Here is a 127,259-nt window from a genome sequence, read left to right as displayed (position 1 = left end):
TTGCTTCACAAAGGTCCAAGAGAATGCACCACTGCTAAAGCTAAAATCATAACATGATGTGGACTTCATGCCATCTTCGTCTCCACTCCAGTCATTGCCATAGAAACGTATGAGCAAGGCTGCATTTCCCTTTTCATACTTGATTCCATAATCCACAGTTCCTTGCACATATCTTAGGATCCTCTTAGCAGTGCCAAGATGTTTAATGGAAGGACAATGCATGTATCTTGCAAGTACACAAGCTGAGTACATGATATCAGGCCTTGTTGCAGTCAAATACAGAAGGCTGCCAACAATTCTTCTATACAATTCCTCATCTGCAGCATCACTCTCATCATCTTTTCTTAGTTTATCAGCGGGAGGTAGAGGAATTGAGACATATTTGCAATTCTTCAATCCAAACTTGTCAATCAAACTCAATGCATATTTCTTTTGATGAATGAGGCCTTGTTGCAGTCAAATACAGAAGGCTGCCAACAATTCTTCTATACAATTCCTCATCTGCAGCGTCACTCCCATAATCTTTTCTTAGTTTATCAGTGGGAGGTAGAGGAATTGAGACATATTTGCAATTCTTCAATCCAAACTTGTCAATCAAACTCAATGCATATTTCTTTTGATGAATGAATATGCTCCCTTCTTGTTGAATGACTCAAATTCCAAGAAAGTGATACAGCAGACCTAAGTCTGTCATCTCATACTTTTTCATCATATCACATTTGAATTCTTCAATCATCTGTGAATAAATTTCAATATAAACTATGTCATCCACATATATGGAGACAATCAGTGTTCCCTGTCCATCCTTATGCTTCACATATAAAGTGGCCTCACTTGGACTCTTTTCAAATCCACACTCTAGCAGGTATGTATCAATGTTGTTGTGCCAAGCTCTGGGAGCTTGTTTTAGACCATACAAGGCCTTTTTCAATTTGTACACCTTGTGTTCTTCCCTTTGACAAAATACCCATTTGGTTGAACTATATACACTTCTTCTTCAAGGATCCCATTCAGAAAAGCAGACATCATATCTGACTGGAACATTTTCCACCCCTTATGTGTAGCCAAAGCAATGAGAGTCCTTATAGTGTCCAATCTAGCCACAGGTACAAAAGTCTCATTAAAATCAATCCCAGGCTTTTGAGTGTACCCTTTGGCAACTAATCTTACCTTGTGTTTTTGTATAGTGCCGTCCAGATTCAGCTTGGTTTTGAAAATCCACTTTACTCCAACAATTGGTTTGTTACTTGGCCTATCAACCAATTTCCAAGTACCATTCTTCTCAATCATAGTGATCTCATCATTCATTGCTTTCTTCCAAGCTTCATCTTGAGATGCTTAATTGTAGTTCTCAGGATCAATGACATTGAGTCTACACTGAGCAAACACTTCATTCAAGTTTCTCTACTTCTCTGGTGTATTTTCATAAGTTTCTATGAGTTGGATTTCACTCTCCACATTCACAGCATTAGAAACATTACTATGTACATCAGTAATACACTCTTCACCTGTGGTTAAATCATTCGACTTAGAAGAACCAATATTAGATTCCTCACATACACCATTTTCAATCTCTGTTATGCTTACACCTTTATTACCTTCTGAATAGGGCAAATGGATGCGCACTATCTCCATATTCTTAGTTTTAATATTAGTTTTGTTAATATCTTAATGGAAAAGGAATTAAAATGGAACTTTTTTTTTAATGGTAAAAAAAAATGGAACTATTTTCATTACCCAGTTTCTTAGTCCGACATTGCACCAAACGCTTCATTAAGTCAGTCCAGCTTAGTCCTGAAGCTAGTCCAGTCCGAGATAGTCCGGTACAACAAACGCACCCTAATGGGACTCGTCCAAACTAAATTAGACTAAACCTTTGGTTAAAGGGGCTTAGCAAGATCCCCTGAAATCGGGCGGACTGCTAAGACCTTAGCTTTCCCCTCCTGCTTTGTACATCCATCTACTTTGTCCTTACTTCCTAGAACCATCTTCAAGACCAGATTTGGCAAAACCAAAACAAAATAGAAGAAAAATCTGCAAACGTTCTATTTTCAAAACCACATCCAACCCCCAATATCTCAAAAAACCTAAAAAAAATATGAAAGTGAGATGAGCTCGAAAGTTTCAATCACAAAACATCGAGAAAACCAGAAACCCGAAAAATCTGCAGTGAGGTGAGCTTGAAATTTTCAATCACAGTACCAAAAACTTAGAAAACGCAAACTAGATCCAACCCCCATCTTCAACCTTCGGGCCAATCTCACATGCAACCCGCTCCCAACTCCTAAATTTTCAATCTCTTTCTTGCTTTGTGGTTTGATTATGAAGATTTGCAGTCGATTATTGTTAGAATTTGAACTATTTGATGGTGTATTTGCAACAATTTAGTATAGAGAGATGTGCTTAAATCATTCGACTTAGAAGAACCAATATTAGATTCTCACATACACCATTTTCAATCTCAGTTATGCTTACACCTTCATTAGCTTCTGAATAGGGCAGAAGGATGTGCACTATCTCCATATTCTCCCAATTTAGCACTGCATCTTCATAAAAAATGACACTTCTGGAAAAAATGATCTTGTTGCTTTTCAGATCATACACTCTATAGCCTTTCTCTCTTGTCCCATATCCAACAAACCCTTATATCCAGTTTCATACAGTTTTTGCCTCAACTAAGTTGGCATATGTGTGTAGCACATTGATCCAAAAATTCTCAAGTGCTTTACTCCTGGTTTTCTACCACAAAACTCTTCAAAATGAGTGTTGTTCTCTAGTGCCTTAGTAAGACACCTATTAAGCAAGTAGATAGTAGTGTGAACTGCTTCACCCCAAAACTTGAGTGGTAACTTCTTTTCATAGAGCATGGTTTTTGCCGTCTTTACAATGGTACGATTCTTCCTCTCAGCAATGCCATTTTATTGGGGAGAATAAGCAACAGTGAGTTGCTTTTCAATGCCAACATCTTCACAAAACTTCTCAAATTCTAAGGATGTATACTCTCATTCTCTGTCACTTCTGAGCTTCTTCAACTTGTGACTAGTTTGTAGCTCAACCATAACCTTGAACATTTTAAAAATTCTAAGTACCTCAGACTTATACTTCAAGAAATAGACCCAGCACATCCTTGACTTGTCATCGATGAAGGTAAGAAAGTATATACTACCACCAAGAGTCTCACTCATAGGTCCACACATATCTGTGTGTACAAGTTCTAGTGGAAATGTTGCCCTCCATCTCTGTTCTTTGTTGAAAGTCTCTCTGTGAGCCTTTCCAATGGCACACCCTTCACACACTTGATTGTGCTTTTGTAAGTGAGGCAGACCATACACCATGAACCTTTCTTGCAGCATTCTCAAACTGTCATAGTTCAGATGCCCAAATCTTCTGTGCCATTTCCATGTATTTCCTTTAATAGTTGCTCTAAGAGGGAAACATCTATTTCCTTTCATTTGCACAGTAGCAACATGGTCTTGCAGATCCCTGTCACCAAATATGCAAGCCATGAAATCACCAAATACTAACCAATACCCGTGTTCTGCCATTTGGCCTACACTGAGAAGGTTCTCATTTAAACCAGGTACAATCATGACTTCTGGTTTTTACCTGGTTCCTCTTAGTCTCCACCACCAGAGTCTCTTTCCCAATTGAATCAACCAAGTCTCATGTGCCCATTTTCACCTTACACCTTATACTCATGTCAATGTTGATAAGTAATGATTCATTACTAGTCATGTGGTTACTGCAACCACTGTCCAGATACCAAACACCATTTTTTTCTTGCACAAAGGCCTTATGGCAAGCATAGAACATCATTGCGTTGTCCTGAACATGATTCAAATAGTTGGCAGCATATGTTTTCTTAGGCTAATGACAATACTTCACTACATGTCCAAATCTGTTGCAATTATGGCATTTAGGTTTTCCTTTAAACCAACACTCTCCATAGTGAGCCTTATCACATATTTTGCACTTTTGTCTAGCACCTTCAGTGATCTCACCCTGTCTCTCAGGCTGTCGAGTATTGTTTTCCCATTTCTTAGGCTTAGACTTCCAATTCTTCTTTCCCTTACTGTGATTTCCCTGTGTAAATGGCTTATTCTGTGCTTTAGGTACAAGATTCATACTAGAGAAAGCATACTCAGAGCTTGCAGCATCATCTCTATGTCTACTCAACCTAAGCTCATAACTTTTAAGAGATCCTACCACTTCTTGCATAGTCACAACATTTAAATCAGAAGTTTTTTCAATCACAACACAGATTGGATCGTATTTACTAGACAAACTAATTAAAACCTTTTGAACCTTTCCTTGGTGAGTGAGGTTCTCACCATAAGATTTCATCTGATTAATTAGTTCAAATAATCTAGTAAGATAGGTAGATAGAGATACATTTTCTTTCATCTTCATATATTCAAATTCACAACGCAAACTTTGGAGTTTGACAGATCTTGCCTATTCATCGCCATGAAATTCCTCTTGGAGTAGGTGCCATGCACCCTTGGATGTCTCTTGGTTCACAATCAGAGGGAAGATTTCCTTAGAGACTACACTTTGAATGATTCCCAGTTCTTTAGCATCCTTCATTAGTTGATCCTCCATAAGTGCACTAAGCTCATCATCGTCTCCTTCAGCGCCGTGCTACTCGGATGAATCTTCATTGCCATCTCCCTTCTTTGTTTTTCCCTTTTCTCCTTTCTTCTTCGATTCTGAAATAGTAATCAACTTGTCTACCAATTACCAAATCCCATACGATTTGAAAATGGTGACCATTTTCACCTTCCAGAACTTGGACTCCGTTCCATCAAAAACGGGAGCTTGTAAATCGCTACTTCCAGATCCAGCCATTTTAGCTTGAATTGGAATGAAATTGAGAGTTTTCTCATTGGATTCTCTCGCACAATTCAGCATAAATCAACGCCCAGTCCGAAATCGAACCTAGGCTCTTGATACCATGTTAGAATCTGAACTATTTGATGGTTTATTTGCAGTAATTTAGTACAAAAAGGAAGAAGATTTAGAGAGAGAGAGAGAGAGAGTGAAGAGATAGATAGAGTACTTGGAATTTTTCAGAGACAGCTAGAATGCTATTCTGCCTATTTTTCATTTCATCACACCAGCACTTACATAACCGTTAAAGAGGAAGAGAATCTAGGAGAGCCTATGACCTCATCCAACCATTCATTACAAGACCCTATGAGATCTTGACACTTGCTCACATTTGATCCTACTACAAATTGATCTAATCTCAGCCCTTGATTCACTAACAACTCTAATTACTCAAACTAACAACTTACTACAAATAATGAAATGACAGTTTAGACCTTAATCAACCAACAATTATGAAGTTGGGAGATGAACAGCTTCTGGGTTTAATTTTGATGTTAATTTCTTTCATCAAAAGAGGGAGATGAACATAGAACAAAAGGAAGAAAATAGGGAGATGAACAAAGAACAAAAGAAGAAGATGGAGATGAAGAGGGAGTGGGACGAAGGAAAAAAAGGAGAGGGACAAAGAAATATTAGGAAGAAAATAGAGGGAGAGAGGCGGAGAATTTATGCGTGTTTACCAATCCGTAATCGGAATGAAAAGAAGGAGTCCGATTTCGTTTACAGTTCATACCTGTGTTTACTAAAATTAGAAGGAATCAACAGTATGTGGGACCCACACAAATAATGGAATTCAATTCCTGAAATTGGAGGAATTGGACTCCCTCCATGTATGTGGTAATTGAATTCCGGGAGGGTGAAGGAATCCAGAATTCATTTGCTCTTCCTATTATGCCTTCTTCTTTTATCAATCTACCATTCAACCCAACAAATTAATCTCAGGAGCTTGAATTCTGATAGGGTGAGGGAATCGAAAATCTGATAGGTTCAGGAGGTCTGTGGGTCGCATACGAGATATCATTCCCGAACACCGAATCGCCGTCGTTCAAGAGGCGATGTGTTACAACCCGTCCATAATTTTATTTTATTTAATGTGAAAGGATCAAAATGTCCTTAAAGGATATGTGTCGACTTTCATTCATTTACTGGTCAGGACACGTGTGACATATTAATTTCTATATTATGAAAACACTCATTATTATGAACAATTGATCATAAGAAAATTAGAACTAGAAGAAATATTCTACGGAACATGTATAAATCATTATATGCAAAGTAGTGGAAAAGATAATAGCACTAGATATAAAGTCTTAATGGTAGAATAAAATAATAAAGAAAGAAGAAAAATGAGAGGTCGAGAAGGATCGAGAAAAAGGAAAGAAGGAAGAAAAAAAAAGGGCCCCCCGCATGGGGGGCGCTTCCCTTCCGAGGGAGCACTCCCTCTTCTCTTGATTTTTTTGGGGCGGTTTGAGAGGACACCCATGGGGAACGAGTCCTGCGAGTTTGATCACAAAAACACTATCAGGGAAGAGAGAAAGAACTGGGAGAGGATGTGCAGATAGTCCTGATGAGCAGCCTTACGAGCTTATTGGTTTCTCCCCATTGGTCAACCCAAAAATAAAGAGAAGAAAGGACAAATGGAAGGAAGGGAGTAGGAATTAATTAGGAGCAGAGAGAAGGGAGTTGAATATATTCATATCCTTCTTGCTTGGGATGTCAACCTGCAGTATAGGTTCATATTCTCAACTCTCTTTATCCTTTCCGTTTAGCTAACTCTTATTAATATTTCTTTCGGTTAATCTGTCGTGGATTAGCTATTGTTTGTAAAAATAGTATTATATATATGCAAATGCCTAAACCCTACAATGGTATAAAAGCCGAAAGGGATGTTTTGTTTAATTGCCCTGTTTCTGAAGACTTGTAGTATGCATAAAGCTATATTGTTGTATTACTACCCTTGGCAAAGTATTTCGACTAGTCCACTTCGGGAAGCTGGTTGTTTTCCAAACGATTGTATACTGAACACATAATTACTTATGAAGAGAAAATATATGCAGGTGGTTTTATCTACATGTGTATCAAGATACATGCATATCTTCCTCGCTCAATCTATACAATCCAATCGGATTGGTTTTGAAGAAAACAAGCTATTTTATTTGCTACAATTAGTCCAACTAATTATTATCAAACCATAGTTAGATTATTGCTTTTAAACGTACTATTAGCTCTATGTTTTGATATAGAATTTGAAAGGGGTATGCATATGGTAATTGATTATGATTGTATTTAAATTATATTGGTTGGTAAGGTTAGTGCTGGTATAGATATCAATAGTTTGACAAATCTGATTCGGTGTGATTACTATTTTGATTAAGTGCTTCATGTTTATACATCACTTTCTTTGTTTGAATGTTAAAATGGATGGCTTAATAAGTATACATATCTATATGCATTACTACACTGAAACCATAACCAATTTGAGGATTCACGTTCTGAAGCTAAGCGCTTATACGCTCATAAGGGTTACTATGTTTACATGTATGTAGTAATGACTTGTCGTGGTGATAGGAATTTATTGCAGGTGAACTACGAATGGCTTAATCCCTATTGAGGGTACGTAGGTAGTCTAACGAAGAAGTTAGATGCAGTCATAAAATGTACGAGAAATTACTATGAATTCGATTCTTGAGTTGTGCTTTGCCATATCAGGATCGACACGTGATATGATGGACCAGCTGCTTCGACACCACCGATACGCACGCGTGGACGTAGCTCTGGAACGATGAAGTCAACGTTAGTATCTCGGGGACGTGCTTCTTGCTCGCCTGCTCATCCTCCTGCGACATCGCGACCTCAAGGTCTAGTTTCTAGGTTTTTTCTTCCGCGGAGGGAAGATGTTTGTGGTTGGGCTCTTACTTCGGCTTTTGCACAATAGTGGACTTTAACTCTTTAGGAAAAGAAAAAAAAAATCTTTAGTTGAACTAAGTAAAAATAACTAGTTTAAATGTTTTTAAGAATAAATATAGAATAAATTTTAAAAAGGGGCATTTTAGTAATCATATTGATTTTTATTCCGATTCAGTTGATTTAGTAAACAACTTCTATGAATTCAGTTTCATTCCTATTCCGATTCCTGAACATTTAAGTAAACAGTTTCAACAATAATTCGATTATGATTCCTCCTCAATTTAATTCCTGCTCAATTCAATTCCTCATCAATCCGATTTCTCATCAATCACTTTATCTATCCCCATGTAGGTGGGCTTGGGCTACTACAATCCATGCAAGTCCTTTTGGGCCAGGCCGAGGACACAAGAAAAGCACCTTTAAAATCTCCTATATAAAGGGCAACCAACTTCAAATGTTTCTCTCACTCTCATACGTCTACTACACAACAAAAGCACCTTTAAAATCTCCTATATAAAGGGCTACCAATTTCAAACGTTTCTCTCACTCTTATATGTCTCTTGATTTCTCTTCATTCTCTGCTTATCTGTTTTGTATTAAATTTTTTACCACCCTTTTTGTTATAAAGTAACGTTTCCAACCTTGAATTTTTAGTCTACTTTTTCTTAGCGTTTCGTAGTACATAATTTTTTCTGCAGTGAACAAACTTCGACAGCATAGTCGTTTTGCATTCTTTTACCTCCTCTTCATACTCCCCACCTTAGTTTTCGGAGAGTGCACCTGTGAAAAAGGACAAGGGGATGGGGACCGGAACAAAACCGAAGCTCTAAAGTGAGAGAAGGGCATGGATACAAATTATGCATTGGAATGCAAGACGATTTCGAATCCGCTATGTCCTATTAATCGACGTAGAAAGTGAGAGAACGTCAGGATTTATACAGAGAATCATAGTACTTAGCTAGGAAAGTAACTTAACACAAAATCAGTAGAAGCGAAATCGTTGGATTTGACTGTACAATTGCTTGGTGAACACAGCCAAATACGATGCCAACATATTCATCAAAAATAATTTTGCTTTATTTTGCAGAGTCTGGTATTTGAATATTTTAAATTGGACAAGAAGCAAGCATTGTGCTTTGCCCTGGCTTTCTTCATGCAGACTATACATGCAATATTATACCGGACGGCAAGAATCTTGATCAACTCAGCAACTGATTAATTAATTAGCTTTATCCTCGTATTCTATTACTATTTTTTACACCATTTCATTTTAATTTAATCTAAATTATGTGTTCCGAATTAGGGTATAGAGGAGAACACATCTGCTTAGGCGGAGGTCTAGCGTCGGGCGCCTAGGCGGATTTAGGTAATTTTTTGTATATCTTGTAGATAAGTGCATATTAACACTTACAAAAAATTATACTTGTATGAAATTCATGAATAAGATAATAAAAGAATGATAAAATACAAAAAAAAATTATCTAACAAATCCAAAATTTAAAAATACATTAAGTATATATGCCATATAACTTAAGACATTTTAAATGATTATATCTAATTTTTTAAAATAAAAGTAATAATCCCATGTATTGGGTTGGATGGTTCATAATAAAGAAAAAATTCTGATGTCAATATGGGTGGTTCATAATAATATTCTTTAGAGATCATATTCATTTATGTTGAATTTAAAGAGAAATAAAGGTGTCAAATATGTGAATGTGGAAAGGGCACGCTGGGACGCATAAAGATGGGAACTCTGCACCAGAACTTAATGACAATGACATCTTCAACCTGACACCACATGCTTGGATAAGAATTGTTTGTCCTCCCACTTCTGGTGCATTCCCGTGCCCCCCTGTTTTATGTGGTCACAATTAAGCCACGTCAACATTTTATATTGTTTTTTTTATAGAGATAATAAGACAAAAATAAATAGTAATATAAAATATTGACGTTGCTTAATCATGACTACACAAACAGGAGAGCACGGGAAGACACATGAAGTGGGAGGGCAGACAATCCTTGTCCCATTTTTTAGGAGAAAAATCAATATGCTAGAATTGAGTCACTGACAGCCTATGGCTTTATACAAAAAGCAAGCAATTTGATGCTAGGTGTCCAAAGTTGATTGGAGAGAAACTAAGGAAAAAAAAAATTAAATAAGAAAAGTATGTAGCTTGGTCATGTGGTGTGAAAGGAAGAGAGAGAACGTCATCGTCTACCAACTTCCATTGCACAACTAGACTATTTGATTATGATTCCATTAGTATTAATTAGGCTAATAACAAAAAAAACTTACATGTTGCAAATTATACGATGTAAAATAAATGAGATTTGGTTTAGGTTTCTGGGTAAGCAACTGTCACCTCCATTCAACTTAAATTTAGTTTTTTTTTTTTTTTTCCCTCAAGTTTGTTTCATGGAATGAATGTTTGATCCTTTGCCAAATAGTTATGAAGAAAAGTTAGAACTTTAATAGTAAACTTAATAGTTTTGAATTTTTTTATATTTTATTTTCAAGGCTTGAGAAGTAAAGACTGTTTCATAATTAAAAGTGTGAGTTGATGATTACATGAGCCCCTTATCATGAAGAATTTAAATAATGTGATGTCTCATGATTATGTGAATGTTTATTAATGTAGTTGTGAACCAAATAATGCAATCATGTCTCATGATTATGTGAATTTATAAATTTAATTGTGAACCGGAACCTGGATATCGGTTTCAAGTTTTTCTGTACTTTGGAATTTTTTATTTTTTTCACAATTCAACCACAGAGAAGTATAAGAGGTCTACTCCTAGCACAACCACTAAACACTATATTTCAGTGACATTTATCCTATTTTTTATTTCACATATGTATTGTTGAGGGCAATTAGATGATATTATGCGCCTGTTGGAAATTATATTATGATAATGTTGAATTGAGTAGTCCTGAATTCAGTTTTTGTGCAAATTATGTACTTATGGTAATTGATGTTTGCATCTATTTCATTGTCGTATTAATCCTAAAATGCATTTTGTAGGGAACCAAAAAGAGGAACATAATGTGTAAATATGCTTGGTTACTCAAATACAATTTTTTTTACTTGATTGCCCGAACATGACTTACAATTACAATTAACCAAATGTTGATTGGGCAGTCTATCCAGGTTCAGTTAGAATTAACTCCATAACTTTGCTGAACTTGCAGGAAAGGGAATTCATATACGACATGCGAGAGTAGATGGAGAAATTCTACGGTGAGCTGTCAAATCTACGAAAAGTAATTAAGAGTTGTGTAGACATGCAAATGGTAATGCAGCATTCCATGAAGCAGGAAGTTCATTCATGTTCGAACTCTCATTCATGTTTTTATGGTTCTTCATCAGATGTTTTTGTGTCAATTCTAGAGTCTAGACTCTACACACGATGGCACCTCAATACAGTAGGCTTGGGTATTAAATATAATTGTGAGAAAACGTCATATTGGAAGAGTTCATTGTGATTATAACTTCTTTCGTTTAATATAAAGTTATAAATCTATAGCCTTCAAATTCTGAAATAAGTGGAAAATGAATTTAAGGGTGGCAGTAGACTATTCAATACATACGGTACATATTATAGAATCCGGATCCTCGCGGATCCTCTTTGTAAGGATCTCGGGGATCTGTGAATCATATCCGTTCATCATACATCGTGCGGTCAAAAATCATTTTAAATATTTTATTTAAAATTAAATACAAATAGTACCTAACTTGATCGCACAATATATGATGAACGGGCATGATTTACGGATTCTCAAGATCCTCACCCAAAGGATCCAGAGACGATCCTGTTGGCATATTATATGCATTGTTTATGTTGTTGAATCAACATTACTGCAGAAGTGAAACCATAGTATGGTCGCATCTTTCTAACTTGTGTCATTTTTCTGTAGCTTTCTTGCCTTGGGATTTAGGACTTGACATCCGTGAAGCTCATGTCTTCTCGACGACCGATGGCTACTGTTTGGATGTATTTGTGGTGGATGGATGATCTATTGAGGTAGTTTTCTTTTTACGATATAACATATTTATTGTCATTCACTATGTCTTTTCTACCGTCAAAGTTTTGTATCTTGAAATTTTGCGTGTTATTATATTATCAAATGAGTAATGTCCTATACAAGAAACGTTGGACGACCCTTCTTAAAATCACTATTCTAAAAATCCCCGCCTAGCCCTGCCTAGGCCTCGTCTAGACGTCAAGCGGTTGGCCACCGTCCCGATTAATGCCTAGGCGTTTGAAAATTAAGAAAGAGCGCCTAGACCTATTCAAACGCCCGCCTAGACCGCCTAGACACCGTCTAGCCCACCCAGACCCGACTAGACTCCTGCCTAAGTTGTGACTCACTTAGACAGAAAATAGATAACTTTCATTTTGCATTTTATTTTTTCAATAAATTGTAAGGGGCTTGTTGAATACTTAAGAGAACGCACATTATATATTTGTTCCCCATGTTTTCATTATGTTCCAATAGTTCATAATATATATGTCATTCCATTTTGTAGTTTGTGATGAAATCATATATATTTTAAGTATAAACAGACACTTATTTACATGAAATATAAAAGATTTAATTAAATCCGCTTGGGTGCCCACCTAGACCCCGCCTAGCCGCCTAGGCACTAGGCCCTAACCCACCGCCCGACTAGCGTCTTTTAGAACCTTGCTTAAAATATATGCTGCTACTATATGCTTATTTTTGTTGGCTGTCGATTTTGCTTTACTGCAGGTTGTTTATGTACTTTCTTTTTGTATGCATGGATGAACGCGTTTTAGTCAGTGGTTATCTCTGATCTATAATATAGATTGCTGCTGTGATTACATGAGTTTTATGCTCATTTTTAACAATTAGGCATCAAAGTTAATCTCTTACTTGGAGTTTACATTTTTTGCACATCATGCCAAAAGGAAATAGGAATAACAAAATAAAACAGAAGATACAATATCATACTTCTGGCACTCCCCACGGCAGAGCGCAGGCTTTTTTGCCAGTTCAAAACTAATTGACTGAATTGTAAAAGAGAGTAAATTGGGATTGTATATGGTTTACTGGTTGCATAATGTTTTTGTAAGGAAGGGTGGTGTATAATGTGCACTCGAGTGGGAACGGCAGAGAGATGGCAACAATGTTCTTAGATCCTACATTTTACATGTTTTTCAAACGTTGTGGAACAAATGGGCTTTCTGCTGTTTGGTTTTGAATATTTATTATCGGTTTGTTGCAGTGAGTTCTCCATGCATTTCAATGCTTCTCGTATTAAGGTTCTTCAGGCTCATGATGTTGTGGTTAACTCCATGAAGGAGGTAGCATCCAGGAAGCTTCTGAATGTGAGCCAAGTAAAATGATAATTAGGTGCAATTTGTGATTAAAAAGTAGTATTAAGGACAAAGAATTGCGTGCCTCAACATGTAATGCTCGTCTATTTCGTATCAAGTCAACAATTTGATGCAGATGCAAGGCTTTGGATGCAGATGCAGGGCTTTTGATTAGGAAATTAGTATAATGGACAAAGAATTTAGATGCAGATGTAGATGCAGAGCTTTGGAGTTTGAGTGTTGTTTTTGGTAAATTGTTAATAAATAATTCAAAAGCTTGGAGCCAAATTCATTAATTGTTTGTCGATATATGTACTTTGCAATGGCAGTAGCAAGGTGCACTGGGTTCAGTTGCTTGTTTCGGCTCAGTTTTTTTCTTTCTTTTTTGTTCAGTTGTTTGGTTTGGCTCAAATGGTTCTATTAGTATAATTGTGATGGCTTGGGGATGCTGGAAAAAGAATAATCTTGGAGTGCAGGAAAAAGAATATCTAACTGTTTGCATTTTTGTGTTGCAGAAGCTCTGGTTTGGGCCCTTGTGTATGATTTTAACATTCTCAGTCGTACGACAATGAATTTCACTTTGTGTTCGTCATCTCAGAGCTCAGATACCCTTTGGTTGAGGGGTTGCTATATACAAACAAGAATATGCTAGAGGCTGAACACTAAATTACTCTAATTTCTATATGATTTCTGGATGCAAAATTTTTATATAAAATGCTTGACTTGGTGGTCTATTTATAGGCATTGACATGCCCCATTTTCAAAGATTGCGTCTACTTTCCAAAAGACAAAGGATCCGTCTACACAGAGGATGCGTCTGTTTCCAAGGCAGAAAGGATGTGACCATTGTTCAAACATACATAACGTTTTGGAAATCTATAGTCACACCTTTCCATGACCATTTTCATAATAAAATAAAATTAAAAGGTACAATTGCAGACTGCAACATATAGGCAGTTCATGACTAAACCACTTTTCCACTTTAATTTTCATTCACTTGAATATTTAATATTTTAAATATTAATAATACTAATATTTAAATTATTAAATTTCTAACAACTTGTAAATAAGTGCATATTAACACTTACAAAAAATTATACTTGTATGAAATTCATGAATAAGATAATAAAAGAATGATAAAATACAAAAAAAAGTATCTAAAAAATCTAAAATTTAAAAACACATTGAGCATATATGCCATATAACTTAAGACATTTTAAATGATTACATCTAATTTTTTAAAAATAAAAGTAATAATCCCACGTATTGGGTTGGATGGTTCATAATAAAGAGAAAATTTTGATGTCAATAAGGGTGGTTCATAGTAATATTTTGTAGAGATTATATTAATTTATGTTGAATTTAAAGAGAAATAAAGGTGTCAAATATGTGGACGTGGAAAGGGCACCCTAGGACGCATAAAGATGGGAACTCTGCACCAAAACTTAATGACAATGACATCTTCAACCTGACACCACATGCTTGGACAAGGATTGTCTGCCCTCTCGTGCCCTCTTGTTTTATGTGGTCACGGTTAAGCCACATCAACATTTTATATTATTTTTTTTATAGAGATAATAAGACAAAAATAAATAGTAATATAAAATGTTGACGTGGCTTAACTGTGACCACACAAACAGAAAGGCGCGGGAGGGAACCGGAAGTGGGAGGGCAGATAATCCTTGTCCCATTTTTTAGGAGAAAAATCAATATGCTAGAACTGAGTTACTAACAACCTATGGCTTTATACAAAAAGTAAGCAATTTGATGCTAGGTGTCCAAAGTTGATTGGAGAGAAACTAAGAAAAAAAAATTAAATAAGAAAAGTAGCTTGGTCACGTGGTGTGAAAGGAAGAGAGAGAATGTCATCGTATTCCTCTTTTCATCTTCGCCAAACCAAGAACCAGAAGAAACCCAAAAAGGCCAAAAAAAAAAAAAAATGCAGCTGATCTACATTGTAGTTTTGTATCTTGAAATTTTGCGTGTTATTATATTATCAAATGAGTAATGTCCTATACAAGAAACGTTGGATGACCCTTCTTAAAATATATGCTGCTACTATATGCTTATTTTTGTTGGCTGTCGATTTTGCTTTACTGCAAGTTGTTTATGTGCTTTCTTTTTGTATGCATGGATGAACGCGTTTTAGTCAGTGTTTATCTTTGATCTATGATATAGATTGCTGCTGTGATTACATGAGTTTTATGCTCATTTTTAACAATTAGGCATCAAAGTTGATCTCTCACTTGGAGTTCACATTTTTTGCACATCATGCGAAAAGGAAATAGAAATAACAAAATAAATCAGAAGATACAGCATCATACTTCTGGCACTCCCCACAGCAGAGCGCAGGCTTTTTTGCCAGTTCAAAACTAATTGACTGAATAGTAAAAGATAGTAAATTGGGACTGTATATGGTTTACTGGTTGCATAATGTTCTTGTAAGGAAGGGTGGTGTATAATGTGCACTCGAGTAGGAACGACAGAGAGATGGCAACAATGTTCTTAGATCCTACATTTTACATGTTTTTCAAACGTTGTGGAACAAATGGGCTTTCTGCTGTTTGGTTTTGAATATTTATTATCGGTTTGTTGCAGTGAGTTCTCCATGCATTTCAATGCTTCTCGTATTAAAGCTCTTCAGGCTCATGATGTTGTGGTTAACTCCATGAAGGAGGTAGCATCCAAGAAGCTTCTGAATGTGAGCCAAGTAAAATGATAATTAGTTGTCCTATGAGAAAAGCCAAAAGATAATTAGGTGCAATTTGTGATTAAAAAGTAGTATTAAGGACAAAGAATTGCGTGCCTCAACATGTGATGCTCGTCTATTTCCTATCAAGTCAACAATTTGATGCAGATGCAAGGCTTTCGATGCAGATGCAGGGCTTTTGATTAGGAAATTAGTATTATGGACAGAATTTAGATGCAGATGTAGATGCAGAGCTTTGGAGTTTGCGTGTTGTTTTTGGTAAATTGTTAATAAATAATTCGAAAGCTTGGAGCCAAATTCATTAATTGTTTGTCGATATAGGTACTTTGCAATGGCAGTAGCAAGGTGCACTGGGTTCAGTTGTTTGTTTCGGCTCAGTTTTTTTCTTTCTTTTTTGTTCAGTTGTTTGGTTTGGCTCAAATGGTTCTATTAGTATAATTCTGATGGCTTGGGGATGCTGGAAAAAGAATAATCTTGGAGTACAGGAAAAAGAATATCTAACTGTTTGCATTTTTGTGTTGCAGAAGCTCTGGTTTGGGCCCTTGTGTATGATTTTAACATTCTCAGTCGTACGACAATGAATTTCACTTTGTGTTCGTCATCTCAGAGCTCAGATACCCTTTGGTTGAGGGGTTGCCATATACAAACAAGAATATGCTAGAGGCTGAACCTTTTCTGAAGGTTGATAAGTTCAATAAGAAGGATAACACTCAAGTATCTAATCATGATGCTGGAAAGCTCGTGATGCCTAGCAATTTGATGCCTCGGCGCTTGAATGGATCATATGTGGGAAAGAATAACCTCAAGGAACCTGGGCGGAAGCTGGAATTTGTGAGGACATTGTTGATTGACAACTATGACAGCTACTTACAATATATACCAGGAGCTGTCTGTCATTAATGTTTGTTTTTTTTTTTGTTCAGTTGCTTGGTTTGGCTCAAATGGTACACTTTTGATGGAGGAGGCCGAGCGGATCACTAGCAGGGAGCATAGATTGAAAAAGGTTGCTATTATTTCGGGAGAAGGAACTCGTCGTTACTATAAGAAATTAGGCTACAAGCTTCAAGGGCCTTACATGGTGAAACATTTTCTAAACAAGTTGTAACTTCCATTGCATAACCAAGACTATTTGATTATGATTCCATTAGTATTTCCCAATTTTTGATGACGCTAATCAACACTCAGTTTCAACAAGAATTCGATTATGATTCCTCTTCAATTTAATTCCTTCTCAATTTAATTCCTCATCAATCCAATTCCTCATATTTTAAGGAAGAAAGAGGGGATGAACGGAACACAATTGAGAATGGAAGGAAGTTTCTAAAATGAGAAAATAGACAAAAGTAATAATAAAATATTACTAAATATTTATTAAATAATGTAAAATACTAATAAATATGAATTAAATAAGTCTTGATCCTGATACTACACAACAAAAGCACCTTTAAAATCTCCTATATAAAGGGCTACCAACTTCAAACGTTTCTCTCACTCTCTCACTCTCATACGCCTCTTCATTTCTCTTCATTCTCTGCTTATCTGTTTTGTGCTTTTAAATTTTTGACCATCTTTTTTGTTATAAAGTAGCGTTTCCAACCCTGAATTTCTAGTCTACTTTTTCTTGGCGTTTCATAGTACGTAATTTTTTTCTGCGATGAGCAAACTTCGACATCATAGTCGTTTTGCATTCTTTTGCCTCCTCTTCATACTCCCCACCTTAGTTTTCGGAGAGTGCACCTGTGAAAAAGGAGAAGGGGATGGGGACCGGAACAAAACCGAAGCTCTAAAGTACAAAATTGGGGCGATTGCATCCATCCTAGTCGCCGGTGCACTCGGTGTTGGTATCCCAATTCTTGGGAAGACCATTCCTGATTTACATCCCGATAGGAACATATTCTTCATCATCAAGGCCTTTGCAGCCGGGGTCATATTGGCCACTGGGTTCATCCACGTGCTTCCGGATGCTTTTGAGAGCTTGACGGACCCGGCTCTTAAGGAGAACCCGTGGGGGAAATTTCCCTTCACTGGGTTTGTGGCCATGATGGCTGCCATTGGGACTTTGATGGTGGATTCTTGTGCCACTTCTTATTACAGCAGGTCTCACCTCAAGAACAATATTGATGGAGACGAAGAGAGGGCCCAAGAGCATGAGGGTCACGATGTTCATACTCATACAACTCATGGCCATGCTCATGGCGCAATTGACACTTCACCCTCAACAGAACTTCTTAGGCACAGAGTAATTTCACAGGTAATCTTCTTTTTGAAATTTTTTTTTTTTTTTGGTGATTAGTGGTGAATTTTTTTTTTAAATTAGTTATTTAATTTTGATTTTTGTGGCAGGTTTTGGAGTTGGGGATTGTTGTGCATTCTGTGATTATAGGAATTTCGTTAGGTGCTTCTGAAAGTCCTAAAACAATAAAGCCTCTTTTAGTTGCATTGTCTTTCCATCAATTTTTTGAAGGCATGGGACTCGGTGGATGCATAACTCAGGTAATTTTTTGCCTACAACTATTGATGTCTATATGTCCGTACCCAAGTTGGTTAGAGCAAACAAACTCTGGATGTTGATTGGATGTTATTTTTGAATGTTCTTTGTAGGCAAAATTCAAGAATCGAGCTGTTGTAATCATGTCGTTGTTCTTCTCTCTTACAACTCCAGTTGGGATTGGCATCGGAATTGGAATATCAAAATTTTATGACGGAAGTAGCCAGACCGTACTCATCATGGAAGGCGTTTTTAACGCGGCATCTGCCGGTATCTTAATCTACATGTCCCTTGTTGATCTGCTAGCAGCTGATTTCATGAAACCAAAAATGCAGAGCAATGGAAAGCTTCAAGCTGGAGCTAACATATCTCTTCTTCTCGGAGCTGGTTGCATGTCTTTGCTGGCCAAATGGGCTTAAACTAGTTAGTCAATCAAAAATATTGGCCATAATTTTTAGTTTGCTTTTCCTTAAGTTTTCTTGCTTATTCTTTTCCTGAACTTTTGTGTTCTCTATCTCCAAATTTGCATCGAATTATTAATTCAAACAGTGGTTATTTCGTGTAAGAGAACTTCTTTGCAACTCAATGCAAGAGTGGTTATTAGCCATACAGTCAACTTTTAATCTGAACCGTTAATCTAGTCGATCCCTCTACCATGCATATATGCATCAATGTCAACATCCACCACTTCTTTTCCAATTTATACTTCGAAATTGTGATAGGTGGAAAATCTACGAAGGAAAATCCAACTAGTAAAAAACAGAAAAATAAATAAAATATTTTAAATACTCTTAAAGAGGAAATGACATGGAGGATTGGGATCAAGGCTCTAAAAAACGTTAGGCGCTAGTCGGGCGGATGGCTAGCGCGTTACGCCTAGACGGCTAGGCGGGGTCTAGGCGGGGGCCTAGGCGGCCTAGACGGATTTAGATAATTTTCTTTTATATCTTGTGTTGGAAAAGTTATGGAAAACTGCTATATATATTTTATTATATATTATTAAATAATACACAATAAAATCTCTACAAATGCAAGAAGAACAAGGAATGGAAGAACCTTAAGAGATCGAGGCTACAATTTGATTCTATAGCCTTAAGACAAGATTGCCCCTCAGTGGTGCCTCAAGGTTTGCGTTGGCAAATATCTCTCAGAATACAACGATATTTCTCTTCGCGGAAGTAGCACTCTAATCCACAAAGAACAGCAAACCAAAAGTGTTTAAAACTCTCTCTTTATTGAACACTAAATTACTCTAATTTCTATATGATTTCTGGATGCAAAATTTTTATATAAAATGCTTGACTTGGTGGTCTATTTATAATCATTGACATGCCCCATTTTCAAAGATTGCGTCTGCTTTCCAAAAGACAAAGGATTCGTTTACACAGAGGATGCGTCTGTTTCCAAGGCAGAAAGGATGTGACCTTTGCTCAAACATACATAACCTTTTGGAAATCTGCCAGTCACACCTTTCCATGACCATTTTCATAATAAAATAAAATTAAAAGGTACAATTGCAGACTGCAACATATAGGCAGTTCATGACTAAACCACTTTTCCACTTTAATTTTCATTCACTTGAATATTTAATATTTTAAATATTAATAATACTAATATTTAAATTATTAAATTTCTAGCATCTTGTAAATAAGTGCATATTAACACTTACAAAAAATTATACTTGTATGAAATTCATGGATAAGATAATAAAAGAATGATAAAATACAAAAAAAAGTATCTAAAAAATCCGAAAAAAAGTATCTAAAAAATCCAAAATTTAAAAACACATTAAGCATATATGCCATATAACTTAAGACATTTTAAATGATTATATCTAATTTTTTTTAAAATAAAAGTAATAATCCCATGTATTGGGTTGGATGGTTCATAATAAAGAGAAAATTCTGATGTCAATATAGGTGGTTCATAATAATTTTTTTTAGAGATTATATTAATTTATGTTGAATTTAAAGATAAATAAAGGTGTCAAATATGTGGACGTGGAAAGGGCACCCTAGGACGCATAAAGATGGCAACTCTACACCAAAACTTAATGACAATGACATCTTCAACCTAACACCACATGCTTGGACAAGGATTGTCTGCCCTCTCGTGCCCTCCTGTTTTGTGTGGTCACCGTTAAACCACATCAACATTTTATATTATTTTTTTATAGAGATAATAAGATAAAAATAAATAGTAATATAAAATGTTGACGTGGCTTAACCGTGACCACACAAACAGAAAGGCGCGGGAGGGAACCGGAAGTGGGAGGGCAGACAATCCTTGTCCCATTTTTTAGGAGAAAAATCAATATGCTAGAACTGAGTCACTGACAACCTATGGCTTTATACAAAAAGTAAGCAATTTGATGCTAGGTGTCCAAAGTTGATTGGAGAGAAACTAAGAAAAAAAAAATTAAATAAGAAAAGTAGCTTGGTCACGTGGTGTGAAAGGAAAAGAGAGAATGTCATCGTCTTCCTCTTTTCATCTTCGCCAAACCTAGAACCAGAAGAAACCCAGAAAGGCCAAAAAAAAAAAAAAATGCAGCTGATCTACATTGTTGAAAACATAATAAAACTGAAATTCCTAGACTGCCTAGGCCACTCAGTTGCCCGCCTAGGCTGCCCAAGGGCCGCCCATGCCGTCTGGGCGGCCGCCTCATCTCTGCTAGCAGCTGATTTCATGAAACCAAAAATGTAGAGCAATGGAAGGCTTCAAGCTGGAGCTAACATATCTTTTCTTCTCGGAGCTGGTTGCATGTCTTTGCTGGCCAAATGGGCTTAAACTAGTTAGTCAATAAAAAATATTGTCCATAATTTTTAGTTTGCTTTTCCTAAAGTTTTCTTGCTTATTCTTTTCCTGAACTTTTGTGTTCTCTATCTCCAAATTTGCATCGAATTATTAATTCAAACAGTGGTTATTTTGTGTGAGGGAACTTCTTTGCAACTCAATGCAAGAGTGGTTATTAGCTATACAGTCAACTTTTAATTTGAATCGTTAATCTAGTCGATCCATCTACCATGCATATATGCATCAATGTCAACATCCATATTGGAAGAAGATCGGGAAGAATATCTACTTTCTGTCAGTTACTCTAACCGGCATGGGGTGCTATCATTTACCCTAGCCAGTAGGTAGAATGGGTGTGTGCATGGGGTGTTGTCTAACAACTTGAAGTATGGCTGTCATTCTCACTAATTCAAGGGATTTGCTGATCTTGCTTTAGTTATGTGATTAGTAAATCAAGGAAAGAAGATTGTTTCTTGTTCCTTGTTTTTCTCTTCTTCCCACGCTCATATATATGAGCTATCTTTGTACTTTGTTTCATATAATAGAAAATACACCTTCAAAACTCAATATGGTATCAGAGCAGTGATCCTAATCGACCTGCTTCTGAGTAGTTTCTTGAGAGATCTGTGAGTTTTTTTTTCTGATTCTCTATCATGGCTGAAGAGAGTTCAGTTCATGGCGAAGAAGTTAGCTCGCATGCTACGCCATCTTCATTTCATTTAGATGTTGATGTCAACCCAAATCAACGTCTCAGTTCTGTCTTACTTAATGAGTTCAATTATCTTCCCTGGGAGAGAGCAGTCACTCTTGCCTTGGGAGGACGATCAAAACTTGTTTTTGTTAATGGTGTTATTCCAGTGCCTGATGTGTCCTCACCAGATTACAATGACTGGCTGTGCAAGGACCAATTGGTCATTTCATGGCTACTACATCCTTTGGAAAAATCAGAATAATGCAGCTCGAGTGTTCCAGTTAAAAAAGGATATTGCAGGTCTTCAACAGGAAGGAAACTCATTTGTGCAGCATTTTAGGAAGTTAACCACCGTGTGGAATGAGTTGAATGTCTATCGGCCACACACCATTGACGCTGTCGTGTTGACCAAGAGAGCTGAGGAAGACAAAATATTTCAACTTCTTGAGAGTTGAAGTCCTGAATACGAAGATCTTAGGAGTCATGTCCTCATGAATCCTGATCTTCCCTCCTTCTCAAGTGTGTGTGCCACGATTCAAAGGGAAGAAACTCGTAGAAAAATCATGACTGTGGAATTAAAGGCAAATATACCAGAAGCTAGGGTATATCTCTCTAACCACAGAATTGGTGACGAGAGGGGCTACAAAGGAAAGAAACCTATTGTAAAATGTAGCTACTGTGATACTGGTGGACATACATGAGATCATTGCTAGATTCTCCACCCTGAGCTAAGGCCCAAGTCTTCAAGGGACAATAACAAAGGTTTCCCTAAGAGTTCAAACAACTCACCCTACAAGGCAAATCATACCGTCACCACTCATTCCGAGGGAGCACAGAAGTTCACCTCCAATCCAGCCAACCTGATAAATGAATTTGCTACCTTCCTCCACAAGAAACAAGGTCATGGAGATAATGAAGGATCAACTAATCAAGGTCACAACAAAAAAACTACTCTACTCGGGCAGTTTGCTGGTTTTTTGGCTAAAAATGAAGGTGTGACACAACAAGATATTCCAGGTATCTTACAATTTTTCTCAACTGCTCTCAAAGTCGGTAATGTGCATGATTATTGGATTATAGATTCAGGAGCTACTGATCATATGACTAACAAGTCTACAAAAACTCTTATGTCCATCTCAAGTGTCAGTTGGCAAGGGTGCTATGGTTGTAGGGTAAAGGAAAACACATTTGATTTCTAGTGATGTCGAGTCTGAGGCCCTTTATGTTCCCTCTTTTCCTTTTCAACTCTTATTTGTTGGAAAAATCACAAACTCACTAAACTGTCTTGCTATTTTCTCCCCAAAAACTGTGGTTTTTAAGGATATCACCACCAAGAAGACGATTGGTAAAGGTTTTTTCCTAAATGGTCTCTACTACCTTTCCAAGCATGTCCAATCTCCCAAGGGTTTTCAAGTCACTTCAAGCCTGGTTCAAGAACAACAACTTTGGCACCAACAACTTGCACGCCCTTCTGATAAAGTTTTGTCCTTTTTGTTTCCAAACCTGTGCAAAGTTACAAGTTCCTGTGATGTTTGTCACTTCTCTAAGTTCACTAGATTACCTTTCACTTCCTCCTTGTCTAGGGCTAGTAATCCTTTTGAAATCGTGCATTCCGATGTTTGGGGACCAGTCCTAGAGTCCTTTGACGGACACAAATATTTTGTAACTTTTGTGGATGATTTCACAAGGATCACTTGGTTGTATCTTTTAAAATTTAAAAGTGAAGTGCTGGAAGTTTTTCTAGATTTTTATAGACTTGTAAACACACAATTTTCTTCAAACATTCATGTCTTGCGATCAGATAATGGCTCTGAATATATGTCCCATAACATGTCTCATTATCTAAGCACACATGGTATATTACATCAAACTAGTTGTGTTGGAACACCTCAACAAAACGGGGTAGCAGAAACGAAGAATAAAGATCTACTTGAAAAAACTAGAGCTCTTATGTTTCACTCGAATGTGCCTAAAAAATTCTGGTCACAAGGTGTTCTTATTGCTGCATATCTCATCAATAGATTACCTAGTAAGATATTGAACTTCAAATCACCTTATGAGGTATTGAAAGATAGACAGATCAATTTATCCCATTTGAGAGTGTTTGGATGTACATGCTTTGTTCACATTCAAGCACCAAATCGTGACAAGCTAGATCCAAGGGCTGCCAAATGTGTTTTCCTAGGCTATTCATCCAATCAAAAGGGTTACAAATGTTACAATCCAACAACTAGGAAAATAGTTATTTCAAGAGATGTGAAATTTGAAGAAGCCATGCCTTACTTCACTCAACCTCTGGACTATTCTAGAGAGGGGGGAAAATTTGCTTGATTTTTTCCCAATAACATATCCCAGTGAAAAGGATACAACAGATGATTCAAGGGACCAGGTATTGAATAAGGATGATGTTAGCAACCTGCAGAATTCTCCACATGTGTTCTCTGAAGAACCTATCTCACTAGAACCCTCAAGTAGTCCCTCCAACCAGGAAGCTGCTCATGTGCCAGCAACTCAATTTCCTACAGTTCGTTGAAATCCTCCCGTGAGAGGAAACTTCCATCCAAGTTACATGATTATGTAACTTACAATGCCAGGTACCCCTTGACTTCTGATATTGATTACAGCAAAGTTTCATCCTCTTTTGCTGCATTCCTCAGTGCAATTACTAAAACTAGTGAACCACAAAGCTTTCAAGAAGCTAATCTACATAATGAGTGGAGAGCTGCTATGGCAGAAGAGCTTCAAGCTCTTCATGAAAACAACACCTGGACTATAGTGAAACTTCCCAAAGGGAAGAAGGCTGTGGGAAGTCGTTGGGTATACAAGACCAAGTTCCATTCAGATGGCACGATTGAAAGGAACAAGGCTTGTTTGGTTGCTCGAGGATTTACACAAACCTATAGAGTGGATTACAAGGAGACATTTGCTCCCGTGGCAAAGATGAACACTGTGAGGGTGCTGTTATCTGTTGCTATTAACAATGCATGGCCTCTCTTTCAAATGGATGTTAAAAATGCTTTTCTGCATGGTGAACTTGAAGAAGAAGTTTTCATGAAACTGCCCCCAGGTCATCCTCAATCAAACAATCCAGAAATAGTGTGCAAACTTCATAAATCCATTTATGGTCTCAAGCAAAGTCCACGTGCATGGTATGCCAAGCTCAGTCATGTTCTAGAAAGAGTTGGTTTCTGTCGAAGCAATGCGGATTCTTCTTTATTTGTGCGTTCCAGCACATCGGGTAAACTTATGGTGCTTATTTACGTTGATGATCTCATTGTGACAGGTGATAATATGTCAGAGATTAGTGCTCTTAAACAATATCTCAATCACAAGTTTGCTATCAAAGATCTCGGCATTCTTAAATATTTTCTAGGGATCGAGATGGCATACTCTCACAAGGGCTGCTTTCTAAATCAGCGCAAGTATGTTATTGATCTTCTTCGTGAGGCCAATATGACAGATTGTAAACCTTGAGGCCAATATGACAGATTGTAAACCTACTCGCACACCTTTGAATAGTAACTTGAAGCTGCAAGTTCATGGTGATCTCATTCCCAATATAGAGTATTATCAGAGATTGGTCGACAAATTCATTTTATCTAACTATCACTCGCCCTGATATACCATATGTCGTGAGCCTTGTTAGCCAGGTTATGCATGCCCCAAGCATGGATCATATGAAGATTGTTCATCATGTGCTTCGATATCTGAAGGGCTCTATTGGTCGAGGGATTCTCATGCGCAACAATAATCATACTCATATCTCAGGATATACGGATGCAGATTGGGCGGGGAACGCTCTCGATCGCAAATCTATCACTGGTTTCTGCACCTTCGTAGAAGGTAACTTAGTCACCTGGAAGAGCAAGAAACAAAGCGTGGTTGCACGCTCTAGTGCAGAAGCAGAATACCGTGCTATGGCTTCAACTGCTTGTGAACTTATTTGGCTCAAAAATCTGTTATTGGACTTAGGGTTTCCCCATCAGCAACCTATGTCTCTCTACTGTGATAATCAAGCTGCGATGCATATAACATCAAATCCTGTCTTCCATGAGCGAACCAAACACATTGAAGTTGACTGCCACTATGTTCGAAATCAAGTGCAGTCCAAGGTGATTGATACACACTTCATTCATAGTCATGATCAACTTGCAAATATCTTCACAAAAGGATTACCGTTTGCTACTTTCCATCACCTCATGTCCAAGCTTGGATCAATCGACCCGTTTGATCCAGCTTGAGGGGGAGTATTGGAAAAAGATCTACTTTCTGTCAGTTACTCTAACTGGCATGGGGTGCTGTCATTTACCCTAGCCGGTAGGTAGCATGGGTGTGTGCATGGGGTGTTGTCTAACAACTTGAAGTATGGCTGTCATTCTCACTAATTCAAGGGATTTGCTGATCTTGCTTTAGTTGTTATGTGATTAGGCGTAAATTAAGGAAGGAAGATTGGTTCTTGTTCCTTGTTTTTCTCTCTGTCCCATGCTCATATATATGAGCTATCTTTGTACTTTGTTTCATATAATAGAAAATACACCTTCAAAACTCAATAATCCACCACTTCTTTTCCAATTTATACTTCGAAATTGTGATAGGTGGAAAATGCAAAGCAAGTTTATTTCACTGTGGAAAAAATTGATCCCCTTATTTTCCAAAGTGAAGGAAAAGTCAACATAAATCTTCAACGAGCGATTGAAAATCTACGAAGAAAAATCCAACTACTAAAAAACAGAAAAATAAATAAAATATTTTAAAAGGCTCTAAAAAACGTTAGGCACTAGTCGGGCAGAGGGCTAGCAACTAGCACCTAGCGCCTAAGCGGCTAGGCGGGGTCTAGGCAGGCGCCTAGGCGGCCTAGGCGGATTTAGGTAATTTTCTTGTATATCTTGTAAATAAGTGCATATTAACACTTACAAAAAATTATACTTGTATGAAATTCATGGATAAGATAATAAAAGAATGATAAAATACAAAAAAAAAAAAGTATCTAACAAATCCAAAATTTAAAAACACATTAAGCATATATGCCATATAACTTAAGACATTTTAAATGATTATATCTAATTTTTTTTTTTAAAAAAAAAGTAATAATCCCACGTATTGGGTTGGATGGTTCATAATAAAGAGAAAATTCTGATGTCAATATGGGTGGTTCATAATAATATTTTTTAGAGATCATATTAATTTATATTGAATTTAAAGAGAAATAAAGGTGTCAAATATGTGGATGTGGAAAGGGCACACTAGGACACATAAAGATGGGAACTCTGCACCAAAACTTAATGACAATGACATCTTTAATCTGACACCACATGGTTGGACAAGGATTGTCTGCCCTCCCACTTCTGGTGCCCTCCCGTGCCCTCCTGTTTTGTGTGGTCACGATTAAGCCACATCAACATTTTATATTGTTTTTTCTTATAGAGATAATAAGACATAAATGAATAGTAATATAAAATGTTGACGTGGCTTAACCGTGACCACACAAACAGGAGGGTACGGGAGGGCACCGGAAGTGAGAGGGCAGACAATCCTTGTCCCATTTTTTAGGGGAAAAATCAATATGCTAGAACTGAGTCACTGACAGCCTATGGCTTTATACAAAAAGCAAGCAATTTGATGCTAGGTGTCCAAAGTTGATTGGAGAGAAACTAAGAAAAAAAAATTAAATAAGAAATTAGCTTGGTCAGGTGGTGTGAAAGGAAGAGAGAGAATGTCATCGTCTTCCTCTTTTCATCTTCGGCAAACCAAGAACCAGAAGAAACCCAGAAAGGCAAAAAAAAAAAAAAAAAAAAAAAAAAAAATGCAGCTGATCTGCATTCTTGAAAACATAATAAAACTGAAATTCCTGGACCGCCTAGGCCACTCAGTCGCCCGCCTAGGCTGCCCAAGGGCAGCCCAGGCTGTCTCGGCGGCTGCCTAATCTCTATCCCGATTTTGCATTAATCCCCTCAGTCGGCCACCGCCCAGCGCCTAGGTCGATTTTTAAAACACTGATTGAGATGGTCATTTTTGGCTAAACTTATATTTTGACTTTCAAAACTCCAAAAGTACGATAATAAGTGTCGACTCATAAAACACCTTTGCTTTTGAGAATCTCAGTTTTTTTAAGGGGTCTGAGAAGTGCTTTTATTGATCATGTGTTTGTTTTGTTGAAGGGTTCTGAGAAGTGCTTTTATTGGAGTGTATGCTTGTTTTGTTGAAGGGTTCTAAAAAAGTAGTTTTCATACAATTCTGTAACATTATCTAAACAAGTTGTAACTTCCATTGCATAACCAAACTATTTGTTTTGAGAATTCAATACACAGTTACATTGTTATATTCATCAGTTCTTTTGTTATATTCATGAGTTCTTTTCTAACCTTGGTCTATATTTTTTATTCAGTCTCACTCATTCCATAATATTAGTTTTGTTTATATCTTAATGGAAAAGGAATTAAAATGGAACTTTTTTTTTTTTTGGGTAAAAAAAATGGGAACTATTTTCATTATCTTGTTTCTTAGTCCGACATTGCACCAAACGCTTCACCAAATCAGTCCAGCTTAGTTTAGTCTAAGCCAGTCCAACGTAGTTCTGAAGCTAGTCCAGTTCGAGATAGTCCGGTACAACAAACGCACCCTAATGGGACTCGCCCAGAATAAATTGGACTAAACACTTGGCTAAAGGGGGTTAGCGAGACCTCCCGAAATCGGGCGGACTGCTAAGACCTTAGCTTCCCCCTCCCTCTTCGCACATCCATCTACTTCGTCTTCGCTTCCCAGAACCATCTTCAAGACCAGATCCAGCAAAACCGAAACAAAATAGAAGAAAAATCTACAAATGTTCTATTTTCAAAACCACATCCAACACCCAAAATCTCAAAAAACCTAAAAAAAAATCTAAAAGTGAGATGAGCTTGAAATTTTCAATCACACAACACCGAGAAAACCAAAAACCCAAAATATCTGCACTAAGGTGAGCTTGAAATTTTCAATCACATCACCAAAAATTTAGAAAACGCAAACCAGATCCAACCCCCATCTTCTATCTTCGGGCCAATCGCACATGCAACCCGCTCCCAACTCCTAAATTTTCAATCTCTTTCTTGCTTTGTGGTTTGATTGTGAAGATTTGCAGTCGATTATTGTTAGAATCTGAACTATTTTATGGTGTATTTGCAGCAATTTAGTACAAAGAGGAAGAAGATCTCTATCTCTCTCTCTAAGCTGGATTAAACTATCTCAGATTGGACTAGCTTCAGGGACTAAGTTAGACTAGCTTAGACTAGACTAAGCTGGATTGACTTAGTGAAGCGTTTGGTGCAGTGTCAGACTAAAAAGAAGGATAATAACAAACTACAATATTATATTAATTAATTCTATCTTTTTTATTCTAATAAAACTCTCCCTCTCTCTGGAAGCCTCCATCCTTTTCTCCCTCTTTATCTCCCTCGTTCTCTCCGTCCCACGCTCTCCTTCCCTTCCCTCTTTTTTTTTCTAATTAATTGCCAAATATTTTTCTGCAAAACGAAGAATCGAGCTTGGTTTTTCAGGTTTTTATTTGGTGCAAGATTCCAACTGGAGAAAGCTTTCCAAGTCTGTGGATTCAATCGGAGCCGCAAGTCTGTGGAGCAGCGAAACCGGCCTACAGCGATGCCTAGTGAGCTGACCAGCGACGAGTCGGGGTTTGTGGAGTCGGGGAAGTGAGAGACGGCGATGTCTTGGATTTCTTGGATTCGTTTCTGTCAAACCCAATATTGCAGACTTGGAGATCTTCTGAGATGGAGAAGAATAAGGAGGAGGAGAGAGAGAGTCAGAGAAAGGGAAGGCAAGTTGTCGTTCAAGCCTAAGGCGAAGCCAAGCAACACGAGGTGAAGCGAAGAACAGAAGCGGGACTACGAATCCCCTCATTTTTGGTGGCTCTTGCTAAGCCCACCTAGTGAATGATTTAGTCGACATGAGTCCGGCATAATCCCATTAAACACAATCCCAATTTACACCAAACACAGGACTACTGATTCTAGCTAAGTAGTCCAGTCCACTAAAACTTAAGTCGGCCAAACAAATGCCCCCTAATGGGACTCGCCCAGACTAAATTGGACTAAACACTTGGCTAAAGGGGCTTAGCAAGACCCCCCGAAATCGGGCGGACTACTAAGACCTTAGCTTCTCCCTCCCTCTTCGTACATCCATCTACTTCGTCCTCGCTTCCCAAAACCATCTTCAAGACCAAATCTAGCAAAACCAAAACAAAATAGAAGAAAAATCTGCAAACATTCTATTTTCAAAACCACATCCAACGCCCAAAATCTCAAAAAACCTAAAATAAATAAATAAATAAAATCTGAAAGTGAGATGAGCTTGAAATTTTTAATCACACAACACCAAGAAAACCAGCAACCAAAAAAATCTGCAGTGAGGTGAGCTTGAAATTTTCAATCACAGCACCAAAAACTCAGAAAACGCAAACCAGATTCAACCCTCATCCTCTACCTTCAGGCCAATCGCACACGCAACCCGCTCCCTACTCCTAAATTTTCAATCTCTTTCTTGCTTTGTGGTTTGATTGTGAAGATTTGCAGTCGATTACGAAGTTGGGAGATGAACAGCTTCTGGGTTTAATTTTGATGTTAATTTCTTTTATCAAAAGAGGGAGATGAACAGAGAACAAAAGGAAGAAAATAGGGAGATGAACGGAGAACAAAAGAAGAAGATAGAGATGAAGAGGGAAAGGGACGAAGGAAAAAAGGAAGTGAGACGAAGAAAAATTAGAAAGAAAACAAAGGGAGAGGGGCGGAGAAAATTTAACTTATGCTATGGAACTAATGAAAGCAACGTGAAGCAAAGAAGATCATGTTTTCAAACCTGATGCTAAAGTGATTATAAGCATTTACCTGACGCTCGAGCTTCTAGTTCAAATTCCCCTCCCCCTATACGTTTGTAGTAAAAATAAAATAAAATCTCTAAATCCCTAATCTGAATCCCCCAACTCCTAAATTAGGGACTTATACAAAATCCGAAATTCGACATCACTTGAAACTCTAAAATCCCCAACCAAACATAAATTAGAAACCCCTAAATCTTAAATCTCTAAATCAGAATCTAGATACAAACCCAGAAACTAAAAAATTGCAAAAAAAAATAAAAATAAAAATAAAGAAAGACTTACAAAGCCGGTCAGAGCAATGGAACGGAGCAGTTGGATTATTATATGGAAGGGGTGTGATATCCACACACCTTACTTCTTCCACATTTTTTTGGTTTTCGGCTGTCGGATCGGATGAATTGAAGAAGATCAACGGACATAAATTAACAAAGGGTGTGAGAAATAAATAAAAAAATGTGGGGATATATGGAATGGAGGAGGCTCGAGTGGTTTGAAGGGAGAGGGCAGAAATGGTTTTTTAATTTTTTATTTTGGGTAAAGTACAAAAAACTACCTTAACTATTGGTCTCACGATACTTTCATACCTCATCTTACGAATTTGTGCCAATGTCATACCTCCGTCAGTTTTTCTGTTAGTTTCTCTATTAAGTGCTGACGTGACTTGGCTTAAATAGTGACGTGGCTTAAATAAATTAATAAAATATTAAAAAATTAATTAAATATTAAAAACTAAAAAATTAAAATCATTTAATATATTTTTTTACATGGGGACCCACCCCTTTTCCCCCCTCCCGTCTTCCCCAAATCCGATCCACCCTTTTTATTCCCCATCCACCCCTTTTCTCCCTTCTCTCATCTGCAACCCCACCCATATTTCTCTCATCTACAACTCGCACTTACCCTCCCTTCTCTCCTCTTCATCGTCGACTCCATCCACCAACGACCATCACCTTCTTCCCCATTCTAACTAATGACATCGAAGTCGCCGATCTTCGACACACCAACCTTACCCTTCTCTGGGTACCCACTCCCTCCATTGATCTCCTCTCATTCCTTATCAAACTACCCATATTCGTTCGAATACTTCTACGAATCCTTGACAGCCTTTTCGCCCCACGATTACCAAGTAATCAACTTCGTCGTCGGGTTTGTAGAAGTTAAGGACCGCCTTTGTCACCTCCCTCTGCTCTCATAGCCCAGCACCATCTTCAAGCCCAGCAAAACGTAGCAGCAATCCCACGCCTACCACCGCTGCTGAGTCTCTTGTGAATACAACTTGGGTTTTTTTTCTTTTTTTTTTTGGGAAAAATTGAATGGTTTTGCTTTGTTTGGTTGCTCGGAAAATGTGGGAGAAAGGAAATGAATTTTTTTGATATTCTGAAGGTTCCATTTTCTTAAAAAAGTGAGGTAAACTGGAAGATGGATTTTTGAACTTTTGTTAATGGTGTGTTCTCAGGATTGGTGGGTGCTTTGTTTTTTATGCATGCTTGTAGGTTAGAAATAGAGAGAGGCGGCGGAGGAAGAGAAAAGAGGCACCTGGTGGGAATGGGAGTTGCTGGTTTGGGGTGGGATATGGGTTTGGGTTAGGGAAGACGGCAACCTCGTCGGCCCCCATCTTGACAGCTCTCACTCTCTCCCTTTCTCCTTGACAGCTTCGGAGACGGCAACGACGGCGGATCGGCGGTGGGCAATGGAATGGGAGAGGGAAATGGGTCGGAGCTTGCAGGTAGATCCGAGAAATGAGGACGGATGAAAATATCCAGGTGGGTTTGGGGGGTTCTGGGCACGGCGAGGGAGAGAAGTGGGGAGGAATGAGACTACGATGGAAAGGAGAGGGAGATGCGAGAGAGAGAGAGAAGGGAGAGAGAGAGTGGTGGAGGAAGGTTGGGGGGGACGGGTGGGAAGGGGACGGGGGGGTCGGGTGGGAAGGGGTTTTGGGGATGCAAAGAAGAGAGAGAGGCGAGAGAGAGGGAGAGAGAGAGGAGAGAGAGAAAGATTTAATATATTTTTTTATTTTTTTATTTTTTAATTATTAAAATATATATTTAAATATATTTTAATCCAATTGGATTAGTAAGTGACCCCCGTATCTAGTCACGTCAGTACTTAACAAAGAAACAAACAGAAAAACTGACGGAGGTATGACATTGGCACAAATTCATAAGATGAGGTATGACATTGTCATTTTAAAAAGATGAAGTATGAAAGTGTCGTGAGACCAATAATTGAGGTAATTTTTTGTACTTTACCCTTTCATTTTTATAAGGAGATGTATTGGGTTGGACCCTCACTATCCCCGAAGAGAGTTTCTCGTTTCCGAAAACAGTCATTTTTCAGTCGCTTGTTTCCAGAAACAGGTTATTGAATTGGCACCGACCGCAGCTTCTGAAAGGAATTGTCTGGCGAAAGATCATTTCCGGTCGGCAGGTGTTTGGCGGTGCCGAAATTAGAGCATGGTGGTGGACAGCCGCGACGGAGGATATCTGATGGGGTGAAACTTCATCGTCTCCGATCTGCTCAAATGGAAAGTTCGGATCATGCGCCGTCGACAGGGGTAGACAATGAGAGAGAGAGAGAAAGAGAGAGAGACGCAAATGCTTATAGCAACCCCATTTCGTTTTTAGAATTGAATAACTTGCTAAATTCAGTATTAATTTTCAAATGAACAAAGAGAGATGATACTAATTTTCAAACTTTGTATAATTGAGGATAAAAAAACTTAGTTTGGGAATCCTTTTAAAAAGACTACGAGCGTTTTTCGGAATGCTTTTAAGACAACTTTAAGCGTTTTTGACGAAAATGATTTTAGAGTCACTACTTACAAAAAATGCTGAGTTCTTAAAAAGCACGTACTTTTAGAATTCAAAAATATTTTCTTAAAAAGTCTTTTCAGCCATTTTAAAAACACTTTCAAACGAATTCTTAATTATATGGCATGAGTCTGCTGTTATTTGACACTGAACGCAAATTTAGAGGTCGAAATAGAAGGAAAATATACAAGGACAAATTGCAGCTTACACTCTGAAGGTTAGATGCAATTACAACCTCATACATCACCTTTAAAATATTTTAATTTTATATATGTACTTGTTATTTCATTTCAATGTCATACATCGTTACATTTTATGTCAACTTGACTGTTAAATGATTGCCGATGTGAGTCTAAATTTATGTCATACGAATAAAAAAGTAGTAAACAATATATGGTATCATGTAAAATTTAGTACAAAGCTTCGACAAAAATCTAATAAAAAAATAGTAAACAATTTATGTCACATTCCTCCTCATGCTTAATTCAATTCATCCCATTCTGATTACGAAATAGTAAAACAAGCCATAAGTGATCATATCTTAAAAACCAGTTGCATAATCATTTTTATGCAAACTTAAGCAAAAATCAAAGGAACTGAGGAATGATAGTCACATAGATATAGAAGAAATGTAACAAGAATTCAGCCAGAAAGGGACACAACTAAGGCATACACACCAAGCTTGATTCAAACCACGTGAGAAACAACTTAATGGAAGTAGAAGATTTTGATTCAGAAATAGTAAAACTGGCAATGGCATTGACAGCAGTAGAAGAACCACTACCAACATCAGAATCCAACTTTTATCTACAATTTGAAAGGACTTGCAACTCCGATAAAAGCACTTAAAAACAGAGAATGATAAAGAAGTGAGCTGATTAACTAGAATACATGATAGGTATGCCAGCCCTAAGTTCCAAGTAAAAAGACCATCACCGAGAAACTTCATTCAAACGCCCACTGGTTCTCACGACGAACTTCCTCCTCTTCCTCCTGGGTGAAGTCGTTCTTGATGTTGAAGGTCTTTCTGATCTCTTCTGGAGTCTTACCCTTAATCATGTCTGCAACTGTCTGGCATGTCAGGTCCAAAAGGCTCTTGATGTTCAAGTAGTTTGCAGCCTGTCCATACCAATATCATCACATTAGAAAAACATAAATAATGCCAGTTTCTGCAATTAGCCATTCACAGAAATAATGAAAACCAACTGATCACATTACAGTAGTTTCTGCAAAAGCTTACACACTACATTCATAAACCAATTAAACCGATAATACTATCGCCACAGACTGAATAATGATGATACGCATGGAAACTAGTTATTTGTTTCGCCGCTCTACAAATTGACACACCACAAATGTTGCAGAAAGAGGCACATTCTCTTATTAACAAACTTAATCACAACTTAGACAAGTAAACGTCGAAAGGCAAAAAATTTCAATACGAAGATATTCCTCTTTATCTCAACTTCAAACAGAAGCACAAGACAAACTTAAAGTAGAAGCAGAAGCAGAATCAGAACAAGCACAGTAACATCAAAGGCAACAAAAATTAAACAATTCAAATGCACAGACACCACTGAATCAAATCCCCAAACAGAAACAAAAGTAAAAAATAATCGAATTTCATCGCATACCAAACCATCATAGAAAACCCCAAATCAGCAACCCTATCCCTAAAAGCAACACAATTGACCCCAATCCCCAATTCAAAAACCCTAACCCAAACCAATCCCCAAATTCCGAAATCCTAGAATCAAACAAAGCAATCTCAAACAAGGATAAATCGAAATTCGAGATTAAATTAGGGTTTTAACATACCAGAATGAGATCAAACAGCGTAGCCTGGTCCACCTTTACGAACTCCTGATCCCAGGCCTTGAGATCGTCCTCGGAGATCTTCTCGTCGGGCTTGGCGGCGTCGACGTGCCTCTTGCAGTACTCGATGACCTTGGCCAAGATCTTGCTGGTGACGTTGGGCAAAGGAATACCGTTGTCGGCGCAGTCGTCCTCGATCATGTGCTTAATGGTCTGTGACTCCAGCGCCACCGCCTCCTCTACCTCGAACGACTCGCCGTCGGAGCTCTTCAGGGTGATCTTCTTCGACGACGACGACATGGTGACGGTGATAACGATGGTCTCGAAACGACGATGGCTTTGAAAACTCGAAGGGTGTTAGATAGAGAAAGCGAAAGCTTTTGGTTTGTGGTCGTAGTGAGAGACTTTTGATATCGCCCACGGGAAAAATATAGGGCTTTTGGATCTAGGTCCAAAAACATAGGTAATTTTTAGGATTGAGTCCAGTTATCCAATTACATATTTTGATATCAATTTTGCCTCTTCAGATAAAAATATTTAAATTATTTAATTTTTTTTTATCATTTATTCAGTTTTTAAATTTTGAATATTTAAATACCCAACTAAAATATTATCTAGTAACTGCCTACTGTTTATGAAGAAAACAAAACCGATATAATCTAGTAACTACCTACCTATTGTATAGGAAGAAAAATGTTAGGAACCTACATGGCGGAACATAGAAATATAAATATGATATAATATACCTCCATTAAAGGAACGAATTTGGAGGGAAGAACACAAAAATATCACCCATGAAAAGAAGAGACAAAAAAGAGGAGGATTGATAGAGGGAATTGTTTGGAAGAAGGAAAAAAGGTGGGATGAAACGAACTAGGGTTGAGGTGATTATATGGCTATAACTAATCCTACAATTAAGGGATTAGTTAAACGACAAATAATCCCATAATTAAGAAATTTTGTATATTTATAACAATTCGTAAGTCTAAGGGGTAAATATGGTACAAACCACAAATAAGTATATGTGGAATCTTAATTATTGGACCTATTTCAATGAAGTGGACTAATTCTACTAATGGCTCACAAAATTGGATCTATATGAAGTTATCCCAAAAATATAATAAGAACGAGGAGCGGAGGGGGTGAGGGCTATATGGCGCTTTTTAGAGGAGGTTTGGACACGTGGAGAGGAGTGGCTCTTACGTGGCTGATTGCTATTGGATGATATAGTCCTAATATTTTGTTGAAAGGTAAATATAAAAGGAGTTGGATTCCATCGGATCTAAATTGTGAGCATTATAGGGATCCTCACATTTTAGCTATTAATCGTATATTGTACGATTATAAATTATGTATTTTTTATTTAAAATTAAATACAAATAGTACCTAACGAAAACTGACCGTACGATGTACGATAAATGGTTATAATGTGGGAATCCTAGGATCCGGAGAGTTCCAATATAATAGGGAGCATTTAGCCACTGAACTATCACCTCAGTGAAAATTAGATCTCAGAACTATTTTTCGGTAAAATAAGTTCCTAAATTCATTAAAAATTGCTAATTTAATCCCACTATTATATTCAAAGCTATTTTATCAAATTTTTTATCAACTTAAATCACTTGATACACTTTAGAGTGTAATATCGTTCTTTTCTCGCCCATAAGCCCTTAATATTTCATATAGGTTGCTAATCTAACGTTCAATTTACCCTCCAAAGTTAACTCTATACACTATTTCTTTATGTAGAATTACCAATCCACCCTCCAATGTTTATCACATACATGTAACGTGACTTGAATTGACGAAAAATTAAATATAGTAACTTCGAATATAATATTCGGGATGTAATTAGCAGATCTTTATAATTCAAGAACTGATATTTCTGAAGAAAAAAAATAATTTAGAAACCTAATTTTCATTCAAGTAATAATTCAGAGATTAAATTGGCAATTTATCTGAAAAAATATAATAAAAACGAGGAGTGAGGGGGTGAAAGCTATGTGACGTGTTGTATAGAGGAGGTTTGGACACGTGGAGAGGAGTGGCTGTTGCGTGGCTGGTTGCTATTGGATGATATTGTCCTAATATTTTGTTGAAATGAAATAAAATCTCCTAAGATTGGTTGCACCTATTGCACAAAAGAGAGTAATAGGAAGTTGAAAAATTAGATTTAGTGCAAGTTTAGAAGTATTTTCAAAATGATTAAAGTTTTTTTTTTTTATGAAAACGTTTTTTGATCCAATTTTCAGAAAAAATAAGTAAATTATGAAAAAGTATTTGAAGTGTTTCTTGGAAGAAATTAGTTATGTGCTTCTTTTTTGGAACCCAAAAATATTTTCTTTAAAAACGCTTTCAAATATTTTAAAAACACTTCTATATGAGCCCAAAGCACACAATGGAAGTGTGGGACCATGATTTTCCAGGCCAGAATAAGGCTGACCTTAATACTGCCACCTCAGAAGTCTGGTCATAGACTTACCAGCGGAGCTGTATCAAACGAAGCAGGGTGCTACCATCACCTTACTCCGGGGCAATGGGCGAAGTCCTAGTGACTTCGCTAGATGACCATGCTTGTTTCGCAAGACACGCAATCTGATCTGGATATGGACACAATCAGATCCTATAAGTCTTGGAATCCTTACAATCTAGGGACAGGCATATGTCGCAAGTAATTACACTCCTAAGAGGATGCAATATCTACTTACTAGATATCCTCTAGAATTTTCCCGGCTTAGAACGAGGATTCTATCCTACAAATTTCTCTCCCATGGTATAAACACACCAATCTAGGGCTCATTTACAGTAACACAATATATACACTTGAATTATCTGGTCCAATGCTTGAGTCTAAAGATCATTCACTAACTTGACTATTGGAGAGCCTTTGGCCAGCATACCTCCCCCCCCTAAGGTTTGCTTACGATTGTCTTACTATTTTGCAGGTTGCTAAGGTTACTCAAATTTATGTTCAACCACCGCTCACAGAGGTGGGCAAATTTAATTCCACCAGAAATTATATGTTCTATGTATCAAGTCTTCAAACCCACATCAGAAAGTTAAGAATACAATTTCATCACATTGATATCGCGGAAATGTTTTTCCGTCCCACATCGAAATAGATAGGAAAAGTAATTCTTCAGTTTCCGCCGCCTTATAAAAGGAATCCATTGAGGCTACTATTAATTTACAAGTCGATTGACGTTTGTTGTATGAAGGGCTGGTTTGGAAATAAACTGTGAAATAAAGTAGCAGAGTATTTAGTAAATTTTTTTGCAAAAGTGCTTTTGAAAAAAAAAAAAAAAAAGCAATATTATATTGTTTGATAAACTTTTATGTAAAACAGATATGAAAAAAAACTGGGTTTTGGAGCTTTGTGTTTTTGGTTTTTTTTCACCCAAAACTGTGAAAAAAAACTGAAGCTGAATGTTTACCAAACATAAAAAAGCTCCAAGCTTTTTTTAATAGCTACTTTTTTTTCAGAATCACCGCAGTACCAAACTAGGGCTAACTCTAGTATCTTTAATTTTAATATTTATAATTAATACTCAAATCCTTATTCTTTAAAGTTTACTATCTTTATGTCTAAACAATTACAAAAGATAAGTACTCGTTTGGATGTACTTTTAAAATGACTGAAAGCACTTTTGGTAAAAATATTTTTGAAACCAATCCTTGGTAAAAATGTAAGTAAATTAAGGAAAAACACGTAAAATGCTTTACAGAAGAAGCATATAACTAATACTTCTTTCAGAAATCACTTTAAATGCTTTTACAAAAAAATATTTTCTCTAACAGTGCTTTCAGTCATTTTAAGAGCACATCCAAACGAGTCCTAAATTGATAACAAGCTTAACGGCTGGTTTGGTATTTATGTGCTTTGAAAAAAAAACTGTTTCTGCTGTGCTGTGAGAATAAGCAGTGGTGAAATAAAGCTGCAGAGTGTTTGGTAACTTTTTTGTAAAAGTGTTTTTGGAAAAAAGAAAAAAAGAAAAAAAAACAGTATTATAGTGTTTGGTAAACTTTTATGTAAAAACTGTGACTGTGTGAAATGATAAAAAATGGTATAATACTAGATGTGCTATTAATTTAATTTTCTTCACAAATAAAGGTGAATTACTAAATATACTTTATTTTTAAAAGAAAAATATTTATAAATTTTATCTTAAACATATTATCCAACGTTTTACAAGAAATCATAATCTAAAGTTTAACAAGAAATCATAATCCAACATTCAACATATAATCCAACATTTATGCTGCTTTACGTTTTCAACTTTTTTTCAAAACTCATTTTTATTACTTCACGTTTTCAGCTTTTTTCATTCAAAAGTGTGAAAAATAAGTTATTTTTAAGTGTTTATCAAATACTTTTTTTAGCTTACTTTTTTTTATACCTACTTTTTATAAAAGTATATCAATACCAGACCAGTACTAAAATATTATCATAGGAAGTGCTGCAATATAATAAAGCAAAAGCCTTGGGCGCACCTAATGCGCGTATGCCGTGCATAAAATGATGAAGAAAAGAGATTCTTGTGGTGCAAAATTCAACTCAATTATTTGAGTTGTGCAATACAATTTGCTTTTTGTGAAACCATAGGGCTTAGGTGCTTTCATGCTAAAAAGAAAAGTAGGCATTGGATGTGACTACAACGCCTCGCGGTATTGAATTCTTTAATTTTAATATTCAAATCTTCATTTTAAAAGTATCCAAAATTTCGTTGCATTGTAAAAAAACTGTAGCTTACTTGCGCAAAAGGCTAATACTTAGGGTTGATTTGGTATTGCTGTGTTTTGAAAAAAAAGCTGCTTCTGCTGTGCTGTGAGAATAAGCAGCTATGAAATAAAGCAGAAAAGTGTTTGGTAAACTTTTTTGTAAAAGTGCTTTTGAAAAAAAAAAAGCAGTATTATAGTGTTTGGTAAACTTTTATGTAAAACAAATGTGAAAAAAAACCAGTTTTTCAAAGCTGGGTTTTGCAGCTTCTTGTTTTTGGCTTTTTTTAACCCAAAACTGTGAAAAAAAGCTGAAGCTGAATGTTTACCAAACACAAAAACAGCTCCCAGCTTTTTTTATACCAGCTTTTTTCAGAATCACCTCAGTACCAAACCAGGTCTTAATGAGATGAAAATTTTACTTCACGAGAGATTGACCAAAAAAACTGTTGAATGGCCTATTTCTTAGGTGTACCCATTGGAGAATTTTGAAAAGATTAAAAAAAAAAAAAACTGAAAAATGAATACTTTACAAGAGATAAAAATTCATTAATCATTTTTTTTTTTTTGAAACTTTAACGAAAAATCACATTTTTACACTAAAAGTCTATCCTGGTACTATTCACTTTACGTTTTATTTTGTCCTTATCGTTAAAACTCAAAGTTTTAAATTTTTTTCATTAGTTTTCTTTTTTTATTTTCTATAACATAATTTAACCGAAGTTTCTTAGAGAGCTTACTCAAGCCAATGCAAACGTGCATGTAAATAGTTAACAGTTGGCACCTATTACGCAATACGACAGTGTTCTTAATCATTTCCTTTACAACTACGAAAAGATACTGAGTAGTGAGATAGAAATACACAATGAATAAAATATTAGAGAGTGTACACGTTTGACTAAAGCTCTCTCTTGTAAACATGATTCCCATGTACCAAATCATGAGTGGTAATAGTGGTTTCACTATTTTTCTATTACTGATCACAAAATAAGGGAGAAAGCAATAATAAATCGATTACGCTTAAGATGTTGCTCGGAGCTGGTAATTGTGTTTTTTTGTTTCCTTTTTTTTTAATGACTTGGTAATGAAAGTCATGTTGGAGATATGCCGTGAAAGTCAATATTCGAAAGAAATATTTCAGGATAATGTATGTATGTGTAGATAACTTTAATACAGCAAAAGGCAAAGTCACTTATTAGGACTATCTCAATGAACGATATACACCCAAAATTAATGAGTCCATGGACAATAGATCGATGGAAGAAGTAATCTAAAGATGTTAGACTACAGAGATTTTCTTCACATAACCATACACTAGTACAAAAAATACTTTGGGTGACGTAGGTCCTTCGTCGCGCAAAGTCAAAAAAACGTCACGCAAAAATTTGCGTGACGAACCTTCGTCACGCGACAAGCGTCGCGCCACGCCTGTGAAAGAAGGTTTTGCGCGACGAAGAAGTTACATGCGTCACGCAAAGTCGGTTGGCGTGACCAAGGTGTGCGTCACGCAAAGTGGGTTAGCGTGACGTAGGATGCGTCACGCAAAGTGGGTTGGGTGGGTTGGCGTGACAGAGGATGCGTCACGCAAAGTGGGTTGGCGTCACTCAAAGACACTTTGCGTGACACATACCTACGTCACGCAAACCCACTTTGCGTGACCTATAGAACTTTTTCGTCGCGCAAACTTTTTATGTTTTAATTTTTTTTTAATTTTTTTGACAAAAATATTTTGGATCTATTAATATTTTGGATTTAATTTTTAATAAATATTGTAATTATTCTAAACAATAAACAATAAACCAAGAAAAAATTTAATTATAAACCATATGAAAATGTGCATACAAGATGTCTAAACAAAAAAAGAAAAAACTACAACAAGTAGTCTTCTAGGTTTGAAAACTACTGGGTATCGGGTAGGTGAGGTGGCTGGGAGGTCGAAGGTGGAGTAAGATCAGGTGCTGTCAGCTGGATTTGGAGACTGGACACCGCTAAGGCTTGTACAATCATACTCATATGCGCCATCATCTGTTCGTTCTCAGCTCTCATCTGCTCGTTCTCCGCCTTTATATGCTCGTTCTGGGCCCTCATCTGCTCACTTTGGGCCTTTATCTGCTCGTCCTGGGCTGCAAGCTGACCTTTTAGGGTTGTCACTTCCTCCTTCAGGGCGTTGACCTCTCCTGTGGTCGATTTGGAAGAAGAGGCACCCGTCTCATGAACCCGCGCCTTCCCCATACCCCGAACAACCTTGCCATGACGACGACTGTACTTTTGATCCAGGACCTCAGTCATGATCTAAAAACCTACATCCTCGGGTAAAGTGACGTCCTCCATCGGGGTTTCCGAGGGAAGTTGCGATGTTGCTTATTGGAGAACAGTATCGCCCTTTTCCACCATAGTAGCCTGTAATAATAAAGAAAAAACGTATAATGGTTAATAACAAAATATAAATAATATTTGAACGATTCATAAATATAAGAATAATAACAATTACATCTACTTACATGAAGCTGCTCAGCGATCTTATTGCCAGGTCGAACGTAAACGTCCTTGAACAAGTCGATCTCTGGGAACTTAGAACCCTCCTAAAAAAAAAAAACCATTAGGAAAATTTTATTAATCAATAATAAAAAATAAATTGTATAAAATTTCAAAATTAATATACTTTTACCTGACGTCGTGTCTCAAGCCTATACGAAAAGGGCTTCGAACCGGAATGGTGGAGAAGTGTCTTAGACTCCCTAGCTATCTTGCCAGCAACAGATTTCTTCTGTTAAACACACAATATACATGTTAGTGCGACTATTTGAAAGAAATTATTTTAAAAAGCTTAAAAAAATAACTAAAAATTTAATGAATTATTATTAAAATATTAAGTACATACCACAAATTTTGGGTCCGTAAAATGGTTGCAGAGCCATTCCCAATCCTCTGGCCGGTCCTCCAACTCGGATGGGCAACCCTCTAGGCGAGCAACCTCTGGATCATTAAATTTCTTAAAATGCGCATGAAGATTGCTCTTCCAATTTTTGTACCGATTTGCGAAGGTCTCGTCTAAGTAGGTGATGACCTCAGGGTATATGTCCTTAAAATCAAAATTGACCTACAAATAAAACAACAAAATAATAGTAAGAAATTTAATAATATTAAGATAATATACTTTGGTTTATAATATTTGTAAACATAATTAAAAAAATGATAAAAGGCCAAAAATTAATATACTAACCGACAACTTGTCTCGCACCAGTATCTTCGTCTCCTGAGGAATTTCTGCCCAAGTCTCCCACTGCATAGGACAACAATTCCGAATAACACAACCACAGCTAGTAGCGACGATGCTATGTTGCTGTGAGGTAGCCGCTCCACGATGTCGCGAGTCATATGCAATCTTGATCAAGGAGGCAGACAGACGTACATTCTGTGCCGTCTTCAGCATTCGATTAGGCCCCCTGGTTCTTTTTTTAGCTATCCAAAAAAACTTAAATGGTGAAAATCCTAAGCTTAAATTTCTATAGAAAATTTTGCAAAACCTCCCCTAATAGTATATCATTTCCCAAAACCTTAAAAAAGTAAAATAACAGTAATTCACAACCCGCAACAAATTTTCACAATCATAAAAATAATAGTTTTAAAATGAAAAAAAAATACAACGTAGTGAGAATTAGGAAAAAAAAACTACCTGGCTGGGAGCCCCCATCCTCAACTCTGGATGATGAGGAAGTGTGAACAGAAGACTCCAAATCGCAGCGGTGCCGGTGAGGCCGCCGTGCACTGAGCGACTGAACCGACACTGATGACGTCGATGATACAGGCACCTGGGATGCTGTAGCAGTAGCCTCAGTAAGGGGTGTAGGCTCCCCAATCAATGGAGCACTCACGGATGGAGCAGTAAATGCTGATAATGCGGGAGGCGCATTGGTCACACTCCTACGACGAGTGATCAACTGCGACATCTATACACTTTTTGAAGAAAGCATTCAACTCAACATCATTTGAAAGACAAACTTATCAGTAAGAAATTTAACAAAAGAATAGAAAACAAAAGGCGAAAGCATAAATCTTTTCTCGCTAAAAAGAAGGTAAAAGGCTTAAAAGCATGCCACACAAAATGCTGAAAGAATACCTTTTCAGCTTTTATAATATTTGCTTAATGGAATATAGGATTTCAAGGTTCAACCACCAAGTTCTTGATGAGAAATACGTAACAAAAAGAAATTGTGCAAAGGTCTAATTAAACCAATGTCATAACAATGGAACGAAAAGTTTCACATGCCGAAACTGAAACACACACTACACTGCTACAACTTAGAAATTAAAATGCCAATTATCTAAAGTTAGTCAATTCTACTTCACATATCTGATAGGAGCATATTTAGGCGACTTACTTAGCTTGTTTTCATGCATCTATGTTGTTAATTCATAGTTGTTTTAGTAGTTTAAGCTATTTTCGTTTGTTTTTAGGTCCTCATGGCAAAGGGAGCAAGAAAGTGCATTTTGAGGCTATTTGGAGCATTTTTGGGCATGGATTGGATAGCTTAAACATGGAGCAAAGAGGATGGACGAAATTGAAGCCTTGTATGCTCTTTGGGACATAAAACAAAGGGCCTAGCCCAATCAAACAATCCTTTGAGCCATGCAAAACCTCTAGCCCAATCAAACAATCCATCAAAGCCATGCAAAACCACCATTCACACACACTTCACACAAACAACATCCTAGCCGCACTCCCCCTTGCATTTCCAGCCATTCCACTTCATCATTACACCACATTCTCCCTCTTTAATCCACATGCATTCATCATCATTCACCCTAGCTGCCACTCACATGCATTCACACACACTTCACACAAACAACAATCACTTCAAACCGTGCATAACAATTCCAGCACCAACAACACTTCATTGCCGTGCATTTCACTCCACTTTCCAGCATTCCATTTCATTATTGCAGCCACCATTCACTCTTTAACACACATGCACCCATCACTTAGAACAAGCTTTGCCGTGCAACCCCCATTCATTTCCAGCTTTCCACCAACTTTCCTAGCTGTTTTCCATCATTATTTCAGCCACATGCACTCTCAATCATAAGAGCCACATGCATTCTTAAACAAATAGCCATATACACCTCCATTCCTCCTATAAAAACCCATGCATTCCCATTACCACAACACACAACAACAATCACATCTCTTGTGCTGTGCATCCCTTCCAATTCCAGCATCTATCCTTCCATTTCAACCATTCCCCATCCCTCCAAAACACTATCCTACCATCCCCAATCCATTCCACATACAAACCAACCCCAAAACCTATCCTTAGACCTTGTGCCACAACAAAGAGGAGGAGAAAAGTGCCTAAACGTTCATACAATTCAAGTTTGAGTTATTGGAATTTTTAGGTGTTTCTTTTCCTCGATTTCAATGTTTAATTTCAATTCTCTTTGTCTTGTACGTATGAGGAACTAAACCCCCCCTTGGCTAGGGGGGATTCGAAATACATGTTTATACTTGCGATATGATTTGATTACTTCTAATTGCGTTTCATAAGTTGTGGATTCAATTTGTTTAACTGTTTGATTGATAACTTATTTATGTATGTTTATTGAGAGTGCACGCTTAATTTTCATGCATGAATATGACGCTAGAATATAAGTGAGTTTCACCTAATAGTTATGAACTTATATTCACAAGTAGTGGAGGTTGCTTATAAACAATCGCGTTAAGTAAATTCTTGGCATAAGTTTCATGCAATCATAGTAACAAGTGCTTCGTCAATGCTTATGATTTTCATAGAACTTAACGATTCTTGCTTGTATCCCTATTATGCAATCATGTAGGGGACTTGTGGGGAATGTTTTGGGTTGTCGTATGCAATCATCCAATTCAATAACGTTAGGAAAATCTAAGGGTTAATTAGTGCAATTCACGGTTAATCTGGGGCGTTGAGAATTCATGGTTTATTGAAAAGCAATTAGAAATCGTTTTGTGTGCAAGTATAACATGTGTGGAGATGAACCCCTTAGCTAGCCTCCCATCCATTCAATTCCATCAAATTCGTATTTACAATTTGTTTTCTTTACAATCTGTCCATTTTAGTTTAATTTCGTCAAAACCTCAATCCCCCTATATTTTGTTTAGTCTTAGTCTTAATCTATCTTATATTGAGTTTTGCATTCTTTGAGTCTAGTATAGTGTTTTAAACTTGTTTTTACGTTTTTGAGTCAAATCCAAGTGATTAACAATCCCTCCTAATCCCCGGTCCAGAACGATCCCTACTTACATACTTACTACAATTGACAAAAAGAGGGTTTAATTTGTGTGCGCATAAATAACGCATCAATATCACACATCACAACTTAGTCAATTCTAAAGTTAGTCAATTATCTAAAGTTAGTCAATTCTAAAAACTTCACATATCACATATCACAACTTAGTCAACTTAGAAATTAAAATGCCAATTATCTAAAGTTAGTCAATTCTAAAGTTAGTCAATTCTACTTCACATATCACAACTTAGAAATTAAAATGCCAATTATCTAAAGTTAGTCAATTCTACTTCACATATCTAAAGTTAGTCAATTCTACTTCACACATCACAATAACTCAATTTTTTCCGACTAATGACAAGTTCGCTTCTAAATGCAATTGGTTTTCTCAAATCATCTTAAACCCAAATGCTCAATGGCTATACAATCACAAATTATGATTCAAAATAATTGAAATTGTGCTAAATGGCTATACAATGGCTGTATAAGACAATAAGGTCTTAATCACATTGATCTAGTACAATCGAAAAGGCCTCCGTGCATGTTTTTCCAAATATACCCAGGTTACAGAAATACCTTGTTCAGCTGGTAATGAACTTTGATTCCTTGTAGTATCCTTTTGGAGATGTTCCACCATACCCAGGTCACCGATAAGATTCCTAGAGGGAACACACTCTTTCCAACCCCAAGTGTAAACTTCACCAGTCTCTGTAGAATGTAGATTGACCAATAATCCCAATTAGTTCACATTCTGGTCCTGTAGAAATTCATTACAAATAAATTGTTTATGTATGAAAAAGACATGAAGCCCGTGTTTATTCATCCAGAATTCACTACAACCACAAATTAAAAACATGAAGCCCGTGTTTATTCATCCAGAAAGCACAGGAAAAACAAATTAAAAACACCAAATTTCCACTTTTAAATCTTCTTTTTTTCCTATGTCGTCAAATAACAACAATGATTCAAATAACAATAATCATTACTAAAAAATTCGATTCATAATTCGATTCAAATAACAATAAACATTTGAGCACAAATTCAATTCAATAGGGCAGGGGACTGAACATGGGTGTGCGGGTGGTGGTAAATGGGGACAAGTCGTTCCCCCCTTAAATAAATTTGTTTTTCAATCACAAAACGAAACAACTCTGGGCTAGTGGTTCATATGCATTTCGGAAGTAGAATCTCGATGCAGTAAAATGTCTATAAACTATGCCTGACAGGCTGACAGCCCACATTTAAGAAGCATTACGAATTCAACTCTCAGAAGGATCAATATATATCCTTTCCTTAAAATCTCCATTCAAGTGAAACCCTGCTTAATGTAAAGAAATTTTGGAAGACAAGCTCACCCTAATCCCTAAATAACAATGAACTGCAATTTCACCCTAATCCCTAATCCCTACAATGAACTGCAATTTCACCCATCCCTGCTTTCAACTCCTGCAACTCTGCCACTGCAGGAAGCACGGCTGCTAACGTCGTCGAATCAAAACCCATCCCACCCACAACCATATCTCCAAAAACCCGTATCGAATCATCGTAATAACAATTCCTCACCAACCCAGATATCATCGTATTCCACAAAACCGTGTCCTTCTCGGGCAATCCATCAAACACCTTCTGTGCTAACTCAGCCCGGGAAAGCTTAAAGTAAAAGTCAACAACAATCGACCCAACATTCAAATTCAATCCTAACCCATCAACAATCGAGTGCGCGTGCAGCAAAATCACAAACCCTAATCGTAGTGAAACCCTACAATGAACTGCAATTTCACCCTAATCCCTAAATAACAAAAACCCATCGCAAATCACAAACCCTTACCTTGATTTTGGGACTTGATTCCCGTCAGCTTCAAGATTCGTGTGGCTACCCGTCGTTTAGAACGAGAAGGAACAGAGAAGTCTATGGGAAAGAGAGAGGGAAGACAAGTCTGGGTTAAAGATTTGGGGACCAAGGTTGCGAAGAGGAGAGATGAGCAAGAGGGAAGAGATAGAGGAGACATAGGGCTTGAGCGAGAGGAAAAGAGGAAAGTCTTTTCCTGCAATTTGATTTGCAATTTGAGCGAGAGGAAAGTCTGCAATTTAAGCAAGAGGAAGAGGAAAAGAGGTCTGCAATTTGAGGAAAAGAGGTCTACAGAAAGAAAAACCGAGAGGAAAAGAGGATAGGATATATGGTTCCAAAACTTGGAAAAATTGAAAAAAAACGCCTATTTTTCGCTATGGACCGCCAAAATTATCAATTCGCGTGACGTAGGTATACAATTCGACGTCACGCAAAGTGGTTTTGCGCGACAATTAAAGCGTCGCGCAAGGTTTTTTTTATTTTTTTTTTAAGTATTAAAAAAATTACCAAAAATGTGACTTTACTCCTTTCAAGTTCAATTTTTATTTCACATAAACCCCACAATAATATATTATTCTAAAAAAGACCCATAATAATTTTTTTTACATATATATCATTCAATTTCTTAAGTGTTATAAGTACAAAATAAATAAATTAAAATCTACTTAGTAAATACATATACCATTGCACTTGATGGGAAACACATTGTACGAAACTAGTTTCAACGATCCAACCGTCAAACTTGTTTGTATATGCTTCGAGATCGCATACGCCAAAAATAGGAAAAAAAAACATTTAGAGATCAAGTAACGCGACAAAACTTTTCGACGGTTATAAATGAAAAATAACGATTTAACGGTAGTTTTAACTCCGATTTTGATGATTTTTTACAGCTACACTCCTTGACCCTATATGAATACAATGAACTAATTCGATCGTCAATTTAAAGTATTTACACAAGTGGATACCACAAAATCTTATGTTATACTTAATGAAAGTATTAATAAACTCTAAGTGTTAGTAAATCTACCATTTTGATGGGAAACACATTGTACGAAACTATTTTCAACGATCCAACCGTCAAACTTGTTTGTATATGCTTCGAGATCGCATACGCCAAAAATAGCAAAAAAAAACATTTAGAGATCAAGTAACGCGACAAAACTTTTCGACGGTTATAAATGAAAAATAACGATTTAACGGTAGTTTTAACTCCGATTTTGATGATTTTTTACAGCTACACTCCTTGACCCTATATAAATACAATGAACTAATTCGATCATCAATTTAAAGTATTTACACAAGTGGATACCACAAAATCTTATGTTATACTTAATGAAAGTATTAATAAACTCTAAGTGTTAGTAAATCTACCATTTTGATGGGAAACACATTGTACGAAACTAGTTTCAACGATCCAACCGTCAAACTTGTTTGTATATGCTTCGAGATCGCATACGCCAAAAATAGAAAAAAAAAAACATTTAGAGATCAAGTAACGCGACAAAACTTTTCGACGGTTATAAATGAAAAATAACGATTTAACGGTAGTTTTAACTCCGATTTTGATGATTTTTTACAGCTACACTCCTTGACCCTATATGAATACAATGAACTAGTTCGATCGTCAATTTAAAGTATTTACACAAGTGGATACCACAAAATCTTATGTTATACTTAATGAAAGTATTAATAAACTCTAAGTGTTAGTAAATCTACCATTTTGATGGACGTTTAGGTACGGATATTTCAGTACACTAATTTAGTGAAATATATTATGATATGGACGTTTACCAATATATTTCAGTACACTAGTTCACTACAATATATTTAGATACGGATATTTCAGTACACTAATTTAGTGAAATATATTATGATATGGACGTTTAGGTACACTAATTAGAGGAAGTTAAATAAAATCAATGACATTAAATAAGATATCTATAAAACAAAAATATAATATGAGTTTGAATTCAGTACACATTAAGAGACTAAAATCAATATACAATCTGACACCAGATTTTTATTAAATTTTAATCGTCTTAAAAGATTAAAGTTCAAAAATACAATTCTCGACTTGCCAATCTATTTGTTTACTAACACATGGAATTGAAAAAATTTAGCTTGTTAGTTACTAACACGTGGATCAGGAATTTTAACCAATTCAAAGGCTCGTTGTTTGCATATTCATTTGTTCTTTTCATTTTCATTCCCAGATTCTAAATTTCTCTTGTTTCAAATAAGTAAACATTGCAAAATATTATTCTTAAAGGTGCGAACGAGATAAACCATCCATAGATGTAGGTTTTAAAGTGTAAATAAGGTGTTGAAGGAATATTGAATGAGGTTGCATGAAAGCATGGCGAAAACATTGTCAAGATCCAAAATTCTGGATGAATTTCTAAACATCGAGCAACCGATATAGTTCCAACCAAAATTGGATACAAAATTTTTACTATGAATACATTTATAATAACCTAAACGTTGCACAAAATTTGCACCATAGAAACCGCCTTCATCTGTCTCCCTTAACGTCCGCGATGCAAGGCCGCCATACCTGCAATCAGTGAGCGAGCGAGTGAATTCCCGAAGCACCAACATTAGTAATCTATTACCTAAAAAACGTAATGGGAAAAAAAAAAAATCAGAAATGCTGCTAATATTGCCAAAATATTACCTTGACCTTGAAGGCAAAAGTCATGAGAAGGTACTACGCAACCAAAACAACCAAACTCATCGCCTTCTCTTCTTGCCTTTGCCTTTGCCTAATTGCCCAGACTTCATAGCGTGTTCTTGTTCTTGTAGGAAAAGTCGTACCTTTCCATATTTCTCAGCTTTTTCTTCTTCCATCAGCGCCTTATCCCTCGCCTTCACCTCGTACAGGAAAGAATTATCCTTACGCAGTTCACGAATAGCCCCTTTAGCTTCTTGCTTCAAAAGTTTCTTCATCTTTCTTCTCTCGGCTTGTTCCCGATCTGGATCATAGTCTCTGCCCTTAACAAAGCTGCATAACAAAATATCATTCAGCGGTGACTCCAGCAATACGTTCAAGCACTACCCAACATAATAACATTATGACAATTGGGTACGGGAGGTAAAGATAAATTACTTCTCCTCAAATTTCGGATTGAGCATTTTGATAGCCACTGGCTTTTGCTTCCGCATCTGAAGTGGTTGCCGCAGAATGTGATGTTTATCTGCTTTTGTCTTAATCAGTTCAGCAACATCTTTTAGTCTGTCTGTTAATACTTGTGGCATATTCTCCTGTTCTGCCACTTCAAGCAACAAGACTGAAATTGGCAAAAAAATTTCGGGAAAAGAACTGAATCCTTCGTAAATGATGACAAACTCACGTAGAGTTTCAATCACCGTAACCAGCACACTAGCCCTGAAAATTAAAAGTTCCAACTTTTAAAGTCGTAAGACCATATGCAAACTTTACAGTATTGTTATTACACTAATTTAGTGCAACAAAATTCTGAACCTGTGCTTACCAATGCCAATGCGTTCACCAATCTGAAGATCCTCCCATAGAATTTCCCACTCTGCAACTTCCCCTAGTGCGGGATACCTCTCATAGTGACTATCACAACTAGTACACAGGCCACTATTGCATCTGTCCATTGGCTTACTCACTGATTCTTTATACTCGTTCAAAGCTTCGGAGTTCATTGGGGGATTATCAAGAACAGGATTACAAATCTGGGTTGTTTCACTAGTTCCACCAGACATGATTACAAATCCCTCCTCAACAGTATCTAAGAGAAGAGAAAACTTGTTTGTCTCACAAAACTCCACCATTACCAAAAAAGGGCATAGCAAGTAAGCAAAGGTACATATACAAAAATCCCATATGCAATATGAAAAAAATACCTTCAAATTCGTTCTTCAATGATAATTGTATACAAAAATCCTGTACAAAACAAGTTTAGTAGTTTTAGTTTGAATTCTCAATTCAAAGTTGCATATACAAAATCAAATTGCTTACCAGATACAAATAGATTAAGGAACGGAGAGAATTGGAGAACGTTTAGAACAGAGATGGGGGAGGGAGGTAGCTGCTGCAACTAGTTTGCAGTTTCTACCACCCAAACTGATTAAGCAAAGGAAAAAAAAAGTCGTTGACTTTGCGTGACATATGTGGCGTCGGGCAAAACAGCTTTGCGCGACGCACGTGCACTTACGTCGCGCAAAGCTGTTTTGCGTGACGCCACATACGTCACGCAAAGATGTTTTGCGCGACGTAAGTGCACGTGCGTCGCGCAAAGCTGTTTTGCGCGACTCACGTAGCCCTGCGTCACGCAAAGTCAACAGAAAAAGCGGTAAAACTTACTTGCTTTAGTGCCAAAATCTTGCGGGACGCACAAAACGTCGCGCAAAGGCCATTTGCGCGACGTTTAGTGTTTAATGTCACGCAAACATACTTTGCGCGACGCATTTAGCTGCGTCGCGCAAACATGTTTTTGTACTAGTGATAATGTCCAAAAGGTTCCTAGTCATAGGATTGTTAGAGGGACGCTGACAATCCAGATAGACTAGTACATACTATGTCTGCTTTAAATACGAAGGATGGAAAGTCTCAAACCATTCGTGTAGTGACACTAAGACAAGTATATAGGTGCTTATTAAGGGAATGAGTTCACTGAACACAATCAAACAAGAGTACTTGCATGGAGGTCTACTCACATGTCAAGCAAGTAACTCTACTAGTTAGAATAATGTAAGTATTCCTTTGATCTGAGACATCATAGTTGTCTTGGGGATACGTTGCTGATCATTTGATAATGAGACATGACCACATCTCATCTTGGATGTGTTATATGCAGTGTTGGGGTCAGTGATTTATTCTCAGAGGCATGCGAATGATCAACAAGGGATCTCTAATCCTCGTTATGAGAGGAAGAATACTCTTAGATATGATTCAAGAATCTTCGGCCGAAGTATCGAGTGTAATTATGGAAGGCGTTCCTATATGACTCAGTTGAATCATATAACTTGGTATAATCACATTAGGGGTTTGACATTAAGTATCCATACCCTAGTAATGTGATTATGAGTATTGTATTAGAGAATGATCGAATTACATTGTAATTCCAACTAAATAGGTTCTCTGACCAAATTCTACATTTGCTTGGGTAGCCATGATATTTACAACTTAAATTGACATTTGATATTTATAATACTACTCTTGTGTCCCTCAACTTTAACCAGGAGCAATGGTCCCTTAACCAACTTGTAGCAATGGTTCTTCCAACATGACTCATTCTGAAGGAAGTTATGACGGAGTTGACAAAAAGGTTGCACGTTTTGATGAGTTTAGGGACCAAAGGTCACATATTTTAGTTGAGGAATCATTGCTCCAATTGGGTTAAAGTTGAGAGACGTTGCTATAATTTTCTCTTCTTTAGAATTAAGCTTCTTTTCCTTGTTTCAATTGCGGTTTTGAGGATGTTGTGGTTCGTATTGTTGATTATTATGTTAACGTAGGCATGTTCACGGAAAGAGGGTTCTTGTGGTCACTAACACCAAAGTTGCACCATTGTACTTGGATAAAGTTGTTGAGGCTTTGACAAGAGATAACCCCAATGTGTCAGTTGAGAGGGTGATTTTACCGGATGGTGAGAAGTGTAAGAACATGGTGAGTATCTAAATGCTCGTTTGAAATACAGTCTTTAAGATTGCATTTGGCCAGTTGAATCATGAGTAACCGTGTTCTTCAACTGGCAGGGCACTCTTATGAAAGTGTTTGATAAGGCTATTGGGTCAAGAGTACTGGACCAGCGATGTACATTTGTTGCGCTCGGAGGCGGCGTGATTGGTGACATGTGTGGCTATGCTGCTGTTTCTTACCTTCGAGGTGTTAACTTCATTCAGATTCTGACAATTTTTATGGCGCAGGTCGGTCACTAACTATCTCTTTCCTTTTCTAGCAATCATGCACTTATGCTCATTGTGTCTCATGCATCAAATTTTTACGTTGCTCGACTTGCAGGTTGATTCTTCTGTTGGCGGAAAAACTGCTATAAACCACTCTCTTGGGAAGAACTTAATCGGTGCTTTTTACCAACCTCAGTGTACGCTTATTGACACAAACACATTGAACACATTACCAGATCGGGAACTGGCATCAGGGCTTGCGGAGGCCATTAAGTGTGGGCTTGTTAGAGATGCAGATTTCTTTGAATGGCAGGAGAGGAATATTCAGGCAATAATGGCAAGGTATGAAAGTTACACTGAGAGTAACGAACAGCAAAAAGTTACTGGAGCCAGCACCATGCTGCATATTCCTCTCAATTCATGTTCTATTTCACATGATAAATGTTACGGGACATCAAATTAAGAGAGCGTCTTGTCACCGCCAGTGGTTATGACTTTAAGGCTGTAACAATGTGGCCATTTTATCTTTTCTAGTCTGTTGAAGCTTCGTGAATAATCTCGTTCCTGCACAAGATGCATATTAGGTTAGTTACGTTGAATATAGTTGGTGCATGCAGGGATCCAGCGGCATTGGCTTATGCTATAAAGCAGTCGTGTGAAATCAAGGCTGAGCTTGTCCTTGGACGAGAGGGAAAGTGGACTGAGGGCTATACTGAATTTGGGTCATACATTTGGTCATGTGAGTTTTTGTTTTGTACAATTAGGTGTTGAAAGCCTATGTACTTTGACAAGTTATCTTCGCCTTTTGTTATATTCTGTTAAATCCCCTATCTAATTGAATCTTTCGGATGAAATGTGACGTATTTTCAGGCAATAGAAACTGGCTCCATGGAGAAGCTGTTGCGGCTCGGTAAGAGATTTACGCATTTACATTTCTTTCTTCCCTTACAACATTATTCCTCAATATTTAAAGAGCTTGTGTGCTAGGTTATGGCTGCTGACATGTCATACCGCCTTGGCTGGATTGATGATGCACTTGAGAAGCGAACTACCAACATTTTTAAGCAGTCCAAGTTACCTATTGCACCTGCTGAATCTGTGACGATCGAGATGTTCAGATCTGTAATGGCGGTAAGAGAATGGCAGTGTAAGTTCATAGAAGCTCAGTAACTTCTTTGCTTGTTTGTTAATGCATCCGTCTTCCTTCGGCGTGGCAGCTTGATAAGAAGGTAGCTGATGGGTTACTAAGGCTCGTCCTTCTGAAGGGTCCTTTGGGAAACTGTGTCTTCACCGGAAGGCCCTCGACGAAACACTCCATGCATTTTGTAAGTCCTGATGATCCGCACAAGATGTGTGTGAGTTCCTCACCTGCGTTTCGTGGTTTTTGTATTTTAGTCGTCCACTCGTCCGTGTACTTTGCCCCTATGTTTTACATGCCCTTAGCTTCCCCTAAATTTATTGGCAAGAGCTTTTACCATGTTGTAATTTTAGAAACTATTGTATTTACAATAAGCATGGGAAACCATATTATTCAACTCTTGCTTCTTTTCTGGAAATCGTGAATGTAATATATGCATATTCTGAGAAAGACTTGGCTCCTCAAGGACCTCCTCTTTTAAAATACCTCAAGACCCTATATATCTACAGTATTTTGTGCTTCTGATCGGGATCGCTCATAACTATTCACTATGTAAAGATCATCTCTACAAAAATTAATTAAAACTAAGGTTGTTTAGTCATCGAGCTGTATAAAAATAGATTAACGGATTGGGTAAAAGAATTACGAACCGTCTATCTATTTGTTACAGGTGATTAACTAAACGATCTTAGTTTTAATTGATGTTTTACAAAAATGATCTTTACATGGTAATTTATAATATGAACGATTTTGATCGTAAGCACATGATTTGGTGAGTAGACCACAAAGTATTTTGAGAAGGAACTCGTTAACCTTAAGGAACCAAGCTCTTCTCTTCTTTTTTAGTTCCAATTTTTCAAGGAACTCCTTAACCTCAAACAACACTCAACATTCCGGTTTATAACATGATGTCACGTGATTTAAGTTTTCCATATAGCATTGCATGATTTGGTTGGAGCACCTTCACCTTGACGTCCCCACTTCATGAAAGTATTTGATCTCGGCTTTTCATCGAATCACTTGGAAATAGCCACGACAATTATTTTTTTCGTTTCTTTTTATACCTCTTGCCCGCCAAATGGAGAAGAACTTACATGCAACTGGAATTTCGTAGTTAAATCTCAAACCAATTACTCGATGCCTTATAAATAAGTTAAAATACATAACCATGTGGGACAGACTCGATTCAATGACACCTTTATCGTCTCGGTTGCATGTAAGTTTTTCCACTGTTCTAAAAATCTCCGCCTAGGCGCTAGGCGGTTTGTCACCGCCCCGATTAATACCTAGACGTTTGAAAATTAAGAAAATGCCCATAGACCTACTGAGGCGCTCGCCTAGACCGCCTAGGCACCTGCCCAGACTTGCCTAGGCATCGACTCACTTAGGCAGAAAATAGATAACTTTCATTTTGCATTTTATTTTTTTTCAATAAATTGTAAGAGACTTGTCGAATACTTAAATGAGCACACATATATGCTTGTTCCCCATGTTTTCATTATGTTCCAATACTTCATAATATATTTGTTATTCTATTTTGTAGTTTATGATGAAATTATATATATTTTAAGTATAAACATACACTTATTTACATGAAATATAATGAATTTAGTTAAATCTGCCTAGTCCGCCTAGCCGCCTAGGCGCTAGGTCCCAGCTCGCCACCTAAGCGCCGCCCGACTAACGCCTAGCGTTTTTAGAACCTTGAGTTTTTCTATGCTAGATGAGTAGTTTTGCCCTTTTTCTTTCCAGCCTTGCAATTCAAATTCCAAAATTGGATAAACATTTTTGCCCTATACTTTTAAGGTGGCAATGCAACTGTTCCATAATGTAATTGGAGGAGGACAGACAGCTTTAGCATCGCCAGAAGATCTTCTGCCCAATCTGCCGATTCTGCCCTAATCATATTTAATTCTTCCCCCTCCTAATCCCACCTAATCTCCTCACATTCCCTCTCATTCTCTCACACTTTCCTCTCTGTTTTGCTTTTTCTATAAAAAAAAAGTCAACACAAAATGTTGATATAATTTAATCATAACCGTTTAAATAGGAGAAGAGGGGAGGGAAGGGAGATTGAGAGAAAAATTAGGAGGGGAGAGAACTCTACTCCGGTTTTACAACGTAAGTGGATGTTTCAAAACATATACTTTTCCTTAAGATTTCAATATTTAATCTCAATTTGTTCGCAAGTGATAAATAGTCCGGCGAATAAAACCTCCTATTCAGCTTATTGCATCTTAAGTTTAAACGATTTTCATATTTTATGATCAGTGTAGTTTAAAATAATAATAACGTTTGTAATAAAAAATCTCAAATTGCCCAAAAAGCCTTTCACACCAAATCCACAAGGCCTCCAAACTTTCCATAATCTTAGTTAATTATCTTGTACCTAAAGAAATTAATCATTTTTCATGAAATTATTCTTGTATTGTGGGGTTTGATGTGGTTGCTGTCATGTAAATTATACTCTATCAAATTCCAACCACCTCTTCTACCACACATTCATTGGCAAGCATAAGTTGGTATGGTAGTTTTCATCTAATATATCAATATTTAAAGTACATGTTAAGATACGAGTATAACGTTATATCGTGTGACAGTATTATAGTATCATATAATAATTTCACATGTTAGTATTGCTCGAATCAAGTACAGTTAGGTTAAGGCCAAAATAATCCTCAACTAATTGACAATTAGAACATATCACCGTCATTGTAATCCAATAAACTAAAAGGACAGTCCCAAGCCAACAAAGTTTCTTGCAAAGCGAGGGTCGCAGAGAAACGTCTAATATGCAGTCTTACCTTTACTTTGCAAATATGTTGTTTCCACGACTCGAACTCGTGATTTTTTTTATCACCAAAGAGCAACATTTCCGTTGACCAAGGCCTGCTTTGATCCCATAAATAAAAAAGAAAAAATTATGCATAGCACAAAAATAACTCTTCTTGAAAACAAGAATCCAATTAAAAATCCATGAAACTAGATGTGAAAGGATTCTTATCTATTTATGATTATCTCTACTAATCATCCTCATCAAACTTGGGTTGTGATTATTTCTTTGTCACAAATTATTGGAACAGGTTGACATGATGATAACATAACACGTCAGAACTTGCAAAAACACTATTGTGCAGACAGTTAGACTTTTATGTACAAATATACCAAGCGAGCCAGGTTTCTTTCGCACTCATCTGACGTTTTATATCGTGTCATACTTTGTATCTGGAATACAAACCAAAATAAGAATCACCAACTAATTAGTCATAACGACAATCCAGCAACATAACACGTCATTTTCCAACGCCAACAACAAAAATAGTAATCATGGAACAATTCCGTGTGAACAATAGCGAACCAATCCCAAATTACCTTAAATCAATAGTCGATTTCCAAATTAAAGGGATAAAAATTAAAATCACACAGACAAGACTTAACATTTTTCATTTCACTTTTCATCCTCACCAACCTCAAAAATCTTTTGGGAAAAAAAAAAAAAAAAAAAAAAAGCCCCTCAAAAATCCGACCCAAACACATATAACCGGACCCAACTTCCTCGCGACTAGCGCGCAGAAAGAAAGAAAAACAGAGAGGAGAGAGAAAGAGACACAGAGGGGAGAGAGAGAGTCTCACAGTCACAGCCTCGCAGCTATTTGTTGGAGAGTTTGTTGCTCAACGAACGCTTCAACGGCAAATAAAATTCGCGGCCAAAAAAATAGTCCGCCATTTTTGTCTCGCTCACTCTCCTCTTTTCTCTTCCGTGGAGCTTCCAGACGCCCGCACAAGACCCACATTCGCCCATTTTTCTCCTTCCAATTTTCCCCTTCCGAACTCCCCCAATCTTTTTCTTCTCTTTTCTCTCTCGATTTCTCCCCCCCCCCCATTTGCCAGAATTAGGGTTAGGTTCCGTCGTGAATCGTCCGGATTTCGATCGCGCCACAGATGTGTAAGTGAAGAGGACGAGGAGGAAGGAGAAGAAGAAGAAGATCGGGTCCTCAGGTTCGAAGATCTGGGGCTTGGGTTTTTCTCGAGAAAGTGAGAGAGCGAGAAAATGAGCGCGTCCAGGTTCATAAAGTGCGTCACGGTTGGGGACGGGGCTGTGGGTAAGACGTGTCTGCTTATCTCCTACACCAGCAACACCTTCCCCACCGTAAGTCTTCAATTCCCAATTCCCAATTCGCTTTAATTTCCCTTCCTTTTTTGGGAATTTTAATTTCGTGCGCCATTGTTGCAATAGGTGGAATGTATTTGGTAATTGATTTATTGCTTTTAATTGGGTTTTTGGGTTTGGTTCTGGGGAGGTTTGATGCCGAATGCAATGTGTTGTTGGTATAATTTGTTGTTTTGGTAGAATAATTATTCACAAATTAGCTTCCTTTGAAAATGTGCTTTGTGGTTCCTTTTGTTTCTGGTGCTGCTATTCGCTGATTTTGTATTATTTTTAGCTCAATCTTGCTGACGATATTTGATTGTTTTAGGAAAACATTGGGTGCAAATAATTAGAATGGTATTAATTTTGGTCAAAATTGCCCCTTTTTTGGAGGGGCAATCAAATGTGAAAGGTTTGAAAATAAGTGGGTTATTTGGGATTTTTCAATTCTTTTTCTGCTCTTTGACTTAATTCCTCGGATGTTTGGATTGAGGCGTTTTATAGGAGTTTTTTAGATTTTTGGGATTTTACTTTAGCTATTCTGCCTATAAGATGTTATTTGATGAAATTTTAATTCTTTTCTCCCTAGAATGTCTGAACTTCCGAACTTTTTGCAATGTGGTTGTTTGTGATTTCATATTGTTAAGGTTTATAACTTGTAAGGAAGGGGAGATCACTTGTCGTTATGATGTACGGTTTATAACTTTATTCCGTATTGTGGTGGGAAACAGGATTACGTGCCAACTGTTTTCGACAATTTCAGTGCAAACGTGGTCGTGAATGGGAGCACTGTTAACCTGGGGCTATGGGACACAGCTGGTAAATATGCGTTGTCACTTCGGTTTTTTTTGACTAGGGGTTGTATGCATATATGTGTTTTAGGTCTGAATTTATTTTTTGTGCAACAGGACAGGAGGATTACAATAGATTAAGACCTTTGAGTTATCGTGGTGCTGATGTGTTTATACTGGCGTTCTCTCTCATCAGCAAAGCCAGCTATGAAAATGTGTCCAAGAAGGTGAGATTTTGCCATATGGGATGTATGTGTACAAAATGTGCTGCTGAATATGACTGTTTTGTCTTTACCTTGATGATCTGATGATGAATCTCAAATATATTGATTTCCTTTCCAGTGGATCCCAGAATTGAAGCATTATGCGCCCGGTGTCCCGATTATTCTCGTTGGAACAAAGCTTGGTAAAATTTTTATCTTTCTACTTTGTAGATATTTAAAAAAAGTTTCGGCCGCTTTATTAATCTTTTTCCTCAACCGTAGATAAATCTTGAGATAATGGGCCCATTGTTTGAACACATTGAGTGTTTTTATTCAATGATAGTTCTAACTGCGAAATGTCTTTAAGGAGGGCCCTTCTTACTTCTCTTTTATCATAAAAATTTAATGAGCCAGATCTTCGGGACGACAAGCAGTTCTTTATTGACCATCCTGGTGCTGTCCCAATTACTACCGCTCAAGTAACGTTCCTGTCTTTATTGACCATCCTTGTGCCTTATCTTCTTTTCTTCTTCCTTATAATTAAGATTTATATCTCTACCCTTGTAGGGAGAGGAGCTCAGGAAGCTAATTGGAGCACCAGCGTATATCGAGTGCAGTTCAAAAACTCAGCAGGTGTTTATATTATCTATTGCATTATGCGGGGGTATTTTTCATGCCTGAACTGTGACTTATGACGTGTGCTTGCGACTGCAGAATGTGAAAGGGGTCTTTGATGCCGCCATCAGGGTTGTCCTTCAACCTCCGAAGCAGAAGAAAAAGGAAGGCGGCAAAGGGAAGGCATGCTCCATATTGTGATTTGGAAAATAGGTGTAAAGAGATAATGACCAGCCATCCTGCATGTATTCCCTCACACCCATTTGTTCCCTAAATCTCGTTTTTCCCTTTTTGTCCTGAAGAAGTTGGAGTCCGTAAGTTGCCGCGTTTGACAATCGAATGGATCTCTCTGTGAAAGCATCCGGTGGTTTGGTGTTGCATTCTTGGAACTGTTGTGATCTCTTAATTGTTGAATTCTATGGTTGGCAACTTTTTCTTTACTCCGGCTTTGATTTTTTTATATTGTTTTAATAGACTGGACTCCCAGTTAGGAAGCCGACCTCGTTTTGCATTGATACAGTTAAACCTGGTTTGGAACTGAGATGATTCTGAAAAAAGCTGGTATCAAAAAAAGCTAGGAGCTCTTTTTTGTGTTTGGTAAACATTTAGTTTCAGCTTTTTTTCACAGTTTTGGGTGAAAAAAAGCCAAAAACAAGAAGCTGCAAAACCCAGTTTTGAAAAATCAGTTTTTTTTCACATCTGTTTTACATAAAAGTTTACCAAACACTATAATACTGTTTTTTATTTTTTCAAAAGCACTTTTACAAAAAAATTTACCAAACACTCTATTGTTTTATTTCACAGCCGTTTATTCTCACAGCACAGCAGAATTAGTTTTTTTTCAAAGCACAGCAATACCAAACCAGCCATTATACTATTACTGTCCGATGTGCTTGAAGGATTGGGCCTATGCGTTTAGTTTTCATTTTTGTGGTTTGCCTCAACACAATGCATCGCTTCGCATGAGATTATTAGGCTTGTCGGTTTTTAACGCTCCTCTTTTAGCCTCTTGCACTCGTCCTGTTGGCAAGTTATAAAAGAGGAGTGTCAAAATCGCTACTCGGTAGATTAAGAACAATATTGGTGAGCTAAGTTTGAGGAACTGGTGGTTTGATTCATTAAGGTGTCCTTCTAGGCCCAAGTTGTAGCCAATTGTACTTGAAAAAATAATGTACCTTCCGGTTTCAACTTTCAAATGGTAGTGGGAGGCGTAAATTTAGAACTATAGTGTAATAGTAATTCTTTTACGGTATTTCTTTTTACTTGTGAGGTCTTAATTTCGATTTTCGTTGAAGGTAAGTTCAAACCAAATTATTATGGCTTGCCATTGTGGCATATCCTTAAGTCCCCAATCCTCTTAAGTGTAAATGTATTGTTATTTTAGAAGGGGGAAAAATTAGAGAAATGGCGCTACATATCTTTTCCCCGCCAAATGAGCAGACCTTTAAACTAACGCTTGCAACGAAACAATGACCAGACCAGAGATCCATGCGAGTACAATCTTTTCATGGAACGATTGCAAGAAATTAAACCGGAAAAACAAACCTAACGAATCTTCGAAAGAACAGGTTTCGAAGAAACAAGGCTCGGGGATGAACAGAACTCCGAGTAGAAGATACGACAGAGGCGGTGTAGTTTCAAACAATCTGAAGAAAGATGTGGTTGGTTCTGATCGAAGTAGATTCAAATTCAAATATATGTTGTACATTTGTAACATTGCAGTAACACAATCAGTACACAGAATTCCTCGACGAGTGATTACCCAAAGTAAACGTCCTATAGACCCACCGGTCTCGGAGGAAAATTCAGCATCGGGGAGGATAAAGCATACAATCTATTCTCTCAACGAAACAACGTCATAAAGGATGAAATCGGTTCCTAGCATCCACCAAGGCAAACTTATCTGCAGCTCTCGCATTAATAACATGCATTCGCTTCGCAGCAAGTCACGCCTTGATGGGCTCATATCTTTCACCAACTGCACCGCCTTTCTGCTTCTGGAACTGAATGTACCGCAGTGTGCTTTTAAAGAAAGCATCTGTAGATGGCTCTGCTAAGGCCGAGTCGCTTTGCAGTTCAGTTGTAACCAATTCAATCAGGCTTTGGACTGAAGCAACCGTTATCTGTGGGTTCCCCTTCTCGAAGAAATAGAGGTACCTGAAAACACAACAAAGTAAGGCCTTCTCTTTCCGCAATAGAAGAAACAGAAAAAATCGGCTTTGGCGTCAGCAACTATTACTTGTTCAGTATTTCAACAAAGAGCGTTACTGAACCGGTGCTACCCCGTGCAGCATTGGACATCTGTTGGGCAGCATTAGCGATTCGTAAAGCTCGCTTTAGGCAAATCAGTACCCTGGATAGCAAGTAAAAGAAAATTAAAACGAATTATAACCAAACAGAACAACAGCAGTTTCAAAGTATGAACCAAGGAATGGCTCCGCTAAGATTCTTAAACTCAGAAACCATCCCTTCACTCCTCTGTCCATTTCCACTTAACTCCTAACTGTCCTTCATACAGTTCTTTCACCGTGAACATATCCTTTCGGCACAATAAAGAAAACTGACATGACTTGCACAGCCATAAGCACAACTAAATGGGTTTAGTATAGAAGCCAAATGTTAATACAACACACCTTTCTCCATCCTTCATGCTCTCATGATCATCGACCCAGAAGAGATGTGAGCAAGCATAAACAGCTCGGCACTGATCAGCCTTCTTTAAAAGCTTTGCCGAATACTGGTCAAAGACAAGGCATTAAGTAAGGTTTTCAGTAGAAACGGACAGGCAGCATTATAACTAACGAAATTATGAAATTATGATTACCCCTGTGGCTTTGTGAGTTAAAGTATCCCTGTTCTCAACACCAAATACATGCATCCTCTGGAGAGTCCCGATTATCAGATGAATGGCAGTCACCTGTGCTTTCGAATCCTATTACACAAAATTCATGCAAACAAGAAAGATTATATACAATCCAGTAATCAGTATTCAAAAAGGAAAGAGTAGACACAATCCAGTGTTCCATTGAAATCTTTAAAAAAAAAAAAAAAATGAAACAGGTGAAGAGGCAACCAAATAGGGAAACTCACTGAAATTTCTTCTTCGTAAAGAATATATGCTTGGGTGAAGAATTCATAGGCAACGGGCTCCAAATCAGAGTCATTTGCAGCCTAATTAATGAAAAACAACAGGCATTAAAATTAGGGATAACATTCTTTAGGTCATGCCATTTATTTGAAGACTGAACATTTCAATGTACCTCAGCACATTGCAAATATAACCGTAATGCCAGTTCAGGTGCTGGAACATTCAACAAAGCCTCAATAGTCTAAAACAATAAACCAGAAGTGTTACTCAATAGCTAGAAAGATCAAAGTCTATGCTCAAACTGTGTAGGATATACGTAATGTGAGCTCTCTGAAAGCTTTCACTAGCATTTACCTGAGTCAAGAGCTGAAAAATTTTCTTTGGTGTGGTTGATGCATCGTCTCCAAATGGATTCTCATCCTGGGCTTGCAATTTCCTAACCAACTGCACATAACAAATAAAATCAGACAAACACCACCAAAAAGACCACCAATTCCATTACTCACACCATACTAGTTTGAGAAATTTCAACAACAAATCAATGAAAATAAAAAAAGTTGACTAGCATCAACACATAATGTGTCCAACTGTTAACATGATTTGGATAGACAGAAGCAAACCTTTAGAGAAGAGAAAACTAGGGGAGGGATAGTAAAGGGCAAACGCGTTGGTCCTCCAACCAGGATGTGCTTCTTCACAGTACATATGATCTGCAATTCAGTGCACGAATTGTGGCAAACATTAGGGATGAATGGTGCTCCAGTTCATGCAAAATCTCTTGAGAGAGAAAAATCAATAAACAAAGAGTAATCTACATGTGCTTCAATTTCTAAAATATATACACAACATGAATTTTCCACGAGTGATATTGCCATGTCAGCCAACACTAGGACCAGTATCCCATAAGCAGAGGTGGGGTGGCATGAAATCAAGGCATGAAAACTCACTGTCACATCAGTTCAAAATGCAAAAACCATTTTCAATTGCTGGTAACATTTTTCCATATATTAGTACAGAAACATGAGAAAACAATTAATTATGACTCAATTAAAACTTCAAGGGAGTATAACTCAGGAAGACTTTAGAATTAAATACTTGAGAAATCCTCACGGATACTCTTGTAAGGTAAGATTATAAAGACAGAAGGTATGCAGACATATGAAATAGGCACATGAATACCATACTCAAACATATCCAATACCTTAAACATCTCTTCGGGATCATCATTAGAAAACATTTGAATAAGTCGCGCAACTGAATTTTGCTCCTCCTTGAAATCTTCTTCATCAACCTAGAGTTGAAAAAGAAGATATGCTCACACCTCAAGTGTATAGAATCAGAAGAAAACGCACAATATTGTGGAAGCCTAGAGAGGAGCTTTACTATCATCAATACATGTATGATCGATAACACAGAAATTACCTCATCATTAAGAGTCCCATCCAAATCCTCAATAAGTCCTTTTATTAATTCAAACAAAGCCTCGACCTGTAAAAATTGCATTCCATGTCATTAAGAAGCAAACTCAATCGAAAGGACAAACCATTAGTTAAGCATACCTTCTCGGCAGTTAAAACATGAGTTGTATTTTTCATAATGCTCTGAATTATAACAGTAGCCATGACTTTATTTGTTCCACTATCAAGGAATTCCAGTACGCGAGGATAATTTGTAAGCTTCAAAGCCGTGACAATATCATTATATTTCTCAAGTGGAGCACTTAAAAGTGCAACCACTTGTTTTGTCGCCCTGCTGTCTTGAATTTTTCCTTTTCCAGAGAGTTTCTTAACAAATGAGCCCTGGTGAAAAGAAAATAAATGGAAATAATTACATATGTGGTGACCTTTTATAGAACAATATATATATATATATATATATATATATATATTGATCAATCAATTTAAATGATAAGATAAATCAAATCTGTGCCACCAGACTTGCAGCACAAGAAATTTATTTACAAGAACAGACTTTACTGGATTATATGTATAGCATAACGTGGAAAGTTACGGTTCATCCAATGTATATGCAAAGAAAAATTTGCAAAGGTTGGACTATCCAATTTCGGGCCACATGCAATTTGACCAATAAAATCTGTTTCACTTAGTATAACTTTGATGCGCATAGACGATAGAACTGAGCATAACTATGTTAAGAAAAGTTTGTCAAGGAAACATACCAACACTTGATCAGCATAATCAAGTCGATCAGGGTGCACATGGAGAGTGAATTTAAGAAGCGATGAATATAGAGTGACAACACCGATGATAGGCATGTCAACTTGTGCTTCAATCACCTGCATTGACATATTGTTTAAGTATCAAAACGAATGCAAACAAATACACAAAAACACAAATACCAAGACAGGAAAGCATATAGATGCAATGAACACTTGGTTACAGTTATACGTACTTATACTGCAGACAAACAAGGTCACAAAAAAGCTCTATGTGCAACCACTTGGTGATAGTAGATATGAAAAGAGATAATTCAAGCATGGCACAACCCTGAACTTAATCATCAATTTATTATACACTACGATTACCTTTCCAATAGCATTGCTCAGTTTTGAAAAAGCTTCTACTTGTAAAAACTCAGGCAATACTTCTGTACTTGAGGCAGCATAATTTGAAAGTCTTTCCATTAACTGGGATAGAACTGTCTTAATATCAACAGATGGCTGAAACAAAAAATGAAATTAGACAAGAATGGCAGAGAAATGTAATAAATTAAAAATACGATGATAAATATTATGAACACACAAAATACAAAGTTATCTAACATTCTTAATCAAATTTCAAACAAAAGACAAAAGGTTTTCCAAGATTAAGAGTATACCATAAACTATTTGACTATCATTAACTGATTTTATATATGAAGCAAAACACAAATGCAACATTCCATGTATCAATTCTCGGAGACATGATGCTCCATGCATCTTCCTATGAAACATTCAAAGCATTCCATATGGCTTAAAATGAGTGCAACAAGTCATAAAACAAAATGTAAAAAATCTCTTACAATAAGAAGGTACACTCCAAAACCAGAACAAATGACAAAAGCACCTTCAGTTTCAAAAGATCAATGCACAAAACCCCATAATGCAAAATAGAAGAAAAGTGACCTGAATAAAAAACAAATACAGGGTATTAATAAAATTTGTGCATATAATGTTACTGACCTGAAGTTGGGGGCAAGCACCCAACAATACGTCAAGAGTTTGCAAGTGGTACTCATCGGGAAAGACTTGAATTATGCAATCCATCAAATAAAACTGTGCAATCTCATCCTTACAATTGACAACCTGTTAAAAAAAGCAAGGTGATGAAGCCATTTTTTATGGTTAAGAGGTGGAAGTTACACATCATAAATATTAAAGGATCGATTAAAGATAAAACAGCATCAATCGGACCTGCTCCAGGACTCTGGGAAGCACGGCATCTTTGTACAAATCTAAATCAACACCTTCTATCTGGCTTAGGACGTGCAAGTTTTTACCAACCTAAAGGAACAACAGACATAGAGAAGCCTTCAGTAAGTGTACACTGCATATGCGCACAACAATATAGCAGTGAAATCAACCAGCTACCAGTTACTGATATTACAAGATCACGTAGCTCGCTCCTTTCTTTCTCCCGTTTCTCCTTTTCCCGGGCAGGTCCCTGCAGACCAGAAAGCCGGAGAGCAAGCCTCAACTCAGGATCAGCTAAGAGTATGAATGATTCAAAAGCACTACAACACCTGCATGACCAGAAAGCATGCCCTCATGACATATTTTTACCTTCATGACATGCAAGCATTGTGGTACCCGTGCATGTCTAAACCTGAGAGCTCTGTATGTAAGTATCAACCAACCTGATGTTGCATCCGCACCCAAAGTTTGTTCATCTCAGTGAAATTTTGGAGCACAAACTCAACAGCGTCCTTGACAGTGTCGGCATCTCTGGGCAAGTTAAGGATTATTGACAAATCAGATTGAATCAAATGAAAGAATACGATCATACACAGAAAATAAACATAGGAATGAATATCTGATTTCCTTACCCTTCATATTCAGAACCAATATCAGGCAATTTGTCCCTACTCACTTGAGAAAGGTAACTCCTTAAGAATAGCCCACGTACAGGATTCTGAACGCCACGGGACATTTCAACGAGATCTTTTAGGACATCCTTAGCAGGAGCTTCCTTAGATTTGATGTACACAGAACCTACTGTACAGAGAAGATACCTAATAGAGATCATAAAATTCACTTATAAGCCACAGAAATGCTATAGCTATGCCTTGTTCTTCACTTAAGATAAATTCGATGCACTCAAAGGAACACCCTGAAAGGACATAGCGTCCAACTTATAATTGTATAAATCTACATTACAAAGACATTGATAATAGATCAAATCATGAATTGTAATTTCTGCTTAATTTTGGGTCTTTTTTCGATAAGGTTTAGTATTAGAGAACTTTTCAAATTGCAGCATGTTAACGATTTACAATCAGAATTACAGTATCTGAAGGAATACGACCGCAATGCCAACTAGGTAAGTAAGGCATTATGTGCAGCACAGTTCATTAACAAAAACAAATTGGATTATCTCCCGGGGACTTTAAGTGAACTACGAAGTCAAAACCTAAATAAAGCAATTGATACATGTGCAATTGAAGATTAATTAACATAATTAAGACTTACAATCTAGGCAATATGTTGCCGGCGTGCTGAACAAGCTCATAGAGATCAATAATGGAGCAGCCGCGCCGAGCCTCCTCCTTGAAGAACATTTCCAATTTCCTCAATTCGTCAAACGCCCGCATATCTGAGGCAATTCAAACCACAAATCGGTGAAATCACCATCCACAAACTCGCAAACATTCGGCATTTACGAAAATGCAAAAACGAAGCAGAATCAATTTCCAAATCCCTCCGGATCGATGAGAAGTAATCAAAACTTACAGAGTTCGTAGTACTTGTGAGGGGAAAGCTTCGAGGTCCGGAGCTCCGAAAGCATCTGAGCTGAGTACTTGAGCGCGTCTCTGAGATTGTTCGAGTCCTGATTGAAAAATTTGCAGAAAAATTGAACGAAGGAAAACAATTTCACTGAATTTTCAGCGAACAAAAAAATTGGTAGAAAATTGGAGGGAAGAAGATCGAGGGTTTGTTTGATTGACTGATTGAAGAAGTTACCAGAGCTCGGTGCATATAGAAGGCGTTCTGTTGGAGGCCGGCGATTCCAGCTGCCAGCCATTTCTCTTCATCTTCAACTCCGTTCGAGATCATCTTCTCTCTCTAGCTCTCTCTCTCTCTCTCTCTCTCTCTCGGTTGCGTTTTGACCATACTGGTTTTGGCCACAACTGTCTGGCCAACTCGAGGTCTGTTTGGATCCGGACCCGATATCATGGGTCGGTTAAACTGGTTAGGGGTCAGGCCTAACATAACCAGTGATTCAGGCTCGTGCCTGTTTGGGCTTTATTTAAATGGGCCGAGCACGATTCGGCCCGATCTCTTTTGTTTTCTTGACACAAACAATAGTCGAGTGTAAGAATTGATGTTTTAATCAAGTGAGATACGAACCACTTGCAAATGTCCAATTTCTTTAAATCATCTAGTTTCATAAGTGCTTTGATGCACTTTTGGTTTTGTAATTCTCAAATTGGGTGCATCCGAATCAAATTTGACATTTAAAATTCTGAAATCCAAACATGTAGAGACTAGAACGAAATTGGAATGTATATTTAAATCTTTTTTCCTTTTTTGGATTAAAAGACTCTTTCTATTTGAAAACAATATCATCGATTCAACTTATATAAAATGATATATAGTCGATATTTTAAATCATAAAACTCAAGTCCCCTTGGCACATCCAATTAATTCAAGATATTTCAATTTTTTTTAGTACATCAGTATTTTTACACTGGGAGGAGGGAGAGTTCGACTAAGGCACACAATAGACAACCTAATTTGGTATTGAATTCATCATCCACGAGATTTGATACTAAGACCTCTTACTTCCAAGTTAAGAAAAATATCACCAGACCATAATACTGAGTGGCAAAATATATTTCAATTGATATAATCACTTTATGCAAATATGACTGCAAATGAATTTGCTACTTAACGACAATTACATGAGTTGTTAAGCATAGTTTACTAATATCCCCAATAATGTCATTTGTCATTTATTAGTTAAAATCCAATATGTATGAGTTAAAAATCCATATGATCTAACAAATTTTCCTAATAATGTGATTTTTTGTTGACCCCACACTATTTTTTACCTTTCACAATTTTTGTCATTTTGATCATCTTCAGTTCATTTCAATGAACGAAAATTGTAAAGATTGAAAAATGTGTAAAATATAAAGCGAAGTGTTGATAGCGCCACCCAAAACTAAAACATCTAACGCAGCGACGTTGTACCCGATTAGAGCCAAAGTGCCAACTACCAAAAACCAATAGAGAAATGCCGAAAGAGTTGAGAAAAAGGAAATGATATTATATTCGATTCAAAAGAATTGCAAAGTTTGTGATACATCAATATGCCATCTACCCTACAAAAACAAATCTTTTCATTCCCCAAATCTCTGCCGTTGCTGTTTTCTCAACCCAACCGGGAGTCGCTCCAGGCACGAGAGAGCAAGCAAACCAACACCACCAAAGCCGGAAACAACCTCTTCACACCTTCAGTACCGAAAAACTATCAAATACAAAGTTCACTGGCGCTTTCAGCTCCTCACTTGTCAATCTTCCACTTTCCAGGCGGGGGTTTAGAACGGTACTGTGTATGGCAATGCATATATATCGGACTCCGGGAAGAGGCGAGCACATGGCCAAGACGTTGCGTCACCATAGCTCAGGCTGTCACTGACGACTGTAGGTTTCTCAACGCCACAATTCCATTTTGTCTTTGCCTCAAACCATCCCTCATCGTCGACATCCATGTGAAGACATTGTGAGAGAGGAGGTTGAACCCAGTTTTCAATTAGCTCTCTGTATTGTGAAGGAAGAGAACCACTGCCAGACTTTCGGTGTTTTTCTTTACCACGCCTGGAAGAGCGTTCATTGCTAGCATTTCCAGAAGTAGCGCACGGATGCTGTCCCTCCTCTATGCCTTGTTTAGGAGCAGGTTCTTGCAGTCCTTCAACAAAGGCATTATCTGTCCTTCCTGAGGAAGAGCAAGGCTGTTCTTGGCTGGGTAGCACTTCTGGACCTTTGGGCCTTTGGAGGAACAACCGGGAAGGCTGTTCCTGGCTGGGGAGAACATCTGTACCTTTAGGCCTTTGGAAAGAAAACCTGGAAGGCTGTTCCTGGCTGGGTATAACTTCTGCACCTTTTTGCCTTTGGAGAGACAACCGGCAAGGCTGTTCAGGACTGGGTAGCACTTCTGGATCTTTGTTCCTTTGAAGAGACAACCGGCAAGGCTGTTCCTCTTTGGGTAGCACTACTGGATCCTTGTGCTTTTGGAGAGGCAACTGGCAAGGTTGTTTCTCTCTGGATAGCACCACTGGATCTTTGTGCGATTTGAGAGGGAACCGGCAAGGCTGCTCCTCACTGGGTAGCAGTTCAGGATCTTTGTGCCTTTGGAGAGGCAACCGGATCCGAAGAATGCTTGCTTCAAATAATAATACATTTTGAAGGAAGAATATCAGTGCCCATGAGAAGCTAACAAACCCAACAGGCAAACACCCTTCTCCCAAGTAAGGAAGAAACATAAGAGCACTCACCAGAATTTTGCCTGCCATCAGGGGGAGAGTCCTGCTTCTGCCTTTTGTTGCTGTTAACGGTGCTATCAGAAGAGTTCTGGGAACCAACGGGTTGCTCATGTTCTTCAGTAAGGTCACTCTTGTCAAGGTTTTCCGTTTCATGTTTTCTCTTCTTTCCATTGTCTGTACCTTTCTTGTCTTCTTGTTGCCTTTCAACTTTGTGCCTTTTCTTATGACTCTGCTTCTTATTTTCAGGCTCCCCATTTTTTCGAGCCTTCTTTTCTTTCTTCTCTCCTTTTTTCTCCCTCTTCTTTTCTTTCTTGGCCTTCTCATCTTCTCTTTGGAGCTTCAAATAACAAGAGTAACCATCAACTTTTGAACTCATTGGAAAAGTTTAAAATACTGTCACAAAAACAAGCATTCCAAAGCAGACCAAAAATTGTTGGATAAAACATAACATCCTCATTAGATAATAATGGAAATCAATAAATCAACATTGAAGACAACCAATGCGGATGATCTATGACGAGAATTTTGGTTATTAAACTATTGTTTTCTCTGTATACAATGTATTAAAATCGTGAGGCGTAGGTGAGGCGTCCGAGGGCAGCCCAGCCTAGGCGTGAGGTGAAGCCTCACAAGACCTAAATGTTTTAATATATACACTGAGCATACACATATATTATATTAAAAAAAAAATTATAATCAATAATCATCCTGAGCACACACATATATTATAAATATATATACACATATATATATATACATATATTATATATATATATAATAGAGGATGAAAAGCTCAATGAGTACACATATAACAATGCATGTAGGCGGCACACACAACCTTTATATAAAAAATAAAAATCAGAAAACAAGGCAGAGAGATGATAGTGCAAGGAAGAGGTATGAGGTAGTTAAAACCCTACCCAAATTTTGGGTTTGGGAATATTAAAAAAAAAATCCCCTGAGGCCCGCCTAGGCAGTTCCAACGATGCCTTCCGGCGCCTTACACCCACTCCCTCAAAACAGAGGCGTCAACCCTCAAGCCCAACCTCACAGGGCGCCTAGGCGCACCCTGAGGCGAGCCTTTTAAAACATTATCAAGTGATAATTGAATTTTCATACATGTTCATGACATCGATAACAGAGTCAGCATTCCAAAAAAATACCTAAATCAACTTTTTCACACATGCTATAGACTGCACTCTTAACTTTGCTGCATAGAAATCAGCACCAATCATAGCCAACAACTAAGGTGAAACTTAAGCAATTATGCCTCAAGGAGGACTCGAACCAAAAACTACATGGATTCCCAATTACGCCTTGGAGAGGACTTGAACCTCCACGCCCTTAAGCACAAGACAGTATTGAGTCTCACGTGTCTACCATTTCCACCACCAAGGCATCTTCAAGCAAACTGCACTAAAAGAAAAGGAGAACTTGAATCCTACAACATATGCCACACCTGAACACACCAGGCTCAAGGTGCTATTTATCTGACCCTACCATCTATGAAATAACCGGTCAAATAAACTAAACCTGCGCTTACCCAAAAAATCTACTATAGTACAAAACCCAAAGCTGTAATTGCTTAAGTTTCACCTTAGCAACCTTTCAGCATTATGACTTTCTAAGGACACACTTGAATTCAAAGGTCACTTCCTAATCCACTACAGTGCAAACTCACTCTTGGTTATGTGTTGCCGCTTCAATCTTGAGTATGTAACTCAGAGAGAAGTGAGAACTAAAATGATCTTCAAGCAGCCAGCACATAGTAGAATATGTACTTGACCATCTCAAATCATTCATCTCATATGCATAAGCAAGAATGTCAAGCAATCTCATCTAACACATCCCAAATCATTTTCACTAATCTGCCACACAATACAATCTCAATCCCAACCTAACAAGACTCTGAAGGTGCCTGTAAAAGTATCATGTTTTGTTGTTTGAATCAAACAACACGACAATGTGAAAGCCTAGTACCAAGAACAGGTACCATCGCTCACACACGTCAAGCACACAACTAAAGCCATAGGAAGGTTTTACAAGTACCATTATCAATTCCTAAAAGGAAGACAACAGACACTGATGTGCCACATGCATGAACACAAGCTACAACACTGCAGAACCAGCTCAGCTTGCAAAAAGAAGGCCAGGAATTTGTGTTTCTATAGCATTTTTCTATCACAAATGGATGTAAAGTTTCCGCACACGCTAGAGTCCAGTGGCAAACAGAACACTCAACCACTCAAGAATTCATGTCAGGGTCTCAAAACCTAAACCAAAGTTTCCGATTTTGGCCAATCAAAATCGGCTCAAGCCAACAAAAACACAGGAAGTGAAATTACGTTTTGTAACGATTAATGGCTTCTATTTGTTTCTATGGGGAACTAAAAAGTGTTGTCGATTGTACAACCCGTGATTCAGCTCTCGAATTCACCCCATTTCCAATTTTTTCTCTCTATGTTCTTACTTTTTTCAGGGCATTTTATGGGTTCTCTTATCTACACAAAATATGATCATACGAGAGCTGAACAAACGCATCAATTAACGAACCGAATCGTACAGTACACGTCGAGCACAAATCCAAAAACCCATAAAGCAAGGATTGCTCAACAAACCTTAATCGAATCGATCAGGGCCTCATCGTGGATCCCCTTCTTCACGTACCCAGGAGGAGGGTACGGAAAACACCGAGACATTTGTGATCCAGCAGCAAACCAACCAACCAACACACAAAGCGAATCGAGTCCGAAACAATTCGATTTTTCTCAAACCCTAGCTCGAACGAGGTCGCTTGCTCGCAATCGACTGCGGCTAGGGTTTCGATACTTGTTTCGATCCTTGTTTCGGAACACAAATGTCCCGCGCGCAGACAAAGGTTTGAGTAAAAAGGGAGGGAACTCGATCTAGGGTTAGGGCTTGGAGGTGAACGAATCGCTCGAGAGCGAAGAGCTTTGGAACAGGAGAGAGAAAAGCCCCAGATCCAATTGGTGAGCCACGACCACAAACAGCGGTATTTATAGTAGGGATTCCTCTGGCTGGCCGACGCGTTTTGGGCACCACAAAATCAAACGACGTCGTGTGCGCGAAGTGTGGCTGTGAAGCAAGGGATCGTCTCTGTCACTCCCAGACCGTTTACTTTAGGAATATAATTAGCCCAGTCCAACTTAATTGCTATCCCAATTCAGCCCAGTATCTTTGGGCCTAAGCCACTTATTACAAATGAACCCAGTTTTACGGTCCATTTGTACAGACAAGTATAGACCGTTGAATTTGATCTCAATGATTGTAACCAAATCAATTAAAAAATACTTACATTAAAATTGGATCATAAATAATCCATCAACAACAGTTCTTTTTTTAACTAAAAATTTTTCGTTTTTCGGCAACAGTTAACTCTTCACTAATCATATCGTTTTCATTGCCCTAAACTCTCTTGTAAACGATTTCAAACAATTTCAATCACCTTACACATCATCAAAATTGTTTAGTGTTGAAAACTCTGTTAAAGTTGTCCAGTGTCTGTCGCCTCCGACACAGCTTTCTAACAAGATGAACTCATATGAGATGATAACACACACAATGGTGCCATAAGACCCAAAATTTTCCCTCTCTCTGCCTTCTTCACACATCAGGCAAACTTTTTTCATTTCCAAAACACGCTTAAGCAATTTTTACAGCGACTATTCAAAAAAGTGCTACAAAATTTACAAGTTGGAATTGCAGCATATCATTGGACTACATGACGACACACGCATTTGGATTCTCGTCACTAAACGCCGTCGTATACTTCACTTCAGTGGAGCTTGCACGTGCGAGAGCCGATGCCTCCGGATCCTCCAGCACGTTCCGCACGTACCCAGGTGGGGCCTTCTTGTCATAAGCCTCCGGCGCGTAGGGATGCGGAACGACATCGTACGGCACATAAGGCCAGAGCTCAGCCTTCTTCCCCGTTCGATGCCTAACACGATGCAAGACTTTGTCGGGGTCCACATAGCCAATCACAGTGAGCTTGCTCTGCTTGGGGTCCACCTCAACCTCCGTGACTCCTTTCATGCCTTGCACTGATTTCTTCACTCTTCTCTCGCACCCTTCACAGTCCATCTTCACTTTAATCTCCACCGTCTGATATAAAAATAACAATAAAAATAAATTAAAAAAGAAACAAAATGCATGGTTACAGACTAATATTGCATCCAATGGGTTTCTATCCAGTTGGTACTAAATTCAATTTAACTTTTATAAACAAAAAAAATAAGTTGGGGTTAGGGATTTGAAATAGTTCAGAACGAGCTACAAGTATATACTGTCAAACCTAATATCTTTTTTTTTATAATAAAAAATATACTAAATTCTGATGGATCAATGATCAATATTGAATTCGTGATAAGAATCCAATTAATTAAAAAAACGGAATAATTATTAAAGAATATTCCCTGTACACTTTAAAGCGCAAGTGACTCTAATAGTAAATAGATCACTTATACCAATAAAAATATAGTAAGTCGAGCATACATCGTATTAGTGTCAGAGTATCTTCTACTCAAGCATCATGTTTGATTCTTCCTCTCCAACTATCGTTATACAATAGACAAAAAAATATATGCATCGATTGACCACATATAGAGTATCGCATGTACTTGAGCATCGTGTTCGATTCTCCCCTTCTAACCATCGTCCTTGCAAACGATGAAGTAAAAAAATATACGAAGAAGTGGGAATATAGCAGCACTTACCTTCAATTGCTTGTTCTTTTTGAGCTTTTTACTACTACGATGCCACTCTCCAAGCTCAGAGACTTTACTGAGAAAACCCATTGCCAAACATACGTGCAAAGATAAAACCAGAAAAAGTGGGACAATGCTGCTTACGAAGTTGTAAAACCCTAAAGTTTGCCTTAAAGGTTGCAACATATATATACACATCAGCATGACCCTCCAGGCTGTGCTGTGCGTGGTAGCTGTAGATGGTTGGCACGTGTCTCTTTATAAATGTGGAGTAATCTAGAACCTACACGTTGTTGCTGGGCTGAGTTTGGGCTTATCACATTTTTGGGTTGAGTTTCATGGCAATCTACAAACAGTGCAGAGACTACAAAACTTCTAGTTATTCCCCTGTGCAATATAACGAGGCGTCCTATCTACATTTTTTTTTTTTTAGTAAACTGTCAATTTGTTCTCTGAACTATTACTAAACTTTTGATTTCTCCCTTGAATTTTTTAATTGGAAAATTAAGGACTTAAACTAATTTTTTTGGCCAATTTCCCCCCTACCGTTAATTTTTCATAGATTTCATCCAAATTAACGTTAACTTTTATCATGTGCAAATCACGTAACTCTCCTTTGTGGAGAAAAGTATCACTTCACTAGACCTTCAGACACAAAAACTATAGAATCACACATATTTGCATAGGTTTATATTATAGAAATCTAAAGTTTTCAATTAGTTTAAAGAATGAAACGACCGAACTACCCACATTTATTGTGCACATGCTACCATTTAATAGAAATTTGGATGGAATGAATGAAAAATTAACAGCAGGGGCAAATCGGCCAAAAAATTAGTTTAAGTCCTTAATTTTCCAATTAAAAAGTTCAGGGGGAAAATCGAAAGTTAGGTGGTAGTTTAGGAGGCAAATCGACAATTGACTTTTTTTTTTTTTTTAAGTAATGAAAAGGGTTTCAAAACTTTAAGTTTTAACAAAAAAATTATTCTATAACTGTATTTAATGATAAAGATAGGAGAAAGAAGAAGAAGAAGGAAAACAAAAAAACACCTAACTAAAGACACCTGCAAAGAGCACCCAACCAATCCTTCAATTGCATAACCCTTTGACATAATCCAATCATATTTTATTCATCTAAAATTAAAATGTCAAATTGAAGTGGGTTCCGTTTGATTCAGAATCACATATGAGGCGGTATAGTTATGAGGGAGTCAGTCAGGTGTGAGTTAGGATGGTTAGGGGTCATCATTGACAACATCGTTGGACTCATCACCCATTTTTCTAGTAATGGTATTTAGCTATTGGCTATGCATGACTTTAACGGCGTGGACGTTGATCTCTATCAATTTTTGTTTTAATCTTTTTATTGCATTATGGTAAAAGAACTTGAAAATCTGGAATGAGCATCTACCGTTAAGTTTCATAAATTCTGTAGTATCGTTAAGTTTCATAAACAATGTAGAAAGTTTCATTAATAGTGTAGTATCGTTAAGTTTCATAAACATTGTAGTACTGTTAAATTTCATAAACAGTGTAGTATCATTAAGTTTCATAAACAATGTAGTAAGTTTCATAAACAGTTTGTGTGAGGGCACGCAGGTCCGCATGTCAATTTTTTTTATTATTTTAAATATTAAAATTATGTTTTTTTCATTAAAATTTAAGTTTTTTTGTTCTTTTTATTAAAATTTAAGTGTTTTTTTATTAAAATTAAATTTTTTTCATTAAATAAAGTTATAGCATGATTTTTTTATTAAGATAAACTTAGTCAAATTCCTTTTTATGAAAGTTTTCTTTTTTATATATATTTTTAATAATTTTTGTTCATTGATTTTTTTAATTTACTTATTTTCATGATTTAAGATTGAGAAAAGATAGTAAATGATAAAAATGGGCATGGGTAGTAAGGAGTGAGGTTTGGATTTCGAAGTGGTAGTATTGAACGCGTAGGACGCGTAAGTCTTCAATAGTCCAGTTTTATATTCATTAAATTGGTAAATAAGAAAAAAAGATAGTACTTCTTCAATAATTTAATTTTTACGTTTATTTTCTGGCTACTGAGTAGTCCGGAATATTAAAAACTAAATAAACGTAGGACATATTGTATAACATTAAAATATAAATACTATTTGAACTTTTTAGAGAAACTTTGGCGAGTTACTAGTTCTTGCATGGATGAAGATACATTAGGGTTCTTTAAATTTGTTGGGCCCACTTTAAATTTTTGTGTACCCACCATTTTAGGGCCTCCAAGTGTCCGCCCTGGGCTAGGATTGGCTTTGTGTTAATATCAAGGTTTCAAATTTTGCAAAATTGTATCCTCAAATGGTATTAACCCAATATGTTTAACTTGGAAATTTTCGCAGGCGACCCTCTTTCACGGTGATAGAGAAGAGTTTTACTCTTGCATCATGGCGTGGTTTCGAACGTCGTCAACTCTTTAATCTAACATCTAATCTAATAAATTTATGATCTGACAAAAAAAAAAAAAAACTAGGAAATCTCCATCCAAATTTTCGAAAATGCTTAGACCTCGAAATTATTGTTAAAATATGAATTTTCAATCCAACTAGAACAGTTGTTAAGCTAAATCCATTATGGAAGATATTTCAGTTGCGTCCCTTTGGTGCTTAACATGGAACAACAATATCCGCGCACAGGAAGAGCAAATTTCATACAAAAATACTCATAATTTAAGGAACCTAGAAACAAAAATTGCAGGAAGAACTTACCTTTGTTGCTGTCGAGGGAAGTTGAAGAGAGGAAGCAGTTCAGGTTTAAATTAAGAGAAATAGCATTTTTCGTGTAATTGTACTCTCAGCGAGGTTTGAATTGCAGCAGTCACTAATTTGTGTCGACCAAGAGCTTATTTAGCAAGTGTTTTTAAATGAATAAAAACGTTTGTAGAGAAGATATTTTTGAAACTGATTCTTAGTAAAAATACAAATTAATCATGGGAAAAACACTTTAAGTGTTTTTAAAACCTAAATTTTTTTTTTTCTAAAAGAGCTTTCAATTGTTTAGAATCACTTGTCCCAAGAGAATATCTGCGCATGGGTGCTATATGTGAAAATTTATGTAGGTAGAGCCTCGACTCCCTTTCCTGTAATTTTGGTCATCCTGACCTTCCCGTGTACGTTGAATTAAACCAGTCTCCGTCTAACAACTACTAAAAAGTAAATACATCTTCTGTGCAAATATCTAACTACCTACTCACGTACGCTTATGCTTAAAAGGCCTTCAACATGCGGTGTATTTTCATCCACTTAACACAATGAACTTTCTCTCCCAAAAACTTCTTCCTTCATCGAAATCTTCTCTCAAATTTCTTTCGGTCGTTATAGTTTTGTTCTTTTACAGCCATGCTGCTGCTGTGAAACTACCAAACAACGAAAAGATTCCGGCACTGATTGTTTTCGGAGATTCAATAGTGGATCCTGGAAACAACGACAATATTGGCACTATAGTCAAATGCAACTTCCCACCTTATGGGAGGGACTTTATAGGAAAACGGCCTACTGGAAGGTTCAGCAATGGCAGAGTTCCCTCAGACTTGATAGGTAAATCTAACTACTGTTGTCGTTGTTTTTAGATTTTACGGCTGCTGGCTTAACCAAACTGTAAGAAAATTAACCCGTTCCAAACTTTTCAGCTGAATCAGTTGGAGTGAAAAATATTTTACCAGCTTATTTGGATCCAAATGTGAAGATTGAAGACCTACTTACTGGTGTAAGTTTTGCCTCAGGTGGTTCAGGATATGATCCTCTCACTCCCCAAATTGTGGTAAATAATTATTATATCTTCCCATCTTTTACTATTTGATATTTGATACATCCTTGGTTTCTGTTAATTATGCTTCTTTCAGTCTGTCCTATCATTATCAGATCAACTAGACCTGTTCAAAGATTACATACGCAAGATAACTGCAGCAGTGGGGGAGGAGAGCGCGGCAACTATAGTATCAAAAAGCATATACATTTTGTGCATAGGAAGCGACGACATTGCAAATACTTATTTATCTACACCAGTGAGGAGACCTTACTATGACATTCCAGCGTACACCGATCTCATGATTAACTCGGCTTCAAGCTTCTTACAGGTAAACGTCGAAGAATTGCAAAGGTCAGCATGGGAAAATGAATTTTTCGTTCTTGAAACTTTGCTTCCAAGTAACTGAGATCAAGGATTAAAGTGTGCTTTACTTTTTGCCCTTATTTTAATGTGGGAAAAAATGGGGCTGCAGGAACTTTATGGACTCGGAGCAAGAAGAATTGGAGTAATAAATCTGCCGGCAATCGGGTGTGTGCCGTCACAGAGAACACTGGGTGGAGGCATAAATAGGGATTGCTCCGAGACTGCTAACCAAGCGGCCCGCCTCTTCAACTCCAAGCTCTCGGCCAAAATAGATGCCTTCAATAAGAGGCTTCCACAAGCGAGGGTTGTCTACCTTGATATCTACTACACATTGCTTTCCCTCATACAAAACCCTACTCAATATGGTAAGATCGTCATATTTGTTTAATTTCAAATTAGTGATACATCAACTAAGTTTACGGGTAATGTTAAACTGTGAATCTAAGGTACTTATACATGGATTCAGGATTTGAAGTGGCGAATAAGGGCTGCTGTGGAACAGGAAACATCGAGGTTAGCGTCCTGTGTACTCGTTATTCTCCGGGAACCTGCAATGATTCATCGAAATACATATTCTGGGACAGCTATCATCCCACAGAGAAGACATATGAGATCCTTGTCCCTCTGGTTTTCGATACGCAAATTCGTAAATTCTTCTGATCATCAGCTTCTCAGTCTCTCACGTCTCAAGTTTCAAGTCTCAACAATCAATAAATTGGCAAGCCAGCTTAATGTGTTGTATTTCTACTATTCTGTATTGTCTTCATTGTCGTACTTTTCGATTGTATTAATGTGCACAAAATTGTTAATACAATCTTACGGTGTGTGAACAAAAAGATGAAATATGGATTTACAGCCTTCAGATTTGTACGTAATAAACGGATTAGAAATCCAATTTCGAAAAACATGTCTTGTGAGCCAATTAAGGTTCCAAAGAGATTCACCCTCATAATCTGCAACGTGTTGGTGCATTTTTTAATATTAAATGAATAAATTATAATTGTCATTATATGTCGTTACTTAGTGGAAAATTAAGATGATCGTCATTATTTGTTGTCAGTGAGAATTAAGATGGGAGTCTTTAACCTTTCATATAATGTAGCTCTTATAACTTTTGTTTTGTTAATTTGTGTTTATTAAACTTAAAGTTAGTAGCATTCTCCATCATCTTTTCATTTATTATCCACCACCCAATCTGTTCTACAACTATTATTCTTCATTACTCCATCTTTTTCATTCTACTTATTGGCCAAAGAAGGGTGTTCGTGTGAGCTTTGGACTCTTCCCTTTGTGTAGATAGGTTTGAATCACACAACATTTCACTTGGGTTGTTTTGGAGGGACAAGTCAAAATATATACTGTAACAATTCATGGATAAATTATTAAACCTTAGTGGGCTTGAATCTTCTCAAAGAGAACAAGATATCCGTACCTCAACCTAGTTGTCTACATGCTTCTTAGAAAAATATAATAATGTCCTTGTAATTTCCAACACAACATTTTCAATGTGGTTGAAATATTCAAATATACATACCTGTAAAAATAGTTGACATAAATATGTAATTTCCGTCGTTTCATAATTTGATTATCGGATTAAAAATAATTGACAGTATAAATTTATAACTTTGTCATTGTAAATACGAACAACATCCATATTGATCTGCATTATCGGATTCAATTATATGAAAACCGGCTTATCAATTATTTGATTTGACCTAAAAATTATTACACAGAACTAGAAGGAAAATGATCCTCGTCAAATCTTTTTTTTTTGGGGATTCAAGAAATTTCATAATCATGGTCGTTTATTATACATCATATGGTCAAAAATCATTTGAAATTTAAAGTTTAAAATTAAATATAAATAGTACATAACGAAAATTGATAATACAATGTACGATGAATGATCATTATTAAGGGATCCTTTTCTGAACTAGAACAAGCGACCTCCCTCTTCGACAAAAGTGAAGGTTGTCTTTTGGGTATTCTGTCCTAATCGTGTCCACAAGATGGAGTTGACTGCCATGTTTCATAATTAATTAATAGAATGGTCAATAATTGTCCTTTGTTTGGTGCTCGTGGAGTTGCAATCAGTATAGTTGACAGGAATTGAAAATACGCATAAGGCCTTCATATTACGTCAATTGAGAATATTTACTAATTAGCCATATATTAATAGTTAATTTTTGTTTTGGATATAAAAGTTATAAATTTTTATAATAATTATACATAAATCAATGAAACATATCACATGATTTAAACTAGTTAGAAAATGACTAATCTATCATTCTCTCAGTTCAATTTATTGATTTTATGCTCTCATCGTTCTCTCTTTTGTGTTTATCTACTCCCTTTTATCTTAGCTTTCCTTCCCCTTTCTATCTCTTCACTCTTTCCCGTCCTCCTCTCTTCCTATGTCTCTCATCTTCTCTCCGATGAAGAAGAAGAGGTCATTGCCCATTGGTGACGGCGAGTAGAACTAGATCCCAACTGCTCAATCAATCAGCGACCACAACATCGTAATTGACACAATTCTTTCTAGAACCATCAATGACCTCAACGAGACTGTAGGGCGGATGGTGCGGCGTGGTTTGGGAATGAGTGGTCACATATCAATTGTTGTGTCGAAAAGAGTTTCTAGAAGAAAGCTTGTTGAGGCTAGGGCCGCACAAGTGGAACTTGAGTATCGATGAGGTTTAGAAGACGTCATAGAAGGATCAAATCTGAAAAATTCGTGCTTTGAATTTTAGGTCATTTTTGCTACTGAATTTTGTAATTAAATTTGTGTTTGGAATGGTGGAAGGCAAAATCCATAGGAAAATAGGACTACAAAAATAGAAACTGCATTGCAGAGTCTGAATTCAAATGTAAAAGTAGAACAAAAAAATAGACAATTATTGCACAGCTTGGATCCAAATATAAAAACAGAACCAAAAATATACACTGCATAAAGTCTGAATTCAAATGTCAAAGTAGAACCAGAAACATACACGACATTGCGTAGTCTGAATTCAAAATAGAAACCAAAAATGGAGACGGCATCGTGGAGTCTTTAAATGTAGAAGATACATAAAAAACAATTAGTTAATTCAGAGTGTAACAGATAACAGAATGGGAATAGTTTGGTAAGATCCCTTAAAGTTTTTGTACTTCATATCAACTGTCATACGATGTTATGTAATTCTCCGCAGGTTGCTATGCAGAAAACGACAATTAAAAGAAGCTCCCCCAACGATTCCACCATACTCTTCTTGTGACAAGCCCCAGAACAAACATAGTGTCGGCATCGATACAACCATTATCACATTCGGACAATAATCAACCATAACATGTTCCATAGCTGCGGACAACAGAAAATTTTTCTTTTTCTTGATAAAAAAAAAAATAACGTCTTCATAATTCACGATCCAGCTTAGGAACTTTTATGCTCTTTTTAGGGTCAAAACTGAATGTTCCAAGGTGTTATATTTCCATGACCACTTAACCACCATGACCGCAGGGAATAAATCGAGATTTCAGCCCAAGTCGACCTTATCATAACCCCTAGTACTCCAACAAACCTGGTCGATGCCATACACTCTAAAAACACTAAAAATTCCAATAAGTTGAATACCTTTGTCTTTGGGAATGATTCGGGCAATCGTCCTACGACAAGCTGAGAGAGCGGAAGTAACAACCGAGTTATATTGTTCCCCCATTTCCTTCTTTGACATGAATCAACCAACCCCTTTCATTTGTAGTTTGTGCGAGATGATAGACTACGCTCTTGTTGAGGTCACGAATCAGGGTTTTCGATGCAAATTTAGACAGGGTATTTGAGTGGTTTCTCAAAGGGAGGAATAGAACCTGCCATCTCTTGCACTCCATGACAGTAGAGATGCTGGAGTCGAAATCTGCCTGATCTGCACTGGCCCTGTAGAGCTCTAGTTTATTTACTAGATGCGATCATGTGACTTGCTTCTTTTCTGTTCGGCCCCATTTTTCTTGTAAGGTTTAAGTTCAATAACCCAAGAAAAGGGGTTATAGGGTTAGTCCAACTCCAACTCCTCCAACACCAACGTCGTCTTTTTTCTTATACAGATGCCGAATTTCTTAAACTTTTTGCATTGCGCAACTCGCTTGTCGACCAGTGCATAAAACACTGCGTTTGCAAGCATTTACATTGCGGACTTCGCACTTGAGTAGTTTCCCTCCTGTTTTTTTATTATCTAAAGAAGGGGATTTGAAGTTAAGATCTCGCCGAATTAAAGAGTTAGTTGGTCACACAATCAGTTTATATATCAATATTTATATTTTCCTTTGTTGTATAATGAGTTGAGCTATTTAAGGTTGTGCTATATGTACAACTACAAATTTTTATTTGGAAAACTTCGACTGTATAAGAGAAAGTTTATTAAATTCGAAAAAAAAAGTTATACCTAGTTAGAGATACATAAAATTACCCCTCATAATACCAAAAAAAAAAAACAAAATAAAGTGAAAAATATAAGAAAAGAGGAGAAACATAAACCTGACCTCTCTTAAGCTAACAAATAAAAATACAAGAAAAGAAGGGGACGTAAAGCCTAAAACCCTCTATAAAAAAATCTAGAAGATCTAGACTTGTAAAACAAGTTGCAAAACACCAAAGTAATATGCTAGAAAAAAAAAAAAAAAAAAAAAAAACAGACATCATAAAAGAGGAAAAACAAGTTGCAAAGCACCAAAAGCAATACGTACAACAACAATATTTGGATAGTTTGTTCCACACTTATAGATGCTTAGAGACTAAAGTTAAAAATCACACATTTGCTTTATAACTATATGACAAAATTGGATCACTAATTCCTAAACTTTAGTTGAACTTGAGTTTTAGTTCTTGAACTAAAAATCCATGAGTATTGAATATGGATGGATGCAAAACATTTGCAGCAGTACTATGTACTGATGGTAAAAAAGCAGTTGGATATATACAGTTCAAAAAGTGATTAATCACTAAACACTAATTAGCCAAACCATATACATAATATACAATGAAGGTTAGATGATTTCTGATCACAGTATGGTGTGAAAATTTGACTGCAAACCAGCGACGAAGGAAATAAGCAGCACCATTTTTTCTTCTTCTGATAAGATAGAATTTATGCAGCTGCAAAAACCTTTGATTGTTTTAGGTCATCTCCAACCGAAGGGTTCATACTTCATAGGGCTAGAGGGTTGAAAATAACCTAAAAATCATCTCTAACTGAGGGCCAGGCCAAAGGGCTCGTGGGCCCTACTAGACAAAAAAGGGTCAAAGGGCCAACCGGTTGGCCCAAAGGAGCCAGCCAGCCGGGCCAGAATTTGAAAACCAACATTAACTAGCTAACATCAAATAGTCGTTATTATTATTTATTTTATTTTTTTTTACAAAATTTGTTTTAAAAATTGTAAAAATTCTTTTTTTTTTCCTATAACTTGCTACACCATTAAACATTACATAACATTAAGTAACATGAAACAACATTAAACAATATTAAACAATATTAAATAACATTAAATAACATTAAACAACATAAAAATTATGTTTTAACCCTATGGCCGTTGGAGATGATTTTTTGTGACAAGGCTAAAACGAGCCATTTGGCCCTCGGTTAGAGATGGTAAGAAATATGGTCTTCCATTGTTCATTAAAATATTAATTTCTTGTAGAACCAGAGGGTTAAAATGAGTCATCTGGCCAGCCTTCGGTTGGAGATGACCTTATTTCTTTCTTTTTGGGCCATCTGAAGCCTTGACTTTGAAAATGCGAGTTATACAGCAGACGCGTTTGCAACATGAAAGAAGTTTATAACTATTAGTCTAGTAATATTTCACGGAATTTCTCTTTTGAATTATCAAACTCTTAGTTTGCAATGCCGTGAGGAAATTTTGCATCTGTTGCATATGAGACTACAGTTGAAAGAAGTAGATTTCTAGCTCACCCAATTAATACGTCCCCTCGAATTAAACCGAACCCTAACTAACAACTACTAAAAGCTAAAATGTACATCTTTTGAGCCAATTATTGCGCTAGCCACATACTTACACAAATGCTTAAAAACACCTATGAAAACTTAAACATGCAGTGTATATTTTCACCCACCAAGGCAATGAACTTCCTCTCCCCAAAACTTCTTCCTTCATCTTCTCTCAAACTTATAACGATCACCATAGTCTTATTCTTGTACCGCAATGCAGCTGCTGTAGACCTACCAAACAACGAAAAGATTCCAGCAGTGATTGTTTTTGGAGATTCAATAGTGGATCCGGGAAACAACAACAATATTGGCACGATAGTCAAATGCAATTTCCCACCTTATGGGAGGGACTTTGTAGGAAAAAGGCCTACTGGAAGGTTTAGCAATGGCAGAGTCCCCTCAGACTTGATAGGTAATCTGACTATTGTCGCTGTTGTTTCTTACTTTTTACTAGCTCTACTGGCTCAACCAACAACAACAACAACCAGCCGTATCCCACTAAATGGGGTCGGCTATATGAATCCTAAAACGCGATTGTGCACGGTTTTGCGCTAAGTCTTCAGTTAGATCCAAGTACTGGCTCAACAAAACTGTGAAAATGATTAACCCTTTAAAAATATTTCAGCTGAATCAGTTGGAGTGAAGAAGATTTTGCCAGCTTATTTGGACTCAAATCTGAAGATTCAAGACCTACTTACTGGTGTAAGTTTTGCCTCAGGTGGCTCAGGATATGATCCCCTCACTCCCAAAATAGTGGTAAATAAATATAACCCCCCTTTTTCTATTTACTATTTCATCCTTTCTTTCTGTTAATTTTGTTTCTATCAGTCTGTCTTATCTCTATCAGATCAACTAGACTTGTTCAAAAAATACATAATCAAGATAAATGCAGCCGTTGGGAAGGAGAGAACGGCGACTATAGTATCGAAAAGTATATACATTGTGTGCACAGGGAGTAACGACATTGCGAATACTTATTTATCTACACCACTAAGAAGACCTCACTATGACATTCCAGCGTATACCGATCTCATGGTTAAATCGGCTTCAAGTTTCTTTCAGGTAAACATCGAACAATTGCAATTCGTGAATGTCAGCACTAGAAAAATAAATGGTTTTGTAGTCGTGCATTACCACTTACGTAGCCATGAAGTACTAAATTTGCAATGCCCTGCATCCTGAGATGCACATAAGCTTGGGATCCATCAAAATTTCAGACCTAGCTAAACGTAGTCCAGTTTGTTAGAGCAATGTGCTTCCCCCTTTTGCACCCAAGTTTGAATCCCCCTCCCCGTAGTGTAGATTAGACTAGAATATTGCTCAAACAAAAATACAAAATTTTCATCAGAACTAGCTGTTAGACAAATAAGGAATATGATTGGAGTCCTTGTGTAATTGTATATAATATTATTCACTATTGGAACTATAAGACGTCCTACCTTGTCCTACCTACACACTAGACGTCCTACAGCCGTCCTACAGCGGTCCTACCTTGTCCTACCTACACACTAGCCGTCCTACAGTCGTCAAGCCGTCCTACAGCCGTCCTACCTTGTCCTACCTACACACTAGCCGTCCTACAGCCGTCAAGTTGTCCTACAGCCGTCCTACCTTATCCTACCTACACACTAGGACGGCTACCTTGTCCTACCTACACACTTGTATCATGTATATATATCCTTGTAATCTTGTAGAGAAAGATAATGAAAAAAAGCATTCTCTTCCATTTTTTCCACATTCACGTATCAATAACAAATATATTTTTTAGCCTACATACCTTTTTCTACACTAGCCACCTCAGAAGAGTAACAATTGTCAATCTGCCGCATATTTCGGTATCCCAAGTTCCATAGATGAGCTCACCCATGCGTATCTTTTTCATTCTTGAATCTTGGGTGCCAAGTAATTGGGATTGTATGAAGAAGCTGCTCTGAGTTGTAGCAGAGATGGTTAAAGCGTGACACACTACGTCGTACCTTGCTATTTTTTAATGTGGGGAAAAAATGGAACTGCAGGAACTATATGGACTCGGAGCAAGAAGAATTGGAGTTGTAAGTCTGCCAGCCATCGGGTGTGTACCGTCACAGAGAACACTGAGTGGAGGCATAGACAGAGGGTGCTCGGAGACTGCCAACCAAGCAGCAAGTCTCTTCAACTCCAAGCTCTCTGCCCAAATAGATGCCTTCAATAGGAGGCTGCCAGAAGCAAGGCTTGTCTACCTCGATATCTATAACACATTGCTTTCCCTCATCCAAAATCCTACTCAATATGGTAAATCATCATGTTGGTCAATTTCGGAAATAGCAATTTGCAAAAATACGTCAATTTCTCATATATGAGTTACCAACAATGTTCTCTTACCACGCAAAGATTTAAGTTGTCATACTGTGAATCTAAGACCAAACATTTTGAATGTGAACCAAACAAGATCGATAGTCTAAAATTCACTTTTTTAGTCATCGCCATAGTCTCGGAAAAAACAAAAATTCCACAACGCATATGGATCATAAGGTTGGTACAATGATTTTCTATATGGTTTCAGGATTTGAAGTGATCAATCGAGGATGCTGTGGAACGGGAAACGTTGAGGTTAGCATTCTGTGTACACGTTACTCTCCGGGAACCTGCAATGATTCGTCGAAATACATATTCTGGGACAGCTACCATCCTTCAGAGAAAGGATATGAAGTCATCACCCCTCTGGCTTTCGATTCGCAAGTTCATAAGTTTTTCTGAAGCCCCTTTCTCTCTCAAGTCTCAGCAATCAATAAATTTCCAAGCCAGTTTTGATGTATTTCTCTTTCAGAAGTTTGAGCCTCAAATTGTTAGAAATTGATGTCTGTCTTTTTTTTTTTTTTTTTTAATAGAAATTGATGTCTGTCACTTTTTGACTTTTTGTCACACTTTTGTATTATTTTTTAAAAAATGACAACTAGTGTCAAACCACGGTTATCTACTATTTTTGGGCCTACAGAGGCTATGGTGAATTTCACCCCATTGAAAAATCAATGTGAATTGAAATTAACTAATTATACTTCATTCTAAACAAAGTATAAACTTTGATGTTTTGATATCGGTTGTTTTCAATAGAAATTATGAAAATTTGCTCAAAAACGTGAAAATTTAGAATGTACCATTGGGGATGTCAAACATTGATTTAAACGAAATATGAAAGTTTCTCCAATGTTTAACTGATATATCAGAAATATAGAAGAAATCTGTCAATTTCAACCAAAATTTAAGTGTTTGGGGGTGTGCTATTCACACACCTCTTTTTACTTCTCACACACCCTTTATTAATTTATATCCTTTGATCTTCTTTAATTCACTCGATCCGACGGCTACAAATTAAGGTGTGTATGAAGTAAAAAGGGGTGTGTGGATAGCACATCCCTAAGTGTTTTTCCGACATGGGTGAAGTCTAAACCAAATGCCATAATACAATTTTTTTCAAGCTTCCAGCCAATTGTGTTATGACACTTGTTGTACCAAACCATGTTTCAAGCTAAAGGTGGCATATCAACCCATTGGGTTGTTAATGCATACCCATCAAGACTCATTTAGTTTGTTTTCATCTTACACTTTTATCACCACTACCAAACTCATCTCGATATTATATTGATATCAAATTAAACGGGTCTTAATGTACTCATTAATAACCAATGAATTAATTTGTCGCCTTTATTCCCAATACAATGAAAATTTCTCGTGTTAGTGATGACTTTATATAGTCATGACTTCGTTTTTAACTTGATAACCAAGTCCAAGTTGAGGATCGATCGTTACATTTTTAACACGATGCTCTTAGGTGTAGCATACCGCTGTTTATAAGAAAGAAGTCGAGAAATAAACAGCAGCATGGGTATTAGCACGAATTAAAAGCTCTATATATTCAATTAAAATTTTTTTGGTGATTTATGGTTGCGAGGATAATGACACGAATTAAAAGTTTAAAAAGATGCTCAAAACCAAATTAAAAGTTCAAATAGCAAAATAGAACATTGTCCAAACTTTACAAGGCGTTACTAAATTTTTACCTTTAATTTTTTATTTATTTCTCATTAAAAAAATAAAAATGAAAATAGTTTTTACATGGGCCACACCATTGGTCAAAAAATCCAATCCAAAACAAGCTCTTAGCCCAAGCCATTCATACAATTCAATCCAACGCCATAGCTTCTCCGCCACGGCTGCAGACCTCTCTGCTCAAACCTTCCTCCTATCCACAACCACCACCACCCCCCAACGCTCCCACCCCAGGACCACCACCTCCTTCTTGCCTTCCTCCTCTCTCTACTCTCACTCCAAACCCCTCCTCCACCTCTCCAAAACCTCCCGCCCCCGCCGTCACAGCCTCCACCATGTGCTCTGCCAGTCCACCGGCACCCAACCCATTTTCCAGCTCGGCAATGACCGCCTCTCCAAGGTCCCCATTTCCCACATCAGGAACCTCTGCATCATCGCCCACATCGACCATGGCAAGTCAACTTTGGCCGATAAGCTGCTCGAAACCACCGGCACTGTGCAGAGGCGCGAGTTATATTGTTACCCCATTTCCTTCTTTGACATGAATCAACCAACCCCTTTCATTTGTAGTTTGTGCGAGATGATAGACTACGCTCTCGCTGAGGTCACGAATCAAGTACCAATATGCGAATTACACAAAAGAAGCGTTTGCAATACGAAAGAAGTTTATAGCTAGCTATTAGTCAAGAACCAATCAGGATACAAATTTGGGGTCTTCCTGGATGGATTGACCTACGACTGATTTACTCAGGCCCTTTCCCACCGACTTCTTCCTTCATTTGGAGAAGTCATCAGGAATGGGACCAGTGGAAAGTTGTATGCAGAAGGACCAGTGGAAAGTTGGACGCATTGATTGACGCTCGTCCAGCCCAGCTGCTGTTTATAGAGCTCAGTAATATTTCACGGAATTTCTCTTTTGAATTATCAAACTCTTAGTTTGCAATGCCGTGCCATGAGGAAATTTTGCATGTGCTGCATATGAGACAACAGTTGAAAGAAGTTGATTTCTAGCACACCCAATTAATACGTCCCCTCGAATTAAACCGAACCCTAACTAACAACTATTAAAAGCTAAAATGTACATCTTTTGAGCCAATTATTGAGGGGCTTTCTTTAACTTTAATTCTTTAAGAAGATTAAAATTTAAAATAAACATGATGTTAGGTTACATATTAATTATAATCTCTTGATATGTCTTTAATAGAAATAATTAATGTGCATTTTATTTAATCTCACATTAAATATTTAAATTTGTTAATATACAAATTTTAATTTATTTTTTTACCAAAAAAAAGTTTTTTAATTTATTAATTTTATTTAGCATTCTTCAAACTTGAAAGACTCAATTAATGTACCTAAATGTGTGTACCGATATGGATTATATTGAATTAATGTATTTAAATGTTAGTAACGAAATATATGCACCGAAATGTATTATAATGAATTTAATGTACCTAAATGAAGAAGACAAAGTGCATCGAAATATATTGTATAACAAAAATTAATTTATCTAAATGTTTACAACAAAATATATTACGATAAATGAAATGAAAATGAAAATTATAATGAAATAAAATTAATACATTAAAAATTAGGAAGAAAAAGAGAAAAAATTAATAAATTAAAATATAATTAATAAATGAGGTTATTAATGTATCAAGGAACTGAAATTAGATTTTGATCTTACTTATGGTGTGACATCCCACATCGCCCAGGAAAGTGATCCTTAAATGTATATTCCCATCCCTACCTAGCACGAGGCCTTTTGGGAGCTCACTGGCTTCGGGTTCCATAGGAACTCCGAAGTTAAGCGAGTAGCGCGCGAGAGCACTCCCAGGATTGGTGACCCATCGGGAAGTTCTCGTGTGAGTTCCCAGAAACAAAACCGTGAGGGCGTGGTCGGGGCCCAAAGCGGACAATATCGTGCTACGGTGGTGGATCGGGCCCGGGAAGTGGTGCCACCCGGGCCGGGATGTGACAATTTGGTATCAGAGCCTAACCCTGGTCGTGATGTGCCGACGAGGACGTCGGGCCCCTCAGGGGGGTGGATTGTGACATCCCACATCGCCCAGGGAAGTGATCCTTAAATGTATATTCCCATCCCTACCTAGCACGAGGCCTTTTGGGAGCTCACTGGCTTCGGGTTCCATAGGAACTCCGAAGTTAAGCGAGTAGCGCGCGAGAGCACTCCCAGGATGGGTGACCCATCGGGAAGTTCTCGTGTGAGTTCCCAGAAACAAAACCGTGAGGGCGTGGTCGGGGCCCAAAGCGGACAATATCGTGCTACAGTGGTGGATCGGGCCTGGAAAGTGGTGCCACCCGGGCCGGGATGTGACATATGGTTTTAATCTAAAGGATTCTTTAGAGAAAGACCCTTGAAACTTGTATTTTCAAACAAAAACCCAACTAATATTAAACATTCAAATAAAACCCAAATTTTACCATGTAGATAAATACATAACCAATTATTACAACATATTTACAACTTATGCCACAAAACCCTAATTATGTTAATAAATATTATTACTCATCCTAATTATGGTTAGCAATTAACCCATATGGAAATTTTAACCTTTTTGTTTTATAAATATTATTAACATATATATATAAATATATATTAATTTACCCATATTCATAAACAATTATAGGCACATTTTTTCGTATGAAAATAAGGATTCTTTGTAAAATCAGTTATTTTGCATCAAATAATATTGTTTGATAAAAAAAAAAAAAAACAAGAATCAATTGATATTCTTTTATTTTGTAGGTAAATTGTTTTACACATATTATTGCATACATTAGTCATTTTGATTTGTTATTATATATGCGTGCCAAAAATAACTTATCTATTTTTATATGTAAAGTATAAGTAAATTAATTTTTTATAAGAATTAAACAATAGGTAAATTATAAGTGCATTATTTACTTATAAGAATTAAACAAAAGGTAAATTATATTGTAGGTACATTATGTTTCTAAAAAAAAAAAATGGAAAATTGAAATTCACAAACAAAAAGTAGTAGATATATTATCTTTTCAATCAAATTACATTCCTTTATTTTGTAGGTAAATTTTTTTTAAAGCATTATTACATATACTGTCACATCCCGGCCCGGGTGGGACCACTTCCCGGGCCCGCTCCACCACCGTAGCACGATATTGTCCGCTTTGGGCCCTGACCACGCCCTCACGGTTTTGTTTCTGGGAACTCACACGACAACTTCCCGATGGGTCACCCATCCTGGGAGTGCTCTCGTGCGCTACTCGCTTAACTTCGGAGTTCCCATGGAACCCGAAGCCAGTGAGCTCCCAAAAGGCCTCGTGCTAGGTAGGGATGAGAATATACATTTAAGGATCACTTCCCTGGACGATGTGGGATGTCACATATACCGGGCACATTTTACTACTAATATATATATATATATATATATGCAAATGTATATTACTTTTAGTAGGAATTATGTATTGTAGGTACATTATGTTTGTACAAAGAAAAAACAATTGGTAAATTAAAATTCATAACCAAAAAGTAGTAGATATATTAATTTTTAATCAACTTACAGACCTTTATTTTGTAGCTAAATAATTTTACATGCATTATTACATATATTGGGCACATTTTATATATGTGCAATTATATTTTATTATACCAAATGTAGCTAAATTAATATTCAATCAAATAACATTTTTTTATTTTGTAGGTAAATTATTTTGCTTGTATTATTACATATACTGCGAATATTTTATTACTAACACATATGTCCAAATAATTTACCTATGTTTTTATGTAAATTACTCCATAGTTCCCCTTCATTTTCCATGTTTGGTAAGAAAATGGCAAGATTAAATTAAAATTGTCTAATTTTATGCAAATTTGGAAAACAATTACGAAATCTAAAGGAAAGTATAACATTAATATTTATTTATTTATTTTTGCCAGAAGCATTAACATACAATTTGTTATGATATATTAATATGCAATGAATTTAAACATTAATACATTTTTTTTCATTAATCCCTCCCTTCAAATCTTCATAGAATTAACTGTATAAATTAAAATTGTAATTAGGGGTATTTTAGGCATCTGAACATTGCAAAATGTGTAAAGTCAAACAGAATAAATAAATTTGCTTATGTGGAGCCTAGTCATTGGGTTTTATTCAAGTAAAAAAACTATGTCAGGTTTTATGTAAAGAAACTTGAGTTTCAAAGACTAAAATCATATTTTCAGTAATCTAAAAATCATCTTTACTAAGAATTAAAATGAAGTTTCCTATTGAGCTAGCCACATACTTACACAAATGCTTAAAAACACCTATGAAAACTTAAACATGCAGTGTATATTTTCACCCACCAAAGCAATGAACTTCCTCTCCCCAAAACTTCTTCCTTCATCATCTAAATCTTCTCTCAAACTTGTACCGATCGCCATAGTCTTGTTCTTGTACCGCAATGCTGCTGCTGTAGAGCTACCAAACAACGAAAAGATTCCGGCAGTGATTGTTTTTGGAGATTCAATAGTGGATCCGGGAAACAACAACAATATTGGCACGATAGTCAAATGCAATTTCCCCTCGGACTTCGTAGGAAAAAGGCCTACTGGAAGGTTTAGCAATGGCAGAGTCCCCTCGGACTTGATAGGTAATCTACCTATTGTCGCTGTTGTTTCTTACTTTTTACTAGCTCTACTGGCTCAACCAACAACAACAACCAACCAACCGTATCCCACTAAATGGAGTCGGCTGCATAAATCCTAAAACGTCATTGCGTACGGTTTTGCGCTAAGTCTTCACTTAGATCCAAGTACTGGCTCAACAAAACTGTGAAAATGATTAACCCTTTACAAATATTTCAGCTGAATCAGTTGGAGTGAAGAAGATTTTGCCAGCTTATTTGGACTCAAATCTGAAGATTCAAGACCTAGTTACTGGTGTAAGTTTTGCCTCAGGTGGCTCAGGATATGATCCCCTCACTCCCAAAATAGTGGTAAATAAATATAACCCCCTCTTTTCTATTTACTATTTCATCCTTTCTTTCTGTTAATTTTGTTTCTATCAGTCTGTCTTATCTCTATCAGATCAACTAGACTTGTTCAAAATATACATAAGCAAGATAAATGCAGCCGTTGGGAAGGAGAGAACGGCGACTATAGTATCGAAAAGCATATACATTGTGTGCACAGGGAGTAACGACATTGCGAATACTTATTTATCTACACCACTAAGAAGATCTCACTATGACATTCCAGCGTATACCGATCTCATGGTTAAATCGGCTTCAAGTTTCTTTCAGGTAAACATCGAACAATTGCAATTCGTGAATGTCAGCACTAGAAAAATAAATGGTTTGGTAGTCGTGCATTACCACTTATGTAGCCATCAAGTACTAAATTTGCAATGCCCTGCATCCTGAGATGCACATAAGCTTGGGATCCATCAGAATTTCAGACCTAGCTAAACGTAGTCCGGTTTGTTAGAGCAATGTGCTTCCCCCTTTTGCACCCAAGTTTGAATCCCCCTCACCGTAGTGTAGATTAGACTAGAATATTGCTCAAACAAAAATACAAAACTTTCATCAGAACTAGCCACCTCAGAAGAGTAACAATTGTCAATCTGCCGCATATTTCGGTATCCCAAGTTCCATAGATGAGCTCACCCATGCGTATCTTTTTCATTCTTGAATCTTGGGTGCCAAGTAATTGGGATTGTATGAAGAAGCTGCTCTGAGTAGTAGCAGAGATGGTTAAAGCGTGACACATTACGTCGTACCTTGCTATTTTTTAATGTGGGGAAAAAATGGAACTGCAGGAACTATGTGGACTCGGAGCAAGAAGAATTGGAGTTGTAAGTCTGCCAGCCATCGGGTGTGTACCGTCACTGAGAACACTGAGTGGAGGCATAGACAGAGGGTGCTCGGAGACTGCCAACCAAGCAGCAAGTCTCTTCAACTCCAAGCTCTCTGCCCAAATAGATGCCTTCAATGGGAGGCTGCCAGAAGCAAGGCTTGTCTACCTCGATATCTATAACACATTGCTTTCCCTCATCCAAAACCCTACTCAATATGGTAAATCACCATCTTGGTCAATTTCGGAAATAGTAATTTGCAAAAATACGTCAATTTCTCATATATGAGTTACCAGCAATGTTCTCTTACCACGCAAAGATTTAAGTTGTCATACTGTGAATCTAAGACCAAACATTTTGAATGTGAACCAAACAAGATCGATAGTCTAAAATTCACTTTTTTAGTCATCGTCGTAGTCTCGGAAAAAAAGAAAAAAAAAATTCCACAAAGCATATTGATCATACGGTTGGTACAATGATTTTCTATATGGTTTCAGGATTTGAAGTGATCAATCGAGGATGCTGTGGAACGGGAAACGTTGAGGTTAGCATTCTGTGTACACGTTACTCTCCGGGAACCTGCAATGATTCGTCGAAATACATATTCTGGGACAGCTACCATCCTTCAGAGAAAGGATATGAAGTCATCACCCCTCTGGCTTTCGATTCGCAAGTTCATAAGTTTTTCTGACGCCCCTCTCTCTCTCAAGTCTCAACAATCAATAAATTTCCAAGCCAGTTTTGATGTATTTCTCTTTCAGAAGTTTGAGCCTCAAATTGTTAGAAATTGATGTCTGTCTTTATTTTTTCGATAGAAATTGATGTCTGTCACTTTTTACCTTTTTATCACTCTTTTGTATTTTATTTTTTTTAAGAAACAACTGATGTCAAACCACGGTTATCTACTATTTTTGAGCTCAGAGATGCTATGGTGAATTTCACTCCTTTGAAAAATCAATGTGACATGAAATTAACTATTTATACTTCATCCTAAACAAAGTATAAACTTTGATGTTTTCATATCAGTTGTTTTCAATAGAAATTATGAAAATTTGCTCAAAAACGTGAAAATTTAGAATGTACCATTGGGAATGTCAAACATTGATTCAAACAAAATATGAAAGTTTCTCCAATGTTTAACTGATATATCAGAAATATAGAAGAAATCTGTCAATTTCAACCAAAATTTAAGTGTTTGGGGGTGTGCTATTCACACACCCCTTTTTACTTCTCATACACCCCTTATTAATTTATGTCATTTGATCTTCTTTAATTCAGTCGATCCGACGGCTACAAATTAAGAAGGTGTGTATGAAGTAAAAAAGGGTGTGTGGATAGCACATCCCTAAGTGTTTTTCCGACATGGGTGAAGTCTAAACCAAATGCCATAATACAATTTTTTTCAAGCTTCCAGCGAATTGTGTTATGACACTTGTTATACCGGACCATGTTTCAAGCTAAAGGTGGCATATCAACCCATTGGGTTGTTAATGCGTACCCATCAAGACTTATTTAGTTTGTTTTCATCTTACACCTTTATCATCACTACCAATCTCATCTCGATATTATATTGATATCAAATTAAACGGGTTTTAATGTACTCATTAATAACCAATGAATTAATTTGTCGTCTCTATTCCCAACACAATGAAAAATTTCTCGTGTCAGTGATGACTTTTTATAGTCATGACTTCTTTTTTAACTTGATAACCAAGTCCAAGTTGAGGATCGATCGTTACATTTTTAACACGATGCTCTTAGGTATAGCATACCGCTGTTTATAAGAAAGAAGTCGAGAAATAAATAGCAGCATGGGTATTAGCACGAATTAAAAGCTCTGTATATTCAATTAAATTTTTTTTGGTGATTTATGGTTGCGAGGATAATGACACGAATTAAAAGTTTAAAAAGATGCTCAAAACCAAATTAAAAGTTCAAATAGCAAAATAGAACATTGTCCAAAGTTTACAAGGCATTACTAAATTTTTCCCTTTAATTTTTTATTTATTTCTCATTAAAAAAATAAAAATGAAAATAGTTTTTACATGGGCCACACCATTGGTCAAAAAATCCAATCCAAAACAAGCTCTTAGCCCAACGCATTCATACAATTCAATCCAACGCCATAGCTTCTCCGCCATGGCTGCAGACCTCTCTGCTCAAACCTTCCTCCTATCCACAACCACCACCACACCCCAACGCTCCCAGCCCAGGACCACCACCTCCTTCTTGCCTTCCTCCTCTCTCTACTCTCACTCCAAACCCCTCCTCCACCTCTCCAAAACCTCCCGCCCCCGCCGTCACAGCCTCCACCAAGTGCTCTGCCAGTCCACCGGCACCCAACCCATTTTCCAGCTCGGCCATGACCGCCTCTCTAAGGTCCCCATTTCCCACATCAGGAACTTCTGCATCATCGCCCACATAGACCATGGCAAGTCGACTTTGGCCGATAAGCTGCTCGAAACCACCGGCACTGTGCAGAAGCGCGAGATGAAGGAGCAGTTTCTCGACAACATGGACTTGGAGAGAGAAAGGGGCATCACCATCAAGCTCCAGATTGCCCGAATGCGATATGCGTTCAAAAATGGTGAGCCCTATTGTTTGAATTTGATTGACACTCCTGGGCATGTCGATTTTTCTTATGAGGTTTCTAGATCGCTTGCTGCTTGTGAAGGCGCTCTGCTTGTCGTCGATGCTTCGCAGGGTGTCGAAGCGCAGACTTTGGCGAATGTGTACCTGGCATTGGAGAACAACTTGGAGATTATCCCTGTATTGAATAAAATTGACCTCCCGGGGGCTGACCCGGATAGTGTGATCAAGGAGATTGAGGAGGTTATTGGGTTGGATTGCAGCAATGCCATACTCTGTTCTGCCAAGGAGGGAATTGGGATCACTGAGATTCTCGATGCGATCGTCGAAAGAGTTCCTCCTCCGGCAGAGAATGCTGATAAGCCATTGCGGGCTCTGATTTTTGATAGTTATTATGACCCTTATAGGGGTGTTATTGTGTATTTTAGGGTGATTGATGGGAGGATTAAGAAGGGGGATAGGGTTTATTTCATGGCTAGTGGCAAGGATTATTTTGCTGATGAGATTGGGGTTTTGTCTCCAACTCAGCAGCAAGTTGAGGAACTTTATGCCGGCGAGGTGGGTTATCTTTCGGCTTCTATAAGATCAGTGGCTGATGCTAGGGTTGGGGATACAATCACTCATTATAGTCGAAAGGCGGAAAGTTCATTGCCCGGTTATGAGGAAGCTACCCCAATGGTGTTCTGTGGCATGTTTCCTGTGGATGCAGACCAGTTTCCTGAGCTGAGGGATGCACTTGAGAAACTGCAGCTTAATGATGCTGCTCTGAAGTTTGAGCCGGAGACTTCTAGCGCTATGGGTTTTGGGTTTAGGTGTGGATTCTTGGGGCTCCTCCACATGGAAATTGTTCAGGAGAGGCTGGAGAGGGAGTACAATCTGAGTCTGATAACTACTGCCCCGAGCGTTGTGTATAAAGTGAATTGTGTAAGTGGTGAGGTTGTTGAATGCTCAAATCCATCTGCTCTTCCCGAGCCTGGAAAAAGGAAGTCGATTGAGGAGCCGCTTGTGAAAATTGAGATGCTTACACCGAAGGAGTACATCGGTCCTCTTATGGAGTTGGCACAGGACAGAAGAGCAGTGTTTAAAGAAATGAAGTTTATTGCTGAGAACAGAGCATCACTCACATATGAATTACCCTTGGCTGAGATGGTAGGCGACTTTTTCGACCAGCTCAAGTCCAGAAGCAAAGGTTATGCAAGCATGGAATACACTTTTATCGGATATAAAGAAAGCGATCTAATAAGACTCGATATTCAGATTAACGGCGAACCTGTAGAACCGTTGGCAACCATTGTACACAAGGACAAGGCATATGGTGTAGGGAGGGCTTTGACACAAAAGCTGAAGGAGCTCATACCAAGGCAGATGTTTAAAGTGCCCATTCAAGCATGCATAGGATCAAAAGTGATTGCTAGTGAAGCTTTATCAGCAATCCGAAAGGATGTTTTAGCAAAATGCTACGGTGGAGATATCACAAGGAAGAAGAAGCTGCTCAAAAAACAGGCTGAGGGAAAGAAACGAATGAAGGCAATCGGTAAAGTCGATGTGCCTCAAGAAGCCTTTATGGCCGTGTTGAAACTCGAAAAGGAGGTATTGTGATACAAGAAGCATTTAAGGCTTCTAACATTGTTGTGTAAATGATAACTGTTTTTGTAGAACGTATGAAAAACTTGTGCATTTTCCATCTTTATCTTCGCATACTTGGTTTCCGACAACATTTAGGGTTTTCAAAAAGAAAGAACGACAATCACAGATTCCAAATCAAATGTAAACTTATGTAATGACAGTAATCAATCTGATGTTTTGTGTTAAATGTTGGACTTCAACAATATGTTGCTTCCCAAGAAATGAGCATGCTTACAGTGTTGTCTTTAGATTTACAGATTTAGGAGCATCCAAATGTTCATAAAACGTAAGAGAAATAATGAAGCTCTTTGCACAGAAATCAAATTTAGCATAAAATAGAAACAATATTTTGCTCGGAATACAACTAGCCATTGTTCCGAAACATGGAAATATACAAGTGACCAGTTTTAAAACTACTACTCTCACACCGTAATCTGAATTCTTTCGACTCCTGATTCAAATATGAGGTTCCATATCTCCTGAATTGCCCCCAGCAAACTCTACAAAATTGCATACTCCCTACCCTGATCACGCCACCTATAGATACGAGAAAGAAACTATATATACATATGGAAACATGAGGCAACGAGTTCAAAGAAGTTTGTTCTGAGCAACAGCCTGGCATAACTCGTCCTCGTAGAACAGAACTCGATTTTTGCACAGGGGCTTTGGTATGGCAGATGGCACCATGCATCTTGAGGGGAAATTTGACTCCTGGAAGAGAACTGCAGCAACCTGCCTCATTTCAGAGACTTTGAGGCGGGATGGTGGTCGGGGACCATGCTTCGGTGCTTTTGGAGTATGGGGGCTCCGAATCCATACACCATTCCCATCTCCCTTGCTGCAAAAACCATGTAAAACTCAGAAGAAGAAACATATTGGACAGAAAAAACAGTGACAAAACATAGTTTAGAACACGTACTTTAGAAAAGGCCAGTGCTCTGCGGGATGGGGTGTCATTGTATTCAACATCTCCTGTCTAGAGCGATCTGGAGTTGTATAATTAAAGTAGAACTGCCTCGCAATTACAACCTGTATCCAATAGTATAAACATTTTATTGTGTTCATATGCATATATACATATAAGTAAGCATGTATATAAATATATGGACAGAGAGAGAGGGCCTTACAGCTTTTCTAACCCGCTGAGAAACGTGAAAAAGTGCCTTCAGTTGGTCATGGTGCAGGTGACACAATAACTTAACCTTGAATTGCAAAAAGAGGAATCAGTACAAAAAGTACATGGATATGGATATATCAAACTGAAAAAATCCAAACCTACGTCTGTGAGCGCACATAAGAAGCAAGCAGTCACACATCCTGATCTATAACATGGAGAGTAATCATGCAACGTCTTTTGTATATCTAAACAACATCATAACATGTATCAGACTTAATATCCAGTTTCAAGTCGAAACTTAAGCACTGCACAAATTTGGTCCAAAATACTCATCAAAAGGAGAAAAAAGTAGAATCTATCTCAAGAAGGGATTAAAGGCTACGACAACTAATAATTTAGAGTCATAGATCAAAGACCTAACAGCTCTACTAGACATTCCAAAGCAATTTTGCGTACCTAATCAATATCCAAAACAAAAACAAAAAAAATCAATTTCTTTCGGCAAAAATGTTAACACCAATATGAAAAGCAAGAAACAAAGCAGAAACATTACAGATCTCAATTCAACTAAAACACAAGTACGCTCGAACACATTAAAATTAAAAACCCCAACCTACTACAATATTGTCTACGTTCATGGATAGTTTTTCCTCAAACCAATACCCTGATCAAAAAGTGGCACAACAAGATGTTGGTAAACCCAAGTAAACACAAATAAATCACAAAACAACCACCCTCTCCTAGACTCTGACTGCCGAATGTTCAGAAGTTGTGGGATGTCACGCTTACAAAGAGAAGTGATTTATACCAACATACAAAACATTTCTACAAGCACAAATGATGCTATCATATTTAACACAAACAAAAACATAGTCAACATAAAAACTGAACACTGGAACAAAGCGTTAGTGATAGTAAACAATACCAGCAAATCCATGGGAAGGGACTCAAGCCGGGACTCTGACTTGCAGTCTTCAAAGCGAGGAGTCCTCGGAGTTTTCAACAAACTATTCTGCCGAGCCAAATTCACAAGGGATAACATCAATGGGCTCTTATCAATAGCCTTATCTTCGAGCACCATGTCACCCTCAACCTTCTTGCTCTCAAACACAGCCACCCTTTTCCTCCCCAGATCAGTACAAGACTTACCTGAAGACACCTTATTGTACTTAAGCTGGGCAAGAGCACCCGGCTTCAGATACTTACCGCTGGAACCCCGCCGCTTCTTCTGTTTTGGATTCTTCGAATTCCTCTCCTTTGGAGACACTTTCCCCATCTTCCCCTCTTCTTGTTTCACCCCCAAATTATTTTGACCCAAATGCCCAATTTTTACCCAATAAATAAATCTTCAATCTCTCAATTCAATCAGAAAAACCTAAGCAGCCACAAACTATCAAATCTGAAACATAAGAATTCAATCTTTAGCTTCCGAACCATGGCAGACATTAAAGCTGAAAAAAAAAACAGTAAAACAGAAAAAAATTGCTAAACAATTATCGAATTCTAACTAACTATACATTTTTACGGTTTGAAATCGCCTCCAGCCCTTTTCTAATTGCAATCCGGAAAAACCAAAATCACATACAGAAAACTCGTCAGAAACCCTAGATTATTCAAATTCGAACAGACCCATAGTCCCTAGCTCGTCCAATCCACCAAAAAAAAAAATCATAAAACAAGCAAAAAATTAAAGAAATTTCATACCTTCCATAAAAAATCAAACCGAAACCCAGAGCAGCGCGAGCATCGTGGCCACAGAATTTGGGAGAAAATCCAAAAGTAAAAAATAAATCATAGGTAGCAGAGCAAACGCAGAGGCGGGGGAGGGAGGGAGGGAGAGAGAGAGAGAGAGAGAGAGAGAGAGGGAAAATGGGGCCGCTAGGGTTTACTCGATTTGAAATTGATGCAAATGCCCGCGAAAGTTTCACAGCAGCAGTTTTTTTACAAAATAAAAGCCGTAGAAAGTGAATTGTGTAATAATCTATGTTACTATTACGTGGCTCTCTGTTATTGGTCGTGGTTAACTGCAGAGAGTTGTCGGACGGCGCAGATTGCGTGCTGGATACTAAGAATCCAGATCCTTGACGTGAGAATCTCATGATTCATAAATCATGTCTGTTCATCGTATATCGTACGATCAAAAATTATTGTAAATTATTTTATTTAAAATTAAACACAAATAATATCTGACAAAAACTGATCATATGATATACAATTAACGAACACGATTTACAAATTCTCTGGATCCTCACGAAGAAGATCCGAAGAGGATTCTGTTGGAGATACTAACACTTTGGCTTGTTTCCTAATAGGGTGGACTATTTTGTAAATTTGAAAATTATGTTTGGAGGGAAGTGAAAAAAATAATACAATATGTTGAATAAGGAAAATAAACTTATTCCAAAAAAATCATAATTTATAAATTAATATGCATCAATTTTCTTATTTGGATTCATAAACATATAAATTTAGAATTTTCATGTGGAGTAAAACTTAGAATTTAGGACCTCAAATTTCTAAGTTTAAGTTCTATCTAAGTTTGTTCAAATTCAAATACTATGAGTGTGAGTTTAAAAAATAAAAAATAAAAAACTCAACTAAGAGTTGTCATCGCCATCACCCACCTCATCATTTATCATCACAGTTGCAGTCACCACCATATGTAGTTGTGCCCACCGCCACCACCCATTTCGATCACCATCGCCATTACCACACATCATCGTTACTGCCATTGCTACTACCACTACTAGCACATTTCATACTATTACCACACATCATCGTTACCGCCATTGCTAGTACCAGTACTAGCACATTTCATACTATTATCTTTCATTTATATATTAATGTATCTACACATACATTAAATTTTGTATTTAAAATTCATTGTCCTTTTCGAGTTAACTAAACACAAAAATTCATATATTCTAAAAAATAGAATTCCGTCATTTTATTTTTGCTATTTTAAAATATCTTGGTGATTTTAAATTTTCTCGTTATTTTGAAATTTATTATTGAATTTAAGTTTTCTCATCTAAACACAATTGCACAGTTTAAAAGTTTGAGATGGAAAGCGAAATATTTTTTGTGTTGACTTATATGCCCTTGGAATTTTTTCTTGACGGAGGCCGTTATGGGAAACTTGGTTTGTGAGAACGTCGATGCTTTTGGTATTTAGATTGTTCCGAGAGCTGGAGAGTAGTGGAAAAATGTTGAGCTCTTACATAAAGGCGTTGGTTTGAACCACGTTAGTGATGTACTAATCGCACATCCAATCTTACAAAATTCATTGTTTGACAAAAATAAAAAATAAAAAAACTGGGGAGTGGGCCTGGATCAAATGCTGAAGGGGAAAGATTTTTTAATGTTCTGAAATACGGAGTGGAACGCCAATGTTAATATACAAGTATATAGAAGTTTTTTTTTTTTCAAGTATTCCTCTACTTGTATAATGTATATGACATATTTGTCAGTGTTCCAGACATATTGAAAAATCTTACTCTGAAAAGTACAAAATCGACCCTTAATGGTAGCACTAACCACGCGTGACTGCCGCTTCTATGTAGAGGGCATTGCAGTCAATGCACGTTCAAATTTTTCGTTGATTTAACCATGCTCAAAATCAGTTAGTTTTATTTTCAACGTCAAAATTAACTTGTTTGGGCTGGACCGGCTGGACCGGCCGAATTTAGCAATTTGAATTTCTGAAAAATGGGCCCAGGTATATAGCTCTGGGATAGCCTTATCAAAGGTGACCCAACGCACGATGATTTAGAACTTTCTGAATTGGGCTTCATTCCATATCCGGCCAGTTCTAGAATCCGGTCACGTGAGTCGGGAGCGGGAATGGGTCGTCTTGTGCCGGGGTTTGGGTAATTTCGGTTCGAGGTATTAATTATTAAACAGGTCATGAATCGCCATGCAAGTACGATCTATTTATAAAAGAATAAGACGAAGGGTGACACAATTTCAGACATAATATGTTACACAATTAAAAATATATACAAATTTATGACCCAATTTGTATACGATTTACATTGTTCGACTTATATTAATGAAATTTAAGTTTTCTATACGTGGTATGCGTTACTGTATTATTATATTAGCATTTAATATATATATATATATTTGTGCATAGATTAAATCATGAGTTGACACAAATATGACACGAACCGTGTAACCTGTTTATTAAGTGAATTGGGTTGAATTGTTGGTCAATCGGGATAAGTTTTATGAATGGTGATGTTGGCATGCAATGATGGCCTTCCAAAATTTTCCTTTCATGCTTTTACCCCAAACTCCTCCCCACTCAATCACTTTGAACAGGCCGATAAAGCGTATATATCCCCTCTAATTGTTAAAGTGGTATAGAGGAAAAGGTTGAAGGAAGACCTTGAATGAATTGTCAAAAAAAAAAAAAAAAAAAAAAAACATTAAAATATCATAATCTCACTTTAACTAATATTAAAGTTATTTGTGATAAAATTTCACACATGTCGTATTATGTATGTGGTAATTAACAATTTGAGGAGAATATTGTTCTTAACCGTGTTATTGGAAGTGGGCATTTGATCCGTCTCTGGTAATGTGAAATGGTATCAGAGCCATGAAGTAGGCTTGTACTGCCATGTAATGGGTGGGTCCCTTAGCCTCATGCGATGATGATGGATCCCTTGGGGACGTGGTGAAATGTCTCACATCAAACAGAGACAGAGAAAAGGAAGAATTTAAATATCTTAACTCCACTTCAACTAAGAGCACTTCCAGTATGTAAAGACTCCCCTTGGCATTAGGCAATTCAATCCCTCAAGTGAATAGTAACTACCTTTAATGAATAGTATATTAAATAACTTTGGCAATTCGTATGAAAATATTAGTATTTTTAATTTTATAAAGTAATAAACAATAATTTTATTTTTAATTTCATATAGGTTTTTAACCGATTTTGTCATGCTATGTGTCGTTATGTGAAAATACAAATTTTGTGGATAGATTTCGATAAGATTTTTAACCAATTTCGTCGCGTGACGTGTCCTTAATTGTTTAGAATCGTTGAAAATATTGAAATGTGGCGTATGGTGGGAGAAAATGGTAAGGTATTTATATAAATAAATAAAATTATAATTTTTTGAATTTTTAAAAATTTTTAAATTTTTTATAACTTAATTAATATGAACCATTGGATTACAAAAAGTTAAAAATCCAATAGTCCAGATTGTGACACGTGGCCCACCGTAACATTTATGATTTTTTTTCTAAAAAAAGTTTAAATCAGAAAAAAAATTGGACCATTGATTTGGAAATCAAACAGTTTAGAATCAACGTAACTAAGTGAGGCTGACATGTGAGCCCCACCGTCTGAAAATGTGTCGGAGACGCGCCTAATGCAAATATTTTTGACGTCACTTCCCCTCTGATACTCGAGCCTTGGACTTCAGCCTGACCTCTCACATGGCTCCCCCTCAGCCCAATTACCTTGTTGGGCTGGTGCAACTTTGGGGAGCAAATGGATTGGATTTGTTGCCAATCCACATGGCAATATCCCACAATAGAGTTGCTCTAATAATGAGGTCTTTTGTGATGAAACTTCACAGCTCCAAATTAAAGAAAAAATCGGTGTTTTTGTCTCAATCCAAAATCAAATGTCCAAAGACAAGTTGGCGTATTCTCAACCGTATTGTTTCTTTCATTGCGGGCTACTTAAATTTGTTATTTTCAAAGTTTAATTAGCAATATTTGTCCTTAATTGCTTTTTGTTAAAGGAAAAAAACAAGTTTGAAGAATGAAAGAGATTGATTCAGATATTAGGAATTGAATTGGATAAACATAGCTTGTAGGACAATGCAACAGCATAAATGAAAGGCATGGGCTACCAGAAAGGACCACCTATACGTAGTGGTTTAGATTGAATGAGAGTACTGAGTATAAACAAATTGAGTAGGCATTGACATTGTTACTTTTAGGAGAAATTTTTAGTGTGTTAGGCATACAGTTTGGTACACCAAATGTTATAATAAGTGGTTTGTTTTGTTTGTTTTTCTTTTTTCTTCAGGTATCCAACCACTTATATTATGACACATGATGTACTAGATCGTGTTCTTAACACACTGAAAAATTTCTCCGCTTTTAAGTACTCACCAACTAAGGCCCGTATCAATGATGTTTATTTGGCATCGGGCCCTTTTGGGCACATAATTGTCAATGGTTGTGACTAGGCAGCCAGAAATGTGACAAGGCAACCAGAAATGTGGCACAAGAAAATTATGAATGAAAAGGTAGCCGATCACATTTTACTAGTGACAGTTGTCTAGGTGCGAGTTATCGACTCTAATAATTATATTCCATCGTAAGAACGTCATCATGCATCCCAACTTTAAGGTTGCTTCTGTCCTTGTTTACTCCGTTGTAACATATATATCCCCACCACAAGAACGTTACAACCCACCTCTAAAGTTTTAAGATTGGCTCCGTTCATGTTCACATATGATGACTGAGATATGTAAATTAGTACCTAATGAGTGAGATTGGAAGATTAAAAATATAAATCATGAGTAAGTTATTCTCCAATTAGCACATTGTTTTCCAAACATCTAGACTAAATTTTGCTAATGGGTCCACATCATTGGGTAAATCATTGATTTTCTCTTCCATTTTTTTATTTTATTTTTACACTTTCGTCCCCCATTATTCAACGAGAAGGTATTCTTGGGGGCAATTTGGAAAACTCAAATGAGATAGTACATAGATTCTTCATATATATTGTATTATATGTAAAGCAAGAGTGCCACCAAAAGGAAGTGGTTACAAAACTTATGTCACTATCTTTGAGTAGCAAAAAGTAATCAATTATTGAAAGCTAAGTAGTGTGAACTAATTAGAAAATAATTTATTAAACGCAATTCGTTGTTCTTGATGAACTGTAATGAACGGTATCATGAATCTCATATGGTCAAAATTATGACTAGGACGAACTGACAATTTAATCTCTAAATTATTATTTGAGTAAAAACTAGGTCTGTAAATTGTTTTTTTTTAAGAAAAATCAATCCTTAAATTACAAATATCTGCCAATTACATCCCTGATATTATATTCGAAGTTATTAGATCCAATTTTTCGTCAATTTAATTAAGTCACGTTACTTTCATGCGATACACATTGAAATGTAGATTGGTATTATTTAATAAAGAAATAGTGTATAGGGTTAACTTTGGAGGGTAAATTAGAAGTTAGATTTGTAACTTATATAAAATGTTAAAGGCTTATAGGCGAGAAAATGATGGTATTACACTCTAAGTGTGTCAATTAACTTAAGTTAACAAAAAATTAGATAAAATAGTTTTGAATATAATAGTATGGATGAAATTAGCAAATTTTAATGAATTTAGAGACTCATTTTACGGAAAAAAAAAATTAATTCAAAGACTTAATTTTCATTGGAGTGATAATTCATAGACCTAAGAGCTCGTTTGGATGTGTTTTTAATATGACTAAAAGCGTTTTTGGTGAAAATGTTTTTGGAACAAATCCTTGGTAAAAATGCAAGTAAATTCTGGAAAAGCACTAAAAGTGCTTTCTGGAAGAAGCATATAACTTGTGTTTTTTGCAGAAAGCATTTTGTTTCTTGCAGAAAGCACTTTAAGTGCTCTTGGAATCAAAAAACATTTTCTCTAAAAGCGCTTTCAGTCATTTTAAAAATACATCCAAATGAGTTTTAAATTATTTATATTTGTCTTATGTTCAGCCGATCAAAGTTTTATCGCAACAACTAGTAGTTTTCTTTCACAAATTTGTTTGGTAATTTCTTAAAATCCACGTGATCAAACATATAGACAAGACAACTAGTAATTAGGTCAAGGCAAGCTGTACCTCCATTTGCCTTTGCAAATTGCAACCTCCTTCCTCCACAAAATTAAAACATATAAAAGCACACAAATAAAACCATAAAAAATTGGTCACATTGGCAGCACTCAAAAGGGTCCAAACTTTTGCAGTTATATCACATAAATTTATACTCCCAAAGGCCAAAGGCAGAGAAATATACATTTTCTGATATGGTTTGCTGCAACAGCCTGTGCTCTAGTGCCAGCCAAACTCTTGCACCTTGTTTTTTTGGATCTTTTGATATAGGTCCAAAGTAATTAAAAATTGTACTTATTTCAAAAGTCAAATGTCACTAAAAATTGGACCTATTTCAAAATTTTCCTTGTTTTTATTGGGAAGGGATCCAGACCTAATCCTCTTCATCAAATAATATAGACCATTGAAATTTGATTATATGGCTACAAACACAGGCCCACTCTAAAAGTTATAATAACTTTAGCCGTTAGATCAAGTTTCAAGAATCCAGATTGTTTGATGAGGAGGATTAAGTGGAAATGATCTGAAAAAGATCCCTTTTCGTTTTTACCGGGGACACTTAATTTTGGGCTCACCTATTTGCTAAATTGCTAATACAATTTTAATGTTAATCGTACATTATTTTCATGCCTTTAAGTATGGTAGGCAGCACGCGAGTTGTATTTTGAGTGGAAGTATTGGTCCCAACCCATTCGGCACTGAATTGGTTTGCTGCTAGCCTAATTTACCTAATTCGCACTATTATGTCTTTTTGGGTAGAAGGCCTTAGACCTGGTTTGGTACTGAGGTGATTCTGAAAAAAACCGGTATAAAAAAAAGCTGGGAATTGTTTTTGTGTTTGGTAAATATTTAGCTTCAGTTTTTTTTCACAGTTTTGGATGAAAAAAAAGCCAAAAACAAGAAGCTGCAAAACCCAGCTTTGAAAAATTGGCTTTTTTTCACATCTGTTTTACATAAAAGTTTACCAAACACTATAATACTGCTTTTTTTTTTTTTTTCAAAAGCACTTTTACAAAAAAGTTTACCAAACACTCTGCTGCTTTATTTCACAGCTGCTTATTCTCACAACACAGCAGAATCAGTTTTTTTTCAAAGCACAACAATACCAAACCAGCCCTTATATGACTCGAGTAAATCGTCACATTAGTGTTCAATACCAATAATACAAGAATATATGTTTGTTTTGTTTTGTTTTTTGTTTTTGTTTTTTTCTTCTTTCTACTTGTTCTTATGATAGTCGCACAAATTATATTTTTTTGTGAGTCCTTGCAACTTTTAGCTCCTATTTTTTGCCCATCATATCACATGTACACCACTAAACCACCAATGGGTATAGATTATATTATAGTAATATAATTTGTATGAGATAAGACTAGGGTTTTGCTATTGCGTTTCCAAGATTACAAATGAAGGGGAGTGTATTCCATTAGGATTTGAGGGATTTTAATTTTTTTAATGAATCTAAGGGTATTCAATTAGGATTTTAAGTGATTCTTTAAAATTTAATGTGTATTCAATCAGGATTTTAAGATAGTTTATTAAAATCCTTGGAAATCTGGATGTATTCAATTAGAATTTTAAAGAAGTTTATAACATTCTAGGTGTATTTAATTAAAATTTGATTTTAAAGAATTTGAAAAAGTTGATGAATTAAAGGGAGTTGGAGAGATTTTGTAGTGTATTAAGCATCCACAAATCTCATCTCTCCCTATGAGATTTCGAAGGAATTGAATAAAAAATTTACATGAAATCTCTACAAATCAATTAGACTTCATAAAAATCCATTGAAATCTCTCAAATTCCCAATGTCTAGGTTTAAAATATGCATCAAAGTATTGGGTAAAAATAGGTTTATTTCACAATGTTTTCATGCCAAATTATGTTCAAACATTGTTTTATTTATAAGCTGTTTGATAACTATTTTATTTTTAGTTTTTAATATTTACTTTTTTGAAAACTGAAATCTTGTTTGTAGTAACTACTTTTTGAAAACTGCAAATAAAAAACTAAAAACTAGTTTTCAATTTTCACTTAAAGTAGTTACCAAGTTTAAAAATAAATAAAACTGAAATGATTATCAAACAGGCCCTCAGTTTTTCAAACCAATTGGACGATAAATCAGTTAGCTATACTTTGTTTATAGTGAATGGATTTTTTTTATTTTTTATAATGATGAAACAGAGTATTGAGTTAAGTCATACAATAAGTCAATCATAATTAAGTATCAAAGTCAAACCTAAGTGCTAGTGGTGTGAATGACATATAATTTTTTATACAAAGATATTCTACTCTAAGGGCACTAGGACACGGGAGGTTTTACTTTAAGAAGAGAAGAATTTTGTTAAGCCCTGCAATGGATACCACTAATTAAATATCAAATCCAACACACATATAATATGTCGTTAGCTAAATATGTAGTTGTATATTTACAATTCTGACACGCTGATGTTAGTAACATTTTATGCATGAATTTATCAGAACTTACAATATCAACTGATATTGCACATAAGGTAGCATTTGCTTGCGTTAATGTTATAATTTCATTACTTCTCACTATAGTGAGCCCTATCGACATTGATATTAAACCTTGTTTGGTACGCCGTATAAAAGGCCAGACAATAATACTAATACAATATTAGTTATTTGGTGCTCATATATACTAATTAAGCACTGAATAAATTAAATCGGTTTCACTACTTCTGTACAGTTTGAGCCGCCAAATAAGGCCTTATTTAATATTTGTTGTGAAAGCAATATCATATCCCTCACAAACTACACTATCATACCACCACCTAATTTGGATTAGGAGTGGAATTAACGTGGAATATTTTAGTGCTTAATACCATTTCCCATGTTTTTCTCTTAATTGGGGATTATGGAGTTAACGTGAATTTGGGAGACAGAGGAGAGCTATCCGCTATCAGCGGGGGTTTTGCTGGAAAACAAAATTGAGGATTCTTGACCGATTCTTTTCGTGAGAATCTTGAAGATTTTAAAATTATATCTATTTATTGCATATTATGCGTTCAAAAAATATTATAAATTTTTTTATTTAAAATTGAATATAAATTGTATTTGATGAAAATTGACCGTACGGTATATAATGAACAGATATAATAAGAAGATTGCTGAAATTTTCACAAAGAATTTGACGAGAATCCTCTCTCGGAAAACAAAGGTTACAGTCGCGGACATTAGGTTTAGGTCCACATGGTAGTTGCCAGAGAATGGATGTTGAGCTTTTTTTAGTATTGGAATATGCGGGTCTTCCGGTTTATAGTTGACAACAGTTAAATGACGCTTTTGACCTTTTCCCCTTCTCAATTACCTTGTCGGTTGAGCTTCATTTATTCCTCTACCGTCCCAGCCTGTCACCTTGTTTTCATCGATAAAACTTTTTCTAAATATCTACTTTTACTGTTTTTTTTCTCTTTGACTAAAATGTAGATAGGGTAACAATTAGTGGAGTAAGGCGTTAATTTCCCATTTGTTTCTGTTCGGTTTAGTTTTTTCGGTTTCACGGCTTTTAGGCTCATTTCGAATTATCTCGTGCATTTCCAATGAAAAATACCCTAATAACAGTAGCACCAAAAAACAAAAAATAATAAACATGAGCTGGTAGAATGTCAAATCCGTGCACAACTAAATAAGAGAACAACGCTTGAACAACTTAGCTAAGACTACATTTTGTGGTAAGTTTGCGTTGTTTTATATGTACAACATTTACAAAGGTTATTAAAATTAAGGAGCCCCAAAAAATTAGGGACCCTGTGCTTTCGCACGCCTCGTCCACCTTTAGGGCTGGCCCTGCATAGCCCATGGCCATAAGGTTTTCCATTTTAACCAAAAAGCTAGCCGAATTGGAATTGCGGTCATCACTACTTTAGGTTAATTATCTAAACTATATATTAATAAAACACTCATTGTCAACCAAAATTTTATGAAATTACCACTTTAACTCTCTAACTAAAACTAAACATGAATAAGAAATATTGGCAGAAATGTAATTTCACATAATCCAAATTTTGTTGTTTTTTTTTCAAAACTTCACCTACATGTAATTCTAACATATATCTAATTAAAAACTAAAAAAAAAATTAAAAAAAAAAAGCCTCTCCCCATTCCCACATTTTCTATCACTCTCTTCCTCTTTCCTTCTACTTCAAAAACAAAAATAAAAAAATTTCAAACACACTTTGTGGGTGCTGATATGCTAGTTGTAACTGACATAATATTATATTAAAAATTAGAAAGAAAATATGTTTAAGGACTAGAGTGAAATTAACACGAATTCCGTGGGAAAATGTCAAATAACTCCCAAAAGAAAATTTGGCGCTAGTATTAAACCGCCACCTGGCGAACCTCGCCGGTACGCTCAGGCGGAGGTCCTTGACACTTGGCCAGCTTCGTAAAATCGATGGCCGAGTATGGACAAATTCGTCTTTCAACACTAGCACCACTAAATCCTAGGCTGGCGTGGTGTGGTGGGTGCGATTGGGATAGAGAGAGAAAGGAGATAGAGAGAGAATGAAGAGATAGAGAGAGAGAGAGAGAGAGATTGGTTTGCTCAAACAATGCACGGACAAACAACACCGAAGCAGTGAGAGAGAGAGTGGAGAGAGTGAGTGGGAGTTTCCATCAGAGCTCTCTTTCTGTCTATCTATTTGTCTCTCTGCTCAAAATCTTCCAAAATCCACACAACCAGAGGAGAGAGAGGAGAGAGAGAGAGAGGAGGAAGAAGGAAGAATCAGCTCGTTCCCGCAAAGCAATGCCTGCACTTTTTCTCCTTGTCCCAGATTTTTGACGTTTCTTTTCCGTTTCTTTGCCGTTTCATGCAATAAGTACGCCGACAAAATCCCTCAAAGTTGCTAGAAATTACACCACCAACCTGGTCGCAGAGAGGTGAAACATACGCTCATAGCCTCCTCACTCTCGTTTGCATTTTCAGTTTTCTCACATATCTCTGATTCTGGAGCTTTAAAGCTTTTGTTGCAGGTTTGTTTTGTTTGGCAAATTAGAAAAAAGAAAGAAGCCGTCGTCTTCCACCGACCGGAAGCTAAAGAACGGCGGCGAAGAACAGTGAGTTGACGGCGATATATTTATATATATATTTTTCGGTATCTTTTTGTTTTTATTTTTTATTTGTTTTTGTATATTTTTGGTCGCTTTTGTTTATTTGAGCTTTGAGAAAGCGAGTCAAGAAGCGTAAAGGTGAAAGTTGGAGACTTCGTTATCTGATTTTTTGGTTCTTTTCGGCTGTAGTTGAGATGCACTTTCATTTTTAGCTCTCGAGCTCCGAAACCTGAAGATCTCCAATCGAAATGCGATTTCATTGCTGAAAATCCTGCAAATTTCGCCGAGGTTTTGATTTTTCGGCAATTTTTCAGAGTAATTACTGCTCTAGAAATTCAATTTTCGTAGTTATGTCTTTGATTAGAGTGAAACAGAAGTGATTATATTGAAATGCAATCTGTAGCTGTGGGCCTGTGCTAAGTTTACAAAAAGCCGAAAATCCGGAGTTTGCTGCATTGGGAGAGGTGAAAATGGCGTCGTTCGGAGAACTTGCAAATGTGGCTCAGTTGACGGGCGTAGATGCGGTGAGGCTGATCGGAATGATTGTGAAGGCGGCGAGCACAGCGCGAATGCACAAGAAAAATTGCAGGCAATTTGCGCAGCATTTGAAGCTGATCGGGAACTTGTTGGAGCAACTGAAGATCTCGGAGCTTAAGAGGTATCCGGAGACGAGGGAGCCTCTGGAGCAGCTAGAGGAGGCTCTGAGAAGGTCTTACATTTTGGTCAGTAGCTGCCAAGACCGGAGCTACCTGTATTTGCTTGCAATGGGGTGGAACATTGTGTATCAGTTCAGGAAGGCTCAGAACGAAATCGATAGATACTTGAAGCTCGTCCCTCTTATTACTCTTGTGGACAATGCTCGAGTCAGGGTATTGAATTTTTCGGATTATTGTTTGTTCTTTTTTCGTTTTTCATGTTGTTGTCATTGGTTTAATAATTATTATTATATTTTTGGTTTCCCCGTTTTCTTTGTGGTCTAATTGATGTGTGTGTGTTGCAAGAAAAATTTGCGATCTTCTTTGAAATTGGATAATAGTTTGATTGTCTTTGTTTTGGTGATTACGTGGCATCTAACGTTCATTAAGTTTCTTCTAGGGTTGTTATGCAAGAAAAGGTTCTGATTGAAGTTTAAACTAGTGTTTTTCGCTTTGATTCTTTGTCGGAAGTTTAATTTACTCAATCCTTAGGTAAGCTATCTGATGTTGAAGTGATAAAGACGGCTCACTTTGAGTAGCTGGGATGTCTACTCTACTTGGTCCTTTAGTTAGATTATCAGAGGTTTAAGTTATGGAGGTGGCTTATTTTGAGTAGGTTAGGTATATCAACAAATTGATGGAAGAATTAAGCAAACGGAAGTAGTTTGTACGAAGCTTTTTGTTGTTCATGATTTATTTTATTTACAACGATTTACTTTTGTTTTCCGATGATATATAAAATGACACGGATTGGGCAATGAACCTTGATAGGCAGTTTCTGACATATAGGATTATCTCATCTATATTTTAAACTAAAGTCTAAGAATTTGTAATTTTGAAATACAATTAGCATTATATTTGCTCATTAACAAGCACGTAAACTCCTTTAACTTTGCTTTGCCTCCGGATTTACTGTAATTTACATTTGACCCATTTGAAAGTAGATTAAATTAATTGCCTAAGATTGTATTTAACTATTCCTGCTTTTCTATAACTATTCCTGATTTAAGTTCATTCATTTTCCTCTCAACTACAGGAAAGATTGGAATACATTGAAATGGATCAATGTGAATACACATTGGATGATGAGGACAGAAAGGTACAGGACGTGATCCTTAAACCAGACCCCTCAATACATGACACTGTAGTACTGCAGAAAACACTTTCATGTTCCTACCCAAAATTAGCTTTTAACGAGGCACTCCAAAAGGAAAATGAAAAGCTTCAACTTGAACTACAACGGTCGCAAGCTGCTTATGATGTGAGTCAATGTGAAGTAATTCAGCGTTTGCTAGAAGTGACAGAAACTGTCGCTGCAGAGTCTTCCCCCGAAAAAAATATTGAGAAAGTAGACCGCAGTCATTCAGATGCCAATAACGAGAAAGAACATTCATCTAAAGAAAGCTATAAAAAAAGTGAATCTCGCAAAACTTCAAGGTTAGTTTTCTGCATTTTTATTGCATCTGTAATTTCTGTCTAGTAACAGTACAGTTCAAATTTCAGTGTTGCAATTAGTAAATGTAAGAATGGATTGGTGATGCATAAGCTAGTTTCAATCTTGGAACTTCTCAACGTTGATTGATCGCCCTCAGTCAGATATGTCTGACGAGCAGACAGATATCATTATGCTAGGGATTTGATTTTCCCATTTCTGTATGCACTCACATCGCTGTCTTTCTTAGGGTCCTTGCGTTTCTGACGTCATAATTTGTATATGCAGAAACACGTCTTCAGTTTCTTCTAGACATGATTTGTTGTCAACTAGAGGTTCACATCGGCATGAAGAATGGAAAACTGATCTACTTGGATGTTGCTCAGAACCAGCTCTGTGTAAATTCTTTATTCTTTTAGACTATTCATGACTTGAATTTATAATCAAAGTGTTATTGGATTAGGGTGCCTTTAATTCTCCTTTCTTGCTCCACATGCTTCTGTACACTGCACGATATCTAGCAGTAAGACTTTGCCCTTTTTTTCTTTTCTCGTCGTGTATCTCATACAATGTGTCAGTTTTTGAACCTTGCCACATGCAATGAAGGCATGGGATAGGTCTAATATTTTTATAATCAAATTATACCATTCAACCCAAACGGGAAGGAAATGTAAAAAAATAGGGCTTCAACCGTTTTCGTAAAGAATATTTATTATGCTCAGTATTTCTACAGTTTTATTAGTATTTCAATTAACTTGACTAAAAATTTGGATTGATCGGAGTTTATTACAAATTGGTCTATTGACTGATCCTGCTGGGTTGAGTTCAATCTTCCAAATCTATGGTCTCTGCTGATGATAACTCCATCTACTCATGCACATGCTATGCATGTTTTTAGATGATTTTTATTTTGGATGTCGTTTTTTTCATGAGTCTAGGGTGCATCACAAATTAAGTTCTGTGATACGAATGGTATTTCTTTCATATAAATGTTCTGGCATAAGATCAAGGTATGGGTGGTCAAACATTACAGTCATTAGACACAGAAGATGTACATCATCCCATATATCAAATGATTCAAAGGCAAACCATGCTGTGTATGCTAAAGTTTTGCCGATTATTTTCTTTGCAGGTATAAAGACATTCTTCTACCCTTGTGGGACGTTTTCAAAAATTGCTTCTGCGGCAACTAACAGGCCTATGTGTGAGTTTTCTCTGGATTATCTAAACCTAGTTCGGTTTTTACATGTTAAACTATTAATATACCTGAAAAGCTTAGGCATGGCTAAACAATGCATATCAACCTTACACACTCCTCACGTGCGTCCTCATTATGCATGTGGAGTGGGAGACAGAAAACATAGGTGTGCAGCCCCATTTGGCCTCACTTTCAGCTAAAATATTACTGAGGAATGGGGGATGAGGGACTTTGAACCCAAAACAGCTTATTTCAAAGCTCTAATGTTAATTTAGAGAGATTGATAGCCTATTTGATTAGGCTATATCTGAATGCTCTTTGGCATTTGTTTTTAAGTCTTTTGTACTTTCACAGTACGGAGTTTAAGTGACTGATGTCTTTAGCCTTCAGTTTTTTTATTCCAGAAAAGCAGCGGATGTTCAATAGGATTGCTGACTTTTACTTTGTGGAAAAAAAACTGGGCGATCGACTTGTGATGCCATCTTTGGTATAGTTTATAATAAATCCCTGTATGGACCCAGAACAAATGCCAATTGTACATTGATGTTGATTTTGTGCTAAAATCTTGATCGTAATGTTGCCTGATTGATGATTCGAACAAGGCCTAAAAGAAAGATTGCATGAATTAGCTGAAGAAATTTTCATTTTCTCATGCTAAGTTGATTTTGAATGTTAAGTTGATTTGATTTAGGGGAGATATGTTTTATGGCTTGTTGAGTACATACATAGATTGTCCCGTTAATCCTAGCTATGCCCTATTTTTTTACATTTTTTCTCACTTTCTATGGTTAAATAAAGTTGCAACTGGGCGTTTCTGTTTTGGCCGCTGTGATATTGACGTTCTACACATGCCCTTTCTTGTATTGTTGGAAACTCATACAGAAATTCTTTTCATTGATTATCAGCTTCATCAGAAGCATGTAATGAATTGATGGCTTATTCGCTAGTATTGTCGTGCTGTTGCTATACGAGCTGCATTAGAAGGAAACTTCGCAAGACGTTGAATATCTCGGTAATTCCTTTCCCATTTTCCTCACTTAAGTAAAATCATAGTATCTTCGCAACTGCATGGTTTGATCTTGTAGGTTCTGGGAGGCATATTGAGACATGAAACAAACAATATGATCATATTACTGTGATAGTTATGACTTTTGTTCGATAGCTCCACATTCTAATATGTTATAATCCAACATGAAGAACCAACATTTACCGTGATAAACCTCCATTCTTCGACAGGGGGGCTTTATTGATGACTTCCTTTCTCATTTTATGTGCTGCTGCTGTGCCCTTGTCCAAGAATGGCGAGAAGTTGAAATACGCGGGGTTCATTATGGTAAGTGCCCCCTATGCTTCAAACTTTATATCTTTACTCACCTCTCATCATAATCTTGTAGTCTCTAAAATTACTCAGTACTACGGTCCGGTGGTATTTCTCTTCACTTGGAAGTGAGAGGTCTTAGGTTCGAATCTCGTGGATGGCGAATTCGATACCAAATTAGGCTGCTCATTGTGTGGCTTAGCCGAACTCTTCCGTCTTAGTGTAAAAATATCGATGTACTAAAAAAAAATATTAGGCCGATCGCTACATCTAAGCCAATATGCAAATTGTTTGATATCAAACCAACTTGCAGGTGCCGAGAAGACAAAAGTAAGCCCCCCAGCCTCACAGTACATGGAAACCTGAATGACAAAGAAAGCACAGCTCCGTGTTTTCGAGATTCATCTCCTTTGAAAGACATACGTAGAGATAATGGCTAGTTGCCAGGTTACAGGAACCCTCATTAATTTTCCCATATGTAAATTAGCTTTTTTTCTCATATCTTTTTTTGTTTTTTTTTTAAAATTTTTTAGATTCAGCACATTCTGTATCATAGATACGTGGTTCCTTTTTTTTCGTTTCCCTTCTTTCATATACAAAGTAGCTTTTTCTATACTTTATTGGGGTTTGGTGGGTCCACCACGCATGCGTGTTATTGTATGGGGAAATTTTATTTGAATTAATACAATCTCTTTCTACACTCAACTTAAGTTTTATACCCATATTACTTTTAATTAAATTATCATTATCTCCTTAAACTTAAATTTATTACCTAAACTACCTTTACAAACTAATTTAATATATAAATTTATCTTTACACATCCTGGCCTTTCACCGGGGTTTGGTGGTGGGGGGTTGGTTTTTGGTTGGGGGTGCGGTTGTGTGTTTCGTAGATCATCAGTCGGTTCCTGGCCATTCACTTCCCTCAGATCAACGATGATCTTAGTCATGCTTTTTGTTCTTCTAATTTGAGGGCGTGGACGCTTTCCTAACATTTACTAAATAATGTAATTTCTTGTTTCTTCAGTATGTGTTTAATTAATCCTTTATATGCTAATTTTTCTTAATCTCATATAGATATATTTAAAAAAAGTGAATTTTTTTTAATCTTATATATGTTTTTACTAGTAATAAAGCTTTGAAAAGGTGCTGATATTGTTCCTAAATTCTAAAAAAAAATTGAAATCAAATGAAAAAAAAACTTGAATAAATCGATCATACTTTAGTTGGAGGATTCAAAACTTCAAAATCATTATCCGTCGGCAAAATAAGCTTGTTTTCTCTGTAAAAGTGTCTTAGGGTTTTAGCTAGAATAAACATACAATAAAAATTATGTGATGGTAGGGTTTGATGTCATGTTTGGATTTGATTATTGGTTGTGGGTTTATTAATAAATTCTAGTTTTATTATTAATTTTATCTTGTACTTGATGGTAATTATACCATAAGATAAAAAAAACAATTCACAATTAAAATTTAAGTTGGACGTAGAGAAAAGTTACATGGTCCAAATAAAATTTCCTTGTTGTACGTAGGTTGCTTAAAGGTCTGTCTGTCTCACTGTTAACTTTAAAGCAGCACGTCCTTTTTTCCCAAAACGTGAAGTGTACATTTGCAGGTTGTTAGTGGAGCCAAGCACACTACAACAACTCCACCAATTTCATTTTCAGCGGAAAATTTATTGCGGGTGTGTGCGGAAAGGCTAGTTGCATTATTTGGTGCTATTTTCGGTGGCACACAAGTAGGCTTCCGTGGGTTTGTACTGTTGGTTTGAAATTAGGTTGATCTAAGTTCATTGATAAGCTTTAATGGCCATGGATTTTCATGGTTTCGTGACGATAAGGGTTTCTGAATCTGAAGCAGCATTTAAGTTTGAAGGTTGATAGTTTTGGAATTGACACAACTTTAACTATATTGAGAAGAGGAGTAGCATTTTGGGCACTTGGAATTTCAATTCCTCCTAAGCATTTGGATTTTGTCTTTGGGAATGGACTTTCCATCAATATTCCTAGAGACTGGGACCATTGGGTGCTCATAAGATGATACTATTTTCATGTTTGGATTGTGTAGCGTTAGAAATTTGTCAAAAATGACCATTTTTCAATCTCAATTGTGTCTTCCGTATTTCATTTTTGACTCGTTTTGTGTCAATCTTTGATTGTTATGTCGTCGGTTTTTGATTTTGGATCAGTTCAACAATTGAGTTAGCATGGGTTAAACCCAAAGGGCAATGAGGAAGACGCAATCGAAAGAGTGCAAGATGACTTTTTTAAAGTCGTAATAACATCTTTACCTATCAAACTCGTTATTCACTTAAGTTATTGGCCAAATACGACTAACAAAACAAAGGAAACCGGAATGGTAACATAAGTGTTACATTTTGCAACTAAAATCCAAACCTTACATTTCCACTCTAACATGACAGAAACAATTTGGAAGAAGGGGAGGACTGGAAATAATAAAAAAACTGAGATAAGAAAATATGGCAGATGACATCAACTAGGAAACAACCTTCGCATATAAGGGACAAAAACAAAGGGAAACAGAAACAAAAATCAACCCTAAAACCGGCGAAACCAAGAGAGAAGATCATTTCCTCATCTTGCAGGTTTTTCTCTCCAGATGGTTCGTCCTCGGTTTATTTCTGAACCATCGCCTGCTGATCTTAGTAGATGCAGATACTGACGGTAGTCCTTATCATCTTCTGTTGCAGCAAGGGATCCGTTTGTTCCGTTACCTGAAAGAGCTGGAGCATCGTCGAAGGGTTCAACGCTAGTAAGGGAATCGACTATGTCATCCCGTTGACACTCCCGCCTGTAATCTAAGGTGATTGCTTCCAGTTCATGGCTATCGATGAGTTCTTGAGGCATGCTCTGTAAAAGAAAGATGACATCTCCTATGTGACCAAAGATAACTTAAGGCCATAGAACCCATGAAACAAAATTATGAATTAAACATATACACCAACCTCAAGAACCCATCCGATGTAAGCAACATTATTAACATGTTGATTCATGTCAAGATCAGCTCTCCTCGGCTGCAAAATTAAAGCATACTGAGAATACTTGAAATAATATCGAGAACTTAAAAAGGATTTGAAGAAACACTAACCACAACTCCCAGTCTGGAATACTGTGCAGGATCTTCCAGTTTGGGAATTTTCCTCAAGCTATTATTGTTAGGTTCTGGAAACGCTAATCTATCGATTTCAAGACAAGAAACCAATCAAAAGATTGTCCAAGAGGGCTAACCTTACCACATATATACGATGAAGTCATCCAAATAGAAAAAAGGGCCTTTACCTCAGCTCTCGCGGAGCAAAAACTAAGTGCTCTTCCCTAACATCGTCGCTGACTTTCTGAAGTCGCCTAGTGTCTTGGTTCATCATCACCCACTTGCTGAAACCATGCATCACACATAGACAATTTTTAAATTGTATCTCAGAATTGCTGAAAAACATTCAACAACTTCTTCAAAAGCGATCTTCAATGCAATAACATGTTTCTCCAACGTAAATTTCAATGTCGCGTGAAAAAAGATTAGTATATTCCATACTTATACCATGTTTTCGTAGGCGTCTTAAAAGCTCAGAATATCAAAACTCAGAAATAATACACACCTTGTCGCTCTTCCAATGACTTCACCGGTGGCATAGTCCTTGAGTATCCAATCACGTCTAGTGCCGATTCTCCCTTCCCCTTGGCACCATGTTTCTATTTCAACAACATCACTCCTGTACCACAAACCCACAGTTTAAGTTTCGCTTTCGAGATTAGAAATCAAAATCCGAAGTAATATAAGAGAACACCCACCAAGCTGGATATTTGTAGATTTCAATATGCATGCGAGCAGTAACCCATATGAGATGCATTTCCCTCATGGTGGTGGTGGTCGCAAATCCATCGGTCGAAAAGCCAACATATTGAGCATGGTTGCATCCTACCTCCTGCATCACAAATGTTCACATAAAAACGAAAATTATCAGAAGACGACCAATTGTTTCCCCAATGAAAAAACTCGATTAGTCGATCCATAACGATCATAGAAGGGCTAATTGCCCCAAACAAAATCCAATCAACCAAATCGATACATTTCTACAAACCACAAAAATCGAATCCAAAAGAATGAACATTGCCCACAAAAATTCAAATCAAACCCAACAAATACACATTGAATCGAAACTAAAAATTTCAACTTTCAACTCACCTGGATGAAATTAGCAATCGTCTCGACAGTGGCAGTCTTGTTAATCCCGACCTCATAGGACCTCACTATAAAGCACTCCCTGTACGATTTCCCGTCACCCGCCATGCTCCCCTTCCTCAGCCGGTTTGCCAGGGTGACCGACCCGGATTTCGTCTCGACCCGTCCCGCCACGCTTCCGGCCCCCCGGTCCGATACAACGGCGAGAACCGGTGTTTTGGAAGGGGAAGCAGCGCGGTGGGCAAGAAAGGCGCCGTCTTTCCGGCGGGGGAAAATTGGGTTGGGCTTGGGCGGGCCCAGGAAGCGGCATTGGACCGCCACGCAGTGAATTTGGTCCACTCCATTGTACGCCGAGAGCTTCAACATTTTCTCTCCCTTTCCTCACCCTCTCTCTCTGATTTGAAGGAAAAGATCTAAACTGAAGGAACAGATTGTGTGGCCGATGGGGCCGAGGAGGAGGAGCCCCGGGGACGGGAAACGCCACCGGGTCTGGAGGAATTTACTGGATTGCCACTGGATTCGGTGACGGTGATAACGATGGTGCGGAAACGACGACCTTTTGAAAACTCCAGCGGGGTTAGAGAGAGAGAGAGTTTATGGTTTCTGGTTGTAGTCAGAGATTTTTTTATTTCGCACGTGAAGTGAAGGGGGTGAGAGCTACGTCACGCTATTTATAGTAATACGAACTTGAGAAATTATGGGGCTTGATTTATGGGACTTGACGCCAATTATACTCTTTTAACAGCGGAATTTTTTATGAACTTCTTATGATAAACATTGTTCAAAAAATATAAGTAGATAAAGAATCAATAGAAAATTATCATTTTGAAAAAATTTCGTTAGCATTTCTCTTGTTATTAAATGTTCAAAAATAAAGCACAAAAAAGAGTAATTGAAACTTGAAAAATCATTATCTTTTAGTCTCCATCGATTTACAGAGGAATCTATTAAAACTACAATTCACTTCATAAGACTCACCTCACTAACGTTGTTTATTAAGTAATTGTAAATATCTGTCAAAAGATTCGCTAAGTAATATACTTGTCGATTAATATGAGGGCAGGGACTCACATCTAGGCTATATAAGATATCGAGAATCCGAATAATAAGGGATCTTCAACATTTTATTCCTATTTTTTTTTTCCCAATATTGAGACCAAATCCAAGTCTTATAAGAAACATCGATTTTAACTAAATTAATGGAGGTACATAAACAAGCCAGAATGTTATTGTGCGGTTTGGTTTGGAAGGATTTGGTCTTAAACCTAAAGATAATGCTAGGAAGATTAAAATTTTAAATTAAATTGTAAACTAAATGATGTATCATTTATAAAAAATAAGCACGTTAACTAGCACTTAAGTAATAATCCAATCATTAACATCCACATCAGTTGGTAGTAGGGATGGACAACGGTTATGGTAGACGGGTAACCGCGGTTATTTACCCATAACTGTTTAAGCTTTTACCCACATAACCGTTTACCCGTTGGGTATTTACATAAACAGGTATACCCATACCCATACCTGTTTATAAACGGTTAACCATACACATAACCGCATACCTACTTACTCATAATCGCGTATCCGTTTACTTTATTTATTTATTTTTTTTACTCGTCTACCTATTTTTTTAACAACTTGAAAATTAAATAGAAATTTGTCATAATTTTCTTTTTTCTAACTATTAAATACCGTTATAAGTACATTTAACATGTATTTTTATATTAATGGCAATATTATTTATGAAAATATGCGATGTCTCCCAATTATTTGACAGTCAATCTATTACAAGAATCATACATGGTTGTAGATTAATTAATATTCTTGTATACATACATACATACATACATATATATATGTATATGTAAGTACGCATCAGTCTGCTAAAAAGGCTAATTTGATAAATATTTGGATTTTTATTTAGAAACATATGTTCATCGATCCAAGCCATTTAATCGATTTCTAATTTTGGGGTCAAATATTTATTGAAAACTCAAGGCCAATTAAACACACACACACACACACACACACACACAAAATCTAATAATAACATGTTTTTAAATGCTCAAGGTAATCATTATCTTGAATTAATCAAAGCTCCAAAAGACTCCAAAACAAAACAGTCGAACGCTAATGCTTTAGCACATTCAATCACATATATTAAACATTAGCCCATTCTATCAACTATATTTTTCTCTCAAGTGAGACATATATATATATATTATGGCCTTTATAACCAAATATATATTGGGATACTAAACCTAGTTAGAAACTAATTTTATTTTATTTTATTTTTACATATATTAAAATAAACGGTTAAATGGGTATCTGTTTATAACCGCAGGTAATACCCATAACCGCTAATTTAAATTTCACAGGTAAACGGTTATACCCATAACCAATGGGTGTTTGCCCATCCCTAGTGAGGATCCTCCTGACCAAGCCCATTGGGCCGTTGAAATTTTATCGAACGGCTACAATTATTATAACTTTTAGAGAGACTCCCTGTTTGTAGCCGTTAGATAAAATTTCACCGGCCCGATGAGTTTGGTTATGAGGATCCTCACCCTTTGCTCAGGAGAGGATCCTAATCCACATGTTTTGATATGGATCTAATGTATTGCACAATCATAGGTAGAGTCTAATAAGTAGAGCAATTAAAGTGTCCATAATTTGAAAACAAAATTGCACCGACTATCGTTAAATGTTTTATGTTGAATCTTCCAGAATTAACATAGAACTTTAAGTTACATATCAAATCTCATCATTTCATAAAAAAAAACTCTCATCTTTTTTAGTGTAAAATATATCGTTGTATTAAAAAAAAAAAAAAGTTACTCATCAAATCTCGTTGTTTTATCAAAAACTCTATCCGACTCCTATTTTGAATTTTCCTCGTGATTCCTACAGATTAGTATCCAAATTTGAATTTGAATTCGCATGAAGCTATGAGAACTACAAGTAATTTTACATGTTTTCGTTGAGTCGCTTACAATAGTAAGCTTCATTTTTGCTGGTATTTGTTACATGATTCTAGTCTACATGATTCGTGAGCATTATACATTGATTGTCTTATGTAAATAATTGCTCAAGAGGCTTTTGACATTGTGTTTGGACCCAAATCAAGGCTGTTGAGTATGCATAGTTTTCAGCCGTCGAATGAAATAGTGGAGATAATTTTTGTTATTGTTTGAGGATAATATTATGATTTTTATGATAATAATTATCTTTGAATATAAATTATATGCGTTTTTTTAAACCATGCGAATTATATCCCAAACAAGCAGTGCAGTTTGAATTGATTTGGGATGTCTGATGGCACTTGGAAGCTAAAAATGAATTTGAAATTCATTTGATCAGGATGCATGCATGCATGGGATAAAGGTGAAATTGTGAGATGGTGATGTGATGTGATTAGGATGGTTATATCTAGATAAAAAATAAAAAAAAAGGAGTAGGTTTCAGCCTATAGACATGATGGAAAAGCTAATTATCAGAAGATAATGATGTGGTAATTTCTTGACCATTGATCACATAACGATAGGATAAAGTCATCACTATTTCGTCAGATTTGGTGTATTTAAATATTGAAGATTTGTGGCATAAGAAAACTCAGGGATTGCTTCAGCTTGGTAGTCGTGATACATCAGAAGTCTTAAGAGATTATTTTCTAGTAGCCGTGACACATCAGGAGACTCAGTGATTTACGGCTTGGCCAAGCAAAGTACATCAGCC

At 36.9% G+C, this 127,259-nt stretch overlaps 16 protein-coding genes and 1 long non-coding RNA gene across 24 annotated transcripts; 9 read left to right on the top strand and 8 right to left on the bottom strand.

The window, feature by feature from the left end:
* The first annotated feature begins 14,846 nt into the window (after nt 1-14,846).
* On the top strand, nt 14,847-16,994 carry LOC125473171. Its single transcript, XR_007255050.1, has 2 exons — nt 14,847-16,681; nt 16,774-16,994. It is a non-coding gene; the product is annotated as an uncharacterized LOC125473171 (long non-coding RNA).
* Nucleotides 16,995-17,326: 332 nt separating this feature from the next.
* On the top strand, nt 17,327-18,947 carry LOC125473169 (zinc transporter 8-like). Its single transcript, XM_048575613.1, has 3 exons — nt 17,327-18,101; nt 18,194-18,343; nt 18,452-18,947. The coding sequence occupies exons 1-3, from the start codon at nt 17,505-17,507 to the stop codon at nt 18,755-18,757; spliced, it is 1,053 nt and encodes a 350-aa protein (XP_048431570.1). The 5' UTR covers nt 17,327-17,504; the 3' UTR covers nt 18,758-18,947.
* A 15,148-nt stretch (nt 18,948-34,095) lies between these two features.
* On the bottom strand, nt 34,096-35,690 carry LOC103967768 (SKP1-like protein 1A). Its single transcript, XM_009381065.3, has 2 exons — nt 35,317-35,690; nt 34,096-34,617 (listed from the first exon to the last, which is right to left on the bottom strand). The coding sequence occupies exons 1-2, from the start codon at nt 35,611-35,613 to the stop codon at nt 34,444-34,446; spliced, it is 471 nt and encodes a 156-aa protein (XP_009379340.1). The 5' UTR covers nt 35,614-35,690; the 3' UTR covers nt 34,096-34,443.
* Nucleotides 35,691-41,824: 6,134 nt separating this feature from the next.
* On the bottom strand, nt 41,825-46,944 carry LOC103967769. Its single transcript, XM_048575436.1, has 5 exons — nt 46,870-46,944; nt 43,706-43,979; nt 43,253-43,491; nt 42,911-43,129; nt 41,825-42,796 (listed from the first exon to the last, which is right to left on the bottom strand). Exons 2-5 carry the CDS (start codon nt 43,977-43,979, stop codon nt 42,683-42,685), a joined length of 846 nt encoding a protein of 281 aa, XP_048431393.1. The 5' UTR covers nt 46,870-46,944; the 3' UTR covers nt 41,825-42,682.
* A 3,580-nt stretch (nt 46,945-50,524) lies between these two features.
* On the bottom strand, nt 50,525-51,464 carry LOC125473208 (probable nucleolar complex protein 14). The gene is made up of 3 exons (XM_048575707.1): nt 51,252-51,464; nt 50,820-51,146; nt 50,525-50,699 (listed from the first exon to the last, which is right to left on the bottom strand). Exons 1-2 carry the CDS (start codon nt 51,398-51,400, stop codon nt 50,876-50,878), a joined length of 420 nt encoding a protein of 139 aa, XP_048431664.1. The 5' UTR covers nt 51,401-51,464; the 3' UTR covers nt 50,525-50,699; nt 50,820-50,875.
* Nucleotides 51,465-53,397: 1,933 nt separating this feature from the next.
* On the top strand, nt 53,398-55,355 carry LOC103967823 (3-dehydroquinate synthase, chloroplastic). Its single transcript, XM_009381133.1, is given in 10 exon segments — nt 53,398-53,471; nt 53,630-53,780; nt 53,870-54,040; nt 54,135-54,361; nt 54,637-54,690; nt 54,692-54,783; nt 54,890-54,942; nt 55,007-55,150; nt 55,237-55,312; nt 55,315-55,355. Coding segments are annotated over 10 exon segments (1,083 nt in total).
* Nucleotides 55,356-58,672: 3,317 nt separating this feature from the next.
* LOC103967770 (rac-like GTP-binding protein ARAC1) lies at nt 58,673-61,356 on the top strand. The gene is made up of 7 exons (XM_009381066.3): nt 58,673-59,307; nt 60,039-60,126; nt 60,216-60,325; nt 60,441-60,504; nt 60,716-60,780; nt 60,869-60,934; nt 61,016-61,356. The coding sequence occupies exons 1-7, from the start codon at nt 59,209-59,211 to the stop codon at nt 61,115-61,117; spliced, it is 594 nt and encodes a 197-aa protein (XP_009379341.1). The 5' UTR covers nt 58,673-59,208; the 3' UTR covers nt 61,118-61,356.
* A 1,222-nt stretch (nt 61,357-62,578) lies between these two features.
* LOC103967771 (vacuolar protein sorting-associated protein 35A) lies at nt 62,579-69,349 on the bottom strand. Its single transcript, XM_009381067.3, has 21 exons — nt 69,184-69,349; nt 68,953-69,049; nt 68,692-68,815; nt 68,049-68,234; nt 67,860-67,947; nt 67,610-67,666; nt 67,417-67,506; nt 67,186-67,308; nt 66,550-66,684; nt 66,184-66,300; nt 65,564-65,803; nt 65,427-65,492; nt 65,206-65,295; nt 64,625-64,714; nt 64,359-64,448; nt 64,177-64,245; nt 64,007-64,087; nt 63,741-63,848; nt 63,550-63,653; nt 63,156-63,269; nt 62,579-63,073 (listed from the first exon to the last, which is right to left on the bottom strand). The coding sequence occupies exons 1-21, from the start codon at nt 69,274-69,276 to the stop codon at nt 62,863-62,865; spliced, it is 2,373 nt and encodes a 790-aa protein (XP_009379342.1). The 5' UTR covers nt 69,277-69,349; the 3' UTR covers nt 62,579-62,862.
* Nucleotides 69,350-70,704: 1,355 nt separating this feature from the next.
* LOC103967778 (stress response protein nst1) lies at nt 70,705-74,691 on the bottom strand. Its single transcript, XM_009381075.3, has 3 exons — nt 74,327-74,691; nt 71,721-72,045; nt 70,705-71,608 (listed from the first exon to the last, which is right to left on the bottom strand). Exons 1-3 carry the CDS (start codon nt 74,405-74,407, stop codon nt 70,764-70,766), a joined length of 1,251 nt encoding a protein of 416 aa, XP_009379350.2. The 5' UTR covers nt 74,408-74,691; the 3' UTR covers nt 70,705-70,763.
* Nucleotides 74,692-75,317: 626 nt separating this feature from the next.
* Nucleotides 75,318-76,576, bottom strand: LOC103967777 (heavy metal-associated isoprenylated plant protein 27). Its single transcript, XM_009381073.2, has 2 exons — nt 76,445-76,576; nt 75,318-75,833 (listed from the first exon to the last, which is right to left on the bottom strand). The coding sequence occupies exons 1-2, from the start codon at nt 76,523-76,525 to the stop codon at nt 75,447-75,449; spliced, it is 468 nt and encodes a 155-aa protein (XP_009379348.1). The 5' UTR covers nt 76,526-76,576; the 3' UTR covers nt 75,318-75,446.
* Nucleotides 76,577-79,675: 3,099 nt separating this feature from the next.
* Nucleotides 79,676-81,474, top strand: LOC103967776 (GDSL esterase/lipase EXL3). Of its 2 annotated transcripts, none has more exons than XM_018652453.2 (5): nt 79,676-79,995; nt 80,088-80,164; nt 80,301-80,534; nt 80,679-80,934; nt 81,036-81,474. In XM_018652453.2, exons 1-5 carry the CDS (start codon nt 79,710-79,712, stop codon nt 81,227-81,229), a joined length of 1,047 nt encoding a protein of 348 aa, XP_018507969.1. In that variant the 5' UTR covers nt 79,676-79,709; the 3' UTR covers nt 81,230-81,474. The 2 variants fall into 2 exon arrangements, with proteins under 2 accessions (XP_018507969.1, XP_009379346.1); XM_009381071.3 differs by having other exon boundaries at nt 79,677-79,995; nt 80,088-80,218.
* A 5,140-nt stretch (nt 81,475-86,614) lies between these two features.
* Nucleotides 86,615-89,577, top strand: LOC103967775 (GDSL esterase/lipase EXL3-like). Its single transcript, XM_009381070.3, has 5 exons — nt 86,615-86,959; nt 87,173-87,303; nt 87,376-87,609; nt 88,563-88,818; nt 89,090-89,577. The coding sequence occupies exons 1-5, from the start codon at nt 86,620-86,622 to the stop codon at nt 89,281-89,283; spliced, it is 1,155 nt and encodes a 384-aa protein (XP_009379345.2). The 5' UTR covers nt 86,615-86,619; the 3' UTR covers nt 89,284-89,577.
* A 5,327-nt stretch (nt 89,578-94,904) lies between these two features.
* Nucleotides 94,905-97,165, top strand: LOC103967774 (GDSL esterase/lipase EXL3-like). Its single transcript, XM_009381069.3, has 5 exons — nt 94,905-95,214; nt 95,429-95,559; nt 95,632-95,865; nt 96,381-96,636; nt 96,914-97,165. Exons 1-5 carry the CDS (start codon nt 94,905-94,907, stop codon nt 97,105-97,107), a joined length of 1,125 nt encoding a protein of 374 aa, XP_009379344.3. The 3' UTR covers nt 97,108-97,165.
* A 1,350-nt stretch (nt 97,166-98,515) lies between these two features.
* LOC103967772 (translation factor GUF1 homolog, chloroplastic) lies at nt 98,516-100,689 on the top strand. Its single transcript, XM_009381068.3, has one exon. The coding sequence runs from the start codon at nt 98,556-98,558 to the stop codon at nt 100,602-100,604; it is 2,049 nt and encodes a 682-aa protein (XP_009379343.1). The 5' UTR covers nt 98,516-98,555; the 3' UTR covers nt 100,605-100,689.
* Nucleotides 100,690-100,925: 236 nt separating this feature from the next.
* LOC103967779 (F-box protein At4g35930-like) lies at nt 100,926-103,653 on the bottom strand. 2 transcript variants are annotated; one of them, XM_048575511.1, is made up of 5 exons: nt 103,456-103,653; nt 102,677-103,202; nt 101,762-101,836; nt 101,554-101,663; nt 100,926-101,472 (listed from the first exon to the last, which is right to left on the bottom strand). In XM_048575511.1, exons 2-5 carry the CDS (start codon nt 103,025-103,027, stop codon nt 101,223-101,225), a joined length of 786 nt encoding a protein of 261 aa, XP_048431468.1. In that variant the 5' UTR covers nt 103,028-103,202; nt 103,456-103,653; the 3' UTR covers nt 100,926-101,222. The 2 variants fall into 2 exon arrangements, with proteins under 2 accessions (XP_048431468.1, XP_009379351.1); XM_009381076.3 differs by having other exon boundaries at nt 102,677-103,150; nt 103,456-103,652.
* Nucleotides 103,654-114,104: 10,451 nt separating this feature from the next.
* LOC103967780 (protein MID1-COMPLEMENTING ACTIVITY 1) lies at nt 114,105-120,027 on the top strand. 6 transcript variants are annotated; one of them, XM_009381081.3, is made up of 10 exons: nt 114,107-114,508; nt 114,602-114,685; nt 114,869-114,967; nt 115,083-115,548; nt 116,411-116,811; nt 117,095-117,204; nt 117,939-118,010; nt 118,910-119,016; nt 119,241-119,337; nt 119,636-120,027. In XM_009381081.3, exons 4-10 carry the CDS (start codon nt 115,150-115,152, stop codon nt 119,686-119,688), a joined length of 1,239 nt encoding a protein of 412 aa, XP_009379356.1. In that variant the 5' UTR covers nt 114,107-114,508; nt 114,602-114,685; nt 114,869-114,967; nt 115,083-115,149; the 3' UTR covers nt 119,689-120,027. The 6 variants fall into 6 exon arrangements, with proteins under 6 accessions (XP_048431612.1, XP_009379356.1, XP_009379358.1 ...); XM_009381078.3 differs by having other exon boundaries at nt 114,108-114,508; nt 114,869-114,994; XM_009381079.3 differs by having other exon boundaries at nt 114,108-114,508; nt 114,590-114,685; nt 114,869-114,994.
* Nucleotides 120,028-121,680: 1,653 nt separating this feature from the next.
* Nucleotides 121,681-124,173, bottom strand: LOC103967782 (oleoyl-acyl carrier protein thioesterase 1, chloroplastic). The gene is made up of 7 exons (XM_009381085.3): nt 123,528-124,173; nt 123,134-123,267; nt 122,941-123,054; nt 122,624-122,719; nt 122,433-122,520; nt 122,290-122,358; nt 121,681-122,194 (listed from the first exon to the last, which is right to left on the bottom strand). The coding sequence occupies exons 1-7, from the start codon at nt 123,888-123,890 to the stop codon at nt 121,919-121,921; spliced, it is 1,140 nt and encodes a 379-aa protein (XP_009379360.1). The 5' UTR covers nt 123,891-124,173; the 3' UTR covers nt 121,681-121,918.
* Between the last annotated feature and the right edge of the window lie 3,086 nt (nt 124,174-127,259).

This window comes from the organism of the source record quoted next, unplaced genomic scaffold (assembly GCF_019419815.1).
Source record: "Pyrus x bretschneideri cultivar Hongxiangsu unplaced genomic scaffold, Pyrus_bretschneideri_v1 Contig8, whole genome shotgun sequence".
NCBI lineage: Eukaryota > Viridiplantae > Streptophyta > Magnoliopsida > Rosales > Rosaceae > Pyrus > Pyrus x bretschneideri.
Note: the sequence above shows the minus strand (reverse complement) of the source record. Positions and strands in the feature narration are given on the sequence as shown.

What these genes read in the sequence shown, in the direction of transcription:
- LOC125473169 (XM_048575613.1), top strand. Translation starts at nt 17,505, where the DNA reads ATGAGCAAACTTCGACATCATAGTCGTTTTGCATTCTTTTGCCTCCTC. An exon ending in GGCACAGAGTAATTTCACAG is followed by an intron (nt 18,102 to 18,193) that starts GTAATCTTCTTT and finishes TTTTTGTGGCAG; the next exon opens with GTTTTGGAGTTGGGGATTGT. An exon ending in TCGGTGGATGCATAACTCAG is followed by an intron (nt 18,344 to 18,451) that starts GTAATTTTTTGC and finishes TGTTCTTTGTAG; the next exon opens with GCAAAATTCAAGAATCGAGC.
- LOC103967768 (XM_009381065.3), bottom strand. Translation starts at nt 35,613, where the DNA reads ATGTCGTCGTCGTCGAAGAAGATCACCCTGAAGAGCTCCGACGGCGAG. An exon ending in CGCTGTTTGATCTCATTCTG is followed by an intron (nt 34,618 to 35,316) that starts GTATGTTAAAAC and finishes TGGTATGGACAG; the next exon opens with GCTGCAAACTACTTGAACAT.
- LOC103967769 (XM_048575436.1), bottom strand. Translation starts at nt 43,979, where the DNA reads ATGTCGCAGTTGATCACTCGTCGTAGGAGTGTGACCAATGCGCCTCCC. An exon ending in TGGTGCGAGACAAGTTGTCG is followed by an intron (nt 43,130 to 43,252) that starts GTTAGTATATTA and finishes TTTTATTTGTAG; the next exon opens with GTCAATTTTGATTTTAAGGA. An exon ending in TTACGGACCCAAAATTTGTG is followed by an intron (nt 42,797 to 42,910) that starts GTATGTACTTAA and finishes TGTGTTTAACAG; the next exon opens with AAGAAATCTGTTGCTGGCAA.
- LOC125473208 (XM_048575707.1), bottom strand. Translation starts at nt 51,400, where the DNA reads ATGCCACAAGTATTAACAGACAGACTAAAAGATGTTGCTGAACTGATT. An exon ending in AATCCGAAATTTGAGGAGAA is followed by an intron (nt 51,147 to 51,251) that starts GTAATTTATCTT and finishes TTTGTTATGCAG; the next exon opens with CTTTGTTAAGGGCAGAGACT.
- LOC103967770 (XM_009381066.3), top strand. Translation starts at nt 59,209, where the DNA reads ATGAGCGCGTCCAGGTTCATAAAGTGCGTCACGGTTGGGGACGGGGCT. An exon ending in GGGGCTATGGGACACAGCTG is followed by an intron (nt 60,127 to 60,215) that starts GTAAATATGCGT and finishes TTTGTGCAACAG; the next exon opens with GACAGGAGGATTACAATAGA. An exon ending in TCCCAATTACTACCGCTCAA is followed by an intron (nt 60,781 to 60,868) that starts GTAACGTTCCTG and finishes CTACCCTTGTAG; the next exon opens with GGAGAGGAGCTCAGGAAGCT.
- LOC103967771 (XM_009381067.3), bottom strand. Translation starts at nt 69,276, where the DNA reads ATGATCTCGAACGGAGTTGAAGATGAAGAGAAATGGCTGGCAGCTGGA. An exon ending in GGGTGCGGATGCAACATCAG is followed by an intron (nt 67,667 to 67,859) that starts GTTGGTTGATAC and finishes TCTGGTCTGCAG; the next exon opens with GGACCTGCCCGGGAAAAGGA. An exon ending in GTGCTTGCCCCCAACTTCAG is followed by an intron (nt 66,685 to 67,185) that starts GTCAGTAACATT and finishes TTTTTGTTTCAG; the next exon opens with CCATCTGTTGATATTAAGAC.
- LOC103967778 (XM_009381075.3), bottom strand. Translation starts at nt 74,407, where the DNA reads ATGTCTCGGTGTTTTCCGTACCCTCCTCCTGGGTACGTGAAGAAGGGG. An exon ending in CCCTGATCGATTCGATTAAG is followed by an intron (nt 72,046 to 74,326) that starts GTTTGTTGAGCA and finishes TGTTATTTGAAG; the next exon opens with CTCCAAAGAGAAGATGAGAA. An exon ending in TGATGGCAGGCAAAATTCTG is followed by an intron (nt 71,609 to 71,720) that starts GTGAGTGCTCTT and finishes TATTATTTGAAG; the next exon opens with CAAGCATTCTTCGGATCCGG.
- LOC103967777 (XM_009381073.2), bottom strand. Translation starts at nt 76,525, where the DNA reads ATGGGTTTTCTCAGTAAAGTCTCTGAGCTTGGAGAGTGGCATCGTAGT. An exon ending in AAAAGAACAAGCAATTGAAG is followed by an intron (nt 75,834 to 76,444) that starts GTAAGTGCTGCT and finishes TTTTTATATCAG; the next exon opens with ACGGTGGAGATTAAAGTGAA.
- LOC103967776 (XM_009381071.3), top strand. Translation starts at nt 79,710, where the DNA reads ATGAACTTTCTCTCCCAAAAACTTCTTCCTTCATCGAAATCTTCTCTC. An exon ending in AGTTCCCTCAGACTTGATAG is followed by an intron (nt 79,996 to 80,087) that starts GTAAATCTAACT and finishes CAAACTTTTCAG; the next exon opens with CTGAATCAGTTGGAGTGAAA. An exon ending in CGGCTTCAAGCTTCTTACAG is followed by an intron (nt 80,535 to 80,678) that starts GTAAACGTCGAA and finishes ATGGGGCTGCAG; the next exon opens with GAACTTTATGGACTCGGAGC.
- LOC103967775 (XM_009381070.3), top strand. Translation starts at nt 86,620, where the DNA reads ATGCTTAAAAACACCTATGAAAACTTAAACATGCAGTGTATATTTTCA. An exon ending in CCCTCACTCCCAAAATAGTG is followed by an intron (nt 87,304 to 87,375) that starts GTAAATAAATAT and finishes TGTTTCTATCAG; the next exon opens with TCTGTCTTATCTCTATCAGA. An exon ending in CCAAAATCCTACTCAATATG is followed by an intron (nt 88,819 to 89,089) that starts GTAAATCATCAT and finishes ATATGGTTTCAG; the next exon opens with GATTTGAAGTGATCAATCGA.
- LOC103967774 (XM_009381069.3), top strand. Translation starts at nt 94,905, where the DNA reads ATGCAGTGTATATTTTCACCCACCAAAGCAATGAACTTCCTCTCCCCA. An exon ending in CCCTCACTCCCAAAATAGTG is followed by an intron (nt 95,560 to 95,631) that starts GTAAATAAATAT and finishes TGTTTCTATCAG; the next exon opens with TCTGTCTTATCTCTATCAGA. An exon ending in CCAAAACCCTACTCAATATG is followed by an intron (nt 96,637 to 96,913) that starts GTAAATCACCAT and finishes ATATGGTTTCAG; the next exon opens with GATTTGAAGTGATCAATCGA.
- LOC103967772 (XM_009381068.3), top strand. Translation starts at nt 98,556, where the DNA reads ATGGCTGCAGACCTCTCTGCTCAAACCTTCCTCCTATCCACAACCACC.
- LOC103967779 (XM_048575511.1), bottom strand. Translation starts at nt 103,027, where the DNA reads ATGGGGAAAGTGTCTCCAAAGGAGAGGAATTCGAAGAATCCAAAACAG. An exon ending in CCCTTCCCATGGATTTGCTG is followed by an intron (nt 101,837 to 102,676) that starts GTATTGTTTACT and finishes TTGCAATTCAAG; the next exon opens with GTTAAGTTATTGTGTCACCT. An exon ending in CTCAGCGGGTTAGAAAAGCT is followed by an intron (nt 101,664 to 101,761) that starts GTAAGGCCCTCT and finishes TATTGGATACAG; the next exon opens with GTTGTAATTGCGAGGCAGTT.
- LOC103967780 (XM_009381083.3), top strand. Translation starts at nt 115,150, where the DNA reads ATGGCGTCGTTCGGAGAACTTGCAAATGTGGCTCAGTTGACGGGCGTA. An exon ending in TTGCTCAGAACCAGCTCTGT is followed by an intron (nt 117,205 to 117,938) that starts GTAAATTCTTTA and finishes TTTTCTTTGCAG; the next exon opens with GTATAAAGACATTCTTCTAC. An exon ending in GGCAACTAACAGGCCTATGT is followed by an intron (nt 118,011 to 118,909) that starts GTGAGTTTTCTC and finishes ATTGATTATCAG; the next exon opens with CTTCATCAGAAGCATGTAAT.
- LOC103967782 (XM_009381085.3), bottom strand. Translation starts at nt 123,890, where the DNA reads ATGTTGAAGCTCTCGGCGTACAATGGAGTGGACCAAATTCACTGCGTG. An exon ending in CGATTGCTAATTTCATCCAG is followed by an intron (nt 123,268 to 123,527) that starts GTGAGTTGAAAG and finishes TTTGTGATGCAG; the next exon opens with GAGGTAGGATGCAACCATGC. An exon ending in GTCATTGGAAGAGCGACAAG is followed by an intron (nt 122,720 to 122,940) that starts GTGTGTATTATT and finishes GCATGGTTTCAG; the next exon opens with CAAGTGGGTGATGATGAACC.